This window comes from Amblyomma mixtum, chromosome 2, assembly GCF_055824585.1.
Source record: "Amblyomma mixtum isolate Tamu chromosome 2, ASM5582458v1, whole genome shotgun sequence".
NCBI classification, from domain to species: Eukaryota; Metazoa; Arthropoda; class Arachnida; order Ixodida; family Ixodidae; genus Amblyomma; species Amblyomma mixtum.
Genome location: NC_143013.1, coordinates 261,963,542 through 262,077,391, shown reverse-complemented (window position 1 = coordinate 262,077,391; position 113,850 = coordinate 261,963,542). Strand labels below are relative to the sequence as shown.

The 113,850-nt window shown below is 47.5% G+C and overlaps 4 protein-coding genes, 3 long non-coding RNA genes and 1 other non-coding gene across 9 annotated transcripts; 3 read left to right on the top strand and 5 right to left on the bottom strand.

Moving 5' to 3' along the window:
- Window positions 1-8,043: 8,043 nt before the first annotated feature.
- On the bottom strand, window positions 8,044-9,064 carry LOC149363792 (uncharacterized). The gene is made up of 2 exons (XR_016288586.1): window positions 8,799-9,064; window positions 8,044-8,190 (listed from the first exon to the last, which is right to left on the bottom strand). It is a non-coding gene; the product is annotated as an uncharacterized LOC149363792 (long non-coding RNA).
- An 8,102-nt stretch (window positions 9,065-17,166) lies between these two features.
- LOC149363791 (uncharacterized) lies at window positions 17,167-37,533 on the bottom strand. The gene is made up of 9 exons (XM_089573730.1): window positions 37,033-37,533; window positions 36,025-36,121; window positions 35,030-35,146; window positions 33,481-33,689; window positions 29,909-30,131; window positions 28,004-28,075; window positions 20,870-20,968; window positions 19,897-20,008; window positions 17,167-18,761 (listed from the first exon to the last, which is right to left on the bottom strand). Exons 1-9 carry the CDS (start codon window positions 37,228-37,230, stop codon window positions 18,215-18,217), a joined length of 1,674 nt encoding a protein of 557 aa, XP_089429856.1. The 5' UTR covers window positions 37,231-37,533; the 3' UTR covers window positions 17,167-18,214.
- Window positions 37,534-45,794: 8,261 nt separating this feature from the next.
- On the bottom strand, window positions 45,795-47,108 carry LOC149363790 (uncharacterized). The gene is made up of 2 exons (XR_016289115.1): window positions 46,092-47,108; window positions 45,795-46,009 (listed from the first exon to the last, which is right to left on the bottom strand). It is a non-coding gene; the product is annotated as an uncharacterized LOC149363790 (long non-coding RNA).
- A 4,598-nt stretch (window positions 47,109-51,706) lies between these two features.
- On the bottom strand, window positions 51,707-57,484 carry LOC149363789 (uncharacterized). Its single transcript, XR_016289114.1, has 3 exons — window positions 57,112-57,484; window positions 54,885-55,207; window positions 51,707-52,902 (listed from the first exon to the last, which is right to left on the bottom strand). It is a non-coding gene; the product is annotated as an uncharacterized LOC149363789 (long non-coding RNA).
- A 481-nt stretch (window positions 57,485-57,965) lies between these two features.
- LOC149363788 (macrophage migration inhibitory factor homolog) lies at window positions 57,966-60,691 on the top strand. The gene is made up of 3 exons (XM_089569989.1): window positions 57,966-58,173; window positions 58,878-59,050; window positions 60,541-60,691. The coding sequence occupies exons 1-3, from the start codon at window positions 58,066-58,068 to the stop codon at window positions 60,608-60,610; spliced, it is 351 nt and encodes a 116-aa protein (XP_089426115.1). The 5' UTR covers window positions 57,966-58,065; the 3' UTR covers window positions 60,611-60,691.
- Window positions 60,692-61,381: 690 nt separating this feature from the next.
- Window positions 61,382-77,246, top strand: Ube2g1 (ubiquitin-conjugating enzyme E2G 1). Of its 2 annotated transcripts, XM_089573728.1 has the most exons (6): window positions 61,382-61,519; window positions 62,718-62,820; window positions 67,485-67,582; window positions 68,706-68,884; window positions 71,777-71,882; window positions 76,704-77,246. In XM_089573728.1, the coding sequence occupies exons 1-5, from the start codon at window positions 61,474-61,476 to the stop codon at window positions 71,852-71,854; spliced, it is 504 nt and encodes a 167-aa protein (XP_089429854.1). In that variant the 5' UTR covers window positions 61,382-61,473; the 3' UTR covers window positions 71,855-71,882; window positions 76,704-77,246. The 2 variants fall into 2 exon arrangements, with proteins under 2 accessions (XP_089429854.1, XP_089429855.1); XM_089573729.1 differs by lacking the exon at window positions 71,777-71,882.
- TRNAT-GGU (transfer RNA threonine (anticodon GGU)) lies at window positions 66,009-66,082 on the top strand. The gene has a single exon. It is a non-coding gene; the product is annotated as a tRNA-Thr (tRNA).
- Window positions 77,247-85,905: 8,659 nt separating the features above from the next.
- On the bottom strand, window positions 85,906-87,982 carry LOC149363785 (uncharacterized). The gene is made up of 2 exons (XM_089569988.1): window positions 87,737-87,982; window positions 85,906-86,187 (listed from the first exon to the last, which is right to left on the bottom strand). Exons 1-2 carry the CDS (start codon window positions 87,980-87,982, stop codon window positions 85,993-85,995), a joined length of 441 nt encoding a protein of 146 aa, XP_089426114.1. The 3' UTR covers window positions 85,906-85,992.
- Window positions 87,983-113,850: the final 25,868 nt, after the last annotated feature.

Sequence of the window (113,850 nt, the reverse complement as noted above, 5' to 3'; positions counted from 1 at the left end):
TTGTCGTTTGCGCAATGTGCATACTTCTGGCACCACTTCCCAAAAATATGCACCCCATACACCATGAGGATAGAAGACAAGCTCGAGCCAAAGCCTTACACAGTAAATACGGACAGTGCGCCGGAACAATTGATGGAGATGCGGCAGAATACTAACATACGAATGCCAGCTGTGAACGAGAACAGTGGCCCCATCGTCTCAGCAGCAGTCAAAACGAAATCCTTTGAGACTGCAGAAGAGGCAGCTATAGCCTTCGCCCTACGCGTACCCATGAGAGCATCTATCTCAGCGACTCCAAAATGGCTATCAATAATTTCGCAAAAGGGCGGATTACAAACACCTCCCTTAGAATATCCTAGGGCGCCTCCAAATTCTCACCAAATTATTCCGAACTGATATGGGTCCCAGCCCGTTCGGGGAATCCGGGGGGCGAGGCAGCCCACAATAAAGCCCGAGGTTTCGTCGACCGGCCTCTGGCTCCCTTAATTTCACGAATGATGTAACCAATCATTTAAAACTATAGAGAGGAGAACTTTCCCGTCCGGTCAATAGCCTGACTAAAGGACAAGAGGTTACGTGGCGTCGTTTATAGACGAGATCAATACGCACCTCATCACTCCTCGCGCACATTTATCCTGATCTCTACAACTCGAACTGTAAACACTGCGGCCAACGAGCCAACTATGATCATATCCAATGGGATTGCAAAATAGAGCCACCTCCGAATGATCTAGTTACCGCTCCTCCTCTCGAGCGGTGGGAGACCATGCATGCTGGCTAGCTCTGACCCCAGAAAGCAAGTTCTGGCGGTGCTCACAAAGTCGTCAAGGGCTATATGTATTCTCGACCACATAACGCGACCGCTTACCTTTCCGACGAATAAAATGTCTTACAATAATCAATATTTTTGGCACGTTGATAGGCGCGCTTGCTACTGCCGAGACAACTAACACCGTTCCTGCAATCTTGCTGCATCTTCTTTGCATGCGCGTGCATTTGACACCTTATTTTCAGTGCGTCTGATACGTTTGTTGTGCAGTTTGCACCCAGCAAACCAAAAACCTCTCAGAGACCTCTAGCTAGACGTCTCTAAGAGGTTTTTGGTTTGCTGGGCTGCTTAGTGTAGGGCTTGTTTTCTAGGTGCAATAGCGATGATGTAGCGATTAGCCTCGTAGCTAAAAGCATCTTGTATTTTTATGTTGGACATTCTACGGGGAAGGATCTTGGGGAGTGACTCTCCAAATCTCCTTCACATTCTGGGCCGTGCATATATGAGTGCCCGCAGTGGATGCAAATGGCACACGCAGCAGGTGCCTTAAAGGGCCACTGACCAGGGTCCGGACATTTTTGAAAAACAAGCCCACTGCATAGATGAGGCATCGAAGATAACCTCTGCAAAATATTAGAGCCATGCGCGCCCCGAAAAGCTGCGAAAATTCAAATCAAAGCCCGTTCGTTCTTTCCTTCCTTCAAAAACGGGCCCGGCCCACTACTCTGCACCCCGCTGACGTCAAGGGGGGCTACTTTCGCTAAAGGCACTCCATTGGTGCATCGTTCTGACTGACGGGAGAAGGTTGGGCGTAGCCTTGGCGTCGCGTCGTCTGCACAACGCTTTCCGCAGCGCCTTCTGTTCTGGCTCATGCCTACAAACCCGCATGAAGGAACAACAAAAAAAAAAACTGCGGAGGGAGCGTGCGGCGACAGCCTTGAACCCTAGCCATAAAAAGTAAAAAAATAGTAAAACTGAGGGAGTTGGTTCGCCCCCCCCTCCCCCTACCCCCCCGCCGTGATCACGTCACGAGACGCTCTGCGTGCGCGCTCCCTTCTCGGTTTCTTTTCTTCTATGCTAGCCCCCCAAAACAAGGTTTTAATTAGTAGTGCAGCAGAGCCTTTCCCTCGCTCGCCCACATGACCGCTCCGCACACACACCCCTTATCTTTCGTGCATCTTGCGTACGCCTTGACTCCAATGAATGACATATGCTTTGGAGCGGAGAAAAGACACAAACACACAGAACACAAACACGCATGGAGAAAAGCAAACGGGCGGTTGCCGGGTCCGCGCTTCGCCGTGTGTTTCGAACACAACCGACTTCCGCCCCTCCGCTCGTGAAACGGTGGGGAGGCCTAAAAGAAAATGAAAAGGTGGCTCGTTAACTGGGAATGACAAACAGATGTATGAAAGGATGCGCTCGCTAACAAGTCTAGGTGGTCGAGCCGATCGCGCCTCTCGATCGTTCAGTGTGCGGAGAAAATGCAAAAACCAAGAAAAGAATTCTATTGAAGGCGGGGCCATGACGTCGCCCTGTGACGCACTCCGCAGACACCACGCCTCCGGCTTTCACCGGAGAACGAAGGGGTGATTTTGCCTTGCCGAGCCTACTCGACGAGGAGCGGGAGAGAAGAATTTCGAGGAGGGAATGGAAGGAGAGGAGGCTCGCTCAAAGAGAGGTAGAGAGTGTCTGCTGCGCTGGGGTGGGCACGGGGCCTTTAATAAAAGGAGCGCCCGAGCGATGAAGAAACTAAGGCCCCTTTAGTGAACCATCGTAAGGGCACACAGACGGCGACGGGGAGCGACGTACAGCGGCCTGCGAGCATGTGAGGCGACGAAATAGGCCGTTCCGTATTGGTCCGGGCTAAAACGTTCTGCTTAATGTATTGGCCTATTTGGCTTCAAACACTTACCGCAAGGTAACTTGTGATAGTCTGCATTTTTTCATAGGTATGTACGGCGTAAGCTGCTCGGAGATCCTCAGAGAAGACAAGACGTCTGTTCTGTTCAACCGTTTATTCTCTGAGTAACGGAGCTGCGGCGGGGAGCGCGGGAGGCGCGCCCCACCGCTGCGAGAGGGAAAAGGGAGGAGAAGGAAAGAGCGCGCCAGATCAACTGGCCAGATGCGGGGGCGCGCGGGGTGCGGTCGGGTTCCTTTGAAGGGACGCCGCAGACTTCGACCGCAGCGGCGTTCACCTCCCGTTGCCGGAGGCGTAGGGAAGAAGCACGCGTAAGTTGTGCCGGCGAGGGCTGGCGCCATGGCTGGCGCACTACACGGCTCCCCCCCGAGAGAGGAAGCTAAGGCGACGAACAAGGGCGTCCGCAGAATTTTTTTCAGGGGGGGGCCCATTGGTTGTTGGCGCCGGAGGGGGGGGGGGGGTATATTCGTAGCGAAAAGGCACTATTTGCGGAGTAAATTTATTTATTTATATATAAATAAAAAATAAGTAAAATACACACATGAAAGAAAATTACAAGCAGCAAATTAAAGCGCGGATTGTAGAGATACATTGGAGTTTATCAACAAAGAAACAATTAAAATTAATAAAAATGCAAAAAGATACTATCAATACTCGAAGTGCTCAGTCTTACTGCATACGGGTTCTCGACTCACCCGAATTGATGACCAGCACACAGCGCAATATGTTCACAAACACACAACTACAGTCACTCAGTCAGTCTTCCTTGAACAGCAACTGTAGGCGCCTCGGATTTTTCTGGGCGAATTGCGTAGTTACACGGGTGATAAATTCATTTCTGTGCTTCATTACACGCTCTCAGTGCACAGTCATCATATATATTGATTGGAAAAATGGTTGAACGAGTACGTTGAAAACGATGACTATATACAACGAAAACTTATTTACAAGATAAATGCACGCTCGCAGCTTCATACACCTCGCTCCATCTTGCTCGCGCATCCGCACAGTCGAGCAACCGCACACACTCTGCTCGCCGCTCGTCGTTTTCTCGTCCGCTGTCTTGGTTGTTCTCACCTTCGTTGACAACCCGCCACTAAAAACACCGAAGCACAAACACAGAGGCGCGCACATGTGCAAGGGCTTACTTGCCACAATATCCACGAATGCGCACTTTTGGGGTGTAAGGAACGCCGCGCGACTTCCGAGGGGAAGGGACACCCGCAACTAATTCGGTCGGAAAATTTGTTTTTGTGCTTTTATGGGGTTCAGAGCCCCAAAACGACTCAGGCTATAAGGGACGGAGTAGTACAGAGTTTCGGATAATGTCGACCACCTGGGTCTCTTTACCATGCACTGACACGCACAGTACATGGGCGCTGTTGTGATTTGAGGCCCAGCCAGAGGTGACAGGCGAGCCAGGCAGGCGCCATCGGGCTGCGTTGACCAAAGGCAAGGGCGTCCGCAGAATTTTTTGCAGGGGGGGGCCCCATTGGTTGTTGGCGCCGGAGGGGTGGGGGTATGTTCGTAGCAAAAAGGCACTATTTGCGGAGTAAATTTATTTATTTATATACAAATAAAATAAATAAGTAAAATACACACATGAAAGAAAAATTACAAACAGCAAATTAAAGCGAGGCTAGGAGAGATACATTGGAGTTTATCAACGAAGAAACAATTAAAATTAATAAAAATGCAAAAAGATACTATCACTTCGTGGAGAAGAGTGCTCAGTCTTGCTGCATACGGGTTCTCGACACACCCGGATTGATGACCAGCACACAGCACAATATGTTCACAAACACGCAACGACAGTCACTCAGTCAGTCTTCCTTGAACAGAAACTGTAGACGCCTCGGATTTTTCTGGGCGACTTGCGTGATGACACTGGTGATAAATTCATTTCTGTGCTTCATTACACGCTCTCGGTGCACACTCATCATACAAAGGCCGTCCAGTCTGTCGTTTGTCATCGTTGAGCGTAGCCACGTTTTCACTCTCCTCATTGTACTGAAGGAGCGTTCGACCGTACAGGTAGTAACTGGCAAAGCCAGAGCCACCTCAATGGCTTTTGCAACACCAGGGAAGAATGTCTTGGCCTGATGTAGAAGCTCGCAGTAAGTTATTTCTGATGGGTCCCCAGTTTTGTTGCACCACATCTCGTACCAAGAGATGGCCTCTTCCTTGAAGTTGTCGATGCCGTAAAAGCACTGGAGTTCTTCGGCGAGAACAGCGAACTCAACACGGCTCAAGTGCTTCATTTTTGATGGATGCAGCTGGAGAAGTTTGAAGCTCCTCTCATTGCTTTCAGAGAAGCGCCGAGCTAAAGAAGCAGTGAGGGAGTCCAAGTACGGCACATATATTGCCACACGGTAGTATTCCTCTGGCGACTGAATCCCGTAGTTGTATCGGTGGGCCTGACGAGAGACTTGTCTTGGTACAGATATCACCACATTTAAGTGATTGGCTGCCTCCCTTGCTGCATTCATGATGTTAGAGAACTCCTCTACAGCGTTTGTCCGGTGGCCGCGAAAAATACGTTGTAGCTCAGTGATGTGGCCATGCACAGAATGGAAGTCCATGGATACACCTTGCAGAATGTTCGTAGCTGGTTCGAGCCGAGCGCTGTACTTCGCTACAATATGCAAGCAGACGATGAAAGATGAGCTTGTTGTCGCGCAGTAGAGGATGTGAGCTCGTTGTCTAGTTGCAGCGTTCGAGCATGATTCCGTGGACGCGAGCTGCTCGAGTGCTTCGACTATGGCCACGTAATGCTGAGAGAAGATCCTAATAGACTTGTACTTTGCAGACCATCTTGTCTCACACAGCATCGGAATGTTGGGCACCAATTTTCTCCGGAGCACGCTCTCGCGGAAGAAGTTTATGGTTTGTTTGATTATCCCAATTGTGTTTCGAATTTCAGAGACGTCGTTCAAATCGTTGATGACGAGATTTAGTTTGTGACTTGCACAGTGGAAAAATAGTGCCTTCGGGAACTGTTTTTGTATAATTTTGTTCACTTCAGCTTCTTTTCCAGCCATTGTAGAGCATCCATCGTACCCCTGTCCAACGAGGTTCGAAAGAATCAGTCCGACATTCGTCAAAAGCTTCAAGATTGCCGCGGCGATGCAAGCGGAGTTTAATTGCTCCAGCTCTACAAATCCCAAAAACTGCTCTCGAACGCACACTTCGACTTCCGCCTTGTCAATAAAGCGAACGCCTATAGACATCTGCTCTTTTCCTGAAATATCTGCAGTTTCGTCAGCAAGAACGGAAAAAGCAAACGCTTTGTTAGTTTCGGTAACTATCTGCTCTCTCAGGATGTCGCCACAGATTGTGATGATCTCGTTCTGGACGCGGACAGAAGTGTACTTGGCATTGCCAGCAGAAGAAGCGAAGTGCTCCTGAAGTAGAGTATCTCCAGCTTCTACACGAAAGTCAAGCAGATCATTGAAGACTCCACTATCGGACTGCTTGCCGCGAATCGGCAAGTCATGCGTCGCGCAAAAGACAATGGTGGAAACTATTGGAAATAGTTTCTCACGGTTCCTTTCAACTTGCGCGTGCAGTGCTCTGTTCAGCTGCTGTACAACGGGTAGCTGCTTGCCTTTCATCACATCCATAAAGTTCTGTGAGGCCGTCATTGCCTCCTGGTGCCATTGGGATTTTACGTGATCCCTGCACGCCTCGTGCATTTTTCTGTAGTTACTGAAAGCGCGCACGATAAAACTACCTTGAGTACCCCGGTGAACACGCGGAGGAAAAATGACGCAAAAACGACAAAAGGCGCCTTTCGCTGTCGCTGAGTACGCAAGCCAGGGGGCGTAATCTCCCAGCCACTGATGTCGAAAAGGCCTCTTTCCAGGTGTTACATCCTTCTTAAAATCATATGTGACATTTGGCGACCATGGCTTAGTAAGAAGACGTAACTTCGAAAAGTCCGGTATGCCAGTGAGTTTAGCTTTGCCTAGAAACTCTCCTAAGTCATATTCTTGAGGCAAGTTATTTGTTTTCTTGATGTTGTCTCCGGACTTCGATCCCAAGCAAGGAGAAAGGGAATCGTTTCGGCTTACTGCGTGACCGGAGCTCGCTGGTGGAGTTCCTTCCATGGAGACAACGACGCCGGCTACTGTCCGGTGATGAAAGGTTGCATCGCTCTGGTCAAATCCGGACTTGAATCCCAAGAAAGGAGAAATGGAATCATCTCGGCCTGCTGCATCACCTGAACTCACTGTTGACAGAGTCCCTTCCATGGAGTCGATGACATCAGCTACTGTCCGGTGATAAAAGCTTGCATCACTCTGTTCAAATGCTACACCGTTGTCACATGTCACACCAGAATCTGCAGGGGCGCATTTGGATAATGCTTCGTCAGACAACCGCTGACGCTTGAAGAAGCGTCGAATATCCATCATTCGGGACCGCGCGAGACAAAGCTGGCTATGGAGTTCCTCGGGGTTGGTAGTGTTAAAAATATATACACATTGATTGGAAAAACGGTTGAATGCGTACGTTGAAAACAAAAAATGACTATGTATGCAGCGAAAACTTATTTACAAGATAAATGCACGCTCGCAGCTTCATACACCTCGCTCCATCTTGCTCGCGCAACCGCACAGTCGAGTATTTGCACACACACTACTCGCCGCTCGTCGTTTTCTCGTCCGCTGTCTTGGTTGTTCTCAGCTTCGTTGACAACCGGCCACTAAAAACACCGAAGCACAAACAAAGAGGCGCGCACACGCAAGGAACGCCGCGCGACTTCCGAGGGGAAGGGACACTCGCCACTCCGGTCGGAAAATTTGTTTTGTGTGTTTTTATGAGGTTCAGAGCCCCAAAACGACTCAGGCTATGAGGGACGGACGGTCTCTTTACCATGCACTGACATCGCACAGTACATGGGCGCTGTTGGGATTTGAGGCCCAGCCAGAGGTGACAGGCGAGCCAGGCAGGCGCCATCGGGCTGCCTTGACCAAAGGCGCTGGTTTCCGGAGAAGACGCAAGGAACGCTGGTGTGGGGGCGCCTCTGGAGACTGCGTCGCCGTGAACAAAAGCAGCTAATCCCCTTTGCCGAAAATTCTGAAAGCGGCGCTTGTACCGAACTGCCCCAAGCAACCACCGATATCCTTCGGACGGCCGACAGAGGTCTGTTTCGGATGTTCTGTACGTCCGCTGAACATCCGCAAACAGCCGGTAGACGTCCGTCGGCCGTCCGAAAGGTGGCCAAAGGTATACGGTTCGCCCGTCGACGGACGTCCAGTTGAGTACGTCCATTGGCGGATCTTTCTCGAATATTCGCATATATGGTGCATGCGTGCTTTTTTCACTCCGCGCGATGCAATAAAACCAAAAACAATTTGATGCATAGCACGCATATTTTATTGTGGTTGATGATACATCAGCAGAGCAATGGGTTATATTCGGAAAATTTCTTAAATGTGACTCTTCAAATGTGGCAAGCTTGGGACACACATCCGTAATCTTCCCACCCACAGGATTTCTGAAATAAAAAGAACGCGGCAAACATCACACACGTGAAACAAATGGCACAATGCAGCAGCCCAAGTAAAAACATTGGAACCAATTAATAGAAGTGTTTAATGCTGCAAGTATAACAGATAATGCACTTTAACAAACACCTCAATAAGAATAAGGCAATAACAGCTCTCATTTTTCCACACCATATTTGACAATGTATCTGTTCTTTATTTATTCTCATGGGCCTTAGGGCACTAACCTGCGCAGCACTGTACGCGACTGTGCACAGAAAGCCGCAAAGCTTCCGTCGCGAACTACACGTGCTTCCTATGGTCTGCCTTTCGCGCGTTGTCACTCTTTATATAGGCACAGTGAACCTAGCGATGCCTTAAAAATTAACAAGATGCGAAAATACTCCGTCCCGCAACTTTGAAGAGGAGTGGGAATTAGCCGCGCTAGTTCAGGGCTCCCGCAGCTGTGTGATGTAGGCTCCCGAAAGTGTGAGAACAGCACACACTTGTGGAAGCCATCTCCTCGCGCTTACTGCTCCCACTGTCCTGTGAACGAATGTTATATGAGCATGCTGCATTGTCCTAGAAGCAAGTTCCAAGAAGTGTACTGGATACATACCTTCGTAGGCAATCACATGTGCACTAAGCCTTCTTTAAACCAAGGTCGATGCAGTACGGGATTCCGGTGTTCCAGAAGAGCTTCAGGCGCTTCCCGTATCTTTCGAATTGCTTAAGTTACATACTACTTTCGACCACAGACCGAACATAGCCACACATTATAATAAAAGCGCTATAAAGCTCTTGCGGGACAACACTACGCGACAAACCAACAACAGCGCTACGGAGCCGTACTGATGGATTGGATTGGACTGACCGCGAACTGACATCTATGATGATGGTTTTGACATTGATACTTACTAATACTTGCGTATGGTTTCAATTGCAAGTTTAGCTAGCAAAACGGTGGACATGTCGCACAACTCCACTAATTTGGAGAAGTTTTATAAATACAAAACTAGTCATTGAGTTCTTGCAAAATTCTGCAACACCTGCTTCTCCTCTTAGATAAATTTAGCTCGTTGGCGGCTCTTGCACTGCAGGAAGGAGTGGAATCGAACCAATTTACAAACATCTTCGCGTCAAACCCTCCAACTGATGCAAATAAAACAGTGTACATACATGAAAGACGCGAATTTTCTGTGAAATAAAAAACGTCCATACTCATGGCCTGGGAAAATACTCGGCCTTACATCCTTCGGACGTACACCTCGTCTCTCATGCGGATATACAAAAGTGGACACTGTCTGTACGTCCGGCGGATGTACGAATACGGATATCCGAAATCGGATTCTGTTCGTACGTCCGATGGACGTCCGATCTCGGCAAAGGACGTTCGGATCTAGCTCGTACGTCCGACGGATATCTGTGGTTGCTTGGGGCGCTCTCCCGTGGATCGGAGGAGACAGCGAGCGGCGGCGGCGCCAACTCATCGCCCGCTTGCCCCTGAGCAGTCCGACAAAGCGGGGATGGACACGGCTGATTTGTCCCTCCCTCCTGAAGAATTCATCGGTGGCCGGGGTGTGCACTGTCTGCCTCCGTGTCGCTATCTCTCTAGAGATCAAAGAAACAGGCACACATCTCAAGACGGCTCGAAACACATGCTCGCCGGTGCCGCTGTATGTCTGCAACGACGCGTCCCCGGACGCGGCACTTTGCAGATGTGACCCAAAGCGTGGAAGCAGGGCCGCTTTTACTCTTTTGGCTGAGCGCACCGCCGCCCCTGACGTGCGGCCATCACTCACGGTTCGAGTGAGTGATTTTCCAGGGGGGTGCAGCCGCCCCCCCTTGCCCCCCCCCTCCGGACGCCCATGACCAAAGGCGCTGGTTTTCGGAGAAGACGCAAGGAACGCTGGTGTGGGGGCGCCTCTGGAGACTGCGTCGCCGTGAACAAAAGCAGCTAATCCCCTTTGCCGAAGGTTCTGAAAGCGGCGCTTCTACCGCACTGAGCTCTCCCGTGGATCGGAGGAGACAGCGAGCGGCGGCGGCGCCAACTCGTCGCCCGCTTGCCCCTGAGCAGCCCGATAAAGCGGGGGTGGACACGGCTGATTTGTCCTTCCCCCCTCAAGAATTCATCGGTGGCCGGCGTACGAACGTATCCTGATTCTAGCGAGCGACCTGTGCCCTCTTAGCGCGCGAGCGGCGCGAACTTGATTACTTTTGTATTTTGTAAATAGTGTACAAAGCTCTCCCCTGTCCTTTCTCGCTGTCGCTCCCCTCTATACTTCTCCTCACTATCCTCTCCCTTTCCCTTTCGTTTCCGCCGGCTGCAGCTCGGGTGCTTAAGATATTAGATAGCAATTGCCGCGGCCGGCAACACTCTTTTGCTTCACTTTTTATTTTTATTTTTATTTTTTAAAATAAACCACTACCACCACCACCACCTGTGCCCTGTGCACTGTCTGCCTCCGTGTCGCTATCTCTCTAGAGATCAAAGAAACAGACACCCATCTCGAAACACATGCTCGCCGGTGCCGCTGCATGTCTGCAACAGGTCGTCCTTCAGCAGAGCTGGCGGTGGCGTGGTTTGAAAACGGCGGAACGACGCGCGCCCGGACGCGGCATTTCGCAGATGTGACCAAGCGTCGAAGCGGGGCTGCTTTTACCCTTTTGGCTGAGCGCACCACCGCCCCTGGCGTGCGGCCATCACTCACGGTTCGAGTGAGTGATTTTCCAGGGGGGTGCAGCCGCCCCCCCTTGCCCCCCCCTCCGGACGCCCATGGCGACGAACGATTTACTTCTTTGGGCAGCTGGGATGCCAGTGGACGCGACGAGCCGGAGGAGCTTGCTGTCGGTCGGAACTGAATGGGGCTGTCGCAAGTGCAGGCGCCGAAACGCAAGAGACTGGGGCCTCGGTGTACGCTGGCTTGAGTCGTTCGAGGGCCACTGCATCTCGCGTTCCGTTCAAGTCTACCAGGAAAGTGGAAGGACGGCGCTCAAGGACGCGGAAGGGGCCGAGATAATGTGGTTGGAGGGAACCACGCACAGGGCCGTAACGCACGAAAACATGGGTTGCTGTCTTTAAGTCTGGAGTCACGTACACAGTGCGTTGGTGTTCTCGCGTCGGCTGTGGTTGAAGGTGGCGGAGGATATGCCGGAGCCTGTCGACGTATTCACTTGCTGTGGACGGGACGGCGGGTTTCGCGCTTTCCAAGAAATCGGCTGGAAGACGAAGGGAGGTTCCATAAACAAGCTCGGCACAGGCGCACGAAAGGTCCTCTTTGAAGGCAGATCGGATTCCGAGCAGCGTGAGCGGAAGAGCTTCGAGCCACTTGACGGGGGGTCCGTGCGCCGTAAGTGCTGCTTTGAGGTGCCGATGGAAACGCTCTACGAGTCCGTTTGTTTGTGGATGGTAAGATGCAGTCCGTAGCCGTGCTGCTCCGAGCAGTTTGAGGAGTTCTGTGAAAAGCGATGACTCGAACTGGCGACCGCGGTCCGTGACGATGGTTGTGGGGCAGCCGAACCGCGCCACCCAAGTAGAGACGAAGGCCGCGGCGACAGTGGCTGCTGTGATGTCGGCGATTGGTGTAGCCTCAGGCCATCGGGTGAAGCGATCGATGCATGTCAATAAATACCGGTGACCTTGGCAGTGGGGTAGGGGGCCAACGATGTCGATATGGACTACTGCGAAGCGTTCGTCGGGCTGCAGGAAACGCTGCGTTGGGGGCACAGGGTACCGGTGTACTTTCGCACGTTGGCAGGGTGCACACGCGCGGACCCAGTCGCGAATGTCAGTGTTCATGCGGATCCAGACAAAGCGGGATTTGATCAGCTTTTGAGTTGCACGAATTCCAGAATGGGAAAGGGTGTGCAAGGATTCGAAGATTTTCTTGCGGAAATCGATGGGCAAAAGGGGCCTTGGCGTACCTGTGGAGGTATCACAAACGATTGGCACGTCTTCAATGAGGACTGTCTCGAGCTTCAGGGATGTTTGCGCTGTACGTAGGCGGGAAAGCTCGGGGTCGTTTGCTTGCGCTGCAGACAGTTCATGTATGTCGAAGGGAAAGGAGGACGAAGTCGATGTTTCGGAACGACTTCGCGTGACGGCATCGACGCGACTGAGGGCGTCAGCCGGGGTGTTGTCGGCACCACTGATGTGTCGGATGTCAGTCGAGAACTCAGATATGAAGGAAAGTTGTCTCACTTCCCGTGGCGTATATAGGGATGCAGGACGGCCAATTGAGTAAGTAAGAGGCTTGTGATCCGTGAAAACGGTAAATGCTCTGCCCTCAAGCAAGTGGCGGAAATGACGCACTGCCAGGTATATGGCGAGAAGTTCGCGGCCAAAAACACTATCGTGTCTGGGCAGGAGTCATGCGTTTTGAGAAGAAGGCGAGGGGTTGCCACGCGCCACTGACCTGCTGCTGAAGGACAGCTCCTAGCGCAGTGTTGGAAGCGTCTGTCATGAGTGCCAGCGGATAATCGGGGTTTGGGTGGGCGAGTAGAGTGGCGTCGGCCAGAGCGCGCTTGATGGCATTGAAGGCATCGTCCGCCGTGGTGTCCCAGTGTAGCGTTTTCGCCGAGTGCTTGCCGCACAGCATGCGGTCAAGTGGTTCAAGCAGGGTGGCGCAGTTTCTGATAAATCGGCGGTAAAAATTTACGAGGCCAAGAAACTGGCGGAGCTTCGTGCTTGAAGTGGGCTTGGGAAACTCGGTGATTGCTTTCACTTTTTCGGGAAGCGGGCGGATGCTGTTGTTGTCCAGGTGATGGCCGAGGAATACGAGAGCTGGTTGCCCAAACTCACTCTTTTCGGTGTTGACAACAATGCCGTTAGTCGAAAGACGCTCGAAAAGTTGGCGAAGGTGGTGCAGGTGTTCTTCAATACATGAACTTGCCACGAGAATATCATCCACGTAGGCGAACACGAAGGGAAGGCCACGTACGACAGAGTCGATGAAACGCTGGGAGGTCTGCGCAGCGTTGCGAAGTCCGAATGGCATTCTCAAGAATTCAAACAGTCCGAATGGTGTCGTGATCGCTGTTTTGGGGATATCTTCTTCTGTTACAGGGATTTGATGATATGCCCGAACAAGATCGATTTTTGAAAAGATGGTTGCACCGTGCAGAGAAGACGTGAAATCTTGTATGTTGGGCAATGGGTATCGGTCCGGGACGGTCTTGGTGTTCAGAAAACGATAGTCTCCGCATGGTCTCCAGTCTCCTGACTTCTTCGGGACAAGATGGAGTGGAGATGCCCAGCTGCTGGATGAAGGTCTAATAATGCCAAGTTCCAGCATATGCTCGAATTCTGCACGGGCCACCTTGAGTTTGTCCGGAGCCAGGCGTCGTGGGCGAGAGAAAACAGGTGGTCCCGATGTTATGATGTGGTGCTGAACGTCGTGGCAGACGGGTTGAGTCCAATCCGGGGGTGACGTTAACTTGGGAAATTCATTAATCAGGGCTGCAAACGGCTCTTTGGCAACTGTAGCACATGAGGGTGCTACATCGGTAGTTGCACGCGCTGCTATGCCGTGAATAAAGAGTTTAGTTGCGGAGTCAATGAGGCGCTTCCGCTTGACGTCGATGAGGAGCTCGTGCTTCGTTAGAAAGTCGGCACCAATTATCGCAGAACCAACGTCGGCGACTAGAAATACCCACCGGAAGACCCTTCGAAGCCCGAGGTTGAGCGTCACAGAGCGCTGTTTGTAAACAGGTATGCGCGTTCCGTTCACTGCTTGCAGGTACGAAATTGCAGCGGAAGCACGCTCTGTTTTTGTGGCTGGGAGAACGCTCACCTGGGCCCCGGTGTCAATAAGGAATTTCTGTCCGGTGGTTCTGTCGTAGACGTGGAAAAGGCGACACTCTTCTTGGCACAGACCGCTCGTCGCCGCTAGTGGTCGGCCGGCCGGTTTTGAGCTGCAAGGCAGGAGGCAGTGGCGGGCGTTGGCGCCGAAGCGACGATGGTAATAGCAGATGCGTGGGCCTGCGGATGGACTTCGCTCACTCTGTCCGCGCTGTCGAGGCGTTGAGGAGCGGTGACGTTGGCGTCCACGTGCACGGCGTAGAGGCGGCTCTGAGTGCGTGGTTGCCGCAATCAGTTTTTCGAGCTGCTGACAAAGGCGGTTAACTTCGGAAGGCGTAGCGGTGGTGGATGCAGTATGCGACGGCTGAGGAGTGGTGATGGGGACGGCCAACGGCGACGACTGTGTGGGCGTGCTGACGGCAGCGACGGTCAAGTGCGGGGTGGCCACTTCCATTTCAGCTGCGTGCGTGGACGTCCTGTCTTCAGCGTGGGGAAAAGCTTGGCTCTACGTTTCTTAGGTGCGTCAAAAACCGGGTCACCAATTGTAGGGCGTAAGCTGCTCGGAGATCCTCAGAGAAGACAAGACGTCTGTTCTGTTCAACCGTTTATTCTCTGAGTAACGGAGCTGCGGCGGGGAGCGCGGGAGGCGCGCCCCGCCGCTGCGAGAGGGAAAAGGGAGGAGAAGGAAAGAGCGCGCCAGATCAACTGGCCAGATGCGGGGGCGCGCGGGGTGCGGTCGGGTTCCTTTGAAGGGACGCCGCAGACTTCGACCGCAGCGGCGTTCACCTCCCGTTGCCGGAGGCTTAGGGAAGAAGCACGCGTAAGTTGTGCCGGCGAGGGCTGGCGCCATGGCTGGCGCACTACAGGTAGTTTAACATCGGAACTTGCGTGAATCGCCCGGATCCGAAGAAAAACTGCAGTCGGCTGCGAGATAATTTTCATTGATGCAAGCAGAGCAGCCGGCTGCGCCATCTGGCAAACTGCGAGACCCACCGCCACTCCAAGCCGAGACACTGGTCGACACAGACAAGCTGAAGATTACAATGGTGTTTTTGGAACCAATTATACGGCAGCTAGCTGGTTCCAAAAAATTCTTGAATCTGTAATCTCTGGACGACTCTTGCTACGCTTGCTGTTTTGGTATCCACTTAGTTACCTTTGAATGGGTTATCTTGCCTTTGCAGTACGTGCCCTGCCCATGGCCATTTTTTTCAATTTTGAATAGGACACCATTACCTCATTTGTTCCCCGACTCACTCAGCTCTTTTCCAGTTGCCTAATGTTACTCCTGTTCTTTTCCTTTCAATAGCTCACTTCTAATTGGAGTTCCTTTCACTGGATCAGGCATAGCCCCATTTCGTATTTACTTTTCATGCAAGCACATAACTGCCACTCCACTAGGATAAACGAACACGGAGCACGCAATGGTCAGCAAGCTTGTGACTACCTCATGTATGTGAATTGTATCAATATACCCATTTTTCCATACATGCAACTAAGTGGTTTTGGACTGGCTAAGTAAAACGTTGGCACTATAGTAGGATACAACTTAAAAAAAAACAGCAGTTGCTAACACAGGGCCGCGGTCTGCGGCGTCCTGTATTACTCCGCTGGCTAATGGCAACAGTAAACGAAATCAGCTTTTTAATGTTTGACTTTATCAAACAATCCACATACTAAAATTCTAGAGCTCATAATTTTTTTCTTGTGATAAGCTTCTTATTTAGGCAAGAAGAAACCTTTGAGTAGCGGTCTACTTTTTTGTCGTGGAGGAATTCTGTGCGCAGAGGCTGAATGTGCGTTATTTTCTACACTTGTGGACGACAGCCTCGGCTTAAAGCTCTACGACAGTATCTTCTAATCGTTGAGCAAATGATACCATTGCGCTCAGTTATTTTATACAGGCGAGCAAACCAGAGCACCAAAATGCTGGCTTCAAATGAAATGAAAACCTAGCAAGGAAAACTGGCGTTAGTGCTGAGCAGCAGTATGATGAAATGAGCTGCCTATGAAAACAAACAAAAAAAATGCACTCACTGCGATTGTAATGAGGTTCTTTATTTTCATATTAAACACGAAATGTTCAACAATGACAAAAAAAAGTCTGAAGGAAAAGGATGCATCCAGGCCTGCAAAGAACAGCACCCGCGTACCTTGGGCAACATGCAACATGACACTTGTACAGTGCAATGCATTATGACAGGATATTTATAGAAGCTGATGACGTACTCTGCTTGCTCAGTCTAGGCCACTGCGATAGCACGGCAGCTCTGTCAAGCTCAGGAAGATCGCAACAAGCCCAAAAAGAAATTTCAAACTGGTGACTGCTTCATGGGCTTGGCTCCTCCTTAGTAATAATAAAAAGAAATGAACTTGAACAGCATTATAGCTGTCTGCGCATGCCACACAATGCAATGTGCCCAGCAAAGTGACATGTTGTGCACATGTCACTTTGCTGCCTAAGTATGCACATCGTTATAAGCGATTGTGAACATTACAAAACAAACAAAAAAACTGTGTTCAACAAATCTTGCTGGCACCGGCAACATTAGTGCAGGTTGCCTGGTAACACAACGCATTCAATGCACCATGCCATCGCACTAATGTAACTTGCAAAATTGTTGTCAGACAAATTACACAGGCATTCTTCCTCATGTAGTCTCCTATGCACAAATGAAGTATATTCTTGACACATTTATAAGCTGCAGCCTCCTGCACCTATTAGTTATTCCTAAAAACAAACTGGAACCACAGTTCATCACTAAATGCTCACTGCTCTCGCTGGCTTCACAATTCCACTCTAAAATTATGAGCTAAAATTTTCTAATGTATGCCCATGAGCAAAGGTTTAAATTTCAGTATGGAAAACTGGTTTTTAAGGGAAGGAAATGGCGCAGTAATTGTCTCGCATCTCGGTAGACACCCCAACAGTGCTGTAAGGGAGGGGAGGAAGGTGGGAGTGAAAGAAGAAAATAGAGAAAGAGGTGGTGCTCCCAAATAATTTCAACCACCTGGGGATCTCTAACGTGCACTGACATCGCACAGCACATGGGCGAATTTGCGTTTCGCCACCATAGAAACGCCGCCACCGCTGCTGGGTTCGAACTGGGTTAACTCCAGCTCAGTAGCTGAGTGCCCTAACCACTGAGCCACCGCGGAAGGGCAAAGTTTAAGGTCCACCCTTCCATTTCAAATTGAATTTATGTGCTGACAGACAATGCTTTTCATCAGCATGGAGCCAAAGAAACTACACAAAAGACTGCATACTAGTTGACACCTTCACAGTCTGCTTCCTTCCTTCAAGTTCTCCTACATGAGGTCGCGTGGTTCAAAACTTCCAGGCTCCTTTTCTTTAAAGAGCACAATAAAAATAACATGTGCCGAGGACTGTATGCCAAAGGCTGTGGGCTGGCCATCAGATATTCCCTTGACAAAATAATGACATCTAACACTACCACCATCACTTTTTTTGAGCTCTAGTTAGTTCCTTACCCCTACTGATGTCATCAGATGTTCAAGATTTAATTAACATATCAAACAACAAGCACTGTGTGCAGCATCATTGCATAAACTACAAACACAGTTCAAAATTGAAGGGAAGAGGCCTTCTGCTTTTGCTCTTAGATAGAAAGTGGTTGCCTTCACAAAAATACAGCGCCTACTGAAAACAGCAAAAATTGTGGTATTTGAGCAATACCACAGGCTTCATCAGTAAGGCATTCAAGCTTTATCCACTGCCTTGGGTTTCATATCAGCACTTGCCAACAACATGCACAAAATCTGCATGAGAGAGTTTTGACCCCATCTGACTAGTGGCTCATTGTATGCTTAGCACAACTGCTGATTCTGCAAGTGAGGCAATATAGCCAAAGGTGCTACCGGAATAACAGAACCAAGTTACTGAGCTGCGACCCAGACACAAGCTGAACACATCACAGAGGAAACAACAGTCGTTAAACACCTGCAATGTTTCTGTCATTCACCTTCTTTGCTGCTTTCCTGGCACAGGTCGCAGATGACATTTTGGAAAGAATATGGTTGCTTCTGAGCAACGCAAACTTTTCATCGAGCTGCTGCTCTCCTTCAAAGCTTTCAAAGGGCAGTGACGGCAACTTTCTGGACCATACCAGCACTCCATCCCTCCCTCTCCTACCCCCCTCCTTGAAACGTGAATCCAGCTGCAGTCTTTGCACTCCGACAAAAATAATCCACAGCGTGCCCTCGTTTCTCGCAAATCAAGGTGCCTCGTTAGACACCGAAATTCGCAGCGGATTCATGCGTTCTGGTGCCGTCCTGCTCTGTCTCAGCTTCTCCAGCTTGGACCTCAGGTCTGTGCCCGCCATTCGAACCGTCGACAGCAGGCGGCGCGCATCTTCCTCACCGCCCTCGTCATCGTCGTCGTCTCGCCGCCCGCGGCTGCTCCTTCTCGACCCGTGACCCGACCTCTCGTCAAACACAAAGTCGTGGCCATAGCTACTATCGCCGAAGCCATCCTCAGCTGGGTCATAGTCGTCCCGCAAGCTAGGGTCGTCCAGGTCGACGTAGCGCGACCGTCTTGGAAGTGGAAACCTGTCTCGATCGTCGTCACCAAATTCATCGTCGTCTTCATGCTCGTGTCTCTTGGAAAACAGGTTGGCCCGCCCTCCGGACAACCGGTCCCAGACGCTGCTGCCACTGACACTTGTGCTGAGAGAGCGGGTAAAAGTTTCCTCGTCCGACGTTGGCGAGTTGCCAGGTGTGGACCATGGTGTGGGAGGCGTGGGTGTTCCCAGGGCACCAGGCCTGTGCAGCACACATATGAAAGGAAAAAAACAGATTTTTATTATCATTTTTTTCTGATTGGTACATACCAACATTTCCGAAGTACAGCTTTCGTTAAAAGTGCAGGGCCCATGGGGTTTCCTTTTGGGCTATGTTTTGCGCCACATCATGCATCGGCATCATTCTGAATTTCTTAAAGGTGCACTGAAGAGGAATCTGAACTTGTCTTTTTGCCGCGGGAACTCGATCTAAACGTTCCGAGCTTCCTTAGAAACTGCGATTTACTGCCCTGTGTGGCCGATTTCCCCAATTTAATCGAATTAAAGTCCGGCTCCCGCCTTTTTTTTTTTTTTAAATTCTGCCTCGTACGGTGGGCGGAGTCGACCAACGCATGGAGCGCCTTTCACCCAGTCCCGTGGCGGCTTGCCGCTCTGCCATCGGCGGAGTAATACGTAGTAGTCCGTAGTAGCAAATAGTCTGCGCGTATTTTTATTTCTTCGGGCTTATTTTGCGGCTATATTATCTGCGAATGAAACTATTTATTCATGGAAACCTAAAAAACAAAATAAAGCGAAAGCAAAGCCTCCACGGGACTGGGTGAAAGGCGATCCACGCGTTGGTCAACTCCGCCCACCGTACGAGGCAGAATTAAAAAAAAAAGGCGGGAGCCGGACGTTAATTCGTTTTAATTGGAGAAATCGGCCACACAGGGCAATAAGTCACTGTTTCTAAGATTGCTAGGAACGTGTGGATCGAGTTCCTGCGGCAAAAAGACATGTTCAGGATCCTCTTCAGTGCACCTTTAAGGTCTACCCGCTTCAATATCTTATTAATGTCTGGTGGGTGAGATTTACATTAGTTTCTGGTACAGAACTTTTGCCATCACACTTGTTATCACGGTTTCAAGAATTGGGATAGAAAAAAATGGGCGCCTGCATCGATTCAAAAATTCAAACAGTTGCGGAATCAAGCACCTTGGCAACAAGAAAATCTAGTTTATTACCTTAACAGACCATACATTAATCGAATACATTCAGTAAAGGAAAAGCTGCTCATGCTGGGTGCTATGTGATTGCATAACAGAAGTCAAATGTCTCACTTACAAAGTTATTGATGACAGCAATGTAAATGATGAGAATGATGCAGCACCACCTACCTCTTTCCACGCCGCTGTTTTTCTTCCTCTTCATCAGCATACATCCGCATGCGCATACGCTTTACCGCACGCTGCCTGGCACCAAGCAGGGATCGGTCTCTGTCACTGTCATCTGGAACATGCCAACAATTGATTGAGCCCAGCAGTACTAACTGCACAGCTTCAAGGTGCAGAAGAATTTTCGCTATGTGCTCTTTCTTTGCAATGAAACACTAGACATTTGTAAACTTGGATCACTATTTGGAAAACACCTGTGCCCTAAATATAATTTACAATTTCTCCCACATACTCTTGGCTTCAGCAGCCCAGCAGTGGCTATGATGTGTACATAGACTCAAGGTCAGTCTAATGATTAGAGGAACCTACCAGGGTGGAGAATATTTGTAATAAGGGAGCAATTACTCATTAGCATCCACCCAAAAGCAGCGATAAAGCTACAAGCGAAATCTTAGCAGTTTTCACAGAACCTTCGTAGTTGCAGAAAAATTCATCCTTGTCCGGGGTTCAAACCTGGGACTGCTGCCTCACTGGAGCAGTCGCTTTATCAACTTGGCTAACAGGGGTGGCTAGCACATGGTAGAGCAAGAGCGAATTGATCAACAGCTTGAAGTGGGAACGGTGTTTGTCCAATGTTTAGGGGAAGTGCAGCTATACAGCTGCGCTTGGGTCGAGATTAATGAGTAATTACTGCTCCCTTATGAAATAGAGGTCACGTGAGGCATACAAAAACTGCAATATAATCACTCCTTAATGATTTCAATCCACTCCAACCCCTATGCACATATGCAGCCCTAAGGGCCAGAATGACAGAAATTGAGCAGAGAGCCATTATACAGTGCACTGTACTCCATGTAAAGAAAAAGACATGGCCATGCCTCACATGGTCACTATCATATATATATTCCCTTGTCTGCATTGACTGCACATAAAAAAAAAGGGATAGTGAGCAAGAGAGAGAGAAAAAAAAACGCACCTCCAGTGTCCATGGACCTAGCGCTTCCCAGTGCAAAGGAGGCACTCTTTGCCTCCCGCATCCTGCGCTTCCGTGAGTTGCTGATGAGGCCCGTCATGCCTGGGAAAAAAAAAAATACAAGTGAAGTAACTTTTTAATCTTCGAGGTTGCTCAGCCGATACACATCACCTTCACAACCATCATCCACCCTCAAACTGTAGGACCAACAGAAGCGCTATGTACCCTGCACATATACAAGGAAGTCCATGAGTCAAAAAGACAATAGAGATAAATTTATGGGGTCTTCGGCTGATATGCACCGCCTCTGCGCTGGTGAATGGAAGGTAACATGCAACATGACATGAGGATCACGTCTCCGAGTGCCCCAGTGGAATGTGCGAAGCATTCTCAGAATATGGCATCTTTGTGGCATCCGTTCACCGTGGCCTCCAATCTCTGAGGCTATCCTTACAAGCAGGCAATGTGAATGACTGCGGTTAATGATTTGTACAAATAAGCACTTCAATAACGTGAACTTATTAAAGGTTCAGTTTTTATTAGCGAACACAACACACAAGACCAAGTGTAAACCAGACATCTGCGGTAAGGGTTAGCAAGTCGGGCTTTACGCATGCACATACATGCTTGCGATCTGCTGCGATTCTGTTGGCGCAGATTTATCAAGTACCGCACCACGGCATTATGCTTAATGGTTGTGATGCATATGTTCTGGAGTTTTAGCTACAGCAACTGCCAAAATTATTTGTTCACAATTCTCAGTGCAATTTCGACTCAACATGCAGTTGTTTTATTGTAAGTAACATTCCATGTGTACAAACGTGGCCAGAAGGCGCAGTGTGATGAAGTACATGCCCATGGGCGTCCGGAGGGGGGGGGCAAGGGGGGGCGGCTGCACCCCCCTGGAAAATCACTCACTCGAACCGTGAGTGATGGCCGCACGTCAGGGGCGGCGGTGCGCTCAGCCAAAAGAGTAAAAGCGGCCCTGCTTCCACGCTTTGGGTCACATCTGCAAAGTGCCGCGTCCGGGGACGCGTCGTTGCAGACATACAGCGGCACCGGCGAGCATGTGTTTCGAGCCGTCTTGAGATGTGTGCCTGTTTCTTTGATCTCTAGAGAGATAGCGACACGGAGGCAGACAGTGCACACCCCGGCCACCGATGAATTCTTCAGGAGGGAGGGACAAATCAGCCGTGTCCATCCCCGCTTTGTCGGACTGCTCAGGGGCAAGCGGGCGATGAGTTGGCGCCGCCGCCACTCGCTGTCTCCTCCGATCCACGGGAGAGCGCAGTTCGGTACAAGCGCCGCTTTCAGAATTTTCGGCAAAGGGGATTAGCTGCTTTTGTTCACGGTGACGCAGTCTCCAGAGGCGCCCCCACACCAGCGTTCCTTGCGTCTTCTCCGGAAACCAGCGCCTTTGGTCAAGGCAGCCCGATGGCGCCTGCCTGGCTCGCCTGTCACCTCTGGCTGGGCCTCAAATCCCAACAGCGCCCATGTACTGTGCGATGTCAGTGCATGGTAAAGAGACCGTCCGTCCCTCATAGCCTGAGTCGTTTTGGGGCTCTGAACCTCATAAAAACACACAAAACAAATTTTCCGACCGGAGTGTCGAGTGTCCCTTCCCCTCGGAAGTCGCGCGGCGTTCCTTGCGTGTGCGCGCCTCTTTGTTTGTGCTTCGGTGTTTTTAGTGGCCGGTTGTCAACGAAGCTGAGAACAACCAAGACAGCGGACGAGAAAACGACGAGCGGCGAGCAGTGTGTGTGCAAATACTCGACTGTGCGGTTGCGCGAGCAAGATGGAGCGAGGTGTATGAAACTGCGAGCGTGCATTTATCTTGTAAATAAGTTTTCGCTGCATACATAGTCATTTTTTGTTTTCAACGTACGCATTCAACCGTTTTTCCAATCAATGTGTATATATTTTTAACACTACCAACCCCGAGGAACTCCATAGCCAGCTTTGTCTCGCGCGGTCCCGAATGATGGATATTCGACGCTTCTTCAAGCGTCAGCGGTTGTCTGACGAAGCATTATCCAAATGCGCCCCTGCAGATTCTGGTGTGACATGTGACAACGGTGTAGCATTTGAACAGAGTGATGCAAGCTTTTATCACCGGACAGTAGCTGATGTCGTCGACTCCATGGAAGGGACTCTGTCAACAGTGAGTTCAGGTGATGCAGCAGGCCGAGATGATTCCATTTCTCCTTTCTTGGGATTCAAGTCCGGATTTGACCAGAGCGATGCAACCTTTCATCACCGGACAGTAGCCGGCGTCGTCGTCTCCATGGAAGGAACTCCACCAGCGAGCTCCGGTCACGCAGTAAGCCGAAACGATTCCCTTTCTCCTTGCTTGGGATCGAAGTCCGGAGACAACATCAAGAAAACAAATAACTTGCCTCAAGAATATAACTTAGGAGAGTTTCTAGGCAAAGCTAAACTCACTGGCATACCGGACTTTTTGAAGTTACGTCTTCTTACTAAGCCATGGTCGCCAAATGTCACATATGATTTTAAGAAGGATGCGACACCTGGAAAGAGGCCTTTTCGACATCAGTGGCTGGGAGATTACGCCCCCTGGCTTGCGTACTCAGCGACAGCGAAAGGCGCCTTTTGTCGTTTTTGCGTCATTTTTCCTCCGCGTGTTCACCGGGGTACTCAAGGTAGTTTTATCGTGCGCGCTTTCAGTAACTACAGAAAAATGCACGAGGCGTGCTGGGATCACGTAAAATCCCAATGGCACCAGGAGGCATTGACGGCCTCACATAACTTTATGGATGTGATGAAAGGCAAGCAGCTACCCGTTGTACAGCAGCTGAACAGAGCACTGCACGCGCAAGTTGAAAGGAACCGTGAGAAACTATTTCCAATAGTTTCCACCATTGTCTTTTGCGCGACGCATGACTTGCCGATTCGCGGCAAGCAGTCCGATAGTGGAGTCTTCAATGATCTGCTTGACTTTCGTGTAGAAGCTGGAGATACTCTACTTCAGGAGCACTTCGCTTCTTCTGCTGGCAATGCCAAGTACACTTCTGTCCGCGTCCAGAACGAGATCATCACAATCTGTGGCGACATCCTGAGAGAGCAGATAGTTACCGAAACTAACAAAGCGTTTGCTTTTTCCGTTCTTGCTGACGAAACTGCAGATATTTCAGGAAAAGAGCAGATGTCTATAGGCGTTCGCTTTATTGACAAGGCGGAAGTCGAAGTGTGCGTTCGAGAGCAGTTTTTGGGATTTGTAGAGCTGGAGCAATTAAACTCCGCTTGCATCGCCGCGGCAATCTTGAAGCTTTTGACGAATGTCGGACTGATTCTTTCGAACCTCGTTGGACAGGGGTACGATGGATGCTCTACAATGGCTGGAAAAGAAGCTGGAGTGAACAAAATTATACAAAAACAGTTCCCGAAGGCACTATTTTTCCACTGTGCAAGTCACAAACTAAATCTCGTCATCAACGATTTGAACGACGTCTCTGAAATTCGAAACACAATTGGGATAATCAAACAAACCATAAACTTCTTCCGCGAGAGCGTGCTCCGGAGAAAATTGGTGCCCAACATTCCGATGCTGTGTGAGACAAGATGGTCTGCAAAGTACAAGTCTATTAGGATCTTCTCTCAGCATTACGTGGCCATAGTCGAAGCACTCGAGCAGCTCGCGTCCACGGAATCATGCTCGAACGCTGCAACTAGACAACGAGCTCACATCCTCTACTGCGCAACAACAAGCTCATCTTTCATCGTCTGCTTGCATATTGTAGCGAAGTACAGCGCTCGGCTCGAACCAGCTACGAACATTCTGCAAGGTGTATCCATGGACTTCCATTCTGTGCATGGCCACATCACTGAGCTACAACGTATTTTTCGCGGCCACCGGACAAACGCTGTAGAGGAGTTCTCTAACATCATGAATGCAGCAAGGGAGGCAGCCAATCACTTAAATGTGGTGATATCTGTACCAAGACAAGTCTCTCGTCAGGCCCACCGAGACAACTACGGGATTCAGTCGCCAGAGGAATACTACCGTGTGGCAATATATGTGCCGTACTTGGACTCCCTCACTGCTTCTTTAGCTCGGCGCTTTTCTGAAAGCAATGAGAGGAGCTTCAAACTTCTCCAGCTGCATCCATCAAAAATGAAGCACTTGAGCCGTGTTGAGTTCGCTGTTCTCGCCGAAGAACTCCAGTGCTTTTACGGCATCGACAACTTCAAGGAAGAGGCCATCTCTTGGTACGAGATGTGGTGCAACAAAACTGGGGACCCATCAGAAATAACTTACTGCGAGCTTCTACATCAGGCCAAGACATTCTTCCCTGGTGTTGCAAAAGCCATTGAGGTGGCTCTGGCTTTGCCAGTTACTACCTGTAACGGTCGAACGCTCCTTCAGTACAATGAGGAGAGTGAAAACGTGGCTACGCTCAACGATGACAAACGACAGACTGGACGGCCTTTGTATGATGAGTGTGCACCGAGAGCGTGTAATGAAGCACAGAAATGAATTTATCACCAGTGTCATCACGCAATTCGCCCAGAAAAATCCGAGGCGTCTACAGTTTCTGTTCAAGGAAGACTGACTGAGTGACTGTCGTTGCGTGTTTGTGAACATATTGTGCTGTGTGCTGGTCATCAATCCGGGTGTGTCGAGAACCCGTATGCAGCAAGACTGAGCACTCTTCTCCACGAAGTGATAGTATCTTTTTGCATTTTTATTAATTTTAATTGTTTCTTCGTTGATAAACTCCAATGTATCTCTCCTAGCCTTGCTTTAATTTGCTGTTTGTAATTTTTCTTTCATGTGTGTATTTTACTTATTTATTTTATTTGTATATAAATAAATAAATTTACTCCGCAAATAGTGCCTTTTTGCTACGAACATACCCCCCCCCCCTCCGGCGCCAACAACCAATGGGGCCCCCCCCTGCAAAAAATTCTGCGGACGCCCTTGTACATGCCTACTGCTACATACATGCCAGATGTTTCTCAGCACTCTCACAGAAACAGGCATATCGGTCACTGCAGTACATATGCTATCAGCTTTATGTTGTCACCTGTTTGGCGCGTGAGTGCAGCACAAATAAATGCAACACAACTGCTGTCAGATCAGAAAACTCCATGAGTTCTTTCAGCCAAAGATACCGTTAGATTCCAATCAACCCTCTCAGGCGCTTAGTACACAACTGAGTGGCAGACCACTATAATCGAAGTGGTGGTCTTGTGGTAGAGCATCCGCCTCGCATTCAGGAGGTGCTGGGTTCAATCCCCAGTGCCGCCGGGTACCCACCGGTTTCTTTAATGGGTACAAGATTTCCCCTGGCCTGGTGCTCGGCTCTTCTAGGGTGAGATGCTTGGGAAAAGGGTCTTAGACCACAGTTGCCTTGACGGATCAGAGATAAGTTCTGCCGCCAAGCAACCCTAAATCCGCCTCGTGTGGTAGAAGCCCAACTTGTGGCCCTTTTTCGCTTTGTCCACGTGAATCTTTGCCCACAGTGACGGGATTTGAAGGCGCAGGCTCCTTTCCCAACCTATGCAGCCCTAGGAAGCCGAGCACCAGGCCGGGCCATAGATTGTACCCATTTTAAGAAAACCGGTGGGTACCCGGCCGGCGGCGGGAATCGAACCCACCACCTCATGGAGCCGAGGCGGGCGCTCTGCCACGAGTGCAAACTCACAGCTTTTTTTCAAACAGTAAGCTGGGTAGCACGTCATCCGCTCATTTTTATTCAGATGAATTTTGCCGCCAGCGATCACGTCGACTGTTTTTGCTTAATGTTGAGCATAACGTGACTCTTCGAAACACAGAGTGATTCCATGATCCCTCGGGTGCTTATTTGCCAAACCTGGGCATTTCGATGTTACTATTTCTTAACAACCTCACTATTTGCACGGAATTTTGCACATCCTTGTAAAAAAATTACCCGCTTCCTCTTTAGAGAACTGGCAATTTCTTTTTCTTGAGGCCTGAACATTATATTTAGGCAGAAAAATTATTGCTACCCATCAAAACAAAAAAAAACTGCGCCTGAAAGGTATATTAGGTAATGCAATACTATCACGGACTAGAAGATGAAGCGGGCAGTGGCAAGCAGGAGCGCTCGAGTTAGGCCCCCGCAGTCATTAAAATCATGTCATCACCATCTGTCATGTCATTCTCTCTTCATCAGCTTGCCGTCATGTAAAATTTGGTGTGACGTACGGGGTAATCATTACCACCCTGGTCCGCATCGCCTCGCTGTGCCCAGGCCCGCCAGACCAAAACCAATCCCACCGTTTGCCCCAACCCCGTCCCCCGCACCGACCTGAAGACACGACGAATTGATAATATGGCCATGACCAGACCCTATGACCTCACCGATCCGAGACATGTGAGCAGACAGCCCCCAGCCCATACTGTTTGGTGCGCCCATAAGCCTTGGCTGCCGGCTACAGGTGACCTGTGGCTCGGAAGCTTCATGGGCCAGCACTCATCCGATCATCCACCATGGCAGCAAGCCTTTCAACTTCCTTTCTCTAGTCAATCATTCCTTCATGCTCATTGTCATGTCGTGCTTCACATCGTCAATGCCCTTTTTCTATCTTGTGATCGGGACGATCGCTCAGTGGCCCCAGGACATGTCATGGACCAGAAGACAGAGCAGGCAGTGGCGGCCAGAAGCACTTGCGCTAGGCCCGCAGCCATTAAAATCACGCTATCACCATCCGTCGTGTCGTTCTCTCATGGGCTCGCCATCATGTAACAATATGTAAGCAAGTAAGCAAACAGACAAAAACTAGAAGAACCGATTCAACTACATAGACAGGTAACATTAGTACAAACAAAAGGGCTGAATTAAGCAAACAATTCAGCAAACATGACTCAAAAAGAAGCGTAGGCAAAAAGTAATTACAACTTTGTCATTTGCCTAGATGAGCTTTCAACACAGAGAGTGCAGAGCTTGCAGAACAACAAACACAGTAGCAAACTTTTCATAATTAATTTTTGTCTTTGGCTGTAGGTACTATTTACTGTGAAGCACACAGATGCACGGTGAGAAAGATAGCCATTATTTGGAAGTGGAAACGCCACATTTTTAAAAAGTTTAATGCATGAGGTGTGTAGGACGCAGCCCCAGAGCAGCAACTGCAGACACGCACTGTACTCACCACCATAGTTTGGGTTCCCATACTTCTTGTAATATTCACTGTGCTTCTCTGCTCCGGGCATCTTTTTGTCATCTGTTGACAGAAACATTGCATCTAAGTCTCAAAATAAGTAGAAACCATGAGCTGAACAGGTTGCTTTACTGCAAGATGCTGGCATGCCCAAAGCACAAGATACCGTGGTCAGTCCGTGTTACACAACAGTAACTCAAACATGTGTGGAGCATTGATTACTTGTGGCACATACCTCCTTTAAGGGGGGACACTGGTCTTGAAAAAAAAATTTTTATTAATGAAGTCACAGTTACGAAATCTTCAGGGACTATGTATTTTTGTGTGCTGATTCTAAATATCTCATTTAATTCCATGTAAAGCAATTGCTTGAGCACTTATGCACTTTTTATGCTAGTATTTTGCGGAGAGTTTTGAAGATAATTTGCAGCAGGAAACTCTCTGAAATGTATGCCATTGGGTTCTCTTGACACCAAGGAATACAATAAGGGTGAAATTGTCTTCCTGCCTATCATAGAACTTATGTTATAGAGTTTTGAAGTTGTCGCTTCAGAAATGAGAAGGAAAATGTGTATTCCTGTGTGTGAAGTGGCAGCTTCAGTACCCTATTACTCAAGTTCTATGAGAGCCAGGATGATAATTTTACCCTTATTGTATTCCTTGGTGTCAAGAGAACCCAATGGCATACAGTTCAGCGAGTTTCCTGCAGCAAATTTTCTTCAAAACTCTCCGCAAAATACTTGCATAAAAAGTGTATAAGTGCTCAAGGAATTGTTTTACATGAAATTAAATGACATATCTAGAATCAGCGCACAAAAATGCCTGTGCCCTGAAAATTTCATAACTATTACTAAATTAATAAAATTTTCTTTTCAAGACCAGTGTCCCCCCTTAATACCACCAGACATGTGGCCAGCGTCAAATGGCTCAACCTGGTGTTTAGATGATGAGACGGTATCTGAAGAAGTGTTTAAACTTTGAAGCCAGTTTATGTGGCTTATGTGGGTGATTACACACGAAACCACATGTGTTATAATGAAGCACAAACCCACTGTTATGCTGGTGCACCTCATACAAAGCCCAAGACAAATGAGAGAGAGTGAAAGAAAAAAAACATTATTGGGGAATTCTCAAGGCAAACATTTAAAGAAGCAAATTCTTTAAAAAGTTATAAGCTTGTTCTTACAAAAAACGTCAATGGCCTGCAATGAATCATACACATAGTGTTGTTGCCTCCAGTCCCTTTGATTCTAAAGGTATGACAGCTCTATAACCAAAAAAATATGGAGGGCACATATGACTGCTTACATGCTTTGAATCTGAAAGCATTCTCACCGTGAGCTCTGTTGTGAGGTTCATTAAAAATTCCTTCCTTTCTAATGACACACCCACTCATGAGCATACAGTCATAAGGAAAATTGCACACGCTAGGTTCACCTTTATTGCATGCTTGCGTTGCAATCTAAAAGCCCTTGGTTTGATTCCCCATACGTTTGGAAGAGATTTTATTTTTCTTCTTTGCTGTAGATGCCACTATCTTATGGTCTATTGTTGAAATCATGCAAGAGCATGGTGACGTTACTGAGGAATTTCGTGCCATGGATGCCAACGGATGGCGGCTTTTGTGCTAGTGGGATGTATTATGCTTTCGCATTAAAATGGTACCTAAACAACTGACACCCTGTTTTACACATCACTAAGCATAAACAACGACAATTTTCGATTTCTTTCGATTTCCAGCTTCGATTTGTTCTCAATGAACCTTTAAAAACACTGAAAGCCAACAAGAACACTAAAGATCTGCATGAATTAGCTCAAAGCACGGAGTACCTGACATGGAATCATCGCAAGCGGACTTTGTTAACCACAAGGTGCGGATGTGTATTTGGTGCTCACATTTGTTTGAAAAGCGCAGCAGCAGGATTTTGGCCTTCGGGTGAGGCACAACGGCACGTCGCCACTCTCCGGGTGGCACGGGGACTCCCACTTCCGAGATGTCCAGCTCCTCGCGCTCTGGAACTGGGCCCTTGGGGGCCGGGGTCCCGGAAACGCCAGCGTCGTCGCCAAATTCGTCATCCGACATCACCACAACTTCCTCACTTCCATCTCCACCACCACCTGGGGATTGCCAAAAGCAGCGTGTTAGAGCACACAGGAAGGAGATAAGTGCCACGGTTGCTCTCCATTTTTGCATATTTAAAGGTGCACTAAAGAGGAATCTGAACTTGTCTTTTTGCCGCGGGAACTCGATCTACACATTCCGAGCTTTCTTAGAAACCTCCACAGGACTGGGTGAAAGGCGCTCCACGCGTTGGTCGACTCCGCCCACCGTACGAGGCAGAATTAAAAAAAAAAAGGCGGGAGCCGGACGTTAATTCGTTTTAATTGGGGAAATCGGCCACACAGGGCAATAAGTCACTGTTTCTAAGAATGCTAGGAACGTGTGGATCGAGTTTCCACAGCAAAAAGACATGTTCAGAATGCTCTTCAGTGCACCTTTAATTATACAACGATGGCAACAATGGCAACAATGGCCTAGCTCTGAGATAGTACTGGCCTAAAGGGTACAGAGACAATGTTTTCAAGCACCATCCATACAGCTCTAGAAAAAGAGAGTCCAGGATGTTCAGACCACCTTCACTACTCGTTGGCACATTTACACACATTTCCTTCACGAGGAAGCATTTTTTTACATGACTTTTTTAAACAGTAATGTGGCATCTCTTAGGTAGCCACATTACTGAGTAGAAGTGTAGAAGTAGAAGTAGAAGAAGTAGTAGAATTAGAAGAAAAATTCATCCTAGTCCGGGCTTTGAACAAAGCTAGGACCACCCATTGTCTGAGCAGCGGGACTATTCTTCAGCTATGAAGAATATGAGGAAGTTGTGCTTTCTTTTGTAGCTGCATGGCAGTGCTCTGGTGGGTGCTCATGAGTGCTTACTTCCTTAACTCAAATATGCTCAACCTTTGGGAATTCCCAAGAGTACACCGGAGTAATATGGATTGCAATGTCATCAGCATTATTATCTAAAAAGGCCTAATCGAAGAGTTTCAGACAATATTCACTGCAACAGGACTTGTACAACTGGCATGGCTAAACCCTTTCCGGTGCTTTGTACACAACTGTGTGCAAAAGCTAACTCACAGCTTTTTCAGACAATGTGCTGCACCTAGCCGTAATTTTCTGGTTTAAGGTTAATTTAGTATCCTTTACATAGCATATAGTATGGCTTTTGATGTGCTATAGTGACGATAGTAAATAATATTTCATGAACCAGTGAGCGAAGTAGCATGCCGTCCGCCATTTTTATGCAGACAGATTTTGCCCCCCCAGTAAGAACATTATTTAACTTTTTTGCAATTTCAAGCATAATGCACATCTTCGAAACAGATATTGATTCCGCAATCCTCCAGGTGTTTACTTGACAAGTCCTAGCATTTCGGCGTTGCTATTTCTATCAATTATGACATTTTGTATGAAATTCTGCACATCCCTGTAAGAAATTAACTGGGCAAATTTTGCACTAGAACACTAGCACATTATCTTTCCTGAGGCATAAGTACACGATTCAGGCAGAAAAATATTCATTTTCATGGAAACAAAAAAATGGAGCATGAATGAAAGAGGATATATATAGTTTACTTACAGCATGTTTGCAAATGTGATAGTCCTTGGAAATGGGAATGTTCAAGTCAGAATTTCTGCACAGCCCACTTACAAGCTTCCACATGCTGGGGTACGTATGCATATCTTGTCACCTTTTCAATCTTGTTTTTGAGACTCACTCGCTTAAAGCTGCTGCTGTGCCAAGAAAATCTGCCACTGTCATCAACATCGATCCCTTCCTAAGTGCATTCCTTACTCCTCTTCTGAAGAATGGCCTCACAGTGGTGTATGGAACCACAGATACACACAAAACCAAGCAAGCACTGTAGCAGAGTCTATGAGCGGACAAACTGATCACCTGAGCGACCTTTGGGTATAAGCGTAAAATACAAGCTCACGGAGGCCAGTGACATAGGTTATGGGGTATCTTTACCTATCCCCAATAATAATTTAACCCTTGGTATTTGTTATTCTCCAGGCTTTTCTCCAGCTTCTCATGCAGGTGCTCCTATTCCAATACTCAAAGTTTGATGGACCCACGACAACTTCTCCAAGTAATCCACCTGACCCTTGAAAGCTGATTTCTATGCGGCTTCAACAGCGACTGTCACAAAACTAAATAATTTTGGTTAAAAAACATCAGAAGGACACAAAATATGAAGGGTGACGAGACAAACTGTGTGTTTTGTCTCATCCCGGAGCTGTATTTTGTGACACCTCGTTTTGTTTCATCTCACTTCCTTTTTTGTCCTCTGTCATTTGTCTTGTCCCGCACTGCCTACACCACTGGGAAACCACAACCAAAAGGAAGGAAAACAAAATTAAATCTCATAAATAAGGCCCATGGTGTGTTTTACCTAACATGAATTTCAACTAACTACCTTAACAGCAAGTACTCTTTGTAAATGTAACAACTGTAAGGTGGGGTCTATTTGGAGAAGCTTTAGAACAGGAGCAGGGCTAACAGCAGTTCAAGATCAGCCAGTCGAGCCAGGAGCAAGTACTAGGTGATGGCCATACGGCTCACATGTATGCCCGTCTTCTTCTTTAAACAACATTTGGTTATTGGGAAAGGCAAGGAGACGATATTGCCTCCTTCAGGGTTACATCTGGACCTTGCCATGAGAAAGTAAACGTAAATTGTGGGTTTAACCTCTCGAAGCGAAGTGGGCTATGAGAGATGTCACAGTGGAGCGCTCCGGATTAATTTACACCACGCACACTGACATTGCAGAGCAAATGGACAACTTTCGCGTTTCGCCTCTATCAAAACAAGGCTACTGCGGCTGGGATTCAACCCGAGTACTTTGGTTCAGTAGCCAAGAATCACCACAGTGAGGGGTTCAATCACTTGGGGTTTTTTAGCGTGCACTGATATTTTAAAACAGGATGGCTTTTGGATTTTGCCTCCATCAAAATGTAGCCCCTGTGACCAGGATTCAATCCCATGACCTTGTGCGCAAGCAGCTGAACACCACAGCCACTCAGCCATCTTAGAGGGAACAAGCCATCTTAGGCTACCTAATGCGAGAACCCAGCAATAGCTGTTATGCTGTGAAATGTGACACCCCCTCCCCCTTTTCACTCTGCACTGCCAGTGCAGTGCTCTCCACCAAGCCGCACTAGCCAAATCCCACACCCACCACGTTGCGCCTCTACACTGCAGAGCATCCCTCTCGCTTTTGCTGTCTCCGCTGCGGTGCCGTACCCATTGTTGTGTTGCACCTGCTACTTCCTTTCCTCCTACTCCCTCCCCTCCCACCTCCCTCACTGTGTGGACGCCTATGCCAGCGTTGCAGAATCTGGGGCTTTTCGCATTCGCAGCTATCGCTGTACAATGTTTCAGAGGCAAAAGTTACTCACCCTCGGCTGATTCCTGACGGACGATGCCTCCACTGGTTGTTGCCTGTTCAGGCCGGTTCAGCGGAGACACGCAACTTGGAGCAGGCTTGGCCTCTCCTGTGGGGGAGTCGCTCCCTTCTCCCCTGGCCTTGGGCTTGACCAGCAGTGGTCGGCTCAGTTCTTGCAGGGCACGAGCGGCATCCTGGTTTCGCTGCCACACGACGTTGCCTGAACACAGTGACAACAACAATGACAAGTGGACCACCGTGGCAGCATGTGGCAAGTGGCAGCATGCTACAAAGGTATGACATGTGAACTAATGATGCAAAGGCCCAAGAAAGGGAGCTCTTCAGTGAAAAGTCAGGGGTTTTAGCCAGTGTTTTTATATGTTACTCTGTGTAGCGGACGGGATTGGGGGGAAAAGACGGAAGGAGCGCAGAGCAAAAAAATGGCCAAAAGAAAAGAAGAACAAAACAAATAATAATAAACTGTGGCCCTGGAGATGGCTATAGATATTTCAAGTGTTGACAGAAAAAGAGCTCAAATTTTTTTTAGAAGGCCAAATGGCTGAAAGCTACAAGCGAATTAAACACTTCCTGATGAAAGAAAAAAAAGGTCATCTTCAGAACTGTATATTCTACAAAGAAAAGTAACTTCCTAATGAAACTGCATGCACAACACACAAGAAAGTCCACAAAGCCCGAAAACAGAAGCTGAATCTTCTCATATCTCGTAGCAAGATGCTGGTTGGTTTATTGGTTTATTGGGTTATTGGAGTTTAACGTTCCAAAGCAACTGAGGCTATGAGAGATGCCGTAGCGAAGGGCTCCGGAAATTTCGACCACCTGGGGTTCTTTAACGATGCGTCAATGATCCGAAGTCACGCGATCACATTTGGCCACTAAAGACGCGAGCAACACACATAAAAAAAACAAAATTCTGACGGCTGTTGGATACACAGTAATGACGTGCCCGATGTGAAATCTTGAGTGTGTCAGCAATACAGCCTTCACTTCAAAAGGGTACTAGAGTTGGTCTATATCGGTTGGTTACCTCATTCTTATGACAAAGAGGCTGTTTAATAAGAAAAAGACTTTTTATAAGCTGGGAAATGTCAAAAAATTAAATGCAGGCATCACTGCCACTGGCTGTTTTCATAAGAAAACTGCGGTGGCATATGTGAATTTCTTCAGCCGTTCACTTTCAGCCAGTGAACACGTTCTTTTCAAGTCTTGAAATCACAAGTTTAAATTGAGTGGCAGGAAAGAAAATGTTCCATTTTTAAATAGCGTTTTCCCAGCAACAATAACTGTCTTTCGGTGCCAAAGAAACATCAACATTGTCAGAAAGAGTTACATAGTCGATTTTTACAAGGAACAAATCTTTAAAGTCCTTTTAAAATGTGTCATCATGACCAGCACACATCCACCACCAACTGCACATGACGTGTTTAAAGCATTGAAATGTGTCACAAACAGTAGGTACCATGAAACTCTCACAACATTTCCCAAGGGAATATCTGCCAGCAAAGCAGTAGCTGAGGAGGAGTTAACAGTTACAGAACTCACAAGCATAGTCGTTGATCCAGTCAATGGAAGTAGGGTCATAATTTTTGAAGTATTCCAGCACGTCTTCTGTTCCCATGTCGGTCACGCCTCTGACGTGTACGGCATTCAGTCTTGTTCCTGAAATAGATAGAAAAAAGAAAAGAAAAACTTCAAAAGAGAAACTTCCTAACAATGCTGCATAATGAAAAAAAAAAGCTATAGCCACCATCTTTTAAAAACACTGGCACATCTGTGATGACATAGGTGCCAGCACTAATTGTACCAGAACAGTGCATCTTAGCTGAGTAAAGGCATGTCCACAAATATGACTACATAACGAAAGTAAATCAAATGTTGAAGCTTCCATCATTTTTCAGCACAGTGACCAAAAGAAAGTTAAAATTAGAATTCTGTCTATTTGTGATCAACTAAATGTTACACAAAAAGATTGTTCAAACCAGATGAAATAAATTTCAGTATCCGAGGCCTGCACAAATCATCATGATTGGTTTGGTTTGGTTTGTGGGGTTTAACGTCCCAAAGCGACTCAGGCTATGAGAGACGCCGTAGTGGAGGGCTCCGGAAATTTCGACCACCTGGGGTTCTTTAAGATGCACACGAAGCAGAGAATTGGAAAGGTGGGATTCTGCACATTTACATATCACACTAGTCTTAAAAGAACACTGCCAGATATTCTGTTCCCTGATTTTATGTACACTACTACTCTGTCATGCCAATCTTGACCAATGCGTAACGCTGAAAAAAATAACGAAAGTAAATCAAATGTTGAAGCTTCCATCATTTTTCACCACAGTGACCAAAAGAAAGTTAAAATTAGAATTCTGTCTATTTGTGATCAACTAAATGTTACACAAAAAGATTGTTCAAACCAGATGAAATACCAAACCAGGCTCTACTGATAGGCTAAGTTCATAAAAAGTACTGAACGGGTCAATGCAGACAGAAAGTACACCTTGAAGCAGGCACAAAATTGAGCAGTAAAAACCATTTCGTACCTCCTGGCCGTCTAGGATCGACACCTAGGCTCCGGTAGACCTCAGCAAACTGGACCATGTAGGCTTCTGGGTCATCGCCGTCATCCGCTGCCATTTCCTGACACAACAGAATCATAACAAAACCAGCTTTCCATCATACATGAAGGGCCTCATGGGATTACAAATGACATGACCAGAAGTGAGTTTCATTTTTCAACCACTAGCATAGCTGACCAAAGCTAAGATTTAACAACCATCGCTGAAGTTGCAAGTCAAAGCTAGCCAAAAATTTGAAAGGACTAGCAAAATTCGCTTCTTAAATCACCAGTTATGCTTTGTGAATACAAACGTTAGTCTACATGTTAATTTGTCTAAAGCATAGAGCTCCTCAGCTTGGTATGTAATGTAGCGCAGCCCGATTCTGTCTCCGTGCTGTTTAACAATTTTCGAAAGACTAACTAGCTAACAAGTTTCAATAGTGAACTCCGATATGCGCAATTCTTAACAAGAAGAGAGACAATCTCCATTTGCTAGCCACCGTCACGCAACGTGCCCGGAACTAAAGCGCGCATTAATCACGTCGGAGTGACCGATATCGCGGCAACAGAGCATTTACTTTCTTACAAAGCAATCAAAACGACACACCCCGCGCGAATAAGGCGTCCGAAAACGTCGTCTCCAATCGAAAGCGGCACAGGAACCGCATGAAGTTACTCGAAAACAGCCAAGAAATTATTTCTTTTCTTTTCTTATCAACGTAGCGCAAAAAGCGAAACCACGCGCACAGAAATTTACATTGATGAGGTGTTCGCGAGCGAAAGTAGACGGAAGTGATCGGAACCCGCTGGCTCACTACCTCGCATATGGCACAGCGCATCCCTGGCACCGATACCTCAGGCCGCAGTAGACGAAAGCACAGCGCGCTCTTGAATCGAAACTGCCGTTCGTCCCCGACGTGTCAGGAACGATCGGACTACACCATTAATAAGCTATTAGCGAGAAGTAAAACTGCGGCATAGTGACACTCACGTCCGAGCTCTTGCGCGCGCGGTCGGCGACTCGAGCGGGCACGACGACCTGCTGCGGCGACTCCGTGATGTCGGCGCCTTTCTCCACTTTGCTGCTCTCGTCCAAGTCCATGCAGTCATCGTTGTCGGCTTCCAGGGTGTTGCTGTCGACAGCAACCTTTAGGTTGGGCAGCTCGCGCTCCAGTAAGAAATCGGCCATCCTTGTTTTTCTTTCCTCTCCTTTCTCCTCGAACGTGTCGATCTGATCCCGGTGAGACGGAACCACCCGTGCGACGACGACGGCAACGGAGGAGGTGGGGGATTACGCCGTGCTGGGAGAAAACACCGGGCTCACTTTCGAGTACGGCCGCAACATTGCCGCCGTAGCTTACCGGCGATAAAAGAGGGACTGCTGCGTGACTGCGCAGCCCATGTGATCCCGGCAAGCGGCAGGAAAATTAACGCTCCGTCGAGCGGGAAGGTTAGATTCGCACCACGCGAAGACTCCGCAGAGCGCACGCAAAACAATGCGTAAGGCTAAATGGAGGAAGACGATCCTCATGTCACGTGACTTTTAATGACGTCATTCTAAAATGGCGTTTGTTTAGGTACATTTCTGGGTACTTTTTGTTGCAAAATTAGGTAAAAATGGCGTCGCAAAATTTTGAAACGTCCCTAGCCATAGTTTCTAGGTCGCTGGCGTCTCCACGGTTGCCACGGTGACCATCGCTGTCATCGCCGACGCCACGGTGGTTTGTTGACATGGCTGCGATGGCTGTTTACCGCGCGGTGCATTGACGTGTGGAGTAAGTGCTGCCGTGAAAGTCATCAAAGGTTGGTGCAATGGCGAGTAATATTGACCGCTCTAACGTCCGGACTTGTGCCCCAGTGCCCTGGTGTTGTCTTTATTATGCAAGTTTGCAGTGCGACCTGTTCCAGCCGTGGTATGATATCGGAAGCCCCTAGAGACGTTTTGCAAGGCGGTGCTTGACTGAATTTGAGGTCACTTCAGTTCTCTTCGGCACCTTTCGGTATTGTATCTCGTGTTTGAACATTGCCTCATCTAGAAGGAGGCAATGGTTTGAAGCATTGGATGAGTGTCGAAAATTATGTTTCCTTGTGTTGCGCGTAACTGATTCTGACCTGTACGTACTGATAGGATGAGCTCGTATGCATAAAAATGGTGGATACTGCGAGCCATTTGGCAGTTGCGGTACATATAAACTATGTTCCTGGAGTCCTGCATGTATGCCCACCGGCGACAAGCTATGCTAAAAAAAAATTAAAATGCAGAAGGAAGGCGGACTGGACGTACTACACGCTAGCCTTTGAAAGGACAACACATCTTCCGTCTTAATGTTTAATATGCCTGCAGTGTCTACCCACCAACTAGCCAAGCTGTAATGGATTACTTCGCGTTGACACCCATGTTGCGCAAAGCACACGGTAGGCCACAGCTGCTTTGTACGACGCCGTAACGTTGCCCACGGAGAGACTTAACGCGACGCATCGTGCCACATGAACTATGATCCGTTCGCCTCTTTCTTCGCTGATAGGCATTTAGCGAATGTCGTAGTATGGTCACACCACCGAACCTTTGAATATGTAGAAAGCTGCTTTTCTTTTATCTATTTGGTGAAGTGTTTTTATACTCATTAAGTAGAACGTGTGCTTCTTGGTGTATTTCTTGTAACGTTCAGCATTGGAATAAAGCCAGACAAGGCCGAAACTTGTTTTGCTTGCTCTGTCATTTCCGTAATGGTTTGTGATGAAGTGGGAGGCTTGACTTAGGCTTTCAGCATCCGCGTAGCCAGTGTGGCCCTTGGGTTTGTTTGGGAACGATGTTGGGTTATTGAGGGGTAAGTAAAACACAACACAGAGAGAAACGTAAACACTCGGGATGATCAGTTTCTTGCACTTTCTGTGTGTTACATTTTCTGAGCTTCAATTTCTAGACGCCATGAATGCATTCCAAATTTCACAGCTAGCTGTTTTTTCTGCTGCACCAGTTAGTAAAAACACAGACTGATGGGCAAGTTGGTATGACATAATAAGGCAAAAACAGCACACCTGCATAAGGAAGATGCTGCGTTTTGTCTCATCTTCCTTCATCCTTGTGCAGGGGCACTGTTTTAGCCTTATTAGTAAAAGTATGTTGTACGTACAGGGACGTTGGATGCCATGCATGCCGTAATGCGCTGCGTTAACTTTGTGCTAGCATTTGTAGCTAGAAGGGTTTCTTTTTGATATTAGCATTGTATAAGTGAATATAATTTGTGCGCATACATGAATAGCATGCTGGCTTGGCCTTGTAGGCCACTGCATCATTATGAAGTGTATGAGGTGTCACATTAATTGCACGCCTGCTTTTACTGCACGTTGCCAGTTTTGAGGGGAAAATCTGTTTTGTGTGGAGTCAGCAGTGACTAGGCAAGCGACCTTTAAATGCAAATAAGCTTGCTCCATAGATGGTAGCTCTGTGGGGCAATGGACACACACACAAAAAAAAAGAGTAGCCATGACCTTTCAATATAAAGTGAAGAAGCAGCATAAACCAAACATCAACACGCCATGCATGTGACATGCTTCTCTGCATACAGTGAAGAGCTTAAAAATGCATGAAATGTAAACATGGCTTGTCTGCTTATATTTGGTTGTTCCTTTTAGAGGGAAGCATGTTGACAAATTTTTCTCTGCTTTATGGCAAACGTCTAAAGGAGTGTGAGATTTCAGTAAGGAAACATTTACAGTTGGCCACATAAGTTTGAGGTATTCAAATTAGAAGGTCTGAAAAAGCTGTGTGCCTTTTCTTTCTAGCTGCATTCTAATTTTCATTCTTCGCTTGCCATGCTGCTGAATGGGTGGGTCTGCTGGTTCCTGAATTACTGTTTTTGTATATGTGCACAGTCAGAACATATGTATATCACGAGTATGAGGCAACATATTTAAAAGCACAATGTGAAAAGAGCTTGTGGATACATTTTTGAAGGTTGGCAGCTCAGTTCGCAGATATGTTTAGGTGCTTTTTATATTGTCAAGGCCCAGTAGGTATTAAAGGAGTAGAGACAACAAAATTTTAGTTGTTTCTTTCGGTTAGAATGATGCGCAGTACTTTAGAAAGACTAGACAGCTGCATGGATTGCGACAACAAGAGGCAATATATTTATAATTGCATTTTTTTCTCTCGCACTGCTTTAGCTTAAACAACCGAACGACGACTGTGATTTCAGGGATGTGTTCAGGTCATGTGAGGCATACAAAGACAGCAGTATTGTTGCAGCTTTGTTCATTGTTATTTGCATCAACTCGTACACAAACCTGTCTAAGAGTTGGAGTCACATAAAGTGAACAGGCAGCGATTATATCTCTTTTTGCATGCCTCATGTGACCTGAACATGTATCTGACTTCAGAGCAGTCATTCGGCTGTTAAAAACCGAAACCAGATGACACGAGAAAAAAAAATTAAATTGTAAATTATTTAGCTGACAAAGTTAAAATCCACATGGTGGCTTGTGTACAGCATTGCCTAGTGCATCAGTGTAAAGAGAAATGCGCATCCAAAAATTTGGTTTCTCTACTCCATTAAAGATGTAGCCCATGACATGCTTGTGGCAGACCTTTGAGTTCATCATTCTTTTATGAGAGTTGTGAAACTGGCTCACTAGAGTGTAGCATATCAGGAGTCAGAGTGTTACTGGAGTACTCTGACCTCATGGTGATTAAAATAGAAGAAAACTAGTTGAGTCCACAAAGAATGAGGTGCTCCTTTCAGAAGCAGAGCTGCTGTGAAGAATGTTCTATGAAAAGACAACCATCAGCTCTTTGCTACATTTCAGTTTATTATTTTCTTGAAGACCTAGTAACGGGTATTACAGAAATGATAAGAGGTACGTTACAGAAATAATTGGTACCTGCATATTAGCATGACAAGGGGTGACTAATAAAATTTTTGTAGGGGTCTATAGAATTTTTCTTCCATCGAAATGCGACCGCCACAGCCGGGATCGAACCCACGTCTTTCGGGTCAACAGCCAAGCACCATAACCTCTGAGGCACCGCGGCAGCCAGTGATTTTCTATTACTGGCCCTCGGTACGGTGGGTTCACGGTTTTGTGGTAGAAATGTTATTGGTGTATGCCTGTTGTGCATATATTGGCTGAATATTTTTGTTCAAAGTAGTGCAAAATTTGTGAGTTCTTTTTTCTCTTAGAATCCACAATTCATACTGTGGCAGCTGTTACACTTGTATGACACCTTGATAAAACTAGCCAAAAATTATAAGCTTAAGTGTGTAGCAAACCAAGAAGGGCATGGGACAATTATAGTAATTTAGATGGAGTGGGGAAGTTGTCTATTGTTAATTTTTAGATTGCAGATTTAGTAAAAGTAGACGATACCTAGGCAACATGTAAGACATAAAGCAGAGACCTGGACTTTTGGTTGCTTATAATGTGGTCAGCCGTTGCCCCGCTGCAATGGCTGAGTGGTTACGGTGCCCGCTGCTGTTCCCAAGGACGGGTTCGATCCCAGTTGCGGCAGCTGCCTATCAGTGGAGGCGAAATGCTAGGCGCCTGTGTACTGAGTGACATCAGTGCTCGATAAAGAGCCCCATGTGGTCAAAATTAATCCGTAGCGCTGCACTATGACGTTCCTCATAACCCATGTTGCCTTCAGACGTTAAACCCCATATTCTATACCATACCATAACTTTGACGTGTTCTGTGTGCTTGACCATTTAAGCTGCAGTAATTGCTGAGCACTTGTTGAGTTTTCATGGGTATTTTTATGTGTAAATGCACAATGTGTGACGGGGTGCATATCGACAATTACGTATGCATGGCACTCATGCTAAGACTGGCGTGCATGTGAATATTCGTGTCCATCGTGCAAATAAACGGAAGTTGCATAAATAGTGAACTAAATGTAGTGTCAAAATGTCTGTGAAGAAAAAAATTCTCATGTTTGCATGTGCTGTTGAGTCATTTTGATTGTAATGGCAAGCGTGGTTACGTTCAAGATTGCAGCAATATCTCGGCACATTATGATTTTGAATGGTAAAATTTTGTCTGTCTTGCATCCGTTGCAGTTTCAAGTAAGGTGGACGCACACAGTTCCAACCTTGCTGCCAACATGATTTGTGTGAATGGCTTTATTGTACACTGTTGGGAGTAAGGCTTCTAGTCCATCCGAAGTGCTCTGATGAAAAATACCTTTTATAATGGTACTTGTGGTTCTTTCATGTCATTAAAACTAAACTCAAATAATAAATAATGTGAGTTTGAGCTGCATAAGTGAAAGTTATGTGACCGCTTTGTTCATGACAGTACATTTGGTTCGGTTCAATCCGCTACAATGATAGAAGACCGTTCTGCTTTGAAACAGCTAATTGACATGCATTCAAGCTTGGGATGAGCAGCAAGAGAGAAAGCGTGCATATTGTTGACGATGCAATGTTGACCCTTAAGTTCTAGTACACTGTACCTTAAGTGCCCCTGTTACGTTTTCAGTTTTCTTGCCTTAATTTTCTTATGGTCGCACTGGGCGACACGATTTAGAAAACTGACAAAAAATAGTCGCACGTCCTAGCTTTAGTCAAAACCAAGGAAAAGAAAACATGCATATTTATATTTTTGTTTTATTTTTATGAATCAGTTTTATTGGCGTTTCCTTTGAATGAGTGTGTTGATTTTCGTCAACTGCATAAATGACTTTCTTATTTATGTTGCAATTTTTAACGTTTAATGCTTTTTTTCTAGTTTATTGCTGGTTTGGGCTATTTGTATTTACTTTTCTTTGAGGGAACGCGCGATGATGATGATGATGATGCTAGCGCTCTTACAGCGCCTCCTACAGTCAGTTAGCAAAGAAGAAGAAAACAACATGGCGGTTGTTTACGTACGTTCGAATCGCGGTCGGCGGCTGTTGCGAGTGAAGTATTCGTCGGTGTCTCGTCTTTGTGGCGTGTGTAGTTCTTTAAATTTGCCACTTTTTTGTTTGTAACCAGTAGACCGCCTATGGAATGCGTGTTTACCTCCCATGCGTCCCTAAAGGTGAGTGAGCAGGACGCAAGCCCGCGCCGTCCAGTACTGGCGTCCCTGATCTGGGTGTTTCCAGCTCATTCTGGAAAATATCTGTGCATATAACTCTTGTTATAATCATCACGATGCAGTGCGTGGGCTGTGATATGTCGTCGCATTGACTTTCTCGTGATGCAAGGGTTGGAGAACATTGCAGCATGTCGTTTCCAGCCAGCCTTCGATCCTTCAAGACACTGATCTGGACACCGAATGGCGACATACCAGTTGACGACTGTTGTGGGTGCAAGGTGGCGTAGATCTGCTAGATTACAGAGAGAAGCAATTGCCGGCAGAATAATCGCAAAACTAACCCACCTGTGGCTCGCAACCACCTCAGTGGACTGAAAAATGCTCGGGACAGAGCGAAGCAATAAAGCTGCACGGTGCGAACGCTATAGATACGTTGCTTACGTCTCATGTAGTACCTATCTGAATTAAATGTTCTGGAATGCACTGGCAGTGTGTACTTCTGCTCTTGAGACCGAGTCGTCCTTCATGGCGCAAGAAGAGTGCACTGAACGCATGTGCATACGCTGGGCGGCGCACCTTAAAAATAAAATTGTTTCCATGTTCACTGCATGTTTTCAAAGGCACACGAGTTCTAAGGTAATCCTCCGAGTTCTCGTTCTGCTGGTATAGTCATATTTGGTCTGTGCAATCAATGACTCTGTGCCCACATACTGTCAAAAAGCAAGATTTGTCAGATCTTTGTCAGCCAGAGATGGTGTGCTGGCATGCATAAATTGATATATAGCATCGTGACAGTGTGACACTGAACACTTTATTAAGATGTAATAGCAAGTAATTTCGATGTTTGTGTAAGCCAGTGTATTTGCCTTCATTGAAAAAAATATTCAAGACAGTGTTTTGGTGTTCGTATGAGGCGGGACAGAACTTGTGTACAAAGTATGTGATAGCCAAGTGCTCAGGGCGAAATGTCACCTATCACTGCCTCTCGCCGGGGCAGGTGGCCCTCTGGAATTCTTTACTTCAGCATACTGCAAAACTAAAATATGTGAAGAGCTGCGCTCAAATTTCGCTTTACCGACTGTAGTTATTGGCTGTCGATTTTTTTTTTTTTGCACGTGGTTTACTGCTGATACAATAACACACATGGCTCAGTCTGTGCATTGTACTGTGTGCTACTTACTGCATGCAATGTGCAATGCTTCAAAAGCAAGGGTTCGGGCAAGTTGTTTGTTCTAGTTAAGGTTGGTCGCCGAACAGAAAGGGACGACACGGGAACCAGACACACAGCACCGACTATCGAGATTTCTGTCAGTGCTGCGTGTCCGGTTCTCGTGTTCGTGCTGTCTTTATTTCTTTGTAATGTGACCAACCTTAGCTTCAAAAGCAGTCTTCGCACTATGTATAGGGAGGGTGCACAGAGAGGGCCTGGTAATAAGCGTGCTCATTTTGTGCTCGTGTCTGTGTACAGCACCTGGTGCTAACTGCTCGCTATACTGCACATTTAAATTTAGGTGCCAAATGTACTTCTCTTGTGATGCAGTGTGTGCACACCAGGGAATGATCTCGCATTTTGCATGGTGCAGCGAGTACCCTTCTCCTTAACATGTAACAAACTGTAGCTGCCTTTCAAAAATATCATTTTAGTGCATCAGCATCAGAACCCCCCATGTTGGAATAATCCGTCGGTCTGAAGCCTCAGGTGACAGAGTGGAGGGAGTGAAATCCACCTTCACGAAATTGCAGGGAAGAGGGAAGAAGAGAGGGCGGGAGGAGGCGGTTGGCAAGCGGTTGCAAATTTGAGTCGAAGGGTGGAGAGTGTGGATGCGTCACTGATGGATGGGATTTCATCGGGTGAGTGGAGTGGGGGTGTCACGTAGTGATTGATGGTACCCATTCGTACAGTCTTACCCTGTCAGCGGCTGCTCGGTCCGGCAGGAACATAATGCTAACTTTGGCTTATGGGGTTTAACGTCCCAAAGCGACTCAGGCTATGAGAGGCGCCACAGTGGAGGGATCCAGTAATTTCGACCAACAGTGGCCCTTAACGTGCTCCGACATCGCACAGCATCTGGGCCTGTAGTGTGTCACCATCGGAATACAACTGCCGCAGCCGGGATCATACCAGCGTCTAATAGAATTTGTTTAATTTTGTCGTTACACTCACAGTAAGATTAGTCTTTCCCACGTACAAGTTGTATTTAATGTCAGAGTCCAAGGAAGGGCAGCTTTCCAAAGCCACAGCTGGGCTTGTACGGCGTAATTAAGCACCATTAACATCCTTTAGAATCAATTAACGTGTTTGTACTATGATTACACAATGGACACGGTATTTATCAAGGCAAACAATGGCAGCGTATATATGCCTGCAAATGTTTAAATCAAGAATAGTATCTGCTAGCTTATTAAAAATATATCATTTATAAAAATGACCGTCCAACTTCTCAGAAGTACCAAATCTGTGGAGAAATACAAATTGCAGATTGCCAATATGCCTAGGAAAATGCATTTTGGCTGTCAAAAAAGGATTAGGAGCACTTTATTATTAATTACGCGAGGATTGTGGAGAGATGGGTCGGGTCACACCCAATAGTGCAAAACATGAACCCTTAGAAAAGATGCGAAGTTGTGGTGCCTATGCACTCATATGCTGTGCATAATGGGCTGCCTTGCATTACCATAACCTGTCCAGGTAGACTGCCACAAGTCAATAAAAATATCCGACATATACAACCGCAGTTTTCAGTTAGGTAGACATTTTATTTGCGACATTCTTAATCTAGCTGGCAGGCTATCACCAGCCCGAGGTGAATGTGATGTGCAGGATGAAACGGGTGCCATATCTGGATACTGGAGTAAATGTGATGTGATGAGCCTTGGGAGCATTCCTCTTCACATGGCGCCAGGCAGTCTTGCGGCCACATAATACGGCTGACAGTGCTTCATTCTGTAACCTGTAATACCGCAGTTACTTGCATCATGGATGCAGTTTATTGTGGGAAAAAATTAGAATGGTAAGTTTGGTGCATTTATTACATGGTGTAAAACATGGTGTGATCAGTTGAACTTTCCCCAGATTTTGATGATTGATGTAGGGAAAGCATTTATTATGCAAATGCATCCATTATTTAAGTAAATATGGTGTACAGAAACCTGGAATGGAAACAGAAATCAGCATCTGCAGGATTGAAACAAATTCCTAACAACTCTGCCACAGCACCATACCCATGACTGCCAAGCCACATTTTAGCCCCTAGCCTTTCACTCTACACTGTCCCTAATCTGTTCATTCCCAATGGGCCAGACATGAGGCCGTATGGCACTCAGGTATCCGTATCAGCCTATATGGACATGCCACGTTGTCTACTACACAGCTTTTTAAACACTTGTAGCAACAGAGTCAGTTTTCTCAGAAGTATGAAACTTTGTTGCAATTAGTTTTATGACACACCCAGCACATTAACAGGCATTCTAGCCAAATTATAATTTCGTTGCAGTTGGGTTTTGAAGCATTCTTCATTAATGAGTAAAAAGGAAATGACATTAACTGGGCACTATATGTTTCATCTAAGCTGCCTTCTCGACAAATAGGGGCATTTTAGAATTTCTAGGCAACAAAATTAGCACAGTGTTCCTATCACACAACAGAAGACTCATTGCTTGGAAGGCTGGTGGAGAGACACTGTGTAAGAGCCAAGCAAGTTCATTTATGAAGTGCTTTATCATGTGAGGGAAGGCTATTCACGGCTGTTTCTACCATGGCAATATAAGTTAGTGTCACAAATTGCACCAGCAATGCTCTGAAAAATGAGTAATACTGTTTTTCTGTTGCAGCAGTATTCTCTTTGCAAAATAAGATGAATAGTAGTTTTGCGCTGCAGCTTTCAGTGTGCAAGATGACAGCTACGGCTTAGCCTTTTGTCAAGAATACTTTTTCTCATATGCATTGCAGAACTGTAGAACCACATATTGTCAACTGTCCTAAAAGGCAAGGTGTGTTGCTGGGCGAGTTGGCTGGGGTACATCTTGAGAAAAACAGTGCTTGCAGACAAAGGACACACAACTGCGCTGTTTTTTTTTTTGTGCCCTTCTTGTTCTGGTCCTTTGTCTGCAAGCGCTGTTTTTCTCAAGATGTCCTAAAAGGGCGGTGCACTGTGACAGCACGACGCAACAAAGAGGAATGCAGCATGGAGCGACACTTCATACTAATTTTATTGAAGAGCGCATGCCTCTATGAGTGCATCACATGCAGACAAAATGAAATCAAGCAGGGGTGACGAAGAAATAAAATTATAGTGAATGCAAGGCAGGTATGAACAAGAAAATGAGTGCACTAATTTCCCAAAGATGAAAAATGTTTGCCAATTGTCAGAAGTTCTCTGTTGAGCAGTGCCAGAGAGGGCGTACTCACACAAGCAGATTCTGAGTAGGAAATGAGGGGCCTGAAATATCTCAATTTCTTAATTGTTGGGTTTAACATTCGGGAGCGACACATGGGCTATGAGGGACACCATAATGGAGGTCTATGGATTAATTTACACCACCTGGGGCCCTTTAATGCACGCTGACTTTGCACAGCACATGGCCATCTTTGTATTTTGCCTCCACTGAAATGTGGCCGCCATGGCCGGATCAAACCCACAGCCTTCGGGTAAGCAGTCTAAGAATGCCAAGAGCCACTGAGGTGCCGTGGCGGGATGAGTTCTCCATTCCTAGGAGGAAAGTTTCAGGAAAAAGGAATGACTAGAAAAGAAATGCCAGAGGCCTGTAGTGTACCGTCAATGGTGCTGCTTGATATGGGATATGATGGCGCACCTTTCTCATGACCATGTGGGCTTCAAGAAAATTAGCAAATGGCACTCCTCTTCGCTGCTGTGTCTTGAGCTTGCTATGCTAAAGCACTTTGTCAGAATAGCCCGCCAACTAGCTCATAACACAATCCTAATCCCTCACCTGAAATCTGCCATCTTCAGCTGGCAGGGCCTACAAACGCCAGCACAGTCAGATGCTACTTTCTGGCTGCTGTGCATCTGGCACGAGTGTAGCTCCATTATAGCAACAGCATGCATGTGCTTGCACATGTGCACATGCGTTGCATGGTCAACACGTAAGTAAATTTCCACACAGGTTCTTTGTCTTCCTTGCACCAGGGGTGCCCCCGCCAGAGACGGTTTATCTAACTCGAAGACTGAAGCTCTTCGCACCAGCGGTGCCACGTCAGAGACGCTCTTGTGATCAGTTGACACGCAGGGATAAAAAAAGGCAATAACTGAGGTTTATGTACAGATATTTACAGCGTACAGAAGTTTAGACACTCGAGACAAATTAAACGGCAAAAGACAAACAACAAAAAGGGCGGAACTGGCTAATACTACTAGGGGAGGCCCCTACTCGGCGTTGCCGAAGATGCGTTGCATCTCACCTTAGCGCAGAACCCCGCTTCCGGCTCCGGGGCCCAGTTTTAAAGACTTAAAGGCCCGGCCCACATTTGGTGGCTTCCAATCATGTTGCACTATTAACATGATTGGCTCTTCAAGGGCATGAGCAGCCTTCCAGCTGCCGTAAAGTAGAGCGCTCTCTCCACCACAAAATAAAACAAAAACACAAATATACATTCGTGCCAGAACGTGCTCTAATCGGTTCCGCGGGGCGGGTGGACACCCGTACTTCCCGGCGCATTCGCGAGCGGCCGCGTTCCAAGAAAGGAGACGCTCCGCTTTGAGTGCCCCCAGCCGCGTTCCAATGACCCCCGCGAACGCTACCGATACCTTACACGCCCTTCCCAAGATTCTACAAAGGGCTCAAATGCCACTTTTAGAATTACAAACAAAAGGGATCGGTGTCTGACACGAAACTACCCTTCGGGTGACATAACATAAACAAAACGTACACATTCAAATGCGCGTTTCACACCTGTAAAACCAGCGCATTCACCGAAGTCCAAGCTGTCGCGCTGCGACCAGTTGCACAAACAAAACCAAAACCAACAAAATGCACACGGGCACCAACACAACATCACGCAAAATGCACACTTAAATACACACAGTGGCATGCCTGCCGTGCGCCGTAACACAGCGTCCAAGTTGGTGCGTTGCACCCAGTTCGCCTGCATGCACGCCGTCGTCCTGCTCGCGAATGAGCACACAGACACAGACACTCGCGACTGGAGCGTTCACAGCACTCGCCCAATGCCCACGTGAGCCTCCTTAGTCGCACCGAGCGTCCCTGTGTACATTCGAGCCACCACGTGTTGTCAGTAACACAATTAACGCCTAAACGGTAACTCACTCATTAGGCTGGCGCCACAACGGGGCGCGAACTGAAAAGATGGTGCCCTCCAGGATCAAAAACGTCCTGGTCATCGATAGGTGAAAATCTCTGACCATGCGACGCACTTGAGAGCACTCTCTCTCCGGCGCACCAGTACGACACGCGTGGTGCGTAAAGAGCATAGCCCCTGGCCCGTCCAAATATAGCAGTACAGTCAGTCTTGCTACACTTGATATGCCGACCTCTAGCACGGAACATACTGTTCCTCGCGTCGACTTTCAGCGTGAAAGCCACGCACCTGCCTCCTGCCACTCCACCTCGCCCGGGGCCATCTGCACCTTTACTGCACGAGCAAACTTTGAAACCGCCGCTCCGTGCTTGATCAGCGCCCGCTGGCCCCGTGGCATAGTCTGACTCCGAGGCTCCATGAGCTCCCTGACAGTCACTTGACCCGGGCTTGCCTTGCGGCAAGTCGCCACTCATTTCCGGGTCCTCAACTGACCTGGTCGGGCACACACCGGGTGCGTTCAACAACTGCGCGGCGTTCTGCCCGGTCGGCCCAACAGGCCCACCTCCGCTCTTTGCCTCGGATGAAGGGCTCTTGCCACCAGAAACGCTACGGGGCACTTCATGCTCCATACCCGACACAGTGTGCGGTTGCGGCAACGCCAGATTTTCACTGGCTGTTACTAGCTCCGCGTCAGAGGTCACAATCTTAGTCATAGAGCCTACAGGAATTCCACCGCTGTCCTGTTTGTTATCGGACACCTTGGTCACGATTGGCCCTAGATCACTAGAATTGGGCTGCTCCTGTTCTTTGCTAGCCGCCCGCGGTGGCGAAAAAGCTGTGGTATTTCCGCGTCCTTCAGGAATCTTGTTTTCACTTCCTGAACCTTTCGCGGCGTTTCCTAAGAAAGATGCGTTCCCGCATACCGGCTGATTGCTTTCAGCGTCCTCACTGCTTTTTCCCTGACCTGTGCATGACAAGCATAATCCTTTGTCTTCCAGCACAGGCTGCCTCACCTCTCGGGACTCGGAGCAGTTCTCCCTGGTTAGTTCACTAGCTTTCCTAGACGCCTTGAGCTCAGCGAGCTCCAGCGCTAGCTGCTGGCGCTTTGCTTCTAATTCATCCAAGACGCACTTAACATCCTGAGGTTTCTCCTCGCACAGCGGTGCCTTTCCTCTATTCACTTTCGCAAGTTCAGCCTGAAAGTACGCTAAGCGCGCCTTCGCTAATTCCACTTGGTACCTCACATCGAGTGAGGGCCGGCATGGATAGCCCTCCATACCGCCGTCTGTACTCCTCAACTGTCCTACCGGCTCGAACACATGCACAGGGACGCTAACAATGCGACGAAGGAAACTCACAGTTTCGATGCGCCGATCCGCGTTGCCAGCTCCTTGGCGTCGCAGTCCACCGCCACTTGCACCGGACGCTGCGATGAGCTGTCGCACGCCGCTGGTCCTGTGCACGTTGTCACTTGCTGCGACCCGCCGGTGACCGTCGAGTTCTCGACGCTCTGACTTCCTTGACCGGAGGCAGTCCCGCGTCACTGAACTACTGCCGTGGTCCTCGCGTCCTTGCCGCCGTCTCTCCGCAGGTCCTTGCTCGAACGCTGCTGTTGCCTGACTGTCGCCTTTCTCCTTGCGTTCAGTCTTCTTCCTGCGCCGTCTTCCGATGGCCGCAGGATCCTGTCGACTGCGCCAGTAAATTTCCACACAGGTTCTTTGTCTTCCTTGCACCAGGGGTGCCCCCGCCAGAGACGGTTTATCTAACTCGAAGACTGAAGCTCTTCGCACCAGCGGTGCCACGTCAGAGACGCTCTTGTGATCAGTTGACACGCAGGGATAAAAAAAGGCAATAACTGAGGTTTATGTACAGATATTTACAGCGTACAGAAGTTTAGACACTCGAGACAAATTAAACGGCAAAAGACAAACAACAAAAAGGGCGGAACTGGCTAATACTAGGGGAGGCCCCTACTCGGCGTTGCCGAAGATGCATAGCATCTCTCCTTAGCGCAGAACCCCGCTTCCGGCTCCGGGGCCCAGTTTTAAAGACTTAAAGGCCCGGCCCACATTTGGTGGCTTCCAATCATGTTGCACTATTAACATGATTGGCTCTTCAAGGGCATGACCAGCCTTCCAGCTGCCGTAAAGTAGAGCGCTCTCTCCACCACAAAATAAAACAAAAACACAAATATACATTCGTGCCAGAACGTGCTCTAATCGGTTCCGCGGGGCGGGTGGACACCCGTACTTCCCGGCGCGTTCGCGAGCGGCCGCGTTCCAAGAAAGGAGACGCTCCGCTTTGAGTGCCCCCAGCCGCGTTCCAATGACCCCCGCGAACGCTACCGATACCTTACAACGTACATGTGTACATGTTGTGGCAAGCTTCGCACTGCTCACAATGAAGCTTGCAGCCACTGCACGATTTGCTAGTTCTTTCCACTGTGTGCTTGAAGTTCACCAAACTTTGTGACTTTACACGCCACTGGCCATCTCCAACTCTCTCAGTACTGGACTTAGAAAGCTCAATCCCCACTTTATGCTTCCTAAACAGGGCAGATTTGCGGTGGTCTGCTCCTCCTTTGACACCTGTTGTAAAGTTTTTCGGATGTGAAACTGACGAGTACTTTGATTAATGTATCCAATCACCCATTTACCTTGCCACCAAAGTGAGAGTACTTTAGTGCCTTGTGCATTGACTCCAAGTGATTATTTGTTGTTAATCCAATGTACTGCCGATAGCAGTAGGCCCACTGACATGCCCTCTTTGCGTATGTTTTCTCAAAATATCTGACAAAGCCAAAGGCAATTAAGCCGATGCTCTTTGGAGTGGATACCAAGAAGTGCAGGGAGCAACTGTTGAGACTCACTCTCATCTGTCCACTTCATCAGAGTGTGCAGCATGTCCCTTGTTGTACTCCTGCAGTCCTTGTTTGTGACTGTATTCAGGTGCGTGCTCCAGTTGTGTAGCACCTGCCAGCTGCAAAGCAGTCGACTCCTCAAGGGACCCATCACCTGCTCCCATGCACTGCCATAAACAGGGGCATCATCAGACATAAATGCCTGACATGGTATTGTGTTTTTTCTTTGATGGCCTCGAAAAACCTCAACACATTGCCCGTGTTCACCCTTTTTGAAATCAAGTAGGCACACTGGATACCAAAGGCATCTTGAGAAATTGTGAGCAGGGTTGTCAGTTGGAATCAGTACTTATTTATGCCATGGGTGGAGTCAATGCACAGTTTCGCTGCCCCCAATTCATAAAGGAGCTCTCGTTGTGGGAACGTCATTAATGCTAACTCAAAGTCACCATCTTGACTGTTGGGGTCACCCTTCTTCCTGTAATACAACAATGGCGACTCATTTTCTGCCCTCATTTCTTCGACCCATAATTCAACACTCTTAAAATCGTCTGGATCTCTCTGCTCTGTTTTGCCAATCCTAAACTTATCTGCAATGTTACGGAGGTCCTTAGTGGTCACAAGTTGCATCCGTGGGCTTGATCCACTTGTACCTGCTCGGATGTTGTGCACAATGGTTTTTTCTGGCACTCCTTCTGCTAACCGGCCTGAAAATTGTACAGAAAAAAACTGTTAACATCTCTGGTTCATCTGCCTACAGCCATGTAATAAAGTGACAAATACTTCTGGTCAGATTCCTTCATCTTCCACTTTGTTCCTTTTCACAGGTGACACACAGTTCATCTTACTTTCATTTAACTTTTGTGGCACTGCAAAGCACACGACAAAATGGTTGTTTCAAAGCCAGATGGACTTTATTTTTATGAGTTTAAACTTGCATACTGCAATGCAAAACAGGGAAGTTATATACAGCGTGTTATAAATGCAGAATATAACAGCACTGAAAATGTGGACAAGAAAAGAATAAGGACATGTGCTTCACATCCTGTCCCATTTCATTCTGCACATTCAAAAAATGCACCGATTCGCCTGACAGCAACCTTTAAAGGAGTAGAGACACCAAATTTTTGAACGCGATCTTCGTTTCTTTGGACTTGTGCACAAGACAATAGTGTGCACGAGTCACAATGTAGAATTCACTTATGCCAAGTGAATAATTTTTAAGTGAATATTTTTCTCATGCTGTTTCAGTTTCAACACCTGAATGACTGCTGCTAAGTCAGAGACAATTGGAGGGCATGCCAGTCATACATAAACTGAAATATAAATGCTGCTTGTTCGTTTTTTTTGCGATTTCAACTCTTGTGCAGGCTTGTGTTTTATATTAGTGGTTTTTGAGGAAAGGAAATGGTGCAGTAACTGCCTCAACCATGCCATGAAGGAAAGAAGGAGTGAAAGAAGCAAGAGAGAAAGAGGTGCTGTAGTGGAGGGCTCCATAACAATTTCGACCGCCTGGGGATCTTTGGGCACTGACACTGCACAGCACGTGGGCACCTCTTGCCTCCATCGAAACTCAGCTGCCGCAGCCGGGTTCTAACCCGGGTACTCCAGCTTAGTAGCTGAACACTCAAACCACAGCCGTTCCTGCGAGCGTTACTGATGAAGTGCCAAAACAGCCAAATAATTCTAATTAATGAAAGTTCACTGCAGATGATCTCTCTTATGAGAAAAAACATGGCTCTTATACAACCATTAGACTGGTGGCGTTGGTTTCATCAGCAACAAAATGCCTACACTTTTGACAGGCAGCCAAAAAAAGAGGCTAGCATCGAGTGCAACTGTCAGTCATTCAAGACACGTTTCATGGAGCTCAAGCCGACTTCTTACGGATGAAGTTCAACGTCAGCCGATTGAGCGACAGACCTAGGATAGTCAATGAAACCAGCAGAAAAACAAAAGAACAGACATTGGAGTAGTTCAGTGCTAGATGGCATTCCTAATTATGTTCAGTTCGAAAGACTGGACCCCTTCCACAAAGCATCTCTAAACTAAACGGCATGAAGTTCGTACAGACTGTGCTGTGCATGCAATGTGCCGTGGATCAATTGTTTTTCACCCTTCGATGCGACCAAGTAGGCTCAAGTGAATTGCACTACATTCAGATACAACTCGAGAACGAAGTGGCAGATGCCCCTTAAAGAAGACCCCCCAGTCAATGGCGTCAGCTGATTTTCATCAGTTAATCCAATTAAAGCCATAACTAATCCCCTTTCACCTGCCACCCTCCTGCAATGCTACCCCCTAGGATTAACCATGACATCATGAGAATCGGTCGACGCCATTGGATGGCAGGCTTCCTTTGAGGGGCATTGGCCACTGGGTTCTTAAGCTGTGCCCTACTATAACTTCTTCCGCCCCCTCGTTTTGTGGGACATGCCTTCTCCCACTTTACAATAGGCATTTTCGTGTTGTCCCACCTCTTTTGTGCCACAGATGCATCACAGGAGAATAAAAATCATTGAAATGATCACTCGAGTTAATGAGCAATATCTTCCCCTAAAATACATTTCTATTGCACTTTCGTCTCCCATTTATGAAAGGTTGCTGGAGTGTAGCTTCTAAACGTTTTCACATTCCGGTACAGTCAACACAGCATGCACAAATGCTTTGTACAAGAGGAGTGGCTAACCTGCAAGTACTCTGGCATCATCCTGGGACAGCCTTTGGTGGCAGGCCTCATTGAAGTGTCCGTAGTGTTTCTTTTGAAACACTAAATATACCTTGCCCTCTTTCTTCATGCTAGAGTAGCAAAGCAGTGTTTGCCGATTTTGCAGCTTCCTTGCTCCTTTTCCTGCCTTTGGCGCTGTTCTATAGGAAGCTCTTCGTACGAGCCGAAACGGTGGAAGTGCCGGTAGCGTTTAAAAACCCTTGGTGCACATTCCTTCTTTCCTGTAGAAGCTATAAAATGGCAGCAAGTTTTGCTTTCTTCTCCGTCTTTCCAGGTGCAAAATCCTGAAACGGTAAGATTGTAAACATAACTAAGCACTCCACATAGTATTAGTTAATTATTAGTCTGAAAGCACAATTCCGAACGGTAAACCCCGAGCAAGATCCTGCGATGTATGTGGGTTTGTGCCAAGAGCATAGCAACGGCGACATAGCAACCACAGCCTCACAGCAGCATTGTAACATAGTTATGACACGATGCCAACATATGATGTTAAGTCCCTGACCACTCATGACTAAAAAGAAATTTTTAAAAATTGAGGCGTGAACAAAGGTGGGCTCCATTTTGATAAAAACGTGTACACAATCATAGCACATGGATAACGGCATAAGGCATCCTTAGAAAGCCAACAGTAAAGTAACAAGACAAGGCAATGTTCATGAAATTCTGCTTTTGCAACTTCTCTGTCAATTTTTTGTGTATCACACTACTTTCATTTTTTGAAAAGCAAGGCCAAATTAAAGTTTGTACTTTTTACATACACTAATGAAAAATGCATGTGCTATGGAGTGGGCACATATGCAGTACTCTCGCACTACTACTGGCGCTCTGCCTCGGCCAAGTGCGCATGACAACACAGATATAGCTTCAAATTTTTAGCCGTTTGCCTGCAGTGCAAAACTGCATTTCCCAGCTTTTTTATTGTTAAAAATTTATCAGTCATTCGCTTACTGTTTTTTTCCTGCTATAGCGCATGGGGAACAATTTTTGGCGAAAATTATTAAGTTCAGGTTGTTATTACACGGACTGTTACATGGAAGTATTTCAATTTTACTACAACCTGCGAAAACTCATTCCTGCACAGCAACCTTTTACATGGCCCTGTCCTTTGACCACAAATTCAGGTCAGCGCTGTTGACTTCTATAGGCAGAACAATACTGGACATTCTTCCTACACACTTCAGCGTGTTGCGATTGCCATGGCTTCAGCGCTGCTAAGCCAGTGCATGCCGCGGCAATGTTGTGTGTCCTGTCGAGACATTGCAGATGCCTGCAACAAAGCATAAGCAAGGCCTGTAGCAGCGAGTCTGCTGCAAGGACCAGTTTTTTTCCTGCAGTGGCCACTTTAAATATGAGAGAGAGTGCACTGCTTGTCACTTTGCTTATGGAGGAGCTAGGACACCAAAAAAAAAATTCTGCAGACACACATAAGACTGCTTACCAGAGAGAATGCCAAAGCATTAAAGTGCACAGTCATGCTATGTAGCAGAATGACGAGTCATGAGTGCAAGGCATGACTACGCAACTTTGTACAAACTCTGCACACCTTATGTTACTAGTAAAGTGCTGAGTCATGCTACACTTCAGAATGATTAGGAGTCAAAACTATGACTACCTAAACTTTGTACAAACTATACACCTTACATTACAAATAAGTGCAAAATGACTATGACAAGTCATGGCTTTCAAAGGTTATAGTACGTTACGTTTCACATTTCACTCGAATGCCCGCAAAGGCTACCTCTGCAGATCTGCTGCACTAGACTAAGCCCATTGAAATCTTCATGGTTCCTTTAAAAAACGTGCATGACATCGCTAAGTTTTTGTGCACAAAACCACGTGCAAGTTTCCCCAGGTGAGTGTAAGCCCGTAAATAAAAAAAAAAGAACGCGCTTTGTGTTTACAAACTTAAAATGCGCGCGCTCTAAAAGTCAATAAACTGCAACTTTTCAATCGGTAATCTAAGCGCGCGACTGCATCCCGCTTTGGCCCTTTAGAAGAGCAAGTTGCTGGGCTAGTTGGTGCTGTTGCATCGTGGTGGAGCAGCGCAAAGGACGGGCATAGCCTCCTTTTAAAGGAGGCTATGGGACGGGACACAAGAAACAAGGAAAGACGTTACACAGACGTGGCCCTTTATTGCTTTGATCACTGCGTGCGTGCACGCAGTAGTATAGACTTCGTTTCTTACCTTTATTCGAGTCGAAGACTAGATTCTCCACCTCTTCCTCGAAGTTGTGGTGCCGTCGCAGGTCACGAAGGGCGACAAAATGCTTCGGACGTAAGTCGCACAAGAACGGCCGTGCCTTACTACACGTTGTTATTGTTGTGACTGGGAGAAGGATGAAAAGGAAATTGCATGGGTCTGCCTACTGGCTGGAGCCGAGCCACCACCGCTGCCGCGTACAGATAGAGAAGAGATCAGAGGAAAGAGAAAAAGAAAAGACGCGTCGCAGCAACAACTGCGTCCTTCCCCATGAATATCCTTGATGGGTGTTTTTAAATTACTAGTATTGAAGAACGCCTTGTCGCAAACCGCTGAAGCAACGCCATCGCACGCATCCGTCTCCAGGCTCAAGGCAAAAAAATAAACAAGCGAGCAAGAAATGCACCTTGGGATACCTCGGGATATTGAGCAAGGATTTTCACGAAGAGTTGAGATTTTCCCTGTCGGTTGAAGCGCAGTGTTCCCCAAAAGTCCCCACAGAGTGACGTAGAGTAGAGCAGTGACGTCTGTTCTCGGTTGGCCAATCGCAACGAGGATCACCTTCCTCTGATTACGCCCTCCGCAAAACAATCAACAGTCGCCAACTTGATTTCTCGATGTCGCTGGTGCTTGAGAGCATTCGGAAGAGAGAAATGTAAAAATACTTTTTACTTGTGCTCGAGGACAGCTACTAGTTTTGTTCTTCTCTTTACCGTAAATCAACTGCAGCTTAGTTTTATTAGCAACTGATTTACTGAGAGTTAATTCCGAAAACTGACCATTCTGGCGCTGCGTACAAAGAGAGGAGAGAGAGGTATTTACGCTCTCTCCATTTCACTGCTCCCTCCCCCTCACTCAGTACTTTGTCGCTAGCCCGCCAGCGTCGGTTACGTTCGTGAAGCTCTGTGAGAAGTTGCCCTTTACGTCGCGAAATTCACAATGCCAACCCTTACGATTAACACGAACATCCCGGCAAGCAAGATTCCGAACGACTTCCTGAAGACTACGGCGAACGTCGTGGCTGACTCTTTGGGAAAGCCGCTTTCGGTAATGGGTGGCACCGAACGCCGGTGTCTATGCCGACTTCAACCGCTTTCTCTGGAATTCCATTACGTAGTGCTATAAGCTTATATTGTAGTGCTTATAGGGTCATGTGCTTTCTTTCATTTGTGCTTTTGCGGAAATCGTCAATGGAGCCTGTGCTACATATCCGCGTTCAAAATAACGGCGTTTGTATTGAAAAAAGTTTTTATAAAGGCCCCAATGCAAATGTAGCGCCTGCAAAAAATGCTTGCCTCTTAAGTTTATCTGGGTTTAACTATCTTGGGTTTCCGTGGAGTAATAGCTCAAAATATGTGACTGAACGTTTGGTTGCTCGTAAATGTGCTGTGGTGTGGGGCTATTTGCTCTGCTGAGTGGATCCATTTAGAGGAGGCACTGATCTACCTGTTATCACGAGGCGCGATCTTGTAGTGCTGCTTTTCGCGGGTTGCTAGGCACTTGAGCTCTGGCAAATCGTCTCTGGGTCTTTTGCTTTTCCTAAAATGTCGCGCTGTTTTAAGTGCTTGACTGCGATTTCCGTACAGAGCAGGCATTCTTTCTTACCTGCGAACTTTTCGCTTCTTTCCCTGCCTTCGAGGACGGTGCTTAATGAAAGTTTTGAGGTCGAAAACCAACGACTACATAATTGTTGATAAAGCAGCTTGTTTTTCTTCTGTCGTTTGCTCATTTATCTTTTATTTTCTTTATAGTATGTTGTGGTGCACATCAACCCCGATCAGCTGTTGTCATTCGGTGGCACTGATGACCCATGCGCTATTGCGAACCTGTACAGCATCGGCTGTCTGACTGCGAAGGAAAACAAAAAGCATTCAGCTGTTCTTTTTGAACACATTGAAAAGACCCTGGGCATCAAGGGAAACAGGTTTGTGCTGAGCACTAGTTCGTTTTTGCATACTTGCCTTGCTTCGCTAATTTTATTTGTATCACTTAGTTGTCATGTTGACTGCATCAATTTCTTTGATACCAGTTTCCACAAGTTGTCTAAATTGTATGCTTGCGTGTATGGACCCACTGCAAGCTTTTGTCATGAGTTATTCATTAATAAAGACAGTGGTCAGTAGTAAAAAATAAAAAAGCACATGCACATAGATATATAATGAAGCGTTATGTTCATGTGTTGTGTGACTTGCAAGGGATGGGCTGTTACCAACATTCTGAAAAACCGAAAAACTACAGAACGTAGAGGGACAGGTGACTCGTACAAGTAACTATACGCACTGTCACATGTCAGATTTGTTGTTGCTAAATTTCCGTAATGTTTTACAATTTTATATTACGAAAAACACTTGCTGTGGACTTGCCCGGCTACAGCTTCCGTGAGACGACGCTTCCTAAAGAAGGTAGGCCTGCGACGGGATGTTGCAGGCGACTATCGCAAGTGGACTTATGATCATCGCTTTATCGTGAACTTTTTTAATGCCTAATGGAAAACATCCCGAATAAAAAAGTATTTGTGGGAGCTTGTTGCTGTTGTTACCTGGAAACTATGCTTAGTACTAGCCAGAATGTGATGAAAGAAAAAAAAAATTAGTTTTTGGGTGTAATTTGTGTGCAAAAGGGCAATAGGTGCTTTTTGTTTTTGCACCCTCACACATAAAACGGACAGTAATTTTTCAGCAGGGAATAAACAATACTGCTTGCTTAACACATGAATTCCGTAAGCGAGATTCAGAGGCTCTGGGTTCAGATCCCACTGGTTGCATGTGGTTGTTTTTTCTTCTACTTTATCAGTTATCTTTAAAAAAATAATTACCGTAGTAATCTCCCATTGATGAAGACCACAAATTATTAAAAGAAAACATGTCCCGTGACCTCCTTAGATTCAGTAACTTGGCTTCCATGATGTACTTGAATTAGGATGAATCGTGACAATGACAGATTGTAATGCACTGTCCCTACAAGTCGTAGTGTAGCATCTGTTTTTCAGGTTTGAAATGTTTCACAATGCTGTCATCCCTATTAATATTTCAAATTGGTAACTTTTCATGTGTGAAAAGAGGTTAAATCAGAAGAAAGATCAAAGCATGACTAGCACATGCGTTCCTGCCAAGCACCAACAACAAAACTACCTTAAGGTCGCATAGCACCACTGTACTAAACATTGCAATTTTGGACATAACTAAAAAGTTACTGTAAACTTCAGTCGTGCAGTTCTCCAGGGCATTGAAAGTTGTAATAAAAGCATTTTTCGCAATAACGTTGTGCCATGAAGCGGAGGTCTTCCTTCGTTACATTCACTGCCTTTGCACATTAGTCTACTGTCGTAGACTGCTGGCAAGTGTGTGACTATAGAACATTGTTTTTCAAGGAAGTTTTGAATATTTGATGTTGCTGCTCATGTTTTCTTTACAGGATGTACATCAATTACTTCGACATGCCAGCAAGTGATGTTGGCTACAGCGGAAAAACTTTTGCTGGCTGAACAGGTTTCTGCTTATAAGCAGCGAAAGAGGCCTACATATTTTTAAGTTGAATAAAGTTTCATGCATATTTTTGATTTGAATAGACGTTTTCTGTATTACTGATCTATAGTGCAGATGATAAAACAGTGCACTGCACGCATGACCCAAGCACTCACTCTGTCACATAGTAGGTGGTCACGCATATAATCGTTTACTGCTCACATGAGAACTGAAGTGCACATATATGAGGAGCTAGTTATGATGTATATGAGTTATGATGGAGTTATATGGGTATATGAAATATGCCGACAGTTAACAAAGGAAAGCATGGCTAAGATGTATATATTTTTTTGACATAGTAACAGGCAACACGCCACTAGCAAACCCTGGATTTCCGTAACTCTAGAGGATGCAAGGAAGCAAAACTAGAACCTCATTGTGAGGATCAAAGAGCAACTCCAACCCAAGCATCGCAGTTCCGGAATTTCGGGATAGATTTCTAGTTCACAGTAGCCGTACGATCACGGTGTAAGTACGATTCGCGCATCACAAGCCGACATGGGCTCTTGTCTAGCGCGGTTAAAAGCGCTACGTACTCTGCAACGGTCACTGTGCTACAGCAGGCGAATCGTTAGCTAGCAGCCACGAGAGCATTTTATGCGAGTAAAGTTCACGTGAATATGTAGCGATTAGCAGTTTTGCAGGTAATCATATCAGCCGAGTCTCGTAGCTTTTCGAGTAAGCGCGAGTGCAGTAAACATGAGCGCGGCGGAACCGGAAAGTGGAGACCATATGGTTTGAGCGCATGCTCAGTAAGGGCGAGGACAGCCATAGTTGCCGTCAGTTATTGTTCGCGTGAAGAGGTGCGATTGATATCGTCTGAATGGCAGAGCACCAGTCGGCCCTGCTGCTACGAAAACAGCTAAACGGTAACGTTCACAACTTTCGCGATCTTTTCATGTGCCACAAGCCTCGCTGCAGCGCTTACTTCTCGTTCGAGCCATCCCGGTCCGGACCGTGCCGCCTAGGTTTTAACTGCTTTCTTTTGTCCTCGCCTCCCAAGGCTATGCGCTGCGTCCGCCGGATTTGCCTTACGCAGCGTGTCTTCCCGTCACCTGTCCTCGGCTGCGAGTTTTCGGGGTCATTAAACAGCACGACGTTTCCCGCTTAACTCGCCTGCGACGCATCTATTACTTGAAAGAAGAGAAAATCGCCCCCTCCACACCTCGCCGTTTCCCCCTACGCTTTTGTTAATTATTTTTGCGCCGCGGGCTAACCGTAGCTTCGGTACCGGCCCATTCGGTGCGTTTTGCTTGCGCGGTCCGCGTAGCTTTGGCTTTTGGTTTGAACCGGGTGGCGTTTTCAGCGCACCTTTGAATCTGTCGGACGTCGACGTTAGCACGCTTTCTTCGTTGCGCAATAGCGGCCGCTCTTGCGATCTGTGAAACGCTTTTGAAATCGCACGCTCACACGCGCGCCTAATGGTCTTCCGCCGCGGAGGCCTGACGTTTCAACTGCCTTGACCCTTTCTTTTCTTCTGCGGCTGTGACCGGCTCTAGTATTACCTGCTCGCTACCGGCGACTCGCGAGTGTCGTAGTTGAGCAGATGCGCTTTTATTTGTTCGCGGTGACTCGTGACGTATTGCCCGTTGCGACTTCACCAGCACACCCGGTGATCATTCTTGTGACGAAAGCTGATGGTCGGTCGCTGAGGGCGCAAGGCAGGCGTAGTCAGGTGATCCTCCTATTGATTTTGCGTTTCGTTGTTATCAGAGGTTGTTAAAACCACGTCGTGGTCAGAATGAAACGCTTGAAATTAATCTGGTCCCTGGCACCGGTGTCGTATGAATCACGTTTTTCGTCAGAGTACTGTACGTCAGTTGTGGTACGCCGTTTCTGGCTGTTACTTGTGCAAAAATATTCTCGTTGTTTGCGTGTTTTTCCGTGTTCGTTAACGCCGTTCACGTGAGGCGCTGAAAGGTAGCGAGACGTTAGGTTCCTGGAAACGGAAGTAGCGAACGCTTTGCTTATACAAATACATGTCTCGGTTGTGTTTTGAATGCTTTGTGCACCCCTGAGCACCAGCGACTGCAGTTTCTCTGATTTTCCTAATTCTGTTGTCCTCAGAGCTGAAAAAAAATCCTGTGGAAGGCTTCTCTGCTGGGCTAATAGATGACAATGACATCTACAAATGGGAGGTGCTTATCATTGGGCCACCTGACACACTCTAGTAAGTTCATTTTTGCTGTACCCTGTCCTGTGCATGTAGGTTCGGTACTAGTGCTGGAGTTACTACAAATTCGGGCATTATCTCTTGGGTAGGTGATCACGTATATAATCTGTTTGACTGCTCACATGAGAGCTGAAGGGCACATATATACGGAGCTTGTTATGGTGTATATGAAAGGTGCCGACAGTTAACAAAGGAGAGCATGCCAAAGTATATGTATATTTTTTGACATAGTAACAGGCAACATACCATCAACAAGGGCTGAACCGATGATCTCCACATGTCCCATGTTGTGCAGCTACAGTGCAAGTTACATATGGAGGTGATGGGTTTGGCTCACACTGGAGGCATGTTCCCGATTCCGTGATGGTAATTTTAATCTCCGAGAACCTAGGAACAACATTGAGCAATAACAAAGCCCATTTTTTTTGCTAAAATTTGTACCAGGGCGGTAAAGCAATACACCTTGGAGAATTCCTGTAAATATTGGACAAATATTGTCATTGGTTTGGCATTTTTCTCGCTAAGCTTGAACATGTCTGCATATATTTGTGTTGTGTGTTACCCCTAGTGAGTACCTAAAAGCACAGCAAAGAATGCTTGCTTTGTTGCCGAGTGTTTTAGCAGTGGCCTAGCTGTCTCAAAAGTGGCTTTTTGAGGGTTTTTATGGTTGTAGTCTCTTGTAGTAGACACGGGACCTTGACCAGCTGCGGTGGCTTTAGAGGCAAAGACATTTGACTGATGACCTCATGATCGTAGAATCAAATTGTAGCTGTGCTGGCTGCATTTCAGTGGTGATGAAATTAAAAAATGCCCTCGGGCTGTGTTATGTCAGCGCATGTTAACATCCAGGTTTATGAAATTAATCCAGTCTTCAAGTCCTGCCTCACATACCATACAAGACTAAGAACCTTGAGTGTCTTCACGAGGCTGCCCCTATAGTAGTAAGCTCATTGCAGCAAGAACATTACCACTTGATGAGGGCTTTGTGCTGAAATGCTTGATGAATACTTTTGTTCTAGCTTAAATCACACCACTAGTGCTTGGGTTGATGTTTTTTTTTTCTGGTGGGTCAGCTGGCAAAGCTGTATTTAAGATAGTTGGCACAAAAATTTCTCTGCATATACTCGGAGGCTGCGTATTGTGACAGGGTTGGTTTTTTTTTTTCACATACCATGTGCCTTCTTTTGATTTGATGCATTTCCCAGAGGTAGTCTTACTGACGAATTCATCATACCAGCAGAGTCATCTCATTAGTGACATGGTAGTCACTAATGATGATAGTCGCCGACAAATGGAATTTTTTCGGGGACCTGGGTGGATAAAAAAAGAATTTAGCTTACACTTGTGAAAATGCATACCAAGGGGTCTTGATGCGTGGTTTATGGGGTGTTTTAGCTGTGGCCAGTTTGCTTTCAGAGATATGTTATCAGTAAACTCTGTTTGTTATTCCCCTTGTAATGTCCAGATATGAAAGCTGCTAGGAGAACATTGAGAGCTGGCAGGGCCATGAATTGTGTGATAAGTGGATACTATCTTGCCATATTGGAAATTTCATGTTTGTGTAGCATGGCAAACAATGCTTGGCACCCTATCTGTGTTTATAGTCTGTGGGTATGTGGCAACCAAATTCATTTTAAGCAGCTACACAATGTCATGAGGCACACCACAAGCCTTTTAAAGTGCCATTGCTGATATGTACAGCTAAAGGCCAACTTCAGTTTTTTGTTTAATGCCGCTCTTTATTGTAAGCCATCTTTGTTGATAAGCCATGAAGAATTTAACATTAAGTGGCCATTCTCTTCCCTTATGCTGTTTTAAGCTGTTCAGTAGTCTTTTGCTTGGAAAATGTTTCACATTTCGGCCCGGTCTTAGAGGTGCATAAGCAGATATACTGTATAGATTGGATCTTTCTAATATGTTGAGGCAGTTCATCGTTCAGTCTTATGTTTTTGTTGAAAGTATTGTTTTTAACACTTTTGTCTTAAAACACAAAATCGAGAGAATCAAAGTTCTATAGGCCTTTTCATGACCCTCGGAGGAGTAGTTTTTATGGACTATGCAGAGAGTGTGAGGGAGTCAATCCCCAACTCTTTCCTTTCCTGTTCTATGAGTGCAGCCAAGTGTCCACTGTGGCAGCTCCCTTTTCATCTCTTTTTGAAAAGGTCTTCAGGAGGGTACTGCAGAACGGGTCATTCCATCACTGCTTTTTATCTTGGCATAACTAGAACGATGCTCTTTCTAATGGTTTTGTGTTGCTGCATGCAACTTAGTCTATTCAGAGTGGGAAGTTCAATGTCCCTTTCAGTGAATGCCCTCTAACTCGTCAAATGTCACTTTGGCAACACACTGCACTGCAGTATGCAGTCGTGCCTTATCAATATGGACACTTCGTGGTGGCACCTGTTACCTGTTGATGTCTTCCGGGTATTGAGGAACTATATGGGACAAAATTCGCGTCCCTCTCCTCTCGTCTCTGAGAGGGGGGCTGTGCCGACATTGACCCCCCCCCCCGCTCTGTGCGCGCCTGTGGTTGAATGGTGCATCATTTGAAAGAAGGAAACGCTCAAGAAAAAATTTGTGTCTATAGTCCTTTAAAGGGACACTGAGAGCAAATAGAAGTTGGTTTGTATTGATAGGGTGCCGCATTCTAATCACAGAGACCACTCTCAGCGAAGACTAAGCTTTCATAAGCTAGAAGGGATTAAAAAACAACTTGCAAGTGTCGCCACTGCCGGCTGATTTCTCAAGTAAAATGCGTGCACCGAAGCAGATTTTTGGGCATGGATCTTACAGGCCACACTACTCCACCACTCATTCAAGACTGGTTGCCCAGAGAGGTCCAGGAAATCTTTTTACTGAGAACAATAATCGCATTGAGTTGTTCTGTGTCCCTTTGAGGTTCAAGGTCATGCATAGGATTGTCTACTGTGAATGGAAATGCTTGTGAAAATGTATGCTGGTTACCTGGAAAATGCTGTTGTGCTAACTATTTTGCTACCGTGAAAAAGTGACTGATTTTGGTCAAATGTTTAGGGGAATCCCCCAAGGTGGAGTTGATTTGTAATAAGGGAGTAATTACTCATTGACGTCCACCAAAGCGCAGCCAAACGGCTAAACATTTGACCAACTCTGTTCCTACTTCGAGTCATTGATCAATTCGCTCTCGCCCTACCATAAGCTTGCCGTCCCGGTTAGCTCAATTGGTAGAGCGACTGCTCTGGTGAAGCGGTGGTCCCGGGTTCGAACCCCGGACCAGGACGAATTTTTCTTTAACTACGAAGTTTCTGGGAAAGCTGTATAGCTTTCCTTTGTAGCCGTATGGCTGCGCTTGGGTGGACGCCAATGAGTAATTACTCCCTTATTACAGTGACTGATTCTGAGTGTTCTAAAATGAAAATTATTTCTTCAAGAAGTAGTAAATGAACTGCGTGTGCGTAGTAATGTATCAATCTGCAGCTTATTGGTTATACTTCTGAACGAAAAAAAATGCCAGAGTGGTGTTTGTGCAAAACTTTTCTAAAATTTATTGGATAACTATGTAGGTAACACAAGAAAAGAATACAAGCAAAACAATAATGAGCTGCTGCACTGAGCCAGATGTTCCATTTTTGTGATTTTCAACTGTCACGTGAGGGCATGAAGTGGAGGTAGATAAAGGTTGTGCTGCATGTTACATTTGTTCCGAGTTCTGCTCTTGTTTCTTTTTTTTTTTTTATAGTAGAGCTTGCAGTTCCCTCTTTTTTTATTCTAGTTTTATTTATTTTCAGTGGGTAGGGAATGCGTTTTACGGGTGAAAAGGGGACGTGGCCTTCCTTGACATCATAATCGAAACCTGCTGGCGCATTCGGTAAAATATTTTGTTGCGAAGAGCGTAAAACACCAAATAAAACCACTCTCATCATTTACAAATCAGGCACACGAGATGAAATACACTGTAAACATTAAACCGAAACGCGTGCGATCATGTGCTGATGTCGTGGGCCTCTGAGACAGTCTCGCAGTCGGAACTGAAATGCAACCATTCCACATGGTCTTCTAACTCGCCACTGCTGATCTAAAAAAAATACAGCATAAGAACCAACAAAAGTGCTCAGTGTTGCCTTTCCACCTTTGAGGAGCGCACGGCGAAATGGATGTGATGATCCTTGACTGGTGGATTGCGTCCCATCAGTTTAGTTTTTCACGTCGCCTCATCGCGTTAGGAAATGGCAAAAGAAAACTGAAACCAAAGAAATGGTGTTATAGAAGTAAAATATATGGCGTAGTTTGTCCAGGAGTACTGACTTAAATTTTTGGCGTCGGGTTCAAAACTTTGGTCATATGACTGATCGCCTGTGGCGCAGTAACGAGAGTTAGTGTGGGCAAGAGTCATGGTGTATTGACTCTGAAGTGCTCAACGCTGGCGTTAAATGTAATTTGCTCGTTTTTAGGCACAAGTTTTCCAAAGAAGTCTCTTTTGGAATATTTTGCTTTTCTGTCCGCTCATTGGCAATGCCATGAAGGGAGCTTTGTGGCTTGCAGGGCTGTGCCCACTTTGTTTTTCCTTTTCGTTGCGAAGAGCCCTTATTTTTGCTCTTATGCTTATTTATGTTTGAGAAGTCACCGTAAACTATGTGGCTAACATTTTCCTTTCGATTTTGCTCTTTTTTTCTTCTTTCTAGTGAGGGTGGGTTCTTCAAGGCACATTTGTACTTCCCAAAGGAGTATCCGCTACGTCCGCCGAAGATGAAATTTATTACAGAAATATGGCACCCAAACAGTGAGTAGTGGCACTTGCAGAGTCTCTCTTTTATTTATTTATTTATTTGTACGTACATACTATCAGTCCTGCTGGACTAAGATAGGAGTGGGTACATCAAAATTTATAAACGCAGGCCAGTACGATAAAACAGCCAGTACAGTCAAACACAGTTCACAAAATACAGTCAATGTAATGTACAAATTATGTGCACTCCTGCGTTAAATATTTGCACATGAGGGTAGCAAATTGCTCTCGGGATTGGGCATTCACAACGTGGTTAGGAAGGCTGTTCCAATCGGACGATGTGGCAGGAAAAAAAGAGTATTTATAACAGTCTTTAAAAAATGTTTCTACCTGGACGTGTTTATTATGTTTATTACGAGTGACGCGTGTCTTTGCTTCTTAATGTATTGTTCTTTCTTAACCAAGACTAAACCATTTATTGCACAATAAAACAGAGTTAGTCGTTTTTCTTTTCGGTATAAGTCAAGCAAGGTCTGTCTCGAGAAGTGGTGAGTTTTGAGCTGTTGCTCCTGAACTTGACACATAATCTGTGTGATTGAGTGCTAACTTCGTTCTTGCATGCCGGTGTCACACCCCCTCAATGGCTGTGACACCGGTAATTGTGGTGGTGTAAAACATACAGGCGGGATTAGCCCTTGTTCTATGGGGTGACTGTGTTGGCGTCTGCTGTTTTAAATGTTGGTTCATATAGTGATAATGATGCCCCCTTGCCTCCCGGCTGCCTGTTTGAATGTGGTGCAGGGAAAGGAGTGCTGTTGGAAGACCCTGTACATCCCTTTGCACGGGGGTCCCCTGTGTGAATACCTCTTAATGCTCTTGACGTCATCACCAGTGACATGGAATTTGATTCAGAGCAGAGGGAAAAAAATACGGAAACTTCAGACTCCAAATTTGTCAGCAGTAAATGTCTCCAGCGGCCAAATAAATGGTGAAAGAACCACAAAGAGCCCAGTTATCAGATTTTACTGAGAACAAAAAGTTGTAGTTGTTCTTAATGCCCCTTTAAAGCACAAAGTATACCCAGTCTGAAGAACACCCAAAGCTCTCTGTTGCTGTTTTTCACCACTGTCGCAGTGCTTTGTCTCACCCATGTCTCACTGTTGTTGTTGCGGTGCAGTTGAGAAGAATGGCGATGTTTGCATCTCGATCCTGCATGAGCCGGGGGATGACAAATATGGGTACGAGAAGGCAAGCGAACGCTGGCTTCCTGTGCACACTGTGGAAACCATTCTCATCTCTGTCATCTCCATGTTGGCCGACCCCAATGATGAGTCTCCTGCCAATGTGGACGCAGCGGTGAGTGCTTGTGCGGTGCAGTGCACACTGTAAGGATGCTAGTTGTTTGTGTCTGGTATTGCGGTAATGGCTGCATGCAGAACCGGGATAAACGGTGTTGATGTCGTACTATGTAGCACTGTGTCGCACCCGAAAACTCCCATGTTTAGTGCTGTTCAATAAGTGCTGCCCACATAAGGCCCATGTGCCCTAGGTTTAGACATAAGGGACTTGTTGGCTAGGTAGTGAGAGCTACCGGCAGTGTCACATGTGGAGTTGTGGTGTAGGTGAGGGGGTTGAGGGTTTACAGCTATCACTGTCATTTTTTGCTGAGGGACAGGCTAAAAGATCTAGGAGCCCTTCAATATGGCTGTCACTCTATCTGTTACATACATGGTCTGTTCTGAAAGTAGTAGGACTCATTTTTTTAAACAAAATTTATTCAAGAGAATAGTACAAACGATAACAATTTTTCAAGGTAGCACCCTTCCGCACCTACACGCTGCTGCCAATGAGTTTTACAGTTTTCGTATGCCTCCAGGAACGCCTGGACCGGAATGCTGTTTAACTCCGTCGTCACGGCCTGTTGAACCACCTCTACCGTTCCGTGATGTTTCCCCTTGAGCGTCAATGTTATTTTCGGGAATAGAAAAAAGTCTGGCGGGGCCAAGTCGAGGCTTTAGGGGGGCTGAGGCAGCGTTGCTGCCTTGTGCTGGGCAAAAAATTGGGGTCCTCATTCAGATGGTGAAGAAGATCCTACCGGTTGGCCTTTTCCTCCTCTGACAACACTCCCGACACCAACTTCGCGCACGCTTTCCTCACGGATAAGTTTTCTGTCACGATCTCAAAAACTTGGGTTTGAGGAATGCTCAAGTCATCAGCAATCATTCTGATACTCATTCTACGCTCACTGTTAAGTAAATGTTTCCCTCGGTACACATTTTCGTTGGTCTTGCTGGTCGAAGGGCGTCTGAAGCGGTCGTCTTCCTCCACTCTTTCCTTACCTTCTCGTAAAAGCTGGTGCCACTCAAAAACCACCTGATCTACCCATGGAAGCGTCACCGTAGGCCTTCTTAATCACATTGTGAGTCTCTTTGCCCGTTTTACCGAGATTTACTCAAAATATGGTCGCGTATCGCTGATCCAGTAAACGCTTGACGATTCTGCGTGACGAGACGTTTCGACAGGGGTTCACAGTACGAGCGACCTCCTCTCTTCAACAGCCGAGAGCCGACTGCCGATTTTCCCCAGCATTCCCAATATCCCCCTTCAACGATCCTGCACGCGCAGACCACCTCTCGTCCGCCCATTCACCCAGGAAAAAACCAGTCCTACTACTTTCAGAACAGACCCTGTACGTAGACTGCTGCAGACTCCCACTCGCAGTAAATTTAACCCCATTATGGTTCATGCGGGCTGATCTAAAAGTAACTATTTAGTACTTTGTTAACAGTTTCCATAATAAGACACACATTGGTTTGCACTAAAATGAAAGAGGATGATTTATTTCACCCCTACTACTGAGAAGAGTACGAAATTTTCTTGCATACGGAAGCACATTCTGGAGTACTATGGGTCAGTTATACAGTCTTCATGTTTGTGGTGTGTTTTTTTTTTTACATATGCTTAATTGTTATTGGTTTTGCAGGTGTGATTGCACTGCCACAATTAGTCTTGGATACCTCGGTGTGCATGCGCCTAGTGCTGAAATTGTAGCTGCAGGCCCAAATCGTGCTGCACCAATATTTTTGATGTTGTGGAGTAATTCGACCAAATCAAGATTGAACACCGTATGTGGAAATTTGGTGCTGTGCAACAAAATGGAGTGCATCCTGAGGAGATGAGCATTGCCCAAGTGCATTAGTGCACATCAAAGAAACTTGTCGCTAGGTTTGCAGGTTAGGGTGAAGGCTAGGAAGAATAGCCAAGTGCATTGTTTTGGGCATGGTGCTTGTTGCATGTCCCATTCATCGCTGATACGGGGATATACTGTTCATCATCATCATCATCATCATTAGCAGCCTGACTACACCCACTGCAGGGCAAAGGCCTCTCCCATGTGTCTCCAATTAACCCTGTCCATTGCCAGTTGCGGCCACTGTATCCCCGCAAACTTCTTAATCTCATCCGCCCACCTAACTTTCCGCCGTCCCCTGCTACGTTTGCTTTCTCTTGGAATCCACTCCGTTACCCTTAAGGACCAGTGGTTATCTTGCCTTCGCATAACATGTCCTGCCCAAGCCCATTTCTTCCTCTTGATTTCAACTAAGATGTCATTAAACCCGCGTTTGTTCCCTCACACACTCCACCCTCTTCCGATCTCTTAACGTTACACCTATCATTTTCCTTTCCATAGCTCGCTGCGTTGTTCTTAACTTAAGCTGAACCCTCTTTGTTAGCCTCCACATTTCTGCCCCATAGGTGAGTACCGGTAGGATATAGCTGTTGTATACTTTTCAGGGATATACTGTTACTCTTGCACAAAACACTACGTTCATCATCATGATGTCATTCTTGGGTGCAGAGTAGCGTGGCACAAGTAACTAAGCACACTGCACATGGTGAAGAGTAGACAGCAACTTGCAAATTTCAACATCGTGTTACCTGCATCTTGAGTCTCATAACTTTTAATGACTTTGCAAGAGTCTCGCATCTTGCAGGCACTGAAATAGTGTTTCTTATATTGTCTCCTCCATTGTTGGGTAGGACGATGCACGCCTTAACAGGAAGGCATTGTGTTGCCTATCTTTTCATGGCAGTGCATGTAGATTTGAAAGATAAGACTGAGGTGGATGGCTTTCAAGAAGTGACATGGGGACATTATGTGGTGGTGTTAATGTATTTTTGGGTGCTTTCTATAAAGAAACTCACTGCTGTGAAATGGTTGCTTACAGTGGTGCTTCTTTTTTACAGAAAGAGTGGAGGGAAAGCCACTCTGAATTCAAGCGAAAAGTGGCACGTTGCGTTAGGAAAAGTCAAGAGGAGGCCTAGAATAAATTTTTGTGTAGTTTAACTTCTGGTAAGTCTTCATTCTTGGTGTTACTTAAAGCTATGCTCTTGAGGTCTGAATCGGTGTGTGTCTGAAAGGACGCAATACTTTCTAGACGAGCCATGTCCTGAGAAAATACTCGAGTGCTTAGTACAGCGTGGTGTTAACAGCACACACCGGATAAACCCATGTAAGGGCCGCACTTCTCTTTTTTTTATTCGGGTGTGAATGTTGAGAGAGCAGCCCTTACAAGAATAAACAAAAAAAAAAGGTGTGACCTTATTTTTTTCACGATTATCAAGTAAAACGGGATGCAGCCCATACACACATGTGACCCTTACACGAAATTCTACACCACAACTTTGCGTTCTTTGAGGTGCTCTGCATCATAGCTGAAGCTCACCCCCTGGAAAGATAGTTATTTTCCTTAAACGAAACAATGTTGAAAGGGCACATATATGTGGGAGGTGCGGGGTTCGATCCCCAGTGCTACAAGGTGCTCACCAGTGACACAATGGATACAGGCTTTCCCCTGGCCTGATGCTTGGGTTCTCGTTCTCCTGGATGAAATGCTTGGAAAATGGGTCTGTGGCCCTACCTTGTGTACTCGAAAAATACCGTATAAACGCGTGTAAGGGCCGCACCCATGTATGGGCCGCACCCTGTTTTCCCGAAGGAAATGTTTAAAAAAAAAAATAAATCCGTGTAAGGGCCGCACCCGAACTTTCCATGAACGCCGTGGCCTCCGCGATCGGCTCAGGCTGCGAACAACGGTGCTCTCGATCGCGGAGGCCAAGCACGCACACAAGAGCTTCCAAAAACCGTCCATAGATGGCGCCCAAAGCCGCAGCCATCATCATCGTCAATTTTGTTCTCCCCTCGACTTCCCGCTATTCACATGCATCAGCCGATGTCCAGCCCTTTATGGCATGTTAGCGCGTCCACCGTAGTTGTCGTGGCTTTCGCGTGCTGCCGCCGAGTAATGCAGTTTAAGCACGATGGGCAAGCACCTTATCAGCTGCACGGCTGGGAGTTAGCTCTCGAACGCGGCAAGCGTGCGGCGGACAGGGAATTCGACTTGGCCGAGAAGTGCGTCCGATGATCGTATGATCGTACAATCAAAAGGGTGCATTGAGAAACATGAGCTGCAAAAAGCGCGCTTTCCGAGGCGAGCCGTGCGAGTTTCCCGAACTGGAAGAAGAGCTTCTCTGCTATGTGATGGAAATGTGGAACAATGGCTACGCATTGACAGTGGACATGCTGCACGGCTTCTTTGGGATGAGCGTGCACCAGAGCACAGAACCAGCTCAGAGTCGAAATGCTCTGTGAGTGACGACTGAATGTAGAATAAATGCCGCTCATTTCCTGATTGGTGTGTTATGGCTTAAAAAAAAATTTTTTTTCGTACATCGCGTGTATGGGCCGCACCCCGAAAATTTGCCCCCCGAATCTGGAAAAAAAGTGCGGCCCTTGCACGCGTTTATACGGTAAGTGCCTTGTGCTATGGTGCTCTTTGGGCAAAGAACCATAAGAATGCATCATTATTGAGAGGGCACTGGCAAATGTTGTAAGCTTTTGTTGAACTTATTGAGACTTTGTGTCATTGTGGTGCTCCTTGTAGCTTTATCATTTCTTTTTTTCTATCAATGGCAGAGGAATTATCTGAGCTTGCAGTGCTGCCACTGTTTTGTGTTTTTGTCAGTTATGCTGTAAATTGTTCTCATGCATTCTAAACCATGTCTGTTAACCACTATTTCTTTTCTTGGTCAGCCAGCCCATTGGCTTGCAAAGTAATTTTTATAAGTTCTGCAAACTTCAGTCAGCATGGGCAGAAACGTGTGTGAAGCATTGCGTTCTGTTTGTGTCACTGAAAGGTTGCACCCCTGCAAAAAGAAGTCTTCAAATTGTGTCCTCACATGTGTGTACCGCCATTTTGGCATTGAATATGCTCGCTGTGGAGGTTTCACCATGTGTACTAGCAGATGATCGTGCGGTGAAATATATCTTCCTATGGCCAGTGTAACTTCTCTTATTCTATTCCTGAGTTCTGTTGTGACCATTGAAGAAAGTCACTAAGTCGTCTTGAAACCACTGTTTTTTTTTTCTTTTTGATTGCATGAAAATGCATTTAATGGCCATACCTGCAGGCAGCTACATCTGTCGGTTTGTAGTTTGTATCAGTCACCTGTGAAGAGGTAACGAAAAGCGCAAATGCGCAGTAGTGACCGTGTAGTCTGCACTAGGAATTTGCATCATAAAAAAAAACAAAAACTCTACATTTGCCTGCGACGCGAATGCACCGGCGACACGTTTTCTGCAGTGATGTGTGGCCCACTAGGGTGCCTCATTGGCCAGCATCTTGGTGCTTACCAGGGGTGGTATTCTCCCGGTGTCGCCTTTTGCGACATGTCGCATTCGCTCTTCGCTGATTGGCTCGAGTCGCGGTGACGGCGGCGTGACGACATGGACCCGCCTTCCTGCTACGTCATCGTGACGTCGCCCCAATTTACTACGCTTAGTCGAACAACGGAACGCGCTGAAGCGATTCGCGCGGGCGACGGGCTACCGTTAGCGTACGAACGCAATCGGCAGTTGCGGCTTTTGCACCCTTGGCGTGAAAACATAGCGACGTCCTTTCAAGCGAGAGCCGCCCGCTTCAGCCAATTCAGCAGTCTTTGCGATTCCGGTCGGCATGTTTACCGGCAACTACTGGTGTTGTTACTTTTCGCTATGACTTATCTTGCTTCAACGATAAAGTTTAAGCTGCAATTCAGCCTAGTTTTTTAGATACGCTCTCGATTCTGGAGCGCGCAAGCCTAATGGGACCTCCAGCGACACTGCTACCGTCTGCAACTGCCCGAAACGCAGCCGAAACCTAGCACAACCGTCCGGAACGAAAGAAAAATAGATTTGGAGCTTTTTCGCGGTGTTTTATAGACTTAAATGAAGTAAAGCGAGTTTATATTAAATTTGCAAATGTTTTTTTGAACATTAGACGTCATGTGATGGCAAATATTCTTGCTATAAAAGATACGAAACTACTGCTGCTAGTGGATCAGCAGTGGTAAATTGTCGCTTCTCGGAGTGAATGAATGCACCGCAGACGAAAGTGCCGGCGGCTTTTTCCGTTTCTTTGAGCATCTGTAAGCACTTTTTTAGGCCCCGCCCATATGCGACATGTCGCAAAAGGCGACACCGGCAGAATACCACCCCAGCACTTGCGGCTTACCAGGTTACAGCGCACCACTTGCTCTTGGCTCGCTTGATGTTGCTAGGGCTAATGTGCTCCACACTAAAGCCGCAGCATAAAGTGCTTTCGAACTAGCCGCCGATTATCATAGGAATCTCTAATCTTGTTACAGCCTCTGCAGTAACTTCATGCTGATATGAACGTACAGTTGATTTCCCTGGCGCCTTCGTCAGCGAAGCATGTCGAAAATGGGCCAGGCGAGCCACCTCGCATTGATGGCCACGGGCTGTGTGCGCAGAGTCCGGTTTGGTCCCGAGCCATCAGCAGAACTGTCATAATGTCGTCGTGCTCTCGATTGCATCATTCCGCGCACATCTCTGTCCTGATTTTGATCTGGAACCAACTTGGTTGACGTCACGCCTGTAAAGTGCTCTGCCAGCGTCTCTCATTCCAGACGGTTCCGGCTGGCCGTAGTACGAAGCGGGGCGTGCACGTTTTTCGGTCATACAGTCGAGGCTTTTAATATGCGAGATTCACTTGGCCCGTGCCAATTCATCGTAGAATGCAGGTCATCGCATGAACGGGGGATGAAAAATTTGGGTTCCACTGTAATTCACTATGTCCCTGCATTTGTTACTTTGTTCTTTTAGTCCGTTCCTAGCTAATGTATAAAGTGGCAGACTGCACCGCCTCACTTTTCAATCGTGTTTTTTTTTGCTTTTTTTTTTAAGTGGCTTTATACGGAGGTTGTTGCCGCTCAGTCTGCAAAAAAATGTGCTTGATAAGGGACAATCTCTTAGCTGTTTTATCAGCCCTGGAAACAATGGTGCGAGGCAGTGGTATCATATTGCTGCAGGGTATGAGTTGCGATGTCAAAAAATGAGAATTCAAGGATGGTGCTTGCTCAGACGTTTCTCGCTATTGCTTTTGTGTCTTGGTGGAATTAGAATTGAGGTTTTATATTTATGCTTGGCCACATGTCAGTACAGTGCAGTTGATGCGGCAATGGTAATACGAATTTAGGCACGATGTGAAGTCATGACATTTCTTTGCCACAGTGCTTTATGTATAATGGGCAGAATTTCATATGTTCCGAACACTCTCCCGTTCTGCTGCGGTCTATGCGAATGCACACCGTGACCGTGCCCTTGAGTGCCCACTAAGCGCTGCCCGTACATTGCTGATGCCGCAGTCGCCAGTCGTGAGCAGGGGCATGTGGTTTTAAATAAATATCCTGTCAGCCTCGGACCAATCTGCCTGGTTGCATTGCGTTTGCATCTGCATACAGAATTTTTTCATTTTCAAGGGTACCAATGTTCGTACCAAGGGTACGACCATTTTTTTTTTTTGCAACTCCTACTGTTTTACTGTAACCTCCTCCATTTTTTCATCATGCCACGAGGTCTCCTATTGCTTCTCCTCTGTGTTATCTCTTTTGTGTTTCACTGGATGGGACTGCTGGGGCCATTGAATCATAGCAATCATGCTCGACGCAGTTATTTTTTGATCTCGTAGCTGGTCTAGTGCCATCCCTGCATTGCTGTAGTTTTGCTTTGCTTTTGCTGCTTTACAGGGATGTCCTTTGCCAACCCTGTAGCCTTTGAAAAGTGTAGCTGCGGATTAGAACTTAGGCGCTCCACTCTTTTTTTTCACCTTTATAGGTACAGGGAGCGCTGCTTGTCCGCACATCCTGTTTCTCGACAAGTATCTGCTGCAACAAAAGATAAAAGCCAGGGTTGGAGTGAAGAAAGAGAAAAAAAAGAGAGAAAAAGGGAAAACTGCACCTTTGAAACCACTTTGAGACTGTGAAGGGTGTGCAGGCAACTGGACCGAGACGCAAAGAGAAATCATTCTTGTTTTTTTTTTTTGAAGAGGAACATTGTTCGAAAAGTGCCACGATAGCAGGCAGGCCTACACTGGACCTGGTGGAAGGGCGAAAATTTGGGACAGTGGCAAGCAGGCTGTCGTTTGGGAAATGGCGGACGAGACGTTCCCTCGGCGTGTCCTCGGGGCGCAACTTTGGCTGCTCCGGCAACTTCAATGGCTGCTCCTCCGCACTGAAGCGTAGCAATGTCGACGAAATTCATTTTGTACTGCGCCGTCCGCCCGGCGGGGGGGCGGGTGGTCCTGCCACCGTCATTTCCCTTCCCTGCTGCCCTCCCTGTTTGAAATGAAAGCGATAAAAGAAATTCAGGCACGCTTGATATTTCACATGCATAGTGCTCTTTCCCTGACCCTTCCCGAGTTTCTTTTCAGCTTAAGGGGGGACACTGGTCTTGAAAAGAAAATTTTATTAATTTAGTCATAGTTATGAAATTTTCAGGGCACATGTATTTTTGTGCGCTGATTCTAGATATGTCACTTAATTTCATGTAAAACAATTCCTTGAGCACTTATGCACTTTTTATGCAAGTATTTTGCGGAGAGTTTTGAAGAAAATTTGCTGCAGGAAACTCGCTGAAATGTATGCCATTGGGTTCTCTTGACACCAAGGAATACAATAAGGGTGAAATTATCATCCTGGCTCTTATAGAACTTGAGTAATAGGGTACTGAAGCTGCCACTTCAGAAACAGGAATACACACTTTCCTTCTCATTTCTGAAGCGACAACTTCAAAACTCTATTACTCAAGTTTTATGATAGGCAGGAAGACAATTTCACCCTTATTGTATTCCTTGGTGTCAACAGAACCCAATGGCATGCATTTCTGCGAGTTTCCTGCAGCAAATTTTCTGCAAAACTTTTCCCAAAATACTTCCATAAAAATTGCACAAGTGCTCAAGGAATTGTTTTACACGAAATTAAATGACATATCCAGAATCAGCGCACAAAACTACATGTGGCCTGGAAATTTCATAACTGTGACTTCATTAATAATTTTTTTTCAAAGACCAGGGTCCCCCCTTAATGGAAGACTCGGAAAGTATGAATGCATGCGAGTGTTTGGTTGCTCATGGATTTCCTGTGGCTACATTTGTGTTTTATTTTTGGTTTTTTTCGGGCTGTGTAAGGTTAAGGCATGGCTCTTTCTCTGTTTTGTTTTTGTTTTCCTCGTGTGAGGAACGTTTCCTTGCATGTGATGCTTTGTGTTGAAGAATGTCAGGATGTTGGAGTTAAGTTGGTAGGATGCAATCTGCTCTTGTTTTTGTTCTTGAAGCAGCAAAAAAAATGGGCACTTCCACTGCTTGGTGTGTGTGTGTGTGTGTGCTGTCACAGTTGGTCTGCTCTTGATTGAACTAATTGCTCGACTTCAGTGAAAGTAAACAGTGTCCTTATTTTGATGCAGCTGCCCTGACTGAGGGCTAGTTATGCATGTTAGTATTGTTGCTGATTGCATTGGCAAACTTGCATACATGCTTGCAGTACTTGCATTTTTATCTGGGCAGTTTTAATTGGTCTCTCTCATAGCTTGGCTTTCTGCCGTACCTTTTCCTGCTGAGCACTTTTTGTTATGGCTTGTGCTGTGGTGTATTGGACAGGTGAATTGATCAGCGTTTCTTCACTTATGTAGTGCTAATGCTACGAATTTTGGGCAAAGCAAACACTTTTGTGAAAAATTTGCTAGCTGGCTCTGCTCTAGGCTTGGAAGTATTGGCAAGGAATGGGTCTGCATGTGAAGCTTGCCTGCTGGTGCTCAAGGAAAGTTCGAGCAAAACTCTTCTTAACTTATAATGTTCGCTGAGCATCCTGGCCAAAATATGCAAGTGCAATGTATTTGTCTTTTAAATCTGTTGCATTAAGCCAAGGACCCGAAATGTGTATTTGCTTGTGTGCGCTCCAGTTACTTTGGGGCACATACATTAAAGAACTGAATTTAAAGGCCATACTAATCGGAGCACCACATTTAATGTCATACTCCATTAGCTTGGTCTCTCCCACACTGAAAGAAGGCATTAACTCGACAGTATTCTTTTCTTAGTTTGGCCCCAAGAATTGCTCTGCTGAGCTCTGATAGGAGTTTAATGTCATTGGAGCTTTGTGTGAGTGGCCGTATTGGTCATATCTTATTCCTTAGTGTTGTTGGCTGCTCCCATTTTTTAATTTCCCAGGTATGTTCAACTCACTCATTGAAGCTCCCAAGAGATTATGGGATAATTCGTTTTCTTGTTTGCTGCCCCTTCAAGGATTCATGCAACTGCCATTATTATTCCCTACTTTATTTTTCTCAAGGTGCGACTGGATATATATTAGACACCCTGTAAATTTTTTCAGCTTTGTACAGTTGACTAAATATATTTTCATCTCTTTAGGTGTGGTGTTCTTTGTTTCATAGCTTGGGTGGGTAGTAATGGCCCTTCCTGGCGGCGTTCCGTATTTCACTTCAAAAGAAATGTTTTTCGCCTTGATAGTGTACATAGGCCTAAAAAAAAAGCCAATTTGTTAGTTTTCCAGTACTAAACGACTGTAAATTTTTGCAAGTCTCACAGCACCAAAACTGTAGAAAACAAAATATTAACGGTAGCAAATTCGGTGTATTAATGGTGGGGGATGTGCTACGAAGCTCATGTTTTGTGAAATTTATACTGCGTTAACTACTTGGCATATCAAAAGGGCCCGATTTGTGACATGATGGGTGCTAAATCGCAGCTAGGTGTAGCACACCCTTGGAAGAACAGGCAAGTTTGCTTTGTGCACGGTTGTGAACATAGTGCCTTATAGGGTTTACTTGCAGAGGCATAGAGTGACTCTGTGACCATGCCGGGTGCCAAGCACGTTGTTGAAAAAGCAAAGAACTGCAAATGCATCTGCCCCTATCTTGCCATCGCTTTCACACCTAGCACTGCCTTGCTGTGTGCTGGAGCCCCAAAGGTAGCAGCAATATTTAGGGGCTTTACGCCACCCTGGGTGATGCCACCTCGTTTCAGCAAGAAAGGAACTTGCACCTGTTCTTGCTTATGTGGTCGTTCTTTCCTGCAGTTTCGGAGTGCTTGGGTTAGGGTCACCACACCAAGATGAGCTGCAGAGGAACCAAGCTGGGAGGGGTTGGTACGCATTCATGCTATTCCATGATCGCCAAAGACTTTGCTTCTAAGACACGCTTATTCATTCTGGGTGCCGTTCATGCCTTTCTCCTGCATCGCCTGCCTTGGCAACATTTCTAATTTTGTGTGCATGCAGGGCCCTCATCATTGCTCACCACTTTTTTCTTTGGACAAGCCCAAAGGACCTGACCAGACATTAGTATCTAACAGCGCTGTTGCTCAATTTAGCCGAAGTATTCCTTCATTAACCACGTGGCGGGCTTGACTAATCTCTCTACCAGCTGGCTGTGTGACTGTCACAAGGTCAGCTGAATGCCTCAAGAACAAAGCGGCCAGTACCTCTCGGAGACCATCCAGCCGATGGCATCGACAGATTGCCATGATGGGGTTAATTCCCTTGCAGCTGCTAGCAGGACATCGCATGAACCCGGCAGGTGCAAGGAGATTAATCACCACAGGCGAAAAGAAACCATTGGGTCCAGAACCAATTGGACATGTCAACTGAAACCAGTATGGTCCAATTGCAACGTCGCAACTGGAGCTTTCAATTTGTTCTAAATACACAAGAAACCTCAGCTACATGAGTTCGAACTTGACCGCGGCAGCTGCGTTTCGATGGAGGCGAAATACAAAAAGCGCCCGTGTGCTGTGCGATGTCGATGCGCGTTAAATATCCCTAGGTGGTAGAAATTATTCCGGAGTGCTCCACCACAGGGCTCCACTACCGCACCTCTTCGTTCACTCCCTCCTTTGTCCCTATCATTAAGACGCGGTGCCCACCGAGATATGATGATGATGTCCTCAGGCTTAATGGCACATACCCGCGGCGGGGGATTGGCCAGGGTGCATAGCGGATACAAACGCACTCATATACAGGGAATGTAGTAGTTTGATAATTTTGGGACATAAAGCTAGAATTGCGAGACGCTTATCGCGTCATATTCTTTCCTCAAAAACGAAAATCCGATCTAAAACGCGCAGCCTTCATGCGTGTTTGTCAGCCTTAAAGATCCGTCGTTTTTTTATTCAGCGGCGAAACGTGTAGTTTAGTTCTTGCCCTTTTCTATCGTACGAGAGCTTTGCTTTCAGTAAGAGTGGGGCTTTTTGTGGCTAGGAGTTGGTATTCTATCGATACACGCGAAATTCAATCTCTCTTCGGTGTCTCTAAGTTTGACATATAAGCATAAGAGAAAAAAAAAAATCTAGCATGGTGGCAACCGCCGCCAACCTGTACGCGTCTAACTTCCGTCCATCCATCCATGTGGGCTTGAGATCGCGAGCTGCGACTTCAGCGCCGAAGCCGCTGCCGCCGCTGGAAGCGACCTTTCGGTTGTCCATTCCCCCGCTCTTGCCGTGGCAAGTAGCATGTTTCATTGACGCGGAATCCACCAACAGGCGCCCGAGAGCTGCGCTCTAAAATGCAGAGAAATGGTGCCTTAGAAGTTCCGGACCCCTGTGGCGTTTGCGAGCAGCCGTGCTCTCGAGATAAGCGCTCGCTATTTTTCGGTAGCCGCAACGGTCAGACGAGCCTTCCAGGACGACGCCGGGATTTTTCGGAGGTGGTTGACGCTTCGAGGATGAAGGGGGTGGATGAGTGGACAGCCGCCTAGCAGGGAGGTGTGGTAGGAACGTGTCTGGGCGGTGGTAGTTCTGGAGGATAGAGGCTTCACACACATGACAGCGATGTTGTATACCGTATACGGGGTACACCAAACGGGTCAAATGTAGTTCCCCCGCGTGCGCGCGTGTGCGTCGTATACACGTTACATAAGAGAGAGAAAACTTTATTGTCAGCGATACGTTGGTGAAGTTCTTGGGTACTTCAGCCGCTCCAGGTGGCCGGCAGTTTGAGTCTGTCGGCGACCTCCTGCGCTCTTGCCGTGGCCCTGGACTGAACGCCCCGGTCCGGGCTAGCCAGGGCAGCTACCCATTTTTCAAGTGTGGGAGATGTGACTAGATCTGCCGGAGGCGGATCCTCCGTGCAGTCCCAGATTATGTGGTCTAAGGTGGCAGGCTCGCCTCACAGCTGACAGTACGGATTTACCAAATCTGGAGAGATATTGGAATATGTCCACGGGTTTGGCTGCGACCGCGTTTGCAGCCGCCTCCACGTGGTAGCCTGTCCGCGGCATAAACTTTCTCGCCATCGTTATCACATTTCCGCCGCGCTAAAAAAAAAAAAAAACTGCTGACAAATGTCTTGGTCAAGAGTGTACTCTTTCTTCTGGAAACTTTTTTGACGAGCGCTTCTGCTGGGTATTAGAAGGGATGCATGCGCACCTGTGCATGCGATACATCAATTTCCTTGTTATCGCAGCCGGGATTTAGTGGAATGCCGCTATTAGTATATAGACCTGGGGTGTCCAAAGTGCGCCTCTTCCCGGGTCCATGCGCGACTCTGGCATCTGTACCTCCCCCCCCCCCCCCTCCCACACACACACGCACATCTGCCTCTGAAGACAGCTTCCTTTATGTTCTAGAAGAGAGGCGCACGCAGGCAGCTGTTGCCAGTTGGCGCTATCCTGCAGAGAATGCGCGAAATGATGCGTGTGCAGCTCATAGTTTCTGAATATTGCCTTTATGATCCAGCCGTTCCAGTCATTGCAAGCTGACGCCATCTCGGGTAGATGCCATTTCAGCTGCAACACCGACGTTTTACCACCCCCTGCATAATGACGTTTGCATCAGTGCTTAAAGTCAGGGGGGTCTCAGACCACCTCCCCACCAAGATAGGTAAGAGATCCGAGATCCCCCGTGCTAGGGGCTGCCTGAATCCGAAGCAAGCAGCCATTTTTTTATTCTTGTCAACGGTGCTGATCGAAATATTTCTTTTTATCGTTTCAAAAATTTCGTTGGGATATTAGTTTTAGTAAGAATCATTAACACAATTTATAAAACCCGGGACGGAAAAAATTAATTATTAGAGGGGACACGTAAGCTCCACATTAAGGGTATGATGCGATAGCGCAATGGGTTACTTCCCATATACGCAGATTGTCATTCTCTACATTTATATATCCTTGGGAGTCCTCGTATACTTCTCCTAGCGCAGTGGTGCAGCGGTTGAGAGATGTACAAGTTTACCCTGTTAATGTTGCTTGTTAATTTAACTGCCACATGCCACGGTGAGCAGTTTGCTCACTATCAGGTGGGCAGGTTGTGATGACACTGCAAGGTCACGTGACCTAGGTGGCCCACCTGCCTCATAGGTTGCTCTCTGGGCACCACCTGTCAGAGTCATGCTCGTGATTTTTCACTCGCAACGCCGACGCTGGATTTTCTGGGTAACGGGGCCTCTAACGATATCGCGTTAAAATACAAAGTTGCCAGCACTACACAAAGGGGTGAAAAGGGAAGCCCGTGCCATCACATTACGAGTCAGTCCAGAGCTCTCTGCCCATTGCCATGGCTACACAACGGGCACACTGGCTGAGCGTTCGGATCGTTTGTTTCAGGTCTGTGATATAAACTGAGCAAACAACGACGTTTAAAAATGATTTTTCACCTTTATATAAAACGATGATGTAAAGCAGGCGGCCAGCCGCTTTCTCTCTCTCCCTCTTTAGTTTCCTCTTCTCCTGTGCTATAATCACTAGAGAACTACCTTCGATGCTTAGCTGCATCTGCAACAAGCACCACGGCATAAAAGAGAGGGACGCAATTCGCCTAGTGCAAGCTTTTGTCGTCTCACGAATAATGTACGGGACTGCCTACCTCCACCTCACCCAGTCAGAAATAGCAAAACTAGAATCACTGATACGGTCGGCTTACAAGACGGCACTGAGTCTCCCAAAGACAGCATCAGCATCGCGCCTCATGTCTCTCGGCATCCACAACACGCTCCAAGAAATCTGGGAGGCACAAAGGTTGTCACAGCTGGCCATCGCAGCCTGGCCATCACTAGAACAGGCCAGACCCTTCTAAACAAGGTGCACCTCACAGTACCCTACGCGGTCGACAAACGGACGGAACTTCCTCTATCGATCCGCGAGAAGATCCATGTCCATCAAATCCCCAGAAATATGCATCCCACATTTAACGCGGAGAGAAGAAACGCCAGAGCCGAATGCCTGCGCAAGAAATGGGATAGCCGCCCGGACACACTCTACGTGGATACAGCCGGTCCAATCAAAGGGCGGATGACCATCGCCGTAACGAATCCCGAGGGCAAACTGATCAACTACGCGTCAGTGCGTACGTCCAGCCCCACTCATGCAGAGGAGGCAGCCATTGCGCTAGCTACCAACCCACGCGCTAACGTACTGACAGATTCACAAAATTCCTGCAGAAATATAAACAAAGGACAAATCCACCAATCAGATCTCACACTCTTAGCCAAACATCCTCCTAATCAAGCCTCAATAATATGGTTTCCAGGCCACACGGAACACGCGAGAGGGAATGATGACGCTCACCGGCACGCCCGAGCTCTCATACCGGGATTCCCCCCTAGCCGACGAGACAGAGGAACACGTTGCACAGCCCATAATCACCCTCGCCGAACACCTACAGGCCTACAGACAGGCCAGACAGGCATACCCCCCACCTGAAAACTCTAGACAAGGCAGAAGAACACACCTTTCGCCGGTTACAAACAGACACTTTTATAACTCCGGAGCCCTTCACTACGTACGGCGCCTCTCAAAGCCTGAGTCGCTTTGAGACGTTAAACCCCACAAACCAAACCTTTTATAACTCCACTTAAACTCCACCAATGGTATCCCTCACTCTACAAACCAGTGCCCACACTGTGGAGAAACAGTGACAGCTTTTCACATGGTGTGGGGATGCCAATTCAATCCTGCTGTAGACAGACTTCCGAATCCCAATTTGGAGCAGCAGGAGGCCATTCTGCACAGCGAGGACCCCGACCAGCAACGAGGACTGGTTCGCAGGGCCAAAGCTGCGGCGCAGGCCAGTGGGCTGCCGGAATAGGCGGACCACCCAAGGCTCCGATAATTGCCATTGTTTAAAAATCCATTCGGTGGAGCCAGACTATAAGCACCGAAAACGCAAGAACGAAGACGAACATCGGACGTTTTTTTAATGGGAGCAAAATTTCGCCTACATGGAGAAAAACGATAAAGCCATTTACTTTCACATTACAAGACGAGAAATCTCCGTCGTCACTTTGAGGCCAACCACAAAACGTTTTCTGGGGACTATCCAGCCTCATCTGCAGCCTACGGATCTGAAGACCAAATTGGCCCAGATCAAACTAAGACTTCACAACCAGCAGTCCCTGATGCAGGTCTTCATCAAACAATCGGAAAAAGCAGCCGATTCCGATTTCATGGAACACTGTTCGTGCTCAGCGCTCCTATTCTGAGGGAGAACTCATCAAGAAAAAACATCTGCGACGTCTTGGCGCTGCTGGACTCGAACAAGAAACTTTAAAAGCTCGTCAGCAAACTCCCAGTGCCAAGGCATTCGGCTGAAAGGTGCGTTTCAGAGCTGAGTTATGACGTTGGCGACAAGCTTAACGAGTGTTTAAACTTTCAGCTTAGCGCTCGATGACACTTTCACGAACATGCTATTTCTTCATTCTGCTGTAAAAAATCCTATTATAGTCAAGTGCGCGAACGCAACATATCTCAACATATCTTAACGTGCACTGACATCGCACCGCACACGGGAAATTCAAGAGGCCTGTGTGCAGTGCGATGTCAGTGCACGTTAAAGAACCCCAGGTGGTCGAAATTTCCGGAGCCCTTCACTACGGCGGCGCTCATAGCCTGAGTTTCATTTGGACGTTAAATCCCAATGAATCAAACCAGCAACATATCTGTCACACAATCTCGCGAACTCATTTATTTGCTTCGACACCGTCGAATCCACGCTGTGATAACCTCGGCGTTTTTTTAATAACAAAAACTGCATTCGTGAGAAAGTCTTACAAGAACTGACGCGCATGCCACGTGTATTGAATCGGCCTTCCGCTCGTTTGGCCCGGTCCCCAGGGTGCAGTTATTTGAACGGACGCCGGTGCAGCTCAGCCAACAGGCCGGGCATCGCGGTCGTGGAGCTCCGGGTGGGCGGCGGGGGAGGCCGATGGTTGGAGCTGGAGCCGGAGACGATGATGTACATGACGACGATGAAGACGATCAGGATGGCTCCGCAGGCAGCAATGGCGCCCGCCGCCACTCGCCGCTGGTCCCGAAACTGCGTACGCGATTTCGCAATATCTTCCGTCAGTCGTAGTGATTAGATACTTTTAACATATAGTGTACCGCTACCGCTTACCGTGCCCCGACTCTGTGCACGCACTGATTGGTACTGACGCGGCAAGCAGGCGTACTGCATTGAAGGACTATGGTACTGTTGACTGGAACGTGGCGCCATCTAACGTCATCAAGTCTGCGCATGCGCAGTGGCGGACGCGGTAAGCGGTAGGGGCAGCGGCACGTGCTACCTTTAGCATACCGTGTTACCGTTACCGGAGCCCGACTACCATTAGTGTGCATACAATGATTGGTTGCGCTGCAATTGGTACCTGGCGCCATCTGGCGGCCTCAAGGCGATCTGCGCATGCGCACTTATGGCGCGGGCCTCCGGTACTCTGGTAAATTAGACACCTTTATCATACCGTGTACCGCCTTACCGTTACCGTTACCGGAGTACCGTGAGCCCGCCCACCGCCGGTGAGCACGCGCTGATTGGTCCCGATGTTGCAGGCGAGCGCGCAGCTTCCGAGTACCTGGCGCGCAGACAAGGCGATTTGCGCATGCGCATTGGCAGTGCGCGGGCTTCCGGTACTCCGGTAGCGGTAACACGGTATGCTAAAGGTGTACGGTAACACGGTATGCCAATGATGTCTACTGGTACATCATTACACATGTGACCAATATATACACCGACTTGGTAGTCGAATGCGCCTCGAGGAATGTACCTGAAGTGTGCTTGTTAGTTCAAGGTACAGAAGATTCGAATTACACTCCAAGCCAAAAAGGATTAAAAATGCCACAGGGTGAGTCCTTCGGGAGTAACTGCATTGCCATAATCAGTTCCTAAAAACACCAAGCGTTGCTCCTGCGGAGTAATTACGAGAGAGCGTCAGTCCCAGTTAGTCTTCCCTCTGATTATCCGTTCTTCGTGAGGATGGAGCAGTTACTCTCATTTTACCCGGTTTTATCGTATAGTTTCGCAACAGCTGTGCTGGCAGCGCCACCTCTTGTCAGCGGAAGAATGACAAAAACAGACGAACGGGAAACGGTGAGTGCTTTTCCTGATGGGCGAGAGATGTTCTGGCGTCATTGCATACGATGCGGACTTCCAATTAGCTGACATCGATTCTGGCAGGCACCCGACCGAAACGTACTGTAAAACGAATGTTACCACCAAATTTGGGAGCAAAACAGGCCAGCTGTTTAGCAAGGAGAAATTTTATTGTTTTCTCTGAGCGGCGCCGCACTTACATAAGTCCGTTACTGTCGCGAGGCCTAATTAGCCACGGTGACACCTGCAGCTAGTTTTGATGACGCCACGTAGTTGCAATGGTGGCCAGCGCATCAGCTAACAAATACTCCCGCGTTTAGTTAGTCAGAACTGTGTCCAAATTAACCCGGGCCGCAATGGTTAAGGGAAGGGGTAGTGGGTGCTATAGATAATGTATGGCGACAGTGCATGGTTAACGTATGGAGAAGCATTTATGGACATCTTCGATGGCTGTCCAGGACTGGATATGCATGCAGTGAAAACAAAGAAGGTCCACCTGTGAGCGTTGCACTTCATCGATGATGACGCTGGGTGTGCGTTGTTCGACGGCGATCTGTGCGGGGCTGGCGGGCCGGTTGCTGGTGATGGTGTTTCCGTCCGACAGCTTGGGTTTCGCAGCCGGGTCGCCACCAGTCGTCTTCGCTCCCTGGCGGCCCATCTCGGCCGACCCACTTAGCGTCGACTGCAGCCCGCTGGCCATGTGGTCCGATCTCCTATGGGCGCCCGGCGGAGAACTCGACATGGCTGCTTCGTGAAAGGCTTCTTCCTCTCTTCTCACTTGCGGCACCCTTCTTCCTCCTCAGCTTCGACACAACGCTGAGAGCGCTCTTGTTTTTATTTCATAGATTTGTGTCATTTTGATACGGTGTCGTGTTTTTCGATGAACCCTCTTCATTTCATCCCATCTTTAATCCATTCCCTCTTGAACTTCTTCACCCTTAGATCTTCCTCCATATCGTCTTGCCATCTCTTCTTTGAGCCTCTTCCATCGACTTCAAGCTTCGTCACTTTCTTTACAATGTCCTTTATCACTGCGTGCCCTTTTCCACCGCAGCTTACCTTTCTTCAATGTTTTTCTCAACATCGATGACTTTGACCGTCCCTCGTATGTGGCCGTTCCGGTCTCCGTCCTTTCTTTCCCCTCCACACACATCCATCTTAGTAGTCTCACTTCTGCTACCTTGAATCTTTTGAACGCTAGCCTTAGTTCCATGAAGCACTGTTGTCCTAATCAATGTTTGCAGACTGGTCCTTCAGCATATGTTTATATACAGGGTCACGGTGTGACACGGCGGGTATCCATCTAGCCATGCAGAGAGGTGCGGTTTGGTCAGCGACACAGACCAAGGATCCGTCCATAGGCCAAAACACTCATAGTTAGCGGTGCGCTCTCATCGTTTAGTAAAGGAACTTCAGGTGTACAACAAGGCTGGCTTTGAGTCCGCTGCTTTTCTTGATCTGCATCAATGATATAGAGGTGCGTTTTACATGAGTCACCCTTCTCCATTGTGATGTAATGTTATTAGTAACTTAAATCACCAAGCCGACAAATTTAAATATTAAGCCATGTATTTCTTGTCTGACTATATCAACAAGAAACACAGCGCTTACCCAACTAGCAAATATATTGCTGTATTAAATTTCTTCACAAGAAACTTCAAAACTCCAGTACTGAAGCTATAGCTGACAAATATGCAACCTATTCTCGAATACCATTTTTTGTTCAGTATGATCCACATAAGCATCACTGAGTATTTAAGGGTCCATAAACGCAACTCCTGGAACCTCATGTCTTGAGTACAGTCGAATAATTGACCGCCTGAAATTATGCGGTCCAAGAAGCAGCTTTTTAGATCAATTTCCAACCACAGCGTCCGAACTTGTGCACCAAAGCGTGACATCACAGAATCGTGCACCATGACTGGGCCAGCTACACTACCACCACAAAGGAGAAGGGTAGACACTGCAAGCGCTTGCATTGTCTGCCCTTCTCCTTCGTCCTTCGTCGTGTGCGCTAGTTTTTGTTTTCCAGATGTACCCGTGGCTTTCACTATTTCTGTCTCAACAGAGCGCTGATCTTGGTTAAATTAGCCCATCTGACATCGATTAATGACAGTCTGTTGAAGTTGGCTAAGTTTGTCTGCTTGCGTTTTCACCCCTAAAGACTTCAAATGTGCAATGTTCCATGTGAAAGCTTCAGTTGAAAGTTACAGAGTGACTGAAGAAACCATCGAGAGCGCCATCTTTTGTAACGCCCGCTTGACATTCTCAGCAGAAAGCGCGCGAAAATCAAGATGCCTCTGGCACAAATTGGGCGCAGTACTTTGAAAACCCCTCGTAAGGTGGCGCGCATTTACCGGCGGCTGCCTTAAAGGGGCTGCGAAACACTGCTTGGGGGGATACCGGCTATACTTCAGGTGGGTTCTTTATGTCACACAGATGCTGACCTAAAAAGAATAACAAGAATCGATGCACAGGAATGGGAGTTATTCAGTGAAGAAATTTCAAAATACAAGCAAACAAAACGCTGCCCTCAACTCGATTTTGGCGGTGCTTCCCACTCCTATTACGCTCTCCCAATGACGGCACCTGGCGCAACCAATCAAAAAAGCGAGCCAGAGCACGCCGCGGAAGTTTTTACTCCATGGTTGCCTGCTCTCTGTAACTCGTTCTTGCTGAGACTGGCAGCATCGTTTCCATGCCAGAGCGCCCCTGGTGGTGTATTTTTATTTTACTTGCTTTGCAGGGCTCTTATCTAAGACAAACAAGTTGTTTTTGTTGATCTAATATAAAACGCAGACAGGTGACAAAATGTGTCTCTATTTATTCACACAATTTGCAGTATATTTACTGTTTGTCCGATCATCAAGCTCGCGCCAGGTGATGTCATATCCGCTGCTAAAAACCCGCCACTGTGTGGCGACACCATCAGAGCTATGACGTTGTTTTTGGGAGGACATTAAAATATTAAAAAACGGAATATACGCAGTATTACCGACGCTAATAGCACCATTATAACTCACTGTATGCAATCAACAGGCAAAACAGTTAACTAAGATTGTGTTTCTGGGCTCCTTTAAGCCAGTGCAGCCGCTCTGGCGTTCAGCGCGAGCGAGTGAATGCTTCCCTTAGCGGCCCGTGCCTGTGGAGGAAAGAAACCAGAGCTTTACTCGCCATACGATCATCCTTCTGAAATTAACCTTTCTCTTTCCGTCTCCGGGCGCCTCAAAGTCAGCCCCAGGCGACGGCCTAAACCCTGTAGAAAATTGGAGGGTACATTTAAGCTTCGCCTTAAGGGCATGACACCATAGCGTAAAATGGGTTAATGCCCATGTATGCGAACTTGGTCATTCTGTACCTTAAGTTCATAGATCTCTGGGAGTTCGCATACTTCTTCTGGCGAAGTGGGGCAGCAGTTAAGCGATGCGCTACTGCCCTGTGAAGGAAGGTGCTGCCACCGGTGAGGCTTCTGTGACACAGGTTGCTCTTCCCGATTGATTGATTGTAAAACATTTTATTCGCCGGAAAGAGCTTGGCAAGAGATCGCGTTAAGTGGTCGAGAGTACGCAGCCCTCGACGACTTTGTCAGCCCACTCCACCGCCAGAACTTGCGTTCCGAAGTCACAGCTAGCCAGCACGGTCTCCCACCGCTCGAGAGAAGGAGCGGTAACTAGATCACCCGGAGGTGGCTCTATTTTTCAGTCCCACAGGATGTGATCGTAGGTGGCTCGTTGGCCACAGTGTTTACAATTTGGGTTGTAAAAATCTGGATAAATGAGGGCGAGGAGTGATGGGGTGCGTATCGATCTTGTCTGTAGACGACGCCACGTAACCTCTTGTTCTTTAGTCAGGCTTTTGTCCGGAGGAGAAAAATTCTCCTCTCTAGTTTAAAATGATTGGTGAGATCATGATATGGGATCATGGAGTCCTTCGTGAAATTCAGGGAGCCAGACTCATCCACTGCCCGGTCGAAGAAACCTGGGGCTTTATTGTGGGCTGCCTCGCTCCCCGTATTCCCCGAATGGGCTGGGACCCATATCAGTTCGGAATAATTTGGTGAGAATTTTGTTGAGTTAAGGATTCTAAGGGAGGTGTTTGTAATTCGCCCTTTTGCGAAATTATTGATACCCATTCTGGAATCGCTGAGGATGATGCTCTCTTGGGTATGCGCTAGGGCAACCTCTCGCGACCAATCATTAATTTAACCGCCACCTTTCACGGTGCGCAGTTTGTTCACAATCCGGTGAGCAGGTTGCGATGACGCCACGAGGCTACGTGACCTTGGTGGCCGGCTCGTCTGCCTCCTATAGGTTGCTTCTCTGGGGATTTTTCGCGGATTTTTCGGTTACGGCCAACGGTCGGTCGGTGGTGAGACCAAGGACGATTCACCCTGCAGCAACAACGCGGACGGATTTGCGCATATTTCTCTCTCTCCACCCTCTTTTCTTTCACATTCTCTCGTTATATTTACGAGAACTGAACGGCCTCCTTTCCTCTTGGACCGTTCCTTAGTTCGAGCGACTATCGCGGGCGACATACCTTTGTTATGGGCAATTCGAGCTGAAAAACAACAAAAAAAGAAACAAAATTTGGCGCAGCACGCGTAGCAGCTATTCTGCCCGTACAGAAGGAGCATGTACTTTGCCTGCGGAATCGGTTGTTCAGGAGTAAAAAAAATGCGGGTGTAAAATGGGAGTAAACGCCGTATAGTTTTCACAGCGAGCAGTTTCTTCGCCCGTAGCGAGCGTTCCAGGGTGGCGACGCCACGTCCTGTCTTCTAAGGCGAAAGCTTTTAATGGCTCATACTGTCGTCCGTTAACAAAACGTGTCTCACGAGATTAACTCGGGAACTAAAAAAGGTAAGAGAAAACGAATGGTTGCTTCAGATAGAGGAGGAAAAATTGAACCGAGAAGCTACGTTTGGTGACTGTAGAATAATTAGTTATAGTCAGAAATGTCAAAATTGCGTCGAAATAACGCAGATGTCGGTATAGCCACGGGAACGGTGTGACGTCACATCCACCGGAAGTCGCCATGGCATAGTGTCCCCGGCTTTCGCCTCTCAACTCTTTAGTTGCCAAAGCGTCCTCACAATTTTTAATGCGGAAGCACTACTTCACGAGGTCACACCGGCTCACAGAATTTCTGTGGAACTTGACCGTGAGAGTGACCTTGGGCGAACAACAAATAAATGAGTAAATATTGCCGTGACTGGGATTCGAGCCCGCGGCGGCCCGAACAGATCAGCTTCGCTGGCCACTGCACGATAGCACTATGCTATCGCCGCAGCCGATCACACGTCGTGTTGTTGAATGTGTGGCAACACACACTAGCGCCGCGCATTGCAAATCGTCGCCTTCATCAACTAATACTACTATGGAACTAGTATGGTCGTTAGACGTGCCGATGTTCCAGCGGATCAAAACCATGAGCCAATAAGTCTAAATACATGCTTTCGCACGTCTCTTCAAATACATTAAAACCCTACCACTTTTTATATGAGAATGCTTCAAAACTCACGTGCCGACATATCCGTAACTTTTCTTCCTTCACACCCGCGCACAGTACTACCAGTCTTTTGTTTACTTTGCTGAGCATTGCATTCGGTCGTGCTGCAGGTACAAAGGGTGCAAACAGACTTCAATCTCTTTGCCAACTTTCGTATCGCAAGCCTCCGTGGCTTGGAAATAGCCCTTTTCTCCTTTAATCCTATAGAACTGGTGGCCCTTCCCACCTACAATTAAGTTTTGTTACTTCCTTCAGTGGGGGCCTCCGGTGTTATGTGCACTTCTCCGAATGCGTGCAAAGGAAAGAAAATGCGTTAAGAACCATTAGGCTTTTGAAGGTGTGCTGCATGGGGTTCCGATGGCGAGGATTCCCGAATAGATTTTGTCTCCAGCAGTTGGCAAGAATAAACTGTTATCAATAATTAATCGATTAAACATCGAAGCTCTTCCGCACGCATTAGCCGACCACCAAGAAGGATACTACTTGATGTTCAGCCACTCTGAGTAAAGTTGTGGAACATCTAAACCTTGATTCAAGCAACGTGACACAGGTATACCTTCTACATTCTAAGTAGGTGTGGGGGCCGCTTGGAGTACCCGTATATGGTGAATGAAACATTTATGCAGCTTTTGACGCTTTCGTGCTTTCAGTGTGATGGGAACGTGAAAAGTTTCAGCTCAGTCGAATTGCCGACTGTCTGTGGAAGAATCGAAGAGCTTCAGGATGGAGTCCATCCGGGACGGCGCAAAATTCCACCTCCCGTTTCATGTGCGGAAAGTGAATATGCTGTACGGGGAACTATGAAATGTGAAAAGTCCGCTTTGCATACTGCTATGTATGCGCTTTGCTTTTAGAAACGAGCTGCCTTAACTGAAATTCAGCCAGCGGCACGAATCCTTTTTTTTAATTGTGCAAATATGCCCTGGAAATATAGTCCGATTTCGTGCTTAGATATCGTGCAAGGTGGGAGTTTATGGCAATGATGATGATGGACATCTGCCCACTTCCGTTATTTGGTGGCGCTCAGTGATTTATAACATGCTTCCAGCGCTAAGCAGCGTGTCCTCTATCGGCATTGTTTTTGACGACATTTTCCCCCAAAGTGCAAGACTTTTGCCACCCCGTATTCTAAATGGACTATTAGAAGATGATTTATTTACCCTTCTTACAAACATTGCAATATCAACCGATGCCTCGCAGTGCAACGGAAAGGTAGGTGTGGGAGTCGTCTGTCCGCGTTTAGACTGGTTCTCTTCACTGCGCCTTGCGTATTGACCAACATTTTTCAAGCACAGTTTCTGGCAGTAGTGCTTGCTCTATGTAAGCTAGGCTATTACTGCAGTGACAGTCATTAACGATTCTTTATCTTTGTGTTCGTCCCTCGCATCGCTTATTGACTGTCCCCACTTTAAGCGCATTCTTATCCCTGCTTCCTTCGCACTTGAGACTTGAACATTTAATATGGGTACCCGGTCGCAGCAGGGTGACAGTAAATGAGATTGCTGACATCGCAAAGGCGTCCCTAAGCGGCCTCGTGTTGCCTATACTCCCGGCTACAGCGTCTAGGTTTCGGCGGTGAGCGTTATTAAGCGTGCAAAGCACAGAACTTTTGACATCGGTGGATTAGCAGCATCTGAGATATTTCTGGAGCAGAAAATTTTGTCGATCTCGGCAACTTGAAGACTCTGTGACGAGGTCCGGTTTTGCGCTATCCCCTTTGCGCATTTTGCCGTGCATCTGAATCTATCGATAAGAAGGGTTGAAATGCGGGCCAGTTGGTACATTGTAAATGGAAAAAAAAAGTCACAAGAGCCGAGGGACAAGGAGTGTACACGCCACAACGACTGGACTATGAACTGAAGTTTATTGGGACTATGTATTTCCTGATAAACTTCAGTTGATAGTTCAATCGTTGTGGCGTGTACACTCCTGTTGTACCTCGTCTCTTGTGACTGTTTTTTTTTCTATCGGTCATTTTTGGCTCTACTGTCACCGCTTCACCTCTTTGAGAAGAAGGGTGCTGGAGGAGGTTGCTGAATCTTGGCCTTAGTTTGAGCAGCCCGCTCTCGCTATCATTTGGCGCCACCACACTTGGTTTCAGCCACAGGTCTGTTTGTACTGCTGTCCAAAATTTCTTGAAATCTCATCGGCTGCTTTGTTATATACTAGTGTCTTTTTCTCTATGCATCATTACATTTTGACTTCATCCATTAATCCCCCCCCCCCTTTTTTTTATCCAAACACTTATCCCCTTTTCAGTCCCTGCCCTCCTTGAGGCAGAATCCACTGGTGTTGCTCTTGCGCGTGCTTTACTTTTGCTTTTATTATTATGTGCAGGTGACTAGCAACCTCTTCCTCTCGATTCTTGGCCGATCCCTCAGTGTGGGTATGTGCCATCTTTTGCAAGGCTAACAACAACAACAACAACAACAACCAAAACAAGACTTCAGTGCCAGAGGTTGGTTATTGAAGGTTTTTGTGGCTCCTGAGCAACCGTGCTCTTTTGGACGCAAACGCTTGTGACATATTCACGCCAAGATCTCGATCTAGACTCAACGAGTACCCTAAATGTTTAAATGTTTTTCGCTGACAATACACTGTGCCCCTACAAAAAAGACATTTGAGCTTCAGTTGACGTCTTGTTGAGATCGTGTTAAATCAACAGGTGTAGGGGTGCGTTTATTAGGCGTCCTCAAGAGACCGAACCGCCGTGCAGGATCTGGCAGCGTAGACGGGCGTAGTTGGTTGGCCTCAAGTAGAATGGCACATACCGACTACGGGGGAGTGGCCAAGACACAGGCGGTGAACTGTTGGAATGATTAAGAGTTTTAGAGGTAAAGGAGTATTAATAGGGTATAGGCTGAGAGATTGGACGACGCAACGAAAGGGGACCTGTTAGCAGGGAGATCGAAGATGGGAGGACGGCATTATGTGCAAATTTGAATGCAACATATGGAATGGTTCAATTTTGTATTGACTGAAAGAGAGACATAAATAATAATAATAATAATAATAAATTAAAAGTTTGATAATCAGAAAAATGAACACAAATAGAAAAAAATAATAATAATATTAACATGGGAGTCGCTGTATTTCTAAAAGAAATTTTTGAACTGCACAGCGCGCACTCCTGTTGCTTCGTCCAAGCGAAGTAGCGCCAAAGGAAAGAACAACCTCAGTGGACACAGGCAGACCCAGCTGGTGAAACGGATTTTCTAATAGGCGCCTCCTCAAAGAAGAGAATCGGCGGCAGAACAGCAGGAAGTGATCCACTGTCTCAGGCTCGGCACAAAATGGGCACAGTGGAGAAACCGCCAGACCAGATCTGTGAAGGTAGAAATTAAGCAGAGGAACTCGGCATCGCAAACGCGTGAAAGAGACCTCCAGTCTGCGCGAACTCCCGTCTTTGCTGCTCCAAGGGTGCAGAAGATGCTTGTATTCGGGGGATGAAGTAAGCGCCGAGGCTGAAAATCCCTGAAATATTGCGTAACTGCGAAACCTCACCGCAGCTGTATATGCGCAGGTTGGCAGGACAGCAATTATTGGGCCACAGAGAGAGGCCCTTGCTAATGAATCAGCAACCTCATTTAACTGAATGCCCACGTGACCCGGTACCCAAAGCAACCTCACCGAATTTAGATGAAGCGGGATCAGCTGCTTAAAGAGGCGCAATGGCCGAGACTCAGAGGGTGATGATAATGAAAAGCCAGCACCAAGAGAGCGGGGCAACTTCGTCTTCGTCAGGCGCAGCGCAGTGTCGGCGCATGGCGGTAGCGGAACCTGTCACAGTTGGCACACTACACTGTAATAAAATTTCTGCTATTTATATTGTAACTAATCACTTTTCTGCGCTGGTAATTTAATAATTCAATGAATTAGCCTGGATCAGCAATTTCACGGCAGAACTAATTAATTAATTACCGAAATTACTTTTGATACGTAACGAGTCCGTGCTCCGCCTTGTATCTGCCATGATTTGGCGTCACGTTTGTGGAGTTGAGCGTCTGCAGAGCAAGAATAAATTACGGGGGGCACTTATAGTCACTCAGGTGCTTCGAAGGCGAAAACGTTCACTATATTTCCTACGTTTCCAACGACGCACCTACTCACTAGCAAAGGAAACGCAAAAACTAAATTGGCCTTTATTGAATCCTGGAGTAGCACACTACGCTAATATCCACGCACAACCTTCCTTCATTCATTAAAGTCTCTCTTTCTTTCTCTCTATTCGAGAAGAATCAACGCGGTTTTGTGGCCCGTGAATTACGCGCTAATTCAATTCTCCTCATCTTTGGTAGAAACCTTTTTTTTCTGTGCTGAGGACGTCGTTCGAGGGTTTTGTGGACCGCTTTTCCTGGATGCCGGCAATGACGTTGGGTTTCGCTGCTAATGGGCCATTTAAGGATCCTCGCATTACGAGTGCGCGACCAGCAACAATAGCCAGCACTGCAGAGAAGCGTCGCACGCGGGCATCAGCACCGCCCACGGTGTAAGAATATTCTTACACCGTGGACGCGCCCTCACGTTTACACACATTTCTGAAAGGCGCGGAACGTGCACTACGCAGCGAAGTGAGCCGTTTACGTGGAGTCGACGAGAGAAGAACCGGTTCTCGCTGTCGCAGAATTGTAAACGCCCCTAATGACAGCTTGTGTTCACTTTTGTGTAATTGATAGTCCGGAAATCTTTGCGCCGCTCAGTCATTCTGCTGATGATCCCAATGTCGTGGGATTGATCCCTGCCCCATCGGCCGTAGTTCGATGCAGAAGTACAAAATGACGCCGGTGTGCTGCGGTATATCCACGCAAGTTATGTAGCCCCAGGTGGTATCCGTCCGATTTTGCGCAATGCCACGGGAGTCATCTTAAGGTGCACAAGCGCGCGCGCCTCCACAGTGTACGCGGGGACCGATTTGCGAGGGGAGCCCCCGAGCTTTCGTCACGCTTCCTAGACCCTGAGATAGCGGCCACTAAGGCGTCTGTGCGAACTATATATACCAGCGCTTACAGATATAAAGTATATCTACAAACGTTGCGGCATGCCTCCGAACATATGTGTCGCTTCGGGCCGTTAAACCCCACAATAAGTCAGCTTCTCTACACTACAAAAACTCCGTCACCATGGTGGCTCAGCCGGTTTAGGGCCAGAATTTGGTGCAGCACTTACTGCTCTCGCGGTAAAACATTACAGACTTCAGAATAGGGTGAAGCTACGGGTAAAAGGCCCAGGGGAATAGCTGGGGACTAGTGGGCGCCCGAGAAAAACGCTCCTCCCTCTGGTTATTATTGTCTTGTGTATGCGCACTGGCCCCCGTGCTCTTCAACTTCGCCAAACCACAACTGCCAAAAAAGGGTGAAAGGCCAAGGTGCTTCGCAACGGGCGTGGAATACAAGTCTTTAGCGGTGCACCCAACTTCTGGCCCTATAACAGGAAGGGGCACGCAACCTTAGAAAGCCCAACCAAATGCACATGACGAATCTGAGAACACGCCAGCCATGGAGCACGTTGCCAGGCGTGCATTTAATGCGTTCAATCGCCAACTAAGGTACCCGGAACCGGATCGTATTTCGAAATAAAGGCGTGCGGGGACCACGTCGCCGAACAAAAGCTGTCCTGGACGAACAGATGCCATTTTTCCACAAGACATGCTTTGTGAAAACGGGGCACGAGGAGACCGGATGCATGCGCTGGGCGGTATTGAGAGAAGGTCGAGACATGCAGCTTGTGAAGCCAACTATAATATTGCAGCGTGCGAAGCGTATAAAACGCTCGCGCCAAACGCTACTACGAAGAAAAGCATCCAGCAATAAAAGGTGAAATAGTGGAGGGATGTTTATTGATGCACAATGTATATACAGTCGCTGCTCACGAGAATGACAATGAATGGCGAGGCAGGTGACAAAATGGCGTCACGACAGGAGTCAAGCCGGGAGCGCCGCGAGCCTCGTCGCAGCAGGGCGAGGCGGCCCACGTGACACACAACACATCGCAATGGCCGCCGTGATGAAGCTGGCGCCCACTAACAGCAGCAGTCCGCCGCGGCCCTGGGCGGCGTTGTCAACGTTGCCGACGGTAACCAAGGTGGCCCACACAACCAGGGCGGCGCCGACGATGAAAAGGAGTCCCCTGACGATAAACGGGAGCCACGACGACTGTGGCTGCTGCGGGTCTTGCGCAGGTGAATGCTCGATCTCAATGCACACGGCGTCCTCCCTGGACTGGAGAGTCGGTGCTGTCCACAGGCAAGCTCCGTACGAGGGCGGCTTGGGAAAGGACAGCAGCGGTACCCGCATTGTCGAGTCGAAAGCGATAAGTGGCACCGAATCTTCGGGGATGGGCGAAAGCATGGGGAGGAATCTTGGCAGGGGACTCCGTCTGCGCACGTAGCGGAGAATCATGGGCCTATTCAGACGCGTCCTGCGTCGGGAAAGCGGCAGTCTTGTCGGGTCAGCTCGCTTCGAGAGAGTCGGCATGGCGGTTCTCGGTGCACGTATCAGCTGCGCGGAACACGTGGGTGCAGGTATACACGGCGTCTGACCAGTATGCTCAGCGGGTAAAAAAAGTCTTCCCCTTATATAAGTCTGTCAAGTAAGAGGAGAAATCAGTTGTCCAATGGTAGCAAACGCCTTAGCCTGCCCTTTCCCCTTGGCCTCATTTCAGTGACCTCCATACCGTGACTCAGCGCTGATAAGAAAACCGGGAATAAAAGGGGATCGCCAACAGCATGCAGCTCCAGGCTTGGGTGGGGTGTGAGACATTTTTAGGGACAAGGGTAAGGAGAGAAAAGGGATTCCTGGAAACCGAAAGCTAAAGACACAATGCCTGCTTCCGGAAAAGGTATTGAACAGAAGGCATGTTCTGACAGGTTTGACCTGTGGCCTAGCTATATGTCGACATTCCAGACGTGCGCTTTATTCTTATCCCGGGGCAAAGAGACCATCCCTGCGGTTTGTTCAATTCTTCAAATCGATGCTTCCCTGCTAGTCAGATACCACTCAATAACGAAGCGGCGGATGCCCCCCAAAGGAAATTCTCCAGACAAAGGCGTGGACTGATTTTCAAGACTCCGTGCTTGATCCGATTAAGCCCTGGTCATTCCCCATTCATCTGCAATACCCATGTAATTTCAGGCCAGCAGGTCCAAAAGGATCGGTCAAGAGGAAGAGCCTCCTTTGAGCGGCATTTGCCGCTTCATTCTTGAGTTGTTCCGACTAGAGGCAGTTTCAAGCAGCGGCATTAACTGAACGTTTTAAGTTCGCTGTACACGGTACGCCAGTGTTTTTTTTTCTCTGTGTGTGTGCGTTCCAACAAAACAAATTCCTTAAATTCATAGTACTGTTTCATAATCTTTTTGACCAGTTTGTTTTTTACAGCGCTTTGTAATGAAACAGAAAAACACTCAGTAAGATTCGGAAATAGTTTTTTCTTTCGGTGTGTGGAGTCACAGTTGTGACAAAAAGAGCCGTAATTAGAAAAAAAATATATATGTCAGTCCATTTGGGCAATTAGGCCAAATGCGGCAGGCATGGCATCAATTAAAGTACTGTAAATAAATTGCAGCAATTCAATTTCATTTCTCGGTAATTTGCAATATAATTCATTACTTTTCGGCGGTGGTAAGTTAACAATGCAATGAATAACCCTGCATCCGTAATTCCACGCCAAAACTCTTGAAGTAATTATCGAAATCACTTTCGATGAGTAACGAGTCCGTGCTCCGCTTTCTATCTGCCGTGCTTTGACCTCGCGTTTGTGGGGCTCAGCGTCTACGAAGCGATAACAAATTACAGGGGACACTCACGGGCCTTGAAGGCGAAAACATTCATTGTTTAATTTATATTTTTCTTTCCTTTCCAATGAGGCACCTGCTCACTAGCATAGGGAACGCATATACTGAAGTAGCATGCTAAACTAATAAGCAGGCAGACCACTCCTTTATTCATTAAAGTCTCTCTTTTTCTCTCTCTTTATTCGAAAATAACCAACGCGGTTTTGTCGCCCGTGGGTCGCGCGCTCGCCTCGCAGTCTTCACGTCCTCGGCTCTTTTTTTTTTTTTCATGCACTGATGACGTCGTTCGAGGGTTCTGTGGACCGCTTATCCTGTATACCGACAATGACGTTGGGTCTCCCTGCTAATGGGCCGTCTAAGGCTTCTCGCATTAAGAGTGCGCGACCAGCAACAATAGCCAGGACTGCAGCGAAGCGTCGCACGCGGACGAGAGGCCATGTGCGCGCGGGCATCAGCACCGCCTTGGTGCAGACTCTATAGGACTGCTACCCATCTTCCAGCACTGCGTACGGTCTCACGCACAAACGCGCCGCGGGGCTACCGGGAGACCTCCATGTTTATGGCATGCGGTATTTCGCCTATACGCGCAGACGAACTGGGAGTGCTTGAGCGAGAATGTGCCTCTAGACTGCTTCATATACAGGGTGTCTCACTTAAGAGTGTACGCGAGTTTTAAAGTTAGGCTTTTTGAGTCAGAAGAGCGCTTTTTTCGGCATAGCATTGTCAGCGGTGTAGCACATCACAATGCAGCTAACAGGTGCTAACTACCAGACTGGTTAACTAATATTGAATAGATAACCTATTAACTATTACCGTTAGGCTCAGTAATTATTGATAGGCGTGTATCCCACGGTAAGTAATACCATAGTCCTTCAATGCTTTTATGGTCATGAAACTTCTCCGTAACGCTATGGGAGAGCTTCATATGTTGACCGCGCCTTCCACGAGGCGGCGCTACGAGTCCTGTGGGGGCAACAACGCGAGGGAGCGAGCGTCTCTGCGGCCGCGAGTCTACGGGTAGAATGGGACCCCGGCAATGCGGCAGCAACTATTTCCTCTTTTCACTCTGCCTTCGTTTACAAAATAAGTACAGTGCACGTGACGGGCAAGCCTGTGATGCCGAATACTTGCTGCGTGACGGGTTGCCGCTCCGGCTTCGGGGGTACGCAGGAAAAGGCCTCGCTGTTCTGTCTGCCGAGCGACGCCGAGCAGCGTAAAATATGGAAGCGGGCGATACCCCGACAGGAAAGAGGTGGATTTAGCTTAGACTCCAAGCATGTACGTGTCTGCGAGAGGCATTTTGCCCCACTGATTCGGTCTCACGAGTTTATGATCAACAGAGAAGCAGTGTCGCTGCAATGCGCGAGAAACCGAAACTCAGGCCCGGCGTCGTCCCACGGATATTCGAAGGCCTACCAGCGTACTTGGGCACGAATCTGTGACGATGTTGCATTTTAGACAGCTGTGCTCTTCAATGTGCTGATGGCTTTTGGTGCGAAAGCACTACTGCACGAGAGCACTGTGCTCTCGCAGCAGCCGATCACGCCTCGTGTTGTTGTTGTTGCCTCAAAAACGATGGCACATACCCAGAGTGGGAGATTGGCCAGGGTTTCGTGCAGATCCAAGCAGGAAAAAACTAAACTGTAACACACTCTCGCGCTGCGCGCATTGTACACCGTCGTCTTCATCAACGTCCACCTTCGGAACGAACACATCAGACTAGCTTAACCTCGATCAGAGCTTAACTTCAGTCTAATATCGTCGCCAGACGTGCAACGACCCAGCAAAGCAAAACTATGAGCCAAACAGCCTAAACACATGCGTTCGCACGTCTGCTGGGTTTAACCACGTTGAACACCTAGCGCTTTTTATTTTTTGTACATGTTTCTCCGTGATTTCTATCATTGCTCATTTCTGGCTTATTGCGTCGCCGCTCACAGCTTGTCACTTGGTAGCGCGAAGCGAGCACATGAGCAATATTTCCTTGCACTCGTCAGCGCCTCCGTAGTCACAGCGTGGAAAAGTGTAAATAAATGGCTTATGAAGCAAGAGTCTTCAGCAGCTGGCTTTGCCACCTCCGAAAGTGTCAGCAAAAAAAAAACAAAAAACAAATGAGAGCACCATCAAACTACCGGTGCATTCGTCATGTGATCGCTCTTCTAGCGCGCACTCCAGTTCTTAAAATACCGCCATAACGTCATGTTTTCAGCATTATTGAGATTTCAGTATTTATCACAAGGTAAACGCCAGCCTTAAGCATTCTTGTGTACTAGATGAAAGCGAGGACTCGGCCGAGACAGGCGCAGCCCAGACACATACAGATATGTTACTGATCGCTACGCTAGATATCCAGAATAACGTTGTGGGCAAGTTGCGGTAAAAATGAGTGCCAAGGCTGGACCATTGTACGAAAATCGCTTTTTTGTGAAAATCAACGAGAGAAAGTAAGTGCGTTAAATGTTTGCCAGTAAACAGCCGCTAACAAGGTTTACTAGTGGCTGTCGTCGATCGTAGAGGGTTTTTAGTGTCTCGACGTTGCAGCCAAGTTTTCAGGTGATAACCGGTAAAGTAGTGGCCATCGTAAGCCCAAATACCGATCCCCAGAAAGCATAACTACCAAGCGAACATGAGCCGGTTGGCCGGAAAACAGCCGCTGCGAGCAGGGCTCGCGCAGCGACTCGTGCCCCCTCGCCGACAGCCGCGCCTGTAGCGGCGCGCGCTGTCCCTATATGAAACTTTGACCGGAGTTTCGTGACCAGAAAAAGCATTGAAGGACTATGGTAATACCCATATGAGATGTTAGAATTTCGAAAACGCGATTAGCCTCGGCGCTCTGGCCCAGCGGATTCTGCCTACATCGCGCCAAGATACATGCGCTTTCGGGAAGCTTGCAGGCAAAGCAACCTCTGCAGTGCACGCAACTCGTCGAAATAGCCAAACGTCCAAGCTTTCGCCACGCTTCCTGGACCCTGAGATAGCGGCCACTATGACGTATGTGAAAACGATATACCGGGTGTCCCAGCTAACTTGAACCAAGGGTTTAAAAATGAAATATTGGAGTCAGGAGAGTGAAACTACCTGCATATTGGTGATAGGCATTTGGCGCACCACGGGAAATTTTTTGTATCGCAATTACTTAACTAGTAATTAAGATAATTTTTTTAAATTTTTTAATATTGACTTTAGACACTAAATGTGATTCGCAAAGTTGGAGAGCACTTTCAGAAACCCGCATTCCATTATTCGCCATAAAGAAAACCTTACGTGTACCTCTTTTTCCGAGCTCGAAAGAAAGCCCGCGAAATACAAAAAAAATCACGTGACGAGCACATTTGCGCGTCGCGATCGTGCTGCTCTCAACCGTGCTTTCAGTGAACGAAATCAGCTCCGGCCTTTATTCGACGGCCCCGTTGCAGCGGCAGGCCGATATCTTGGCGGGGGTTTTTCGTCCGCGTCAGCTAGTTGGCACCCGGCGACGACGACTTAGTCCCAATCTGATAAGATACTGAGATGGCGAGTCTGCTTTGTCACTCAGAAGCAAAAGAGAAATACAGGGAATAATGTTTCGCCGCGAGGTGTTGGCGGCTGTGTGTTGCAGTTTCCTAATGAGGATTTTGAAAGCTGGAAGCAGCGGTGAAGCACAGTTTGTCGTGTGCTCTTCTTATGCCACTCTCATGCGAGACTGAATCTTTGGTGTAGTGATTACTAGCACTGCAGACATGCCGTTTACAAATGAAGAGAAAGCAGACATGGTTCTGGCTCTAGGTGCATGTCATGGGAACAGAAGGCGCGCTGCAGACCTTATGCAACAATGGCACCCAGGCAGGCGGCCAAGTTCAGTAACGATCCTGCGTGCCTTCGAGACGCTGCGACGGATGGGCAGTTTTACGTCCACACGACACAGAGCACCTGTTTTTGACGAGGACTTCGAGACGCATATTTTATCGCTGTTCGCTCTGGAACCCCAAGCAAGCGTGCGCAGCGTGAGCGAGGATACCGGAGTCTCCAGGTCATCAGTTTGGCGAATACTGCGCAAACACCGCCTGCATCCGTACCACGTACAGCTTCATCAAAATCTGTTGCCACGGGACTTCCAAAACAGGACCGATTTTGCTAATTGGATTCTGATAAAGATGCAGGACGACCCGGATTTTTTGAACAAAGTGATATGGAGTGACGAAGCTAGTTTTTCGCGCAATTCACAGGTGAACCTGCACAATGCTCATTACTGGAGCGATTCAAATCCCTACTGGGTTTTACAGACGCAGCACCAGTACCAGTGGTCATTTAGTGTTTGGTGTGGACTTTTCGACGGTAGTTTGATCGGGCCTGTGTTTTTCGACCAGACGCTGACAGCAGATCGCTACACCAATGATATCCTCAGAGGACCCGTTGACGACTTCCTTTCGGATCTACCGCTCGCCAGGGCCACAAATGTGTGGTTTCAACACGATGGCGCCCCCGCGCACAGCAGCGCCAAGGCTCGGACCTGGCTCGACGCAGCGTTCCCGCAGAAATGGATAGGACGACTAGGTCCCGTGAACTGGCCAGCCAGGTCTCCTGATATGACACCTCTGGACTACTTTTTGTGGGGTCATATCAAGGACAAGGTGTACAGCACACCAACTTCCACACCGCAAGACCTTAAAGACAAAATAACGGAAGTCTGTTTAAACATGCCTGAGGCTGTCATACGAAATGCAACGGCTGATTTGGTTACAAGATGCCATAGCTGTATCGTCGCACAAGGTGACCTATTCGAGCACTTTTTATAATTGGTAAGAAACCGAAATGAAATGGAGTCAGGACAACCGCATGCCACGGCTGTCATCGCCGCACAGCCAAGCCATAAACCGCCACTTTTATTTTCTTTGCAACTGGCAAATAAAACTCCTCTCATTTGAAAACTTCGAGCTTGGCAGTCTTTATCGCGACTGCAAAGCGCAGCGCACTCGCTGCAATTTACACCGTCACGCGCGAACTGGCTGACACGGCCGAAGAAACCACCACCAAGATATCGGCCTGCCTCTGAAACGGGGCCGCCGAATGAATACCGGAGCTGATTTCGTTCACTGAAAGCACGGTTGAGAGCAGCACGATCGCGGCGCGCGAATGCGCTCGTCACGTGGTTTTTTTTGTATTTCGCGGGCTTTCTTTCGAGCTCGAAAAAAGAGGTACACGTAAGGTTTTCTTTATGGCGAATAATGGAATGGGGGTTTCTGAAAGTGCTCTCCAACTTTGCGAATCACACTTAGTGTCTAAAGTCAATATTAAAAATTTAAAAAAATTATTTTAATTACTAGTTAAGTAATTGCAATACAAAAAATTTCCTGTGGTGCGCCAAATGCCTGTCACCAATATGCAGGTAGTTTCACTCTCCTGACCCCAATATTTCATTTTTAAACCCTTGGTTCAAGTTAGCTTGGACACCCGGTATATGAACATCTACAGACATGAAGTATATCTGTAAACGCTGCGGCGTCCCTCCGAACCCATTTGCCTCTTCGGGCCGTTAAACCTTACAATAAGCAATCTTCTCTATACTACAAAAACCCCATCACCATGGTGGCTCGACCGGTTTAGGACGACAATTTGGTGCAGCGCTTACTGCTGTCGCGGTAAAACATTAGACTTCAGAACAGGGTGACGCTGTGGGTAAAGTGCATAGACGAATAGTGGGGGACCACGTGCGCCGGACAATGACGCCCCTCCCTGCAGTTATTGTCCTGTGCTTGCGCACTGGCCCTACTTTATAGTGTCACCCTACTTTAAAGGTCTCTATTTGGCGAAGCTCTGCCAAACCAGATTCTCCAAGGAAGGGCGAAACGCCGTTGAGCCAAGTCGCTCCTCGCAAAGCGCCTGCGCCCCTTTAAGGCGGTGGTACCCCGCTAGCAGCGGTCAGCAGCCGTTTTTCATCATGTTTGTGTGAGCGGTGAGGCTCATCCGTTTGCGCTAGAAAAATGTTATTGGGCGCATTGTAAAGATAATTGTATCTTCTTTGCGGTGGTATGTGTCGCTAAAAGCTATTCACGTTAGTATGATAGCAGTGAGTAAAAGAGGGAGGGGCATAAAATGATATTTTTGTTCAACTTGCCTGCGTTTGACCGGATTTTTACGAAAACTACTGCTCCTATCACGGAAAGGGGTCGTTGTCACTGGCAGAGCGAGAGTAGCTCTATTCAGGTATGTACATTATATTCAGTTGCTCATGACCAAAAAAAAGTTCGCACTAAGAACCAGAATAAAAAATAACTTCATTTACAGCGGAGCACGGCTGCTGAGACTGCACACTCGCCTTGCCGGACCAAGTGTAGTGTGTTCGCCAAACTCACTGCTGGGCAAGTGCGTTTTGGTACGAGGCTTTTGTCGCAAGCTTTCTGTCACGGGGTTTTTGACACACGAGGTTTATGTAGCACGGGACATACACTGCGAGGGCGTTTGTCACGCAGGGCTAACAAGGCAGAGCTTTGGAAACGGGTGTTCTGCACTCGAATCAATCTTGCTATACCAGCAAGAGGTATGTTGCAATTTCCAATTAGCGGCTTGGAAGACGTCCTTTTAGTGCGAGCGAGTGCAAAGCGTGTCATAAGCATGATGGAGATGCGCGATTGTTGTCAGTGCAACACGTAGTACTTGCCCCTAGAATAGGCCACGCCGCCACAGTGAAGGCGCTTTAGGTCTGCAGGGTACGTAACCTGCTTTTGGATTCTCGCAGATTCACTAAGAAGGTTTTTGTATGATGTTTTATCATCTTCCTTTATAAACAACGCAGCCAGCCCTGCCTGAAACAGGAAAACAGAAGTACAGTCGTGATTAGCATTAGATTAGCACCAGTGACGTTTTTCTCTCGCAACGACAAAAGCAGCGCACGTGTTCACACAATCGTAACAGGATGCAGAGAACCATGTAGGACATTTCGAAAAACCTGACATTTATTCTTTATCGTAAGCGTCGCTCACAACGTTTCCCCAACGGAATGTACAAGCTGTGCAGCACTCGCGTCATGTGCGGCGATGTAGCTTAGTTTGCGGCTTTTCCTCTACTACAGTTGTGGAATTGCATGAAAATTGGTTACTTCCTGAAAACGCTTCCGGCAACCTTCGCAGCTGCAGGACAACCAGCTCTGTCAAAGCGTGCTGCATGCCCATGCACAGTGCATGGACATCCAGCCTCCGGCATAATCGTCAGATATTCCAGGAGGCGAGGACCCGGTGCAGCTGTGCCGGCTTTACTGAGTCGGACAGGTAACGAATACTTGGGACGAAAGATGGTTATCATGTTGAGTCGAGGAAGCGATACCCAGCAAACGTGTCAGGTCAGAAAAATGCTACGCGTTCACATAACGAATATGATGGCAGAATGGACCACTGTACGGAAAAAGAAAATGAACTGAAAAGGGCAGGGGAAGCTGGAGGAATGAACAGCAAGGAGTAGGTGGTGTAATGCCCTGTCTGATGCGTGGTATACTGAAACCTGCAAGTAAGGTAGCGAAGCACCCATGTACGTTTTTCTTTTTTGCGGTGCGTGGCCAGAGGGGCTCAGCATGGTTGCAAATTTTTGTAAGCCTGCAGACCCAGTTGTCAGTGGAGCGATTCGTTATGATTGTACAATACCCAACATGATAAGTATGAGCCAATGAAGTTAGCTTTTATACCCGGCGTCAAACGTTTTTTAACTGCCGATGATTCGAGTAAACAAGCCACGTGTTGATACGAAAAGTTGAAGATGGCATCACGCCTGCCTGCAGGCATGCGCTATTTGTTGATCTTGCATCTACGTTAGCGCACAGAACAGCTTTCCCACTTTCCCCGCTTTTCGGTTCCTGAAGTTTTCCTTTACAAACGCACTGGCTTGCCTGCGCGACGCCCATTCCAGTGCATGGTCACTTTAGATAATGGGACATTTTGCACCCTGCAAAACTGCAAGATGAATGGAACATTTGCGGAAATCTGTAAGTGAGCTTTCGGAAAGGCTTGTTTTCAATGAAAAGGTCTCGTTCCTGGAAGACACTCTCGCATTCTTTGTGGAAACGAACAGAGCCATGTTTCTGCTGATGAAAAACCTTTGAAATGTCGCCATGTGACTTCGAGAGTACTCCTAGGGAGCTGTCGAGAAAGTACAATAGTACAATTTAGGGGTTCGCAGCCGACCTTCTGTAGCAAGGCAGCAGAGGCTAGGCAGGAAATGAAAAGAAACTGGCTTTGCTCTCGTGACGGCAGGAGTGGTTTACCCCATAATCAGCGCATAAAAAGCTTTCTTGACTGACAAATTAGACTAATCCCTAACCGTCGCCCCGACTGCTTTCCTTCACCACTTCGTACGAGTAGCCCGAACAATGACGAGCCAACTTGCCACTGCGCAGTGACAAAGACCAGCCTCCTTCAATACGTGGTACATCGCTGACGACAGGCTGTCGCTCCGCCACAGAATAGTGTTGGAGTAGAACGCCTCCGTTTATTTTTCATGCAGGCTACTTCCGTACCTTCGTGCCGGCTTGGCAACCTCAGTGTGTCAGTCTCGCATTCCCGTGCGTCGTCCCTCGACGCTTCATTCCATCCGCTTTTGCTACAAAAGGCCATGAGGCATCGAAATAGACCCCTCCCTGGCGGAAACAGTGTGACATCAAAAGGGTGTGGCCCGATGGGCAAAATTGTCCACTTTCGGTTCTGAAAAAAATTTGCGGGTGTCGAGCGATCCCCCGCCGCCTTTGTCCCCGAGTAGAGACGCCTCACAGCCTTTCTTTGCCCGGTAAGAGCCTTGGTACAGCGCCAGTTTTGTCCACGAGACGGGAAACACGTGCGCTGATGACGTAAGCTGAGAGAGGTCACCGGGCGCACCCATTGTATATCACTGTATTTTGCAGTGATTTTCTGACGCTGCTTCTGCAAAGATACATTTGTACAATAAGCAGGAAACCGGAACTTGGAGGTCGACTGTAAGATTGAAGATGTTGAAGTCGTTGCAAACTGTGATTCCACGAAGGAGGGTTGATGTGATAGCAGTTGTGCGCGGATTGTGTGACTGAGTGCCCTGTATATATTTGAGCCCCAGACTTGCGAACAAACAATTTGTAGTCCAGCCACTTTATTGTCTGTTTCTCTTCTCCGGTTTGCGTATTTTTGGTTGGTTATTTATTTCTCATAATAAAGAGTTTTAGTTGTTGCAGTTTTTGTGTTACGCAGGAGTGCTGAAGCGGGCACAGCTCTCATCATGAGAAATTAGTTGCTACGCTGAGCTTTGCGTTTCGAGTAGACATGTAGTATGCAGTCTTCCTCGACTAGCCTGGCTTCCAGGACAATTGAGGATTAGAGGGCTCTAGGATGCTCGTTTGTGGCAACCCTGTATCCCGGTAGCCGATCATCGTGCACATCGTACAGAAAATGAGGGTCCCAACAGGGGTGCCCGAACAGTGCTCATTTCTTCAGAAGGCATCAACTGGAGGGTACTGACAAACTATGCCCCTCGTGTGCCTCTGCAGTGGATGCCATTACGAAATTTTCTGGGCAAGTGGCTTATCACGCTTTTGTCACGTGAATAACCTTTATAACAACTATACAGTCAGGTGTCGCTGAAGAAGTAGGTTCGACATCCGTGCACGTGGTTGGAAGATGATGTTATTTTTTCAAAATGTTGATATGATGTGTTTAGACTTATGCCTTCGCTCCACTGTTGTTTCTTTTGGAACAGACATGTTTCTTCAGAACAATAGTTGCCGCTACGGATATCGAGTATGCTGCTGTGCAGGCCCAAGATGGCTCGCACATGACGTTAGAGACTCCGGCGTACCGCGTGTCGCTGCCAAGGCGCAAGGGTTAGCGCATCATGTGACAGCAACACTACGCAAAAAAGTAAAAAAGAAAACCATACTGACAGTCGGCGTATTTATTTCTCGCTTCCTGGGTATTTTTTCGCCCAGTTTTTTGAACACGACAGACGAAATAAGTGTTACTGCAAAATATGCAGTTGGATTGCAGTTTGACCCTTGAGGCCTCTTACTCAAGCGCTTTTTTGAACGTAATATCACGATCAAAAGAAATGCGAACAGAGTGCAGGTCGAGCTGAGTATTCGAAAGAGCAACTTTTGAGAAGGAAAACCGAGACTCCTCTACTCTCTCCCTCGATTTTTTTTTTCACATTCCCTCAAAATGCGGACACAACTCGACTTCTGTCGGGCTCATGTATCCACGGGACGAATGCCCTGTGTTGGCTCACGCTCTGACAACCGGTTCCGATGCGCTTGTGTTGCGCAGTTTCCACAGCTATTCTAAAAGATTTTTTTTTTTTTTTTCAGCGAGAGAGCTACCGGGCGCTCCATGTTAGAAGGAGCACAGGGAACGCTGTGAGTAGCGAGAGAGGAGGCGGCCAGAGATGATTATCCTAGGGCGAAGACACGATCTTGCACCCCTGCCTCGCGCTATGGCTCATCGGTTGAGAAGCGATGTCCTGAAACGCCGCCAAATATTTCGAATCGGTTCCTGGACAATGCAGACCACTGGGAGGCCAGATCTGCGAATTTCCGCTACCTATCGCCGAAATTCACTAATTGTGCAAGGATCGATTCGCCCCAGACCTCAGCGTGAGCACAAAATGTTTTCTTATGCTAAATCAAACATAACGAAGCAGAGCAGCAGAAGCGATTTCAGTTGAAAAGTGACGTGAAAGCAAAAGTCCACTGATTTTGCGGACATCAGCTAGAGGACTACCACGGTGCGTATAGCTCTGACTTCCCGCATTCCCCGGAATGGAGAAAAAATGAGCGTTTTACTATACAAATTTACTACACAAACAGTGCCAGTACAAAAAGATGGGAGGGGGGGGGGGGGGTAGTGCAATATTCACATTCGATCGCTTATTTTCTAGACAAATGCTGCCGCACGCTCACATACGTGTTCACAAGACAGCAGGGAATCAGAACTGTTGGAATTATCACAATTTCGTGCCGATCACTAACGATATCAGAAAAGCAGGAACGTTGCCTCATGGCAACGAGGCAACGCGCTACGTGACCAACGAGTTGGTCACGTAGCGCGGGTGGAAGGTCAGCGTCAATGGCACGGTGGAAGACGTCGGAGGGCGGTGGATCGTTCTTAACATCACAAGAGCTGAGCACATCGACATCGAAGGAAGCGGTGGTATCAAGAATAGGGTAGGGAAGGCAGGAATCAAGTTCTTCAATACACCCGAGGCATTGACCTCGGAGCACTGCTGACGGGCACGAAGATGGGTTCGAGTCGTAAATTGCACTTTGTCTATGGTCGATCGTCAGAACAGCAAAGGGAAGCAGGAGGCAGGGATGGCGGGAAGCGGTTTCAGAAGGCGTGAAGAAAACAGTTGAATGAGTGACGCCGGCACAGGAGAGGGGTACGAGGGCAGCAGAAAACGGAGGAATGTCGGTATCAGTCGCGACCACAAGTTTGGCAGACTGCGTAGGTACGTCGCAAAAGGGAGCGTCACACAGCGGAGAAAAGGCAATTTCAGCTCGAGCGCAGTCAATAACGGCACGATGAGTCGAAAGGAAGTCACATCCCAGGATGATGTCGTGTGAGCAGTGAGACAGCACAATAAATTCGATGGTGTACAAAACATCTTGAATGAGGACACGGGCCGTGCATGCGGCTGAGGGATGAATGCGCTGTGATGAGGTGGTGCGAAGCGAAAAGTCAGAAAGTGGGGTAGTCACTTTGCGGAGTCGGCGGCAGAGAGCTTCACTTATAACAGATACTGCAGCGCCCGTGTCGACGAGGGCGAGAACCTTGGCACCTTCCACGAACACTACGATTACATTAGCGGGACGACACGGAGGACTTGAGGAGTTCGAAACAAGCGCAGTTCTTGTCCCCGGAACTGCGGCTGTTAGTTTCCCTCAAGTGCGGAGCTAGAACGTCGCAGCATCGGAGAAGGGGAACGGCGTCGAGGGGAAGGCGATCGGCGAGCGGTGTAAATTTGGCGATCAGGGGAAACAAAGGGGGGAACAGGTGACTTCTCGGCGAGGATAGTTCGGCATCGTACGGGTAAGAGCGCAGATCAGGTCGAGTAGGCGGAAGGCGCTGGCGGCAAAGCCGCGCGACATGGCCGGGCAGACCACAGGCGTAACAGATGGGTCGGTTGTTTGCAGTACGCCAGAGATTCGTAGGATATGGGCGAACCCTTGAGAACGGAGCTTGAGACGAGGCTCAGACGGAGGCGGAGGACGGAAAGAAGGGGCGGCCTGGTAGGAATCGGGTGCCGGCGTATGTCGTGGCCTGGCCACCGCTTGGGCGTACGTCAGAGGTGCTGTCACAGGCGGGAGCACAGGGCTGGACGGTATTAGATCAGCGACCTGGTCTTGCACGACACGGCGAATGGTAGGAGCCAAAGACGGGGTCGAGTCAGGAACTTGGAGGGCGGGGTCTTGAAAATGTGATATGAGGGACAGCTGGCGAGCGACCTCTTCACGAACGAAGGCTTTGATTTGGTTGAGAAGACGGGAGTCCTCAGGAGTAGTACCGCCCAGGGCCAGTGTGGAGAGGGCCTCGTCGCAGACACCTGCACGCCGTGTAGAAGCGCGCTGCTTGCGGAGCTCGTCGTAGCTCTGGCAAAGCTTAGTAACCTCACTGACGGTGGTGGGATTTTTCGCGAGGAGCATCTGAAATGCGTCGTCAGCGATGCCTTTGAGGATGTGGTGGATCTTGTCCGCTTCTGGCATGGCGGCGTTGACACGTTTGCAGAGGTTAACGATGCCCTCAGTGTAACTTGTGAAGGTCTCGTCGGTGTGTTGAGCGCGGTCCCGTAAGCGCTGTTCGGCACGGAGCTTGCGCACCGCAGGGCGGCCGAACACTTCCGCAAAACTCTTCTTAAATACGGACCTAGTGGGTAGGTCCGCCTCATGGTTTCGAAACCAGAGGTTCGCCACGTCCGTGAGATAAAAGATGACGTTACTCAGCTTGATAGTGTCATCCCACTTGTTATAGCTGCTCACTCGCTCATACGATGACAACCAGTCGTCAACATCTTGGTCGGCAGTGCCACTGAAGAGGGAGGGTCACGCTTCCGGATGGCGCCAGAACAAATGACGGTGGTTGAACTGGCCGTCGGTGGTAGGGCAGTCTCATCTGGCATGGTTGACACAGGCGGCAGCGTACGGCTCCGGAATTCCAGGTTGGTAGGGGACGTACCCCGCACCACCACTAATAGACCTTTCCACAAATTGCAGCGGCGCGCCATCCCCTAGCGGATCCACGCAAAGCATGATGGGAGAAAGGAGCGGTCGCCGCCCGCGTCGTCTGCTGTCAAGCGTGTTGCTGTGTTGTGCCGCCGTGTTCAGGCGTTGTGCG

Bases quoted from the DNA above. Each gene is read 5' to 3' on its own strand.
- Ube2g1 (XM_089573728.1), top strand. From the start codon at position 61,474: ATGGCAGAGCACCAGTCGGCCCTGCTGCTACGAAAACAGCTAAACG. The intron at 62,821-67,484 runs GTAAGTTCATTT...TCTTCTTTCTAG, and splicing joins GGGCCACCTGACACACTCTA to TGAGGGTGGGTTCTTCAAGG. The intron at 68,885-71,776 runs GTGAGTGCTTGT...TCTTTTTTACAG, and splicing joins CTGCCAATGTGGACGCAGCG to AAAGAGTGGAGGGAAAGCCA.
- LOC149363785 (XM_089569988.1), bottom strand. From the start codon at position 87,982: ATGTCGAGTTCTCCGCCGGGCGCCCATAGGAGATCGGACCACATGGCC. The intron at 86,188-87,736 runs GTGGACCTTCTT...TCGCGTACGCAG, and splicing joins ATGAAGTGCAACGCTCACAG to TTTCGGGACCAGCGGCGAGT.
- LOC149363791 (XM_089573730.1), bottom strand. From the start codon at position 37,230: ATGGCCGATTTCTTACTGGAGCGCGAGCTGCCCAACCTAAAGGTTGCT. The intron at 36,122-37,032 runs GTGAGTGTCACT...CTGTTGTGTCAG, and splicing joins GCGCGCGCAAGAGCTCGGAC to GAAATGGCAGCGGATGACGG. The intron at 33,690-35,029 runs GTGAGTTCTGTA...CACTGTGTTCAG, and splicing joins CTGGATCAACGACTATGCTT to GCAACGTCGTGTGGCAGCGA.
- LOC149363788 (XM_089569989.1), top strand. From the start codon at position 58,066: ATGCCAACCCTTACGATTAACACGAACATCCCGGCAAGCAAGATTCCG. The intron at 58,174-58,877 runs GTAATGGGTGGC...TTTTCTTTATAG, and splicing joins CTTTGGGAAAGCCGCTTTCG to TATGTTGTGGTGCACATCAA. The intron at 59,051-60,540 runs GTTTGTGCTGAG...TTTTCTTTACAG, and splicing joins CTGGGCATCAAGGGAAACAG to GATGTACATCAATTACTTCG.